Source organism: Cupressus sempervirens, chromosome 9 (genome assembly GCF_028749045.1).
Source record: "Cupressus sempervirens isolate cs-2001-9-10 chromosome 9, ASM2874904v1, whole genome shotgun sequence".
Taxonomy (NCBI): domain Eukaryota; kingdom Viridiplantae; phylum Streptophyta; class Pinopsida; order Cupressales; family Cupressaceae; genus Cupressus; species Cupressus sempervirens.
Window position 1 is genome coordinate 301397083 of NC_143126.1, and position 144179 is coordinate 301541261.

Below are 144179 nucleotides of genomic sequence, written 5' to 3' on the forward strand. Positions count from 1 at the left end.
TCTATCATAGCACACCCTTTGCTCAAAATATAAAAGACAACACTTGACTGAAGAACTTTACCCATTTCTTCAACTTCCATTGCTTTTACAAGAAGAGATTCGATGGAGCATTTTACTTTAGTAGGCTTCATCAGTATTTTCTCCATAAATTCTAAGATTTATGCATTCTTAACATGTTGACATTCCTCTTTTATTTTCCATCTGGTCATTGATTTTTCCACTCCATCTATGATTTTCTTCTCATAAACTTTAACCATATGCTTTTTTATGGTGTCAATTTTTAGCTAAAACCTTTTGTCCTTTTTATTTATCGTTGTGCAAATCGTACATTATCATTCTAATGGAGGCTCGCCTTCTTTTGGAATATGTATAGGTTCAATGAATTGATACTTTAAGGCCCATTCTAATTGAAAATCCCTTATCAATAGATCCCAATTCTAATCTTTTTTGGATTTCATATCAGTTTTTGCATTGTGTTTCCTTTTTCGATCATGCACCATCACCATCTTTGGAATTCTCATCCAACTCTATTATATTATTCTGGTTACTCTAGGTATTGACATGAAGATCTTGGCTACTCTAGGTATTTATTTGACTATCTTCTTCAAGTTCATCATGATTAGAGATATCAGGTTCACCAAAATCTTCAATGTGTGCCAGTGGAATCGGTAGTGGCAGTGGTTGGGAATCTTGTAAATGTACTTTTGATGTTGTAGCTTCCTAATTTTGGTCACTAAAATATAATGACAAGGTTTTGTGTGGCCTTTCTTGGCTTCCAGCATATGTAGGACTCTTACCCTTGTTCATGTTCGACATCTCCCAAGAAATATAGGCTTCCATAAAATTCAAGTTGTTCAAATAGTGATAGTAAACTGTAGTCTATTACATATATATATCTAAATAGTATTCACTGGTTGTATGACTTACACTATAAAATATAGATGTCATAGGTCTCCCCGGTTCTACATGACTCAGTTGTATTGGTCACTAGTCCCATGTGATAACTGATCACTAGCATTCTAACTTGTGTCTACTAAATAAGAATGAACTAAAATTATAGAGAACGAACATATAGGGGTATGAGTAACTCACCTTTGCCTAAATTGCAGTCATCACACTCATGAGTTGCCTGACAATGATCTCGATAGTTTGAGAATTTGAGACTTTGCTACTAATTGGTATTGAGACAACCTACTGATCTATGAATGTATCTATACCACTTTTTTTTGGTGAATTCTACGGGAATATTATAACACATACAAAATATTTGGTGAAGATTGCATAGTAAAAACATGTCTTGTGGAATTTCTGAGGCAAATATGGTTCGTCCATTATATAGCCATGCATAATATAGTTGGTGAAATTGAATTAGTGTGTGACATGCATCTACATATTTGTGGGGAAAATTTTGTCCCTCTCCTAATTATTTTTTAAAAAACAAGGGCAAATTGAGGCCATCCAAAAAATTTTGCTTCAGAAATCATAGGTGGATGTGTTTAATTTGACGTGTGCAAAAAAAAAAATTCAGATTGTCTATTTCATTTTTAAAGGAGATCCGATGGCATAAACCTTGTGGCGATGGGCCCAAGGGTGTGACTCATTTTTGGTAAACTTGGGGTGACACACCATACCACATATATGGAAAAAATTCACCAAACTGACATTGGTTGATGAGAAAAATTCTCCAATTGGAAAATATTCACCACTAAAGTTAACCCTACCCTCAAGTTATTAGACTTGTTATAATAGGGGTTTGTGCTCCAATACCAATTGTTCATCCCAATAGGTAATGAGAGGGGGGGTGAATCAGCACTGCCCAAAAAAATGGTTAAACTTCTAACCATTTAAACTAACTTTGCTACTACACACTTTGTAGCGACTATCATGATAAATGCAATAACATAAAAGAAAGTAAACTCACATACAAAATCATTCATCTAGATCACTGTAATGAACCCCAATAACAATAAATATTGGACAAAGGCTATAAGATAGAAAATAATATAATAATTTAGCATTGATTCAAATGAAGGGACTTCAATAAAAATACACACAAATATACTCTAATAATGCATACCATTATTATTTATACTTAATCCATCGTTTAGATTTTAATCAATATTATCTAATACTAAAGAATCAAGAATGTTCTCATCGATCAATAAATTAGATTTATAAAGTAATACACAAATTAATATCATTATCATTATCAAATATCAAAGAGCTCTAGCAATAAATATATAAAAAACTAATGGAAAAAGTATTTATCGGGTTGTGTACTTGCATGAATGAGCACATCCTTGATTTAAATGTGGATATATATGCCAAGGAGGCCAAGATAAAGGGGAGATAAAAATTGAGGTTTTTAAAGGAAAGATGGTAGCCAATAAAAAAATAAGGAACATAGAAGGTATGAAAGTAAAAGAGATGGCATATGGATAGAAATCGATAGAGTTAGTAGGGGTAAACATATAAGGTATTGGCTAAACCCTAAACTAAAATTTCAAATATGCAATGGAAGCTCAGAAAAAAAAATCAAGGTACCCTCCTTGGTAAGCAAATGTATTTTAGTTTAGTGTTTAGACATTTCCAACATATAATAGTTTGACGAAAGTGGAAATCCTTTAGTAGTACATAAAAGACCATCATGAATATAGGTAAAGATAAATTAATAATAAGGTTGCAATAAATTTAAGGAGGAAGTAAGAAGCCACTACCCACGTATCAAAAGTAGAATAAACAAGACTACTAATTAAGGGAAAATTTTAATGTAATGTAACTGATAAAGGTATAGGGGAAGGGAAGAGTAAGTCAGCTAATTTGTATAGAGGCCATAAAATATTATATGTAGGATGAGATGCAAGGTTAATAGATAAGTCAAGATTCAATAAAAGGGTGCTTTCTTTGGTATGATATGTAAATAAGGAAATGAAGTGGAAATCCAAGTGAAAATAAAATATAAGTAATAAAAGGTTATAGCATAAAATATTTAGAGAAAATAGGTATACAAAGCAAAAAATGAATTAAAGTGATAAGGATTTCTCTCAGGGGATGTTAAACATATCTTTTGGTGAATTTTTTTTTTTTCCAAATCCACTTCTATAACTATATTATAGGAATCTAAGGGGAAGGCGCCATGACAATGACAAAGGTATTTTATAAGTGGAAACCCTCAATGTGAGGATGAAAACAATAGTGGGGATGATATACCCACTAGCCCTTATAATGCATGTAAAGGGGTGTCCTATTAGGAGCTACAAGTGCTTCTTTTGGAGGCACATTCTATTAGGAATGCCTATAACCTATTAGAGGTACAAAAGCTTGTGAAAGCTACCTGGTTAGAGGATTTACAAGTCTCCTTCTAGGAGACACCTCGTTAAAGGATTAATACAATAATCTTGCTAATGAAGCTAGCCATGTTACGAGCTTACATATAGATGCAATGATAAGAAAGTGCTCTAAGTGTTTGACCTTTAAGAGTAGCACTGTCTTGATGTGTAGATCTCTACTTTTCTTCCTTGAAGATGCATTGATCTTCATGCTTTCTTGGTGAGTTCTATGTTCTCACCTCTCCCTTGGTTGCCTATAGCCTATATTTTTTCTCTCTTCACTCTACTACACTTGCTTCTCTTATATTTCTCTTCCTTAACTTTATGATCTTTGTTCTCCTTCTTCTACAATAGTGACTCTCATGACAACTATTCTATTCATGACAACAACTCCTTTCTTCTTTCTGGTTTTTGTTTGATATATTCTTCTATCGATGTCAAGGCACAATTACCCATGACCAAATTGTCCCGGTCATTCTTGAATTCAAAAGTCAAATTCCATGGTTGCTTTGTTTACAGAAGACTTGTAAACCCTATGCCTAGAGTCTAGACTCATAGCCTTGCCTATCTTTTTGTAAACCAATGGCAGTTTGTCGTCCTTGCCTACTTGTGTCTTTTGATTTTACCTTCTTGTCACATTGGTGGTGACTCATCATATTGATGACTTGGATGGATTATTATCCATCTGTGACTTCTTGTGCCAATATGGGTGTGCCAATGTGTATGTTGGTGTGTCTCATGACTGGTAACTATAGACTTTCTATTCCTTCTTCCTTTAATCGGTTGTCGCACATTTTACCAAACATATACTTTTGGCCATGAATGAAAATACATAATATTTCAATCATTCTTCATGAAAAAGATGCATGTGGGGTCAATAATATTATGGTATTAATATTGCATTAGCGCAATAAAGTGCCACCATATGAAAATATTAAAGTTAACAAAAAAGGGTATAAAAGAGCATTCACTAAAATATTTAAAATATATTAATGCTTCAAAAAGCCACAACCCTAACACTCTTTTAAACAAGTATGAGAATTATGTGCATATATGTTGACATTTCTATGGTCAAGACACTTTTTCTTCAACTCTCTCTATTAAAGTTAAATATCACACACTTTTTTTTTTTTTTACTTTTTTACTTTTCTTTAATAAATTGAATTGTATATGTATTCAGTTTTGTGTTAAGTCTCAACATGTCATGAGTTTTTTTTCAATTGAATGGAAATGAAATGCATTCTTTTATATTCATTTTTGTCTTAAATCTCAACATTTCATAAGTTCATCCTCAACTAAATGAAATTGGAATGCATGCTACTTTATTCACTTGACCAAGCAAAAAAATTGGAATATGCTGGTGTTTTTTAATTATAATTCTAACCTTTGATATACAAGAAACTCAAGTACAAAGATTGAGAATGCACACAATTACACTAATATTAAGTTTTAAATAATTTTGATCTATCTTTATGAATCATATTTTACAATAATCATTAAATTACCATATAGAAAGAGGGTGGTTAAGAGAGCCTTTTTTTATCAACTTGATCTAATTAAACATGTGTAACACATAAATCTCACTTAACTTAGGTGATTAGAGTTGAGGAAAAATAATAAATAATAAATATTATTTTAGGAAACTAAATATTTGTTAAAGGTGCACTAAAATGAGGATGGAATAATGATGCTAAAAATATGCAAGGATGCTCCACCATAATGTCAAAATTTAATGTGTTTTGACGTATTGACTACTTTAAAATCCATTATATCTTAAAAGTCTATAGGTTAATCTCATGCTTAAAGACCACTCCCTTATAATATGTATATAATTTTTAGAGTGTGGCCCTATTTTTTTATTGTTTAAAATTTAAATGATCCGAGGAATTATTTTCATACGTATTAAAGCATGACAATCATAGAATGATATTTAAATTCTTAAAATGAAGCTTTACATACTAAGACATAATGAATAGTTGTAGAAATTTGCAACAAATTGGCTCCAACTGATGAGTTGGAGAGGAACATAGTAAATAATTCTTAATTTCAAGTCAAATCCATGTCATGTGGGGTAGATCATGCATAGAAAATTTACCAAAAGAAAGACAATGCCTACCTCAAATGCAAAACCCATCACTTAGATTTCTCCATCTTTAGGTAGATGTAGGTAGAAATGCATCAGTAAACTTAGATGATTGTATCAAAATTCTAAAATTTTAGAAAAAAGGTAGATGGTTGAGTTGTTTTAAAATATGGATAGTGGTCACAAATTTGAGCCATGATTCAAACGTTTTTTTCCAGATGAGAAGGAATAAAGACATACCCATGGAGCTTCAAGATTATCCCTAATAACAGTTAAATCTTGTTGGTATACAAATGTGCCACTGTGAATTCACCTTTAAAATTGAACTTGTTTTCCCGAAGAGCATTGTCAATTGTGCCAGCAGTTAGAGAGATTACAATTATATCACACAATATGATCTTCATCTACATTTGAAAGGGAAAACTCTCTCATATGATAAGGGTATTTTAGTTTTTTATTAACTTTCCATGTATAGAAGAGGCAAAAAGGTAAAAAGGAAAAACCAAGAGAAACTAGATAATAAAAACATTATAGGTAGACATAAGAATACCAAATAAGACTTCATGGCTAATAACAATTACAATTGGGATTTAAGAAAAAGAGTAAATTAGGATACACAATGGTGATGAAAGAAGGGAAATGTATTTCCACATACAAAGAAACAAGTCATCGTAATACCTTCAAACCAAGATACCAAGGTATGCATGTGTTTCATCATTTAAATATATTATTTGAACTGAAGTAGTATATATCACACAAGTACACAAAGAGATTATCAATTTGACATAAACAAGTAATTAATAATAACAAGTCAAAAAAAAAATTCAATAAATATGGATTAAATGCACTTCATGTTATCCTTTCAAATATATACAAGATCAAAATTCTTTAGGTAAAAAGTGTAAAGACAAACGTTTCTTTGAAAATTTATCCACAGTTTTCCCCAAAGCCTCCCTTTTTATGTTGCAATTTCCCTTGTACTTATAGGCTCACAAAATAACTCCCTAGTAAGTACCTTCTTTTTAAAAATTAGTAACTAACTTATTTTTGTCCAAATTGGACAAGGTTATTAACCTTACAAATTTTGTGCAAAAAGAGTCAGCTACTTAACTTTGATTGAAAGTAACAAAAGTCACTATTTACAAAAAAAGACAAATTAAATCCTATTACATCATAGAGAGAACAAGACGTTGATCTTGCCAAAGTGGCAATGCATCTTCTTGTAATAGAAAACAACTTGTTCTTCGTCGAAATCCACCCCAACAACATCGAATGGTCAACTTTTCCATTTATTTGAAATTATTTCTTCTCATCTCAAAAATAAATTGCTTTTTAAATTGAAATAATTTCTCATTTTAAGTTTGAAAATTATTGTAAATATCACCTACAAAATAGTAAACATTGTTAGTAAAAATATTTACATTTTGCATATTTTGGCATTCTTGTAATCAACTTGTCTCTTGTCCAAGTCCTCTTTAACAATGACCTTTAAAATAAGAACTAAATTCTCTTCCATGAAATACTATTGTTAATCATGTTGCAGCCTTTATTTGAAATGAGATTATCTTACTACCAACACATTATTCTTTAACACTAATACATGATCTTTATGATTGCTTGTGTTCCTAATTTCATTAGGAAAATGACGTGAAAGAAAACTTCAGATCTAAGTAGTCCACTTAATAAATACTTTAATATCTCCATGAGAATTTTATATAATTAGTGTCAAATCTCATTCCAAAATAGAAGAGTGCATTGCTGACTTAGAATATTCACACAAGTTCTTGAGCAATCAACTCTTCAACTCTATAGACTAAGCTTTCATTTTCTATTCACCTATTACCTTCCAATGATGTGGAATAGTACTTGAACTTCCTGTAACATTATCTTCAATTTTATGGAAGTCCAAAGTTGCAATTCTCATCTTCTTTAACATATATTATTGGCTTGTTGTGGTTGATCAAGCAAGTAATATACACTCATCATATATCCAAATTGTGAATTGACGGTGCAATTCCTAAGGAATATTTTTTTAGGGTTGGGTATTTTTTCTAATTGACTTTTTAAACCACACAAAAAATGAGTTTTCATGGTGTGAAAAAATATCAGATTATATTTTTTCTCTTCATTGGATAATAATAAGTGGATGACTTTTTTTTTGGTGGTTGTAACCCATACTGAGCAAACCATAGTTAAATCTTTGTGTTATTATATTTTCATCTTCTCTTATTTATGTATTAATTTAATATTTTGTATTGCTCGTATGTGCTAAAATAGTAATAACTATATCAGAGTAGTATAATTCTCAGTGATTTGGCAGGAAATTTCATATTTGAGTGGGATGAACGACAAAAGAAGACATGATAAAGGTTAATAAGTTAAATGGATAAAACTGTTAAATATGGAAGATGCAAATGGAAGATTATCTAAAATAGTAAGAATGTTTCTTACTATATGCGGAAAAGAAAATAAGGTGACGATTACTTCAAATGATTCATGAGAAGTTCTTTCTAGGAAGGCGTTAGGAGCAATACGTTTATGTCAAGCATCGTCGATGGCTTTCAATATAGAGAAAGCAAAAACAATAGAGGGTCTAATGAAGGCATTAGACAAAATGTACTAGAAGCCCTTGGCCTGAAATGAGACATTTCTTATGAAACATTTATTTAATATAAAGATTCTAGAAGGTGGGTTTGTTACTGGTCATTTAAATGAGTATAACATGATTACTAGTTAGATCAGTTATGTAAAATTGCGTGTTGATTATGATGTTAAGACTCTTTATTTTATGTGCATTGCCTATAAGTTGGAATGGTCTTTTCATGGTTGTAACTTTGTCTCTAGTTAAAGCACTTCAAATTTTGATGATGTTGTTGGTGTTATCCTTAATGAATAAATGCAACAAAAAAGCACAAGTGAGATATCTCGTAATGCTTTGATTATTGAGAGCAGGAGACGACATAAAGAAAGTGAAAGAACCAAAATAATCATGGAATATCTAGGAAGGGCATATCCAAACCTAAGGTAAATGTACAGTGTTAAATTGTGGAAAGAAAGGATATCTAAAGAAAGATTGTTGTTCTCAAAAGGGAAAACAAGAAGACAGACAAGAAAATAACAAGGAAGCAAATGTAGTAGGCAATGTGTTACAAGATGCTTTGATTCTTTCTTGAGATAATATTACTAATTCTTGACTTAGATTCAGGGGATTCTTTTCATGCCACACTCCATTAAAAAAATATTTTCTCAACTATGTTCAAGGTGATTTTGGATAGGTTTATTTAGGGATGATGAGCTACGGAAAATTGTTTGAAAACAAAATATACAAATAAAATTACTAAATGAAAATCAATGGTTCTTGAAATAGGTAAAGCATGATCTTGATTTGAGAAGAAATTTAACATCAATAGGACAACAGGGAAGTGAAGGTTGTAATCTTATTCATAGACAATTTGTAGAATTTTACGAAAGGACCATTGGTAATAGAAAAAGGGGCAAAGGTAGGTACATTGTATTAATGTACTAGTAATATTGATTATTCTATGTCCCTAGCTTCCACACAAACAATTACAACTCTATGATACAATTGACATGGACACAATAGTGAGAAGGGATAAAGCTTCATGATTCAAATTATTTTTTGTTGGGTTGGAAAGAAGTTTATTTGGTTTTTTGTGAAATTTGTGTTTATGGAAAATAAAAAGAGGGTTAGATTGCTTAGAATTGGGAAGGAAAAAAAAGTGAAAAGTTAGAGCTTGTGCATTATGATGTATGGGTACCTCTCTTGGTGGGTGTTATTATTATGTTACTTCTATTGATGATGCAACTAGGAAAACTTGTGTTAATTTATTTGTCAAAGAATCTTATGTTTTTAAGACTTTAAGAAACGGAAAGCTTTGATTGAGAATAAAACATGAAATGATTTGAAGTGTCTTCGATTAGATAATACTACAACAAAGAGTTTGATAGTTACTATTCACACCAAAGGATTTGTAGACAAAAGCTTTTTCTTAGAACACCACAAGAAAACATTGTGACTGAAAGGATGAATAGAACTATCATGTAGTGTGCAAGAAGTATGAGATTGGATGCTAGACTGCCTATTCATTTTTGGGTAGATGTTGTAGATGCACTTGTTAACATGATAAATAGAGGGCCTTCTTCTTTGGATGGTGGTATTGTAAAGGAGGCATGGATAGGTAAATAGGTAAGCTACTCATTTATTTATTTTTGGGTTGTGAAATATTTTTCCATATTGACATAGAAAATTGATCAAAGCTTGAAGTAAAGTCCAAGAAGTGTACTTGAATTGGATATGGAGTTAACGATTTGGTTATCATCTATGGGATTTTGAGAATCACAAATCATTAGGAATAAGATAAGATAAAATTATTAATGTCCACGAAAAACCAAAATGGTTTATGGGACTAAGCATACAAACAGAAGAGCCAGCCAAGCAAAGGCACCAAACGGTGACTGGAAAGAAAAACAAAGCAACAAGAAGAAAGAAAGACAAGGTAAGGACTAAGGGTCCTTCATTGTCACAAAGAAATCCGTAATAGAGAGGTACATCCGTGGACAATCCATAGTCTTTGAATGTCGTGAAGAACCCCTATAGGACTGATGCTGCCTGTAGAGACTGGTACAATGTCTGACAGATCTAGAATGTGAAGTAGTGGAAGGCCTTAATTTCAAACCCCACAGAGGAGACAAGGGAGAGAAAAAGGTGGTAATGAGCTGATCAGAAGTCTGTCTCTGATGAAAGGACTGCATGGTATTCTCTCGAAGATGGGTGGCCTCCTGAAGATAAAGTGTTAAACACCGCTGATCAATATAACTGAAGAACATCGAGAGAGAAGAACAGTCTCTGAAAAGGCAATAGAATCTCCCTCTGATCTCATAGTAATGAGGACAATGAAATATGAAGTGAGTCTCGATCTCAACCTCCATCAAAGTGCATAACTGGCATAATTGATCAGCCTAATCCATATGGTGATCAGTCCGAGCCCTGAGACGATGAGAACCAGCCCTAAAAGAGCCCAAAGAGAACCGTAATGCATGATTCCAACGCTGATAAAGATAGGTAGGGTGAACAACAATACCATCCTGAATAACAAGAAAATGTTCAACATAGAAGGCCATCTTAGGTCACAAACCACCTAGGGGATGACACCAAGTAGTGGTAATATACTACCTATAGATATCCTATCTGACATGCTCATTCAACTCCTGATGAGAGGGAAGAGGATGAGCCGAGGCATCCAACGAAAACTGATAGGGAGGAAGACGATCAATCTCAATCCCCATCAAACCCAACAAAGAGGTGGCCTGAGTGTACCAGCATCTTGATCTAGTAGAAGTGTCAGATCTCATAATCTCCACCGAAGAACAATATGCCAAAAAAGAGTATCTATGTCGGTCAGCACCTATCTCCATAAAACCACAAAGCCGATGAAGAAACCAAATCAAGTCAAAAATAACGGCAAGTTTGAGAGGATGAGCACAAAACTCCGCTAAAACAATGTTGTGAGGGGTGAATCTATGACACCTAATGATATGACGCAACAACAGTGTCTAGACCCGCTCAATAGAAGCCCAATCAGAAGCAATAAAAGAAGGTCCCCAAACCACATAACCATAGAGGACTGTCGGATGAACCAAGGAGTCAAAAAGGGACAACTTGGATGAAATATCCTGAAAATGATTCCTGAAGCATTGTCTCTCCAGCAAAGCCAGGGAGCCCATACCCTTACTGACTCTAGACTGAATAGCAGGTTTCAAACTGAAACGTGGTCCTAAGAACTTCACACTAAGATACATGTAAGAGGGAGTAATATCAACCTCCTTCCCTGGAAGAAGACATGAAGATGAGAGGTCTTTAAACAGTTAAAGACGATAACCCGTGTCTTAGATAAATTGACCACAAGCTGTCGCTGAGTACAGAAAGAAGCAAGACTATCAAGGAGTCTATGTAAGCTATCGGGAGAAGAGGCCAAGAGAATGACATCATCAGCAAAGAGGAGAATAGAGATCAAAACTTGATGTAAATAACACCCATCTCCTAGTTGAGAGGATTTCATAAGGAAATCCTCCAACTCATCAATATACAAGCCAAATAGTGTAGGGGAAAGAGAACAACCTTGCTTCACGCCAATGGTGCTCTGAATCGGATCAAAAAAGCCCTCCGGAGTTCTGAGCCTACCAATAACCTTCTCATAAAGTCTCAAAATAATAGTCTGTAACATATCTGAAATCCCAATCTCCTGAAGCTACTAAAATAAAGCCAACCTAGGAACAGAATCAAAAGCCTTACGAAAGTCCACAAAACAATAATAGACCTTCTAAGAGCGGTGTCTAGCCTCCTCAATGATAGCCCGCAGTATAAAAACATGATCCATAGTCTGGTAGTTTTCCCTAAAGCCAACTTGACCTCTCGCCCCACATCCCCGTCTATCAAGCTCACTATCATATTCAACGAAAAAGTCACGTACAAGGATCAAATAAAGGGAAAGAATCAAGAAGAGGAACACACATAATACATTTTGCTTGATGACATCTCAATAAATATAGTGTCAATAGTGTCATAAAATATTGAACAACCAAAACCAAAAACAAGTGGGAGCAAGGGATAAAAAAGGAGATGGATTCCTTGATACAAAATCAAACCTAAGAGTGGTTGAACATTTTATAAGAAAAAGAGCATTTCCTAACAAACAAGTTTATAAGTTACAAATAAAGAGCACATAAACAATAAAATATACAAGGATGATCTTGTGGTCAAAGGTTTTGCACAGAAAGAAGATATTGATTTTGATGAAATATTTTATCTTAATGTCAAAATGACTTCGACTGGAACTATTCTAAGTAGTGTGGCTACCAAAAGACTTGCACCTAGAGCAAGTAGATACCAAGACTACTTTTATCCAGGTGATTTGGAGGAAGAGATTTATATGCAACAACCACAAGGATAGGGGTGAAAGAGAAGAAGAATTTAGTGTGCAAGTTAAGAAGAGCTTTAAGAAAAGCTTTCTTGCTCTTTCTAGGTCACCGTTTGGTGTTCCCCTTGTTGGTAGTTTCCTAGTGTGTATGCTTTCAATCCCTTAGACCCTTTGGTGGTCTCTTGTTGGACATTAATAAATTTATCTTATCTTAACTTATCTGTGGGCTAAAATGAGAATCTAAACAATGATATTTTAAATTTGATAGCTTTATGGTTGAACAAGGTTACAATAAATTTCATTCTAATCACTGTGTTTATTTTAAGAAATTAGATGATAGTAGCTATATTATCCTATTATTATATGTTGATTATATGTTTATCTTTGGGTTTCACATTCATTTGATATGAAGGATTTGGTTGTAACAAAACAAATCCTTGGTATAAGAATAAGTAGTGATAGGAGAATTAACACATTGACATCATTTCAGACTAATTATATAGAGGTGTTGAACACATTTTAAATGCAAGATGCCAAACTAGTTAGTACATCTTTGCCTACTCATTTTAAATTGTCCAAGGAGATGAGCCCCAAGACACAAGAGGAGATGGAGTACATGTCTAAGGTTTCATACTATAGCTTGATATATGATATGGTGTGTACAAGGCGAGGTATTGCACAACTAGTGGGAGATGTAAGCATGTTGCAAACAATCTTGGAAAAGAGAATTGGAATGTAGTAAAGTGAATTCTTGAGTATTTGAGAGGTACAACAACTCAATCCTTATATTTTGGAGGCTCTCATTCCTCTTTACAAGGTTATGTTGATTTAGATTTAGTAGGACATGTTGATAGAAAGAGGAGCACTACAAGGTTGTTTTATTGTGGATGACACAACAATCCGCTGATTTCTAGATTGCAAAAGGTTGTAGAACTCTCAACAACAAAAGCATAATATGTTGTTGATGCATAGGCTACAAAGGACATGATTTGGTTACAAAGTTTTATGGAGGAATAGTGAAAGACACAAGAGAATAGATAGTTGAAGTTGGAGAAGGTACATACTAGGAAGAATCCTACAAATTATTGACAAAGATAGTAAGTCGAGAGAAATTGACTTCTTGCTTAATTTTTATTGGTCTTCAAGCTTGATCATAATGGGAATAAGAAATAGTCAAGTCCAGGTGCATTAATTGAATGGGAACTTCAAGGTTAATGGTGTTGCTACAAGATCAATCTCCAAGTGGGAATTTGTTAAATGTGGATCCTAACTAGTCTCCAAGTGGGAGATTGTTAGTTTGTGGTGACAAATCAAGCAAGTATTGTATACTTGCAATGTATCCACATAGGGGTTTGAGGGCAACAACCCTTGAAAGTGGGGGTTTGGAGGAGGAAAAACTCAATAAGTGAATGTTTGGAGGTGCAACCCTCGAGGAATTTTATAGGGTTAGGGTTTGTTTTTGCTAATCAACTTTGCAAATTGGTTGATAAACAAGTGGCTATGGTGTGAAAATTCTTCAAATTATAATTGTCTCTTTGCTAGATAACAAAAATAAGGGGATGATTTTTTTTTTTGGGTGGATGTAATCCATATTGGATGAATAATGTTAAACCTTTGTATTATTATTCTATTTTGTCTTCTCTTATTTCTATATTATTTATTCCTCATGTTTATTGAAACCTTAATATATATGTAGAGAGATATTAGTGTGCATCACTGTAATTATATTCATCTTTGGATCTAGGACCTTTTAGTATGTTGTCAGACTATTGTTGGGTTCTAAGCGGATCATGGAACCTTTGGATTACATAAGTATTCTTTAAAACGTTTGCAGCTACTTTGTGTTTAAGGGTCAAAGTGGTTAATTTGGTCTATATTTGATACTTTCTTCAAAGCTCAGATTGCATATTCACTATATGGGTGCTCAGTTTTATGTTTACAATTTCAAATGAAACCTTTGTAACATCTTGTCTACCGGTAATTGCAACTTTGATCGGGGATGATGCCAAAATATTTGCTACTAATATGAAGATCAACCATGGTTATATTTTGATCAACTATATATGTAATGGTTACATGTGATTACATTATCCATAGTCCTCATCGAATAATTAGAACAAAAACAAATCTTACAAAATTAGGATGGTTTGAGAGTGCTTCATTAGTTCAAGAATTTCGAGGACTTCCTTGGGAAATCCATTGTGGACATTTCTAAGACAACATCTCTCAGACATTTTGTCAAATAATTCAAAAGATTCCATTTATCCATGCACTACTTTTCATACATATCTTACATATTTTGTAAATTTGTAAAAGAAGGTTTGGACGATTTTGCACAATTTTGCATGCAACAAGCTTAGGATGGTATGAAAGCTTTGTTCTTCATGAAGACTTTCTTAGGCAAAGGGAATAAACTTGGAAATAATGGTTTAAAATTTTAAACACATTATTGATCAAACGTAAAAAAAAACACAACTAAAGAATATCTTTGTTTATTCAATTTTATCAACATTATATTTTCTGAACTCATTTATTTGTAATCAATGAAAATAGTTTATCATTCTTGCTCTAAATTTCTCATCTTTCATTTGCAAGTTTTGTTCTTTCTTTTCTAGCTTGATCCAAATTGTGATGTGCAAGTTTAATATGGCCAAGCAAGTCATGTATCAGTGTTTCATTTGTGCATGAAACTAGTGTTATTTGCTTCATTTCTATGTTAGTAGCCACTCTGGGAGGCAATGTCTGCTTTCTTCCTTCGTTGTCAAATCATGGTGATTTGTTCGATTTTTCTATTGTAAGAAGCACTTTGACAACACCATTCGTGAAACTAATACTATTAAGTTATTTAACACCTTTATGCCACCCATTTTTATTTGCGCTCTGAATATTTAGTAACAATTTAATAACATAATGTCATAATTGTTTATCCCATGTTCCCATGCATCTGTTTGTGGACATTTTTGTTTGCTTAAACTCTTAGTTACTTAGTCCCTCCCCCCTGCCTCTAGCCCTTCGAAGCAAGTGGATTTCAAATCAATAATTGCTTCTGGCCCTAGTTCACTTTTGGGTTCCACTTGGGTTTACACCCAGTCAGGCTAGTTCCTCTAGGCTTAACCTAGGTTGAGCCATGGTTGAACCAAGGTAGACCCAAGCAAACCAAGTGCAAACTAGGTACAACTCCACTAAGAAACATTCTATAATTTAGTGCAGAAATTGATTATTACCGAAATTGAATAAAGATCTTTAATATTACAAAACAAAATTTGCTGAAATTTGAATATTTGTTACATCAAATTAAACTAGCACTCAAGATATCTTACAGTAAATTTTTTATATCAAATTGCTGATAATGACCCCCTGTCTTCTTAATTGGATAAATCATATTCTAAACGTTAAACATCTTCAATAGGTGAAGGGATTTATCTAAGGTTTTTCATGTAGGATGTTAATTACAAACTAACAAGCTCTCTGTATAATGAAAAAGTAATAAGCATTTGACAACTTAAAAAGCAGGAATATCATTAGTGCAATTGATCTCATTGTCATTGGCATTGTTTGTGAATTGACTAATGCTTTTATGATGAGAAGAAGATGAAGATTTAGATAATTCATCAGATGATTAAAACTCAGTATAAAGTTCTAATTGATGAAAGTCAAAACAATGAGACTTAGATTGATATTAATTAATATTTTGGTGTTGCTAATAGATATGATGTTTTTTGATTAAGGTAAAACCGAAACCCCATACAAAAAGCCAAAATCAGAACATGTTCAGCGAAATTAAAGTCCACCCAAGTTTTACAAGAAACTGGAACCTACAGTAACATCACAAAACAAAAGAAAACAAGTTTTACAAGGACCTAGAACCTAAGTACAAACAAACATAGAAAATCATAACAGGAAAATAAAACTGATACAAGACCAACTGCAAAAACCAGAACCAAAATCCACGACCAGCAGCCAAGACCAGCAAAAAAATATAAACGCCTTACTCTAGCTCCTTTGTTGCCTTGGTCATATCCTTACCAATGTTAGATGCCTCCTGAATAAGGTCTTTCACATTCGAACCAGGAGCAGCTTCAGGAGTAGGCTAATAGATATGGTGTTATGATTCCATGTTTATGGTGTTTTTGTTATTTTTATGATACTATGTGGCATTCTAATCTTAACTCATTCTTCTTGGCTGCATATGTATATGTTTATGAATATGTATATACATGTTTTTGTACTTATGAACTCAAACCCCATTTCAAAATTTTGTTGTACCAACAAACCAGTTCTTCGTACCAAAACTTGAACCAGAACTCAAACCGGTAACATAGCTTAAACTTAAGCAGCCAAAGTATTCCCACAGGAAACTTTTAAATAAGGAGACAGATAAATTGAATCTTTTCTTATTATAGTGTAGCAGCATAGACGCCAAAAAAAATTTAAAAACAAGCCTTCAAAAAAAGGAGGGTTGAAAATAAGCTGCGTCTGGTTATTGAAAAATGACAGATGTCGAACAACTTAATAACCGGCTAGTGCAGAGGTTGGAGCATCCTTTTTGCAATTATAAGTTATTGCTTATGAGATTGAAGGAAATGCCAGCCGAAGGCTGATATAGAGATAGGGCAGTCGTCCTTCCCAGCCAAATAGGATGGGTGGTGGTTGTATCCCTGCTGCATGCAAAGGCAAGTGATATGAGATTGATTGGATCAGAGGGTGTATCGTTCAGTAACTCGACTTCTTCAATGAGATGGGTCAATGTGCAGTGGTCCTACTGTGGCAAACAACCCTTATGCCGCCCAGCTAATCTAAAAGGGCGGACAGAGATTGAATCATCCGTTCTTTCCAAATCTCTATTTGCCTAAATTTTCTCTTCCAAATTTTATTTGTAATAAATATTATTCAAACTTTCATTTAAAAGTTGTCTTTAAAAATAAACACAAATTTTCTTTCCATGGGCCACCAGCCCCTCAAGTTACTGCTAAATTAGCCAAAATAAGCTTAACAACTGTATAACAGCTGCATGGGGACCTGCCCTTAACTTTAGAAACAATTATATTTCTCAGGAAGATATTTGTAAATTTCTCTGAGATGACGCACACAGACCAATAGGAGTTTAACAAATCTGATGTGTATTGAACTACTTTTTTGATATATTAATGATCGATTAATTAGCTATCCTAAATTCAGTTTTGCATATGCTTTACAAAATTAGTTTGTAAATATAAATATTTTAATGTTTGTGAACTTTGCTGAGTGTTGACAAGATTTTGCTGAATCAGAGTTCAAATCAAACTTGGATCTGCCAACTGTTTCTAAACTATGCTTTGTACTATTCATTGTATTTGAAGTGAATGTGAAACTTATTCCTGAAACACGGGGCCATTTAACTATAAAAAATAAAGCTAATTGAAATAACATTCTTTTACTATTAAAGATCTTTCAGTCCCATCCTTTATACCTCCAAAAACAAAGGTCTTCAGATAGAGATTTGCAATGTTTCCCTCCAAAGCTGCATAATTAGAGTTGCAATAACCTTAAAAGGAACATGATTTGTTAATTTCATTAAAACAATAATAAGAGTACATCAGAACCTCATTAAGTATAATACATGGACCAAATTAGCCCCAAAGCATCTCCTATGAGTCTACGACTCATGAATGAGCATATTAGTTCATCTTAAACCATACACAAACTAGTAATGAAAAATATCGGCTCTTCGTAATTGGTTGAGGGAAAAAAAATATTAAGAAATAATTCCTTCTTGAAATCCAAGTTAGTCCAGATTTTACTAAACACAGGTTAGGGTACAAGCATGTCTCACTACCTCCATCTGTATATATTAATTTCCGAGAAACATACCACACATTTTGAATTTGGACCCTGGGCAATTTTAGTAGGTTCAGTGAAAAGCCCATGATGATGCCATAACAAGCAACATGAGCCCTACGAGACCATACTGAACCTGGATATCTGTGTCTCCCAGCTTATCTAGGAAATGGTGCATCTGGTCCCAGAAGTGTATAAGAAAACTGCAATGAGCCTGAAAATAAAGAAGTAATATAGATGAAATTGAGGTAAAATAGAAACTGAAAATCATGCATAAAAGACTAAACACTTAAGTAAACAAGTCCAGAACTTTGAAACCGGCTAAAATAAATTCAATCATTGGTTGATATGACCATCACCTGGAATTGTGCCTGTGGTGTGTGATGAAAATCAATGTCACCAGATGACCTCAAGATCTTAACCTGAGTCTCATCAACTGAGGCGGCAGAATGAGATTTAACAACTTGATTTTCAGCATTATTTCCAGCGAAGCCAGTATATGCAGAATCAATATGAACAGTTTCCATAACTGATCCAAAAAAATTGGTAACAGGCACCTGCAAAATCCCGTCAAGTGTGTTCAATAAGAAATAACTACTCTTGTAAGTCAACTTTGCAATTGTATTAATTAGCTTCATTGTAACAGATGATTTTATCCACAAAAACCAAGGGTACACAGGGCCATGTCCCCGTAGTTCTTTTACTCGTGTCCCCACACGGGGAACATCTCAAGGACAAGGGATGGCTTGAGGACATTTCCCAGCACTCACCAAAATTTGCCAAAAAATCAGGTACATTCCCAAAACAGGGGAACAGCTTGGGAACAGAATGAGACAGGTCAGCTATCCTTGGGGGATGTAACGGAGATTGGGGATGTCCCCCTGCCATCACCTTTTCGCTCAAAAAACAAAACAAAAAACACGGCTTAAAAAACATCAATAAATTTCATACAAAAATAAGCTATCTAGAAATTGCAAATCCATTGTAGTAAATGCAATAACAGGAAAAAATATTACTTGTTCATGGATATCAAACTTTCCAGAACAAAATACAAAATTGTTGCCCAAAAACAATGTCAGGGTCATTTTCTCAGGGCAAGAATCTACACAAAGGTGAATAAATTGAAAAACAAAGACATCCAAAGATGTGTTTTGGAACCCTATGATATGGCAAGCATTAATTCATTTACACAAAATTAAGAATGGTGTTTAATAAAAGGAACAAAATGCCAAAGATGTCCTACCAAACATAAAATAAAACATACAAGCTTAAAGAACCGAGATGTGTCAAACAAAAGAGGTTGAGAAACAGAGAAAAAACAGACTTGGTACAATGGGAATAATTAACATCGCTGAATTTTCATGCATCCTAAACTACTTGATGCAAGTATCAGTGGTAAGTAGCATCCATAACTTGATGCAATATAACATTAGATCACATTCATGGAACAACACAAAGGCTCATTTTTTGGGGGCAAATGAATTGCTCCAAAGTGCATTAAAAAAATCTCTCTATTACACTTACACATTACAGCAGAAAAACATGCATATATACTAGATCACTCATTCTTTCACTGAGTCTTACTATGAAATAATAATTTTATAAAGTCTACCAGACCCAGACCAGAAACTGATAGATTTTATGCATGAGAACATTGATAATCATGACAATGGAAATGTTATTTACAATTACAGTGCCATAAAAGCAATCTAACAAGGCTATGGATATGCTTACAGTAAGAAATCCCCGTGTTACATTACATTCCACAGTGCTAAAACAAAAGGACCAAATAAAATAAAAAATGAAGCCCTTAATTCCATAACTCCTACACATCAACAAAAATAAACTGCCAAGGAACATAAAGTTTGTAATTTGTATTTATACAAACATTAAAACATATGTCCAGAATCTAAAGAGTAGAACTAGTATATAGGTGGGACAAGTTGCACACAAATATATCAAAACATAGAAATAGGCTATCATATGAATATTTGAAATTTTCATACACACACACACACACATATTTTGCTGTCCCCAAAACATGTCCTCCTGACCTCACATCCCTGAAACTTGGTGGAACATAAACAGAAAACAAGTCTAATTATTTGTTTCCTCAATTTAAGACATCTTTATAAGAGCATATTATTCCCTAGAACCAATTTCCAGATGTTTAAGGATGTCACATGCAACATGAATGTGATGGCATTAGATATTTCACAATGTATAAATTATTAATCATGTCTTCTTATAAACATTCTAAACTTTTAGGGTAGGGTTCATGACAAAATTTTGCATGAGAAGCAATAATGACTTCAATTCATTACTATTTACTGGTTATAAGTACAATCTAAAGTTGTGTGGGTGCACAAATATGAAGGCTTCAACTATGGGCCACCAGATGTGCAACCATGAAAACTTGGGGGTGTAGGTATAAAGGTGTGATGGTACAGCTAGTGCAGACACAAGAAACATAGCTACAACAAGACATAATAAAAGAAAATACAGGATACCAAAAAGCATTCATCAGAATAAAAAAAGAATATACATAAAATATCAAGATCCAGTCAGAATTGGAAAGCAGCCATCATATATTATATCAGGAGTATCACAATGATAAAATGATCCATGTCACATAATAAAATATATGACATAACAATATAAATGGTAAGTCAGCTACAAAATCAGAACATAAGTACCAAAAGAGGTGTTGATATTCATATAAGCAAGAGACAGGATGCTTTACTGAGTGTTGAGTGATTGAAAGAGAATGTTATCTTCCTCTCCTTATTCCTGATTTGAAGCCAATTCTGTCCACATGTATGCCCTAAAAACAGGTAGTAGTTGTACTAATTAAATCAAGTTTTGGTTGGAAGCATAAAGGAGTTGTTGATGTTTGGTAGCTTCAGTCAGATAAACCTATGAGACAATACTATTGTAGATATTATACATACATACATACATATATATATAAGTATTATTATGTGAGAGAAATGAATATAATAATGATTCATGAAAATTTTATATATATATGTATATATATATATATATATATATATATATATATATATATATATATATATAATTGAACTTGTCATTATATTAATTACCTAATAACAAATAGACATGTCTCTTCTTCACATACCATACAGACAGTACTATTACATTTGCAGTGATCCTCATTAATCCAACATGGTATCAGAGCCGGGCTGCAAATGTAAAAGTAAGGGGGATGATCAAAGACGATTCAGGAAGGAATCAAGAACTCGCATCGAATAGGGAGATCTGACTCCTCAAAGAAATATGGAAAATATTTGAAGAGTATCCTGTCAGCACATAAACAAGCAATAACAAATGGGTCAACCTAAAACATAGACACTGGCAAGTATAATGTTATTCACCAATAAGGTATGAAAAATTATTATTTTTACTTTCACAAAATGATAAAATATGTTTATATGTAGGAGCATATTTATATAATTGCATATATACATTGAACTTATAAGAATGTTATTTTAAAGGGGCATTATATTGATAGATTATATTTTGCATGATGGATTAGGTTCCTTAAATAGACCATGAATGTTCCTATGGTAAGTATCATTAAGGATATGTGTACACATACCTTATGAGCATTTTTGAGTATTTTACTATTTAGTGAATGTCATGTGACTTGACATTCAGGTGGCCACTACTCTTGAGATCATGCGATGATATCTAAATGGTGGATATCTTTTGACCAAAGATATCCTTAAATCTTGCCATTCCTGATTTTACATTGAGATAATATTATATCCTGTGTTTATCCTCCCTAGCTAAGAGGGAGTGTTGATGTTTGGTAGCTTTAGTTAGATAAACCTATGAGACAATACTATTGTAGACATATATATATATATATATATGTTCCCCCGAGTTTCTGGGGTGAGAACGACGGCGGATGCTGGGACAAATTTTTTTGGCGATTTGGGGGGGGGGGGGGGGCGGGGCAGGCGGGGGGGGGGGGGGGACAACAAATGGGGACAGCCATATATACAAGGAAATTTTAAAATATACACTTAAATTTGCAAATATACATGTTATTCATATGAAACTAAGCACAAAGTATGTCATTTAAACATTATAGAACCTTAACATACACCATTTGAATGTCATCTAGGAAATAATAACCAATTTCAATACTCAATTGTCAATATGCGTATCAATATGTGAACAAAAATATTTAAATAAGTTTAACAGTGAAAAATATCATAAAAATCTGAAAATCTAAATATGCCCAAAAGCTAGAGGGCTTCCATAAAGTTTCATCATCATGTTCAAGTTCAACATAGAAAACAAAATATTGAAAAATGAGGCAGATTGCTGCTCCTATTCTGCCTCTACCACCATGGAAGCAAAAAAATCATCTCCTCTTCTTGCAAAATGAAAACCCCAACCAACTGCAGCACACTCCAACTTCAGGCAAAGCCAAACAAATGTCAAGACCATAGTTGGAAAACTCGCCAACTCAAAAAACTCGCCGAGCCCCCCAAAAGTTTAATCGGGAAAAACTCGGCCATTTTTAAAGAAAACTTGGGAACCTAAAAGAACCGCTAAAATTTAATTCAAAATACATTTTTTTTCAAATTTCAATGAGAAGATGCATCTAATGAGTTCATTATAGAGAACACAAAAGAAAGAAGTAGGAGTTTAGATATATATAAATGCATAGTGGGTACAAAATCACATTCCCATGCTGAATGCTGATGGCGGGAAGCATAATAGCATAGATGGAAAACTCGCCGAGTTTCCTAGCTCGACGAGTTTTTAACCAGTTAACTCGCCGATTTAAAAACTCGGCAAACTAGTAAAAACTCGCCGAGTAATCGGCGAGTAGTCAGCAAAAACTCGGCGAGTTTTTCCTAAAAACTTGCGGTTTACTGGTGAACGCGGCCTGTGAGGATTTAAGCGGCAGTGAGTGTGTTTTTTCTCATTCTTTCTTGTATTTGCATTGTTTAGAACCTTGAGGAGTGAAGAGAAGAAGGTTTGGAGGCATTCTTGGCTGATTGCAAGTGATTCAAGGCGGATTTGAGTGGATTGTAGAGGATTCTAACCGATTTTAGAAGACAATTTTCTTTCCAGGTATGTTCATCTTATCATAGTTTGAAAATTTTTTATAGTTTTATAACAAATGTTCTTTTGTTTTTGTTGTTTTTTGTAAATGTTTTCAAATCATTTAAAATCATTTTGAATCATTTGAAACCCTAGCTTCTAAGGATATGGTTGAAGTTTGTTGTTTGCTAAGGATATGGTTCAAGTTTGAAGTTTGAATCATTTGAAACCCTAGCTTCTAAGTTCTAACTTTGTTTATTCATTTCTCTATATATTTATGTGTAGGGCAGCGGTCAACCATTAAAAAAATGACAAACCCACAAGAAGAGTGGCCACAAACACCATGCCCATCTGGATATATAGGCACTCGGCCTAAAAATGCAAGAGATAAGGCATGGCGGTATGCCTATGAAGCTCCAAATCCAAATGATATTGGGAAGGTGATATGCATTCCCTGTGAGAGAATTATTTCTGGAGGCATAAACCGCCTCAAATACCACCTTGCAGGCATAAAGAAACATGACTCAAATCCTTGTCTCAAGGTAACTGATGAAGAAAAAATATTCATCCATGCCCTACTTGCAGCTGCTGAAGAGAAAAAATTGAATAGGGAGAGGGAAAAAATAGCTATGAGGGCAGCCATAGCTGAATCTGAAGGAGCTCCTTTTGATATGCAAGAGGAAGAAGAAGCACTTGAGAACATACCAGGATCTCTTCGTGGCCCACGGATCCGCAAACAAAATTTCTCTTTTACCAGTTCCACTTCTTCTACATCTCCTACTTCTTCATCATCACCATCCAGATCCCCATTAGGGATAGGTGGTTATTTTGTGCCCAGGAACACACCTGGAGCAAAGCCATCATTAGAGGGCACTGCATGGTTTAAGGAGGTGCATGAGCAAACTGATATTGCAGCAGCTGATTTTTGGTTTTTCAACAATATCTCAATGAATGCCGCTGATAGTCCCTATTGGGTCAATATGGTGAATGCAATGACAATATCAGGCAAAGGGTACAAGCCGCCTAATCGCAAGGATATGAGTGGAAGGTTAGTATTTTACTATTTAGTAATTGTAAATAATTGAGATTCACTTTAGTTCATTGTTATATTTTAAATCTTAATTGTTATAACTTATTTCCTAATTTTTTACTAACACTTACACTTTATTTAATATTACACTTAAATTTTGTAGGTTGCTTGACAAAGCGGTTGGTAGGGCAAGATTGTTGATAGAAGACCAAAAGAAAGAGTGGAAGAAGTATGGCTGCACCATTTTATCTGATGGGTGGACAGATGGAAGAAGTAGAACCATTATTAACTTCTTGATTGCTTGCAAAGATGATGTGGTGTTTTGGAAATCTGTCGATGCCTCCAACAAAGTGAAAAATGCAGCCACATTGGCTTTAATGTTGGAGAATGTTGTCATGGAGGTGGGAATAGAGAATGTGGTGCAAATAATCACAGATAATGCAGCAACATATGTGGCAGCAACACTTTTTTGGTCACCTTGTGCAGCACATGTCCTTGACCTTCTTTTGGAGGACATAGGAAAACTTGATTGGGTGAGTCCAGTTGTGGAAGATGCTAGGCGAGTCACGAAATATATCTATAATCACCCATGGGTTCTCAGTTTGATGAGAAAAGCCACTAAAGGCAAAGATTTGATGAGACCTGCTATGACAAGGTTTGCAACGGTCTTCTTGACGTTGCAAAGTATTCTTGACCACATATTGGCTTTGAAGCAAATGTTTGTGTGTGCTGATTGGGTTGCTTCACCTTACTCAAAGAAGCCCGAAGGAGAAGCTGTGGCACGAATAGTCTTTGATGATAGCTTTTTTGCAAAGGCTAAGGAGATTGTGGAGGTAACTTCATTATATTTTTAGTTTATTCAAGTTTCATTTTCAATTCATAACTTACTATGTTATTAACTAATTTGTATTTTTCAAATTTCAAATGTAGATGTCTCTGCCCCTGGTTCTAGTCTTGCGCACATGTGATGGGCAGCAATCCCCAATGGGAGGTCTTTATGAGGCCATGGATAGGGCGAAAGAGGCTGTTAGAAGTTCCTATCACGGGGACAGTCTCAGATTTGACCCCATTTGGGAAATAATTGATAGGAGGTGGAACAATATGCTCCACCAACCTATTCATGCAGCAGGCTACTTCTTCAATCCCAAATTCAGGTACTATGATAATTGATTGTCCTTGAAGTTGGGATTTTAATAAGTCTTTATTTTACTTTACTTTTTAAGGTTGTGTAGTAAGACTTGATATCATTTTCTATTTGTTTTAGGGCTGATGATTCCTACTCAGATCCTAATGGAGAGGTCATGGAAGGTCTCTTTAAATGCATTGAGAGAATGATATCAAGTGAAGAGGAGAGAGACCTTATTGTGACCAAACAACAAATCTATGTGGAATCAAGGGGTCCTTTGTTCTCTTCTATGCTAGCAAAGAGAGCAAGATCTACTCAAGCACCAGGTAAAGCGTCAAACTTTAAAACTTTTGCTAATTGATAAGTTGTGCTTCTGATTTTGTTTTTTATTGCTTTATAACTTTTTAAATTTTGTTTTGCAGATGCTTGGTGGGCAAGTTGGGGTGGCAATACCCCCAATTTAAGGAAATTTGCTCTCAGAGTCCTATCCCAACCTTGTAGCTCATCCCATTGTGAGCGCAATTGGAGCTTATTTGAGTCCATCCATACAAAGAAAAGAAACAGAATGACTCAAAAACGGCTTAATGACCTTGTTTATGTGCACTATAATCTTAAGTTGCGCATAAAAAAGTCACAGCTCTTAGAACTACCTGGTCCGCTTGATCTAGATGAGATAGATCCTTATTCTGATTGGACAGCACAGGAGCCAAGTCCATTTTTTACACCAGATGAGATCGCTGATTTGGAGAGGCAGGCCATGGAGGGGGAGGTTGACACTGATTTTCAGTTCACTATGGATGACATTGAGGATGAGGACGAGGATGATGATGATTCAGGCGAGGATCAGACATTACCATTAGGAGGAGATGCATCCTCTTCTAGGACGCCGAGCCAGTCAGTAGGGACGTCGAGCGAGGGGGCACAGCCACAGAGTTCACAGTCACACAGCTCATGCCCTATCCCAGTGCGGGGCACTTCTTCTAGGACTAGACCCCCTCGCTTTCCTGCTAGTGCAAGTGGAAAGAGGAAGATGTGATTGGCATTGTCACATTGTATTGATGTATTTAGACTTTTAGTATTTACTTCTAGTTTGACAGATTGAAACTATTTAGTAATTTACTATTTTGCTTCCTACCATGAGCATTCTGCATGAGAATGCAATTTTGTACGCATTATGCATTTATATATATCTAAACTTTGTTTCTTTCTTTTGTATCGTCTTTAATTAACTTATTAGATGCATCTTCTCATTAAATTTTGCAAAATAAATGTATTTTTAACTAAATTTCAGCGGTTTTTTAGGTTCCCGAGTTTTTTTTTTAAATCGTCGAGTTTTTCCCGATTAAACTTTTGGGGGGCTTGGCGAGTTTTTGCATTTGGCGAGTTTTCCAACTATGCATAATAGTAAATAATTTGTGTCAAACTAGAAGTAAAAACATCATTACAATCACATTTTCCTCTTCCTAGCTCTACTAGCATATTGTAACTCTCTATCTTACATAATATATATAGGCTTTTTACCTTTTGTTTTTAACAAAAATAAAAATAAAAAAATTTAAATTTGAAAAAAATTAAAAAATTAAAAAAACTCGGCGATTAGTCAGCGATTTTTCGCAAAAACTCGGCGATTTTTTCTTGCGATTAAATTTGAGAAAAACTCGCCAGTCCCAAAAACTCGGCGATTAGTAGAAACTCGCCGATTATTCGGCGATTATGCCAACTATGGTCAAGACAACCACAATGTGGTTGTTTTTTAACTTTTAGGGCATTTGGAGGCATGGGGCCCACTGGACGACCAAGTAGGGACAGAAATAAAGTTTTTCATTTTTTAATTTTTTTAAGCTTCACAAAAAAAGGGGACGTATAGCCGTCTCCGGGGACTTCTAGACGTCCCCTTTTTGTATCAGGGATGACAAGCCGTCCCCTCAGAAATCACCCTATTCCGGGGACGTCTCCTACATTTTTTGCCTAACTGGGGATGGCGGGGGGCGTCCCATGCCCATCCCCTATCCCAGGGACGTCCCCATCTCGGAAACCTTGGCTTTTCAAGCAAGGTCGTGTCTCCAAGGTACGTATATATGTGTATGTATGTATGTATGTATGTATGTATGCATTATGTGAAATTAATATAATAATGATTCAAGGAAATTATATATATATATATATATATATATAACTACACTTAAATTTGTCATTATATTAATTACCTAATAACATAGACATGTCCCATGAAATGAAGGGACATGTCTCTTCTTGGCTTATTCTCAATATAAATAGAAGGGACTGTTGCCTTTGGAAAACACATACCGTATAAGCAGTGCTATTACATTTGAAGCGATCCTCATAAATCCAACAAGAGTGCTTCATAATTGGTCCTGCATAAAAGGTGTAGCACATCGGATAGACCTTGTTTTTTATTAAGTATTCACATCCAGAAAAGTGTGGTTCAATTAATTAGTAATTACATAAGGGCATTAAAACAATTGATAAACCTGGGTCAAATATAGGGTGCTAGCAGTTGTTGCAAGGACAAAGTTCCCCTACAATATGAAAGTCATAGCAAAATCTGTCGGAAGCAACATTTAACTTCAACGTATCGGAATGCTAGCCCATGAACAATGATGATGACATTTGATGAATGAAACGAGGTTGTTGACAAGATGTACCAGATTGTAGAATTCAACACACTAGTTGTATATTGAACAAAGAATTGGCTGAAATGAGACCATGCACAACGAGGAACATTTATAAAAATTAGTGACAAAGAAAAGTACATCAAAGCAATTATAAATTAGCATAGAGTGTTGGCATTTAAAACCCAAATCAAAACACCAGCAAGATATAGCTAAGCAAATTGTGCAAATATTAGTAACAATTATTGTCTATAAACTGTAAAAAGATGTGAAAAGAGGACTTAATTGTATAAGTTGTGATCCAGGAAGGCCACCCGACTCTTAAAAGTAATGGCAAGGCACACAAGAAAAGAAGGGATTAAAATTTTGAGCGGATATCATGGCAGTAACAAAGACTATAAAAAAAACATTTTCAGAGGTCACTTAACTTAGTAGCCAAATTCACGCATCAAAGGCCAGATTCGAATTTAGGTCCGATCCAAATCCGGATCCATGAGGATCCTGCCTAGATCCGTGAGAATCCGTGGCCAAGGAAGCAGCAAAAACAACAAAAAAGTGGGCCCAACTTAATTTTTAATGTTTTTTTTGTCTAAACCCTAAAAATGGCCCTTTAATTCATTATGCAAGTTCATTTGCTCTCTCATAGTTGCTCGTTTGAAGTAAAGTGATTGGATTCAAGGGAGATCGGTTGAGGAGCTGCAAATACCTTGCAAGAGGTGTTTCAGGTATGCATTTCAAATATGTTCTTTAGTTCTTTCATAGATTATTGATTTATTTCTAATTTTCCAAATTTTCAAGTTTTTGTGTAAGTGTTGAAGCATGGTTTTCTTTCATTTTTTTTTCTACATTGCAAGAATAGAACAATAAGTAGTCAAGGCTCAATGGGTGGGGCTGGATCACCAAGATTCAAAATTGATAAGTGGTTTCCTTTATGGAGACACACAACAAGAATCACACAATGCCCTGGGGGTGGGTCATACATATGGAAATGTAATTATTGCAATATACAATATAGAAGCTCCAATTCCCAAGTGAAACTACATTTTTTGGGCTCTGCAGGTAAAGGAACTAACATGTGTGAGGGTAGTGGGCTAGATAAGAAGGGATTACCAACTACACGAATAGTAGTGTTAGCAAAAGAGCAAGAAGATGCTGATAGAGCATTTGCAAAAGGAAAACATAGTGCTTCCAAAAGAATAAATACACCAACACCACCATCCAATCAAACAAGCACAAGAACACATCCTTTTTTGCCTATGCCAACTACAAATGATGAAGATGCAAACCCATCTCCACTCATCTGCAAGAGAGGCCCACTAGATAGGGCATTCCAAAATGAATTGAGAGACATTGTTGATCACAAAACTGGACGTTGCTTAATTGCAAATGGTGTTTCATTTAATTTTGCGAGATCACCTTATTTTAGGGAGATGTTGCAAGCAATAAATGAAGCACCCTTTGGTTACAGACCACCTGGTTATGTGAAGTTGTGCACTACCATATTACATGATGAAGGAAAACTGTAGAGGCTGAACTTCAACCAATAAGAGATTCTTGGGTTCAATTAGGTGTGTCTATTCCTTCAAATGGGTGGAAAGATTGTAGAAACCATCCATTGGTCAATGTTATTGTTGTATTCCCTAAGGGGGCAATGTTCTTGAAGGTAGTTGATTGTGAAGGGCAAGTGAAAGATTCAAAATTTATTTCATGCATTCTCATTGACGCCATAGAGTCGGCAGGTCCTGATAATGTTGTCCAAGTGGTCACGAACAATGCAAAAGTTTGCAGGGCTGCAAGGATAATTGTAGAGTCTAGATATGATCATATCTTTTGGACACCATCGCCGTCCACTGTCAATTTGGTGATGAAATCAATTGGCACCGAAATAGATTGGGTGAAAAAGACATATGAGGAGGCTGAAGAGATTCAAATGTTTGTGACAAACCCCCACATGTCACAAGCAGCATTTAGGAGTTTCTTAGTCTTGGAATTATTGAAGGTAAATTTGTAAGTTTAATATTCAATTATATATTATTGGATTCCATAATATTTTTTGTTGTTGTTTACATTAATATGCTTTAATTTTTTAATGTATTACTAACTAGAGTTTAACATGTTCTTAGGTTGCTGAAACCCGCTTTGTCTCTCACACAATCATCTTGAGACGACTTGTGAAGGTAAACGAAGCATTGAAACACATGGTCATTAGCGCCCAATGGGGAATTTGGAAGAATTCCAATACAGAAAGGACCTTAAATGTGAGAACAATGATACTAGATGAGGATTGGTGGGGTCTTGTGACTTATGTGTTGGAATTTACCAATCCAATCATGGCAATGCTTCACTTTGCAAATAGTGATGAGCCATGCCTTGGGGATATTTATGATTCCATGGACACTATGTTGGAAAAGATTAAAATGGTAAGTTCTGTGCTCTTTTAAAATTGTTTATTTGAGAGATATCTAGATTCTAAAGTTTAAATTGACATAAATCACTAATTATGATTATTATTCATATCTCATATCCTACGTCATATAGAGGAAGGAGAATGATCCTCATGACACCTTTTACAAAAAGGTGGAAGTAATTGTTCGTCATTGATGGAACAAGATGACCACACCTTTGCACGTCCTCGCATATGTTGTATACCTAAGGTACTGTATTGCTTATCAAATGCTTGTGGTTATGTTATCCGATGTTTGTGTTATTGATATTTGATAATGTTCAATTGTATTAAGTTGTCCCCAAGTACTATAGTGCAGATATACTTCGTCTTCCAAGTAGAGTGCCACCATTTAGAGATGCAGAGATTGCAAATGGGTATAAGAGGGCACTAGCTAAAATATTCCAAGATCCAGAAATTGGGGCAATTGTAAAGAATGAATTTTCTGCCTTCATCTCAGATGTTGATTTCCACAGTATTGCTATAGCAGACCAAAGCAGGATGGATGCCATTAAATGGTGGTATCTTCATGGGCAAGACTTCATGTACCTCCAACCTCTCTCCATAAAGATCCTATGCCAAATGAGTTTGTAGATTTTAACACCTAAAGTTGATTTCTTAAGCTTAAAAACACTCTCAATTCCTTGAATTTATCTTGATTGTTGTATTGATATTTTTTAATTTCTATTTGGGTTGCCAGCTCTTATACAGCTGAGCGGAATTGGAGTACTTACTCCTTTATCCACTCAATCAAATGCAACCGGTTGGTTGCAAGAAAAGCAGAAGACCGTGTGTTCATTCACAAAAATTTGCGCTTGTTGTCATGAAAGGATCCTAAGTACAAGAAGGGGCCCAAAAAGCTTTGGGATGTAGCACCCAAGACTCCTGATTTATATATGACCACCCGAGATCTTACTAGATCCACTTTGCTTGATGTGGATGATGAGGAGGATTATGAGTTCACAATCCCCTCTACTATTAGTGGAGCTGGTTTGGGTTCCTCTGGTGATACCTATATGGCACTTGCAGCTCATCAGTACCCCTCTAATGTGGATTTTCTTGAAATCCATTTGATGATTAAATCAAAAACTTTAGTCTTGACTCTTGACTCTTTTATGAGTGAATCATGTTACAAACTTTAAGTTTAATGATCTATATTTTGAATGTTACAAAATTTCAATTTCAATAATTCAATGTGAATGTGTTGATTTTATTTATAATCGTGAAAACAGATCAATTATCAAGTATACTAGATTCATAGATGCATACTAGAATCATAGATTCATACTATGAAATGATTTAGTTTTAAAATTATGTATATTTCTCTTATTTTTTAGTATATTTAATGCATATATATATATTTATATTTATTTATATATATATATATATGCACAAATCCTCTACGGATCCGATTCACGTGCCCGAATCGGATTTGTTTCATGAATCAGAAACTAAGCCAATAGATGGTTTGTTATAAAAGTCGTGGTCTAAGAAGACAGTCCAACAATAAATAAAAAATTGCAATGCATGCAAGTAAAGTGGGATGACAAAGTCGTCATTATAGACAGATTTAAAAACCATGACATGAAGTTTACAAACCTGTTGCCTCCATGACTACAGGCTCGTCACAAGGTCTAGAAAGACAGATGTGTCCCATTTAGTTAAATCTGGGCTATTATTTTGGATAGGCATGGGATGCCAATAAAAATTGGAGATTATACCAGAGATGTTTCTGGATATTTAGCAGGAACCTGTGAATCTATGAGATGACTATTTAATCAAGTCTACGATAAAAATGATTCTTTGCAGTGTATAAAGTCTGGTAGACAATTTTTATGTGACTACAGTGCAGCACAAGGAGTGGTGATTTAAAAAAGGGACAACTAACACAATGCAGTGAAATGTGGTACCATATATATTATAAATTGATTTTTTTCCATGTACATGTTTTGTAATGTTTCATAATGTTTTCTGAAAATCTTACAAGAGATAAGAACGAGGCAAGAAAAGAACGAAGAACCTATTCTAATGTTTGGACAAATGTCAGGTCAAGCATTTTTAATACAGACAATGAAAGAATCTCTCTTCAGATAAGCAAGCTGCAATTTCATTCTATCATGCACAGTCAAGTTGATTGGTGAATCATTCATCCTAAGACGTCCAGAACACTCAAGTACTTTTAAATACTGAGACATGTATTCTTAGGAAACCGTGTGGATTTGTTTATTGTACATTGATGTTGATGTGAAAGGTGTTCTTGCATAAGAGTTGTGTGTGATTCATGTGTCATGGTAATGTCCCCTCTAGCTTAGCTATAGATAACTAATAGAAACACTAGCCTAATTCTCATCCCTCATAGGCTAGGTATTTATTAATAAGGGGCAAGGTGATATTTTAAAAATGTGGGAAAAGCTAAAGTGCTGGGTAAATTTATTTCACTTAATATCTTGAGGTGGGGTTGAGTGAAGTTTTGGAAACTCCTATTTTAAGTTTTCCCTTGCCTTGGATACCAACTAAAGATTAAGGATGAGGTCGCTACTTTTCCAGCTCAGTGTTTTTTTCTAGCACAACATTTTTCCCTTTAAAGGCAACAAAGTTGTGTTTTCAAGATTCATTCTATACTATCGACTTGTTTCGATGTTTTCTCTGCAAGAAATTGCTCGACTCTGCTTTTTACAAGACACATCCCCTGTAGATACCCTCTTCTCAACTAAATTCTAGAAGAATCATCTCAAAACCTATTATGCTAAGTAATTGGTAAAATATTTCATGTATTAAGAAAATGATAGAGACAAAATAGAAAGTTTCTAATAAGAAACTCAAGAAGATCGAGTAATTGATCTTATCTAACTAAATTGCATTATATACAAATGATGACCATTAAAGTAATAAAATAATAATACTCCAATACCCTCCCTTAATGGTCAATCTGTGCACAACACCAAGTTGTCCCCTGAATTTAACAAACTTGTCTAGACCAAGAGGCTTGGTGAGAATGTCTACAATTTGATCCGATGTTAGAAAATACTGCAAGTGAACTATCTCATCTTCAACCAATTATCGAATGTAATGAAAATGAACATCCACATGTTTGGTTCTTTCATGGAAGACTTGTTGGCAAGTTTGAGCACTCCTTGATTATCAAAGAGCAAGAAGTCATTCCTATTGAAGATAAATGCATATCCGCAAGCATTCAACAAAGTCAAACTGCCTCACAAGCTGCCTCGACAACTCCTTGATACTCTACTTTTGTGGAGGAGAGTGAGATTGCATGTTGCTTCTTACTAGTCTAGGTGACTACTTTTCCAAAAGAGTGAAATTGCATACTTGCATAAGAGTTGCATGCAATTTATGTGTCATGGTAATGTCCCCTCTCGCCTAGTCATAGATAACTAAATAAAAATACTAGCCTAATTCTCATCCCTCATAGGCTAGGTATTTATTAATAAAGGACCAAGGTGATATTTTAAATAAGTGGAAAAAGCTGAAGTGCTGGGTAAATTTATTTAATTCACTTAATATCTGGAGGTGGCGTTGAGTGAAGTTTTGGAAACTCTTATTTTAAGTTTTTCCTTGCCTTGGATACCAAGTAAAGATTAAAAATGACATCACTACTTTTCCAGCTCGGTGATTTTTCCAACACAACATTTTTCCCTTTGAGGGCAGCAAAGTTGTGTTTTCGAGATTCATTCTATGCTATCGGCTTGTTTTGTTGTTTCCTCTCTACAAGAAATTGCATAATCTGCTTTTTACATGAAACGACCCCTGTAGAAACCCTCTTCTCAACTAAATCCTAGAAGAATCCTCTCAAAACCTAGTACACTAAGTAATTGGTAAGATATTTGATGTATTAACAGAATGATCGAGACAAAATAGAAAGTTTCTAATAAGAAACTTAAGAAGATCGAGTAATTTATCTTATCTAACTAAATTGCATTATATACAAATGATGACCATTAAAATAATAATATTCTAATACCCTCCCTTAATGGTCAATTTGACCACAACACCATGTTGTCCCCTGAATTTAACAATCTTATCTAAAACCAGAGGCTTGGTGAGAATGTCTACAATCTGATCCGATGTTAGAACATATTGCAAGTGAACTTTCTCATCATCAACCAACTACCAAATGTAATGACAATGAACATCCACATGTTTGGTTCTTTCATGGAAGACCAAGTTCTTGGCAAGTTTGAGCACTCCTTGATTATCAAAGAGAAAGGGAGTCAGGCCTACTTAAGATAAATGCATATCCTCAAGCATCCGACAAAGTCAAGCCGCCTCACAAGTTGCCTTGACAACTCCTCGATACTCTGCTTTTGTGGAGTGTGAGATTGCATGCTACTTCTTACTAGTCCAGGTGACTACACCAGATCCCAAACTGATCACATACTCAAAAGTGGAAGTCTTATCATCAACTAAATCAGCCCAATCTAAATTTGTGAACCCATTGAGTCTAGAATCATGACTCCTAGCGTAGAGAAGTTCATAATCAGAGGTGCCCTTCACATAGCGCAGCACACGCTTTGTTGTTACCCAATGATCAGGCATGGGAGTTGTCATGAAGCATGAGATGTAGCTTACAAGAAAACTAAGATCAGGTCTAGTGGCAAAGAGATAGATGAGACTGCCCACTAGTTGTATATAAGTGGTTTCATCATCATGAGAATTAGACTTGGTTGACAACTTTAGTCCTTTCTCCATAAGTATGGAAGCAGGTTTACAATTCTACCTACAAAACCTATCAAGCAAGTTCCTAGCATACTTGGACTGAAAAATAAAGATGCTACCCATCAGTCTGCCAAACCTCAACACCTAAACAATAATGGAGAAGCCCCAAATCTGTAATATCAAAATCCTTGCACAAATTTTATTTGACTTCTACAATCAAATGTGCTAAATTGCAAATAATGATCAATTCATCCACATAGACAACAAGAAAGAGTATCATCACTAGAGCATTTGATACAGATTATTATCAGAAAGGCCAAGTTGAAAGCCATAAGCAACCAAGTACTAATCAATGTTGATGTACCACACTCGAGGGGCCTATTTGAGTCCATAGAGTATTTTCTTGAGTCCACAAACTTGGTGTTTTTTGTCAGCAACTTCGAAACCAAGAGGTTGTATCATTTAGACTTCTTCCTGCAACTCACCATTGAGGAAGGCATTTTTAAAATCCATCTGATGGACTTTCCATCCTAACTGAGCTGCAATGACGAGAAGGTGATGAATAGTACTAATCTTGGCAATAGGAGCAATAGTCTCCTCACAATCAATGCCCTCCCACTGTGTGATCCCTCAAGCAACTAATTTGGCCTTGTATTTATCTCAGGTACCATTTGCATGACACTTGACCTTATACACCCATTTCCAACTACTGGGCTTCTTCTCTAGAGGAAGATCAGAAAGAACCCAGGTGCTCTTCTTCATAAGATTGGATCCCGTATCCATAGCCTATTCTCACTCTAGAATCCCTTTTGCCTTTTTAAATGCCTAAGGCTCATAAATACTATGAAGGTTGGCCATGAGAGCAAAGTTAACTATATTTTGTTGCTTGCCCTTATATCTAGAAGATCTACCCTCAATAAGCTCATCATGACGAAAATCACTGTTCAACCATGCAGTGTATGACTAACTAGTTGTCTTTCCTCCTGTTTCTGTCATACGGTGTACGATTGCTCGTGGATTGGCTTCTTCTTCTTCACACCGTACTCTTTCACTTTGGCTTTTGGTTAGCTCTTTTAATTTCCTTTTTTATTGTGGTCCTAGGTATCCTTGTTTAGCCTTGGCATACTTTCCCTTAAATCTATTAAGATATTTTTTTCTCATCCTCGTATTTTCTAGTATTCCCATTCTCAGTTTCTTTGTGGATCCCTTTACTTACTCCTTAACTTCAATATCCAGAATCTCTAGTAGTTTTCCGCTAGGATGAAAGACTCCATTGTCCTCCATCTACCAATGAAATGGTACATTGAGGGAACCTGTTTCTTCCTCAGAGTAATTCCTGAGTCTCAATATCCCCTCAACATTTGATTTCATCTCTCCTTCCTCATCAAGCTCTCCTCCTTTTGACTTCAAGTCTAATGCCATCTCCTAGCTTACTGCTTGGTTCCTTAGGTTGATGACATTTTTTCCCGTCACACTCGATGGAGAGTGTTCTTCCAATTTTGGTTGGCTTCTACTGTGATGAGCCAACCCATACCAAGGAGAGCATCGTAGCCCTTTTTCTCTAGTGATAGGATAACAAAATAAAGGAAAAGTTGTTGGATCTTGATAATAACCTCCTGTGCCATGAGCACTCCAATTGGTTTTATGTCATGTTGGTCGGTGCCTACCAAGTGGAAGGTTAGCAACAAGATGTTTGTTTTCCAAGGGCCTTTCATGTCTCTTATACGAGTACATTTATGCCAAATCCTCCATCCACAATAGTATTGGTGAGGGTATAGCCCATCATTTCCATTTCCACCACTCTCAAAGTCTGCACCACACCTACTACCAACAACATAAGATCTATGGTACAACTTGTGGAGGTAGCTTTTCCAGGCCCTTCTTTTGTCGCCTCATTCATCCTACGGTTGCCAACCTCTTGCCCATTGTGTGTATCACCAATGTTGGTTGCCACTACCAGTTGTGGTAGTGTCTCTAGTAGGTTTGTCACTTACACTAGGACCATCACCTATAACATCTGTTGTATGATGTTGGCTTTTGACAATGACTGTACAAGGGTATTGGTCATGTCATGTGTCCGCCTCCATTCTTCATCCATTTCTAGTTTTATTTCTATTCCAGCTTACGTCGATCTTTCCTTCTCCGTACGTAAATCAAGGTATGTGGCTTTTGTGGCTTGGAGTCTCGTGATTGTGAGGACTTCCTCTTTAGGGCATGTTAGCCTTGATGTGCCCTTCATTTTACATTTGTCCACCACACTTCTTTGTTCTCCTTAGTCTTTTTGTTTGTCCTCTTCTCTTTCATCATCCTCATTATATCCTTCCAAAGGGCCTATATTGTCTTGGATACCCCCTCACTGTCACCATCCATAGTATCATCATCAATCACCTTCTTTCCTCTAGATGACTTATTCTCACTATCAATGTTTATAGCTCATTTGCATGCTTCCTTGTAGTATGATGGAGGTACTACCTTCATTTTTTTCAAATCAAAGGGGTTAATCCTTCTATAATACACCTCTTTTTTAATCCGTCTTTTGGTTCTCTAATTTACCAATGAGTTCCTTAAGCCTACAATGGTAGACCTAAACTATCTTGTCCTTTCCTTGATAGGTATTATTAAACTTCACTACTACCTCATCATCATCATGGAGTAATCTAAATTCAATCTCAAATGCTTGTTTCAGATCATTCCATGTTTCTTTTTATGTCGTTGCAAGGTCCATATCCCAATCAATTTATATATTTGGTAGTCGCTAGAAAAGCCTTCAACTAGTAGTCTTCATCATTTTACTTGCTCACTTCCCATATGGTTGCACGTCTTACAATGGTAGCTTGGATCCTCGAATCCATTCCTATTGAATTTGGCGAGCTTTTGTCTATCTGGGATGTTCATTCTTTGCACACGATCGACAACCTATTCGTCATTGGACTCCATTGGGCCAATTTGTCCTCTATATCCTTGTGCCTCTTTTTTGCACCTCCAAGCACGCGTGAGTCCATTTCCCTTCCACCCTTTCATGCACGCCATGGTAGTAGCAATGCTCCCTTCTACTAGGAGTTTCTAGTTGTGTTCCCCCTATTCGGCTCTTTTTGTAATAGAAAGACTTCCAATGCCCCATAGAGCACTTTTAAAGAGGTCTACCACATCCCCTTCAAGATCTTTTTCCTCATCATCTCTCAGCTTATTGAATGTGCGAAGACCTCACTGAAGTTTCTACTTCCACAGATTGTGTTTCTTTCTTCATACACCTTATGTTTTTATTTGGCAGAAGAGGCATTAATCTTGGTTGCGAGAAGTGCAACATCTACTGGTGTCATGTGGTTCTTCCCCCTTCTGGTTCCTTTCCTCATACTGTTGAAGTATTTGTTGTCTCTATTGTTCCTTTTCCCTTGCCTCACATTGTTCTTGAACTTCCAACAAAGTGCAAGCCAACAACTTGGAAGGCGACCTAGAAGATTGTACACTGGACATTTCACCATAAGTTCGACACATATAGTGACAAGGGAGACTACTCTCTCTCGAGCCTACCGCTACACATACTCGTCAACCAACACATCCCATGCTTGAACCAAATCTTGTGTCAACTAGTCCTCTTGGGTCACTATAATATTGTCCTCGACATCATTTTTAATTACTAGGACTTGTTGGTCAAAGGTATGACCCTTTATACCACCATTCTGCCTATCCTACTTCTTTAGACCTCTAGGTTTTGCCTTAGGCAATGGCACCAAAATGTTGGATGCCTAATTCAAAATGTATTAACCAACAATGCAACTATAACCATTCAACAATTATACCAGACATGAACCATAGATAGCATAACAGAGATAACCAGAGATGGTTCAGAACATATAATGCAAGATATGGAAAAATGATATAACTTTTCATAGCACAATAATCTCTAACACCCAACAACAACTTACTATGTTCCAGCGTGAATACAAATAGATCTGACAGTTAAGTTCACCAACCGTCGCTAATTGACACTACTTGAAAACAACTATTTTATTATTCTACCCTTTAATTAACAAAAGTATTATTATGGCAAAATAGCCATCTACAAAGTTGTCCTCTTTTCCTATGTACTTTGTTGCTGATTTGAGAGTTTAAACCTCTTTCCCTTTAATGTTTCAATCATTTGTTGACACTCGGCAAGCTGGCCTACAATTCTATAGGGCATGATATGATCAAAAGGAAGAGTTCGGAGCTAGATTTCTCCAAAAAAACTTATTCTATCCATTACTAATTTGTTCATCACATCAAATGAAATAGATTGTTTGATAGCCCAACTAACAGGCATTAGGCTGCTTTGCTTATGCAAATTGTGGACATAAAGTCCTTTCTTCTAAATCAATCAAACCCTACAAGACAATCTTTGTAGCGTAGGAGGCCTTTGGTGCAATGTCATGAAGTTGATCCTTGTAACTTCAAGGTCAATGGTCATCTATGCAATTCGCCCAATAATTGCACCATTCATGCTTCTAGCATCTACAGTTGAGGACCACTTGCATGCACCAATTTGAATTGGAAACTTAACTCACAAATAAACTGCACTTTAGCTAGTTTCCCACAATATTCCATGAGGATCACTTGGTCACTAGGGTACCATGCAAGCTTGTAAGGGTACGAGTCATGCCCACATACTGAGATATAAGTAAACTTGGGGAACTGGATGAAGTTATGAATGGGGGTGAGTCCCACTTCATAAAAAGATTAAAACAGACACAAAAAAAGGACAACACTTAGTCACAACTTACTAAAAAAGCTGCCAAATCAATCAAAGATGTGACCTAGTCAAATTCAAGAAATTAGTATGATTTACATACATTCTCATTCAAAGTCTGAAAGACATGACCAGTTATAATCTTTCTGTTTTTGGACAGGGTTTCATGCTGAGAAATGTAGAAATCATTTATCAACTCTTACTAAATCAAATAGCTTCTTTCCTTACCATTATTCTGTTATTTCTCATTAAAACACAAAACAAACAAAAAGACCAAGTTTTGAAAGTTCATACCTTGTCTAAGGGGCGAGAGTATAAGTCAACTCGATAATATGCATTGGACATTAGCAACTTTGGGTTGTACGATTGAAAGAGACTGCCAACAAGCATTTACAAATAACAACGTTAACCATATTTGTGTATGGAATTTTTTTTAAGAAACATGTCTTTGAGTGTACATCTATCACATTACTTAAATAATCATCAATTTGTGCAAAATCCTTGATAAAAGAATAATCATCACTGCAAGTTAATCATTCAACATTATCAAATGAGATTTGTCCTCTAAAGATGAGAAAAAAATTTGACCCCCAATCCCAATTTCTTTTACCATAAAAACTAAAGCAGCAATGCCAAAAACTAGCAACATGGAAAATGTACAGCCTCTCTGGAGTAATACTGTATAGGGTTAGAATCCCCAAATGAAAACAGGGTGAGAAAATGCCTGCGCTCACTTCAAACATTAGAATTTCACGACCATATCCAATGTTGAGGGGAACAACAAACAAGAATTAATGTAATTTAAACTCTGCAAAACCGTTAAAACATGGGTGAATTTGTCATTGTCAAAAATAGTTTTTCTTATGTTCCATTATATGTACTAGTAAGGATTTAAAATTTGATAGTATGCACCACATTTTGTGTGCATCAACATGATTGCTCTCCAATGTAATCTAAATAATCAAAAATCTATAAATATACACTTTAGACATCTCTACTCATGGTCCAGGGGAAAAATCAGATTTGATAAAAATACAAAAAACCCGCGAGATATGTTGTAATAAAAGAACTTTTTTGATGCAAAAAAAGGCAATAGATTAAATGAAACATAAACTTTCCCAGAAAACCTGTGGTATTTATGCATCAACATTTTGTCCTGATTCTCATGAAAGATTCATACGCAGAGCTAAACAAATGACATTAAGAGCATAAGCATCAAAGCAGTTGCCTCCAATATACATCTTAGCAAGCAACTTCACAAGAAAGCCTTGTTAGCCCTAACAATGGGTAATCAATTTGGATATTTTGATGTACTCTTTATACATTTGCTAATTTGCCTGTATGTTGATCTAAGCAATTTTTTCGGAGAACTAACAAGTACTAGACAGAAATAAGAGAATTGATTTGTGTTACAATTAAGAGATGCCATGTACATATTTTCATTATTTTAATAAACGCATGCATGCTTAAATTCATGCCTAACATTCTATAAACCAATTTTCCCACCCATGTGACTCGCAATGTGTGATCCTTTTATCTATAAATTTGATTTTATAACAAAAGAAATATGCTGGTGATTTATCTTGTGACTGCTATTATTCCTAACTGATGCTGTAAATGAAGAACTATATTTGCAGAAGTACTTAACATGGACGTTTGATATTTTCTATTTAGCTCACTGCTGGAAATGGAGAAAAACATGAAGAAAACGGTAATTTGGCAGGAAACATAGATAATATCACATAAAAAGAGCAAGACACCCTGAAGAAACCCAATGTAGTAAAAGTCCAGCTTAGAAATAGGATTGTACCTCCTATCACCAAGAATACAAGGTTACCCATTGCAATTTACAACCACCTGTCTTTGCTCTATCTGCAAACTATCCTTACCCTTGTTATGACTCGGGACTCCTCAAAATCATTCTAGTTTTCCTCTAAGACTCTTTCTTATATCTGCAAACTATCCTTACCCTTGTTATGACTCGGGACTCCTCAAAATCATTCTAGTTTTCCTCTAAGACGCTTTCTTAACCAAGAACATGCTACAAACATACCACAATAAAATTGAAAACCAGTTCATCCATCAGGGTGTCAATTGATCCAATTTCCACTTTGGGCGATTGGTACATCATTCTATTCTTTTTTCAGATGGGTACAGACATAATCAACCAGCAACTAATATCTTAGAGTAGGTTTGGGAAACCCCAGATTTTTCAGGCATGCCTGAGTAACATGTTTCAGGAAGGAAGAGAACTGCAGAGGCAAACATCCAAAGGCCATAACTTTGTCATAAGTACTTTGTTTTTCCCCTTCCAAAACATTAGAGAGCTACTTAATCACTCAATCATAGGTGGACGTTGCATCAGATTTTGATCTGAAATTTCATTTTTCAAGAGCATCTTAGATTTGCTTGTTTTGGTATATAGAACCAATTCACTGTTCATATGGTCATGCAACTATTGACGGAATACAATTAGATTATATTGAAATTTCTGATCGTTCATTTATATTTTCTAAAGGTTGTGTTCCCTGAAGGAATAAAGCTGTGGTTCATGATCAATTTTAAAAATATGCATGTGATTATCAGATTATGTCAAGTGGCTAAGTGGAGTCAAACACTTCTGATGTGAATGCCACCTGCTTATATGTTATGAAAAAACCTCTTCCATTAATATAAATGAAAAGAGTAAATCTTTTGCAAATATAAGGAACCTCTTGTAAACATAAATGTTTAAGGTCAGTCTCATAAAATTTTAAAGATGAGGTTGACCCACTTTTGTAATATTTCAAAATTTGCAATTAGCTTTTAGCTTTTTTCTTTTAATATGCTTTGAGTTATCTAGCTAATAACACACTCAACTGATTTGGATCCCATGGGACATCCATAGAGAATACCCTAATTGTGAGATTCTATGTGTTATAAATTTTAATAGGTGATTCTAGATGTGTTATTATTCAGACAAGGAAATAAACAATAAATCAGAGATGAGCTCTTTACGAGAGCTATTAAAATTAGAACAACAAAGTTTATTAACCTAGGTGTTCTATTTATGCCATAGGAGATCGGAATTAGAACAGAACAAAAAGCCAATGCATCCGATATATTGCATGAGAGAGATAAGAATATAGAGCATAAGAGTTATTGATCTATGCATTGTATATATGGAATCACTTGAGAGAGATGTATCGTTGTTTATCTTGCAGCTAAATACACCTAAACTATGCTATGCTTATTGTTTATTACTAAACAAATGTATAAATAGCATTCCAAAGCCATGAAGACTAAAGCATCATTGTGGAACTTGAAACAATTGAGCTTCCATGTGACACTTCACCTTTTGATGGTTGAGCTGAATAGCATCAAATGTAACAATGAAATCTAATGCATGTAACATTTCCCTGCACTGATGGGAAAGCTGCCCCTTGATCTCACAAGAGAAGACCTTGACTCAAACAAAGGGCAGTCAAAAGAAAAACACTTGACATTCAATAATACCTCTGTTGTCAGTGAGCATTGGTGGTTTAGCCTGTACGTGTCAAGAACCTTGACAACTTCAAAGATGAATGCAATGTAAGTTTTGATGTGCACTTGCTTAGCACCACAATTCATGGCCCAAATTATCTCATGCCACCAGAAAAGTGTGTGCATCATTTGGTGGGGATAGATTGATGATCTCAAATGTTGCGTCCATTTCTTGTGAACCTTCTTATTTAATTAACTATTGCATGTGAACTGTGATTTCAAGCAGTCACGTGACTTCCAGTTATTTGGTTTCATAAATTAAGATTATAAATGATTAATGAATATTTTGTTATGTTAATGAATTATTATATGATGATTTGAATTCCATATGTGGAATATTTGGAAAGAGATGTCATTAAGAATCATTTATGTATATTTTATTTTGTTAATATAAAGATAATGGTATCCACTCCTTCCTCAGCACAATGCAAGAGAAGATCCATCCCACAAGTGGAGGAAGAATACAATCAATGTAGGGGTATGTGAACACACGGTGAATGTCGAGAATGCATTCTGAGCTGGAACCACAATTGTTTTATCAGTCATCAAGTCTAGGAGGGAAGTACCTTAAGATGTCTAGTCGGTTACCTTTCTATCCTAATGTAATTTAGATAAGATAAGATAATAATATTAATGTCCAACGAAAAAACACAAGGGTTTATGGGACTGAGCATATAAACAAAAGAGCCAGCCAAAGCAGGAGCACCAAATGGTGATTGAGAAGAAACAAAACAAAACACTAAACCAGAGAAAAACAAGGTAAGGACTAAGGATCCTTCCTTGGTACAAAGAAATCAGTCACAGACGAATATAACCGTGGATGATCCACAGTCTTAGATTGTTGCCAAGAACGGCTGTAGGAGTGTCACTGCTTGGAAAGACTGGTGCAGTGTCTAACTGATCTGGAATGATTAATACTAATTGGCCTTTTCAAGCCCCGTGGTGGAGACAAGGGGGGAGAAAAAGGCAGTGATGAGCTGGTCTGAAATATGGCCCTGAGGTATGAATGACTGCAGGGTATGCTCACAAACTAAAATTAATTTTATACAATGAACCTTTCTCAACGATCTCAAGAAACAACCATGGTGATTCCATTGTGGTTTTATGAGATGTACTAATGTTGTGTGTGTGTGTGTTCAATTTTTTTGTGTGTGTTTGTGACCTTATATGATGTGAGTAAATGTAACGAAGTGTATACATTTACATCAAGGACTATTGAACATATGATTGTTAACTAAAAAATTACATGGGAATCCATCCATAATAACGTACCCAAGACAACAAGATGAATGTGACTCAAATTATAATTAAAATTTGTTAAGACATGGTAGCTTTAGTCAGATATTAGGGTGATGAATTGTATACAAACCCTTAAAGATAAATCTATCACCCTTATATCCAAATCGAAACTCTATGCAAGATCAAGGATACGGTAATCTGTATTATCAGATTCCAAACATAATTATTCTCTCTTGGAGAAGATCGAGAAATAATCTGATATTATGCACAGCAGTACATTGTATAACGATCAAATATAATGTATCAGTTCAGTAGCTTTCATTTGGTTATTGTGTTAACTATACCGATTATTAAATCGGACCTCCTGCAAGCAACCTTTGGTGATTTTATGTTGGTTGGAAAAAGACCATGCCATGAATGTACTACGATAATAGATAAGCGTCTATTCCCCGAGGACACGTCCCCAACCAAAATACCTTTGTTTTTGAGACGGGGGCATCTCGAGGACAGGGGGACGAGTAGGGGACGTCCCCCAACCGTCCCAAAAAAATGCAAATTACCAGAGGATGTCTCCGAAACTCGAGGACGCCTGAGAATCCCCGGTATGGAAAGGGGACGCCTAGACGCCCCTCGACTATACCGGGTACAACTGGTAGTCCCCCTTTGTTTGTATGCAAAAACATTAAAAAGTGAACATTAAAAAATAGATTTAAGGCTGCCAACTAGGTCACCCAGGTGGGCCCCAACCCTCCAAACGCCCTAAAAGGTTTAAAGACACCACATTTTAGTTGTTTTGTCATTTGTTCGGTTTTCATTTTGTGTTGCAACTGGCTGGAGTTTTCATTTTGCAAGAAGAGGTGGTGATATTTTTGCTTCCAAGAGCTTGACCAAGGGTTTGATCTTCCATATTGTGCCCCAAGTAAGTATTGAACTCTTTATGCTTCCATCTATCATTTTTTAAATAGATTTGCAGCTTGCAAAGTCTGATTTCTTTATTTATTTTTCATTGTTTCAGCTCACATTTCTATTGCATATTTAAATCTCAAAACAAAGCACAATGAGCAGCAATAGGAGTACTAGTAGTAGTGGTGATGAGGAAGAAAATGTGGTTGGAGTTGATGTTGCTAGTAGTGGAAAAAGAGCTGATCCTAAATCTGACTTGTTTTAATGCCCTTCCACCATTATGAAAAATTTTGCAAAGGGTCCTTTCAATAGGAAAAAAACTTCTCCAATATGTCACACCTAGGCCATACAATAAAAAAAATTCAGGAGGGACTAGGGTGTGGGATTGCCGTGTTTGTCTTGATGATTTTAGGGGCAGCTATACAAGGGTGAAGTCACACTTTTTAGATGTTACATGTCATAGAGTCAAAGCTTGTCCTAACTTGACTGATGAACAAAAATTAGAATGCCAAAGATTGCACTTAGAGGCTGAAATGGAGGGGCACAATTTGACAGTGACATCACCATCTATTCCCTCACAATCATCTAGGCATATGTCATCCGTCATTGGTATTAGTGGCAGCCCTACTGAGTCTGGAGGGAAAAGAAAGATGAGTAGTGTTGAGAAGGGCTCGATGAAAAGTATGTTTAATGTACAGGCAAAGGAAAAGTGTGAGGTATCCATTGGTAGAATCTTTGTTGCTAATGGTATCCCATATCATGCAACCAGTTCCACTTATTTTAAACAAATGGTAAAAGATATATTGAGCATGAATCCCTCATTTGAGAGATGTCGTAGAGGAGGTTGGGTCGTCTAGTGTTGTAAAAGTTATCACATACTCTGCACCTGTGTGCAAATCAGTTGGTATGATGATAGAGGGTTCTTATAGGCACATCTTTTGGACCCCTTGTTGTGTTCATTCCTTGAACAATGCATTGAAGGACATAGGGAAGATTGAATGGGTGAAACAGGCAGTGCTAGAAGCTAGAGAAGTGCAAATGCTTATTTGCAACCACCACACTTCACCTGCTCTATTTAGGTCCTTCCATAAGGAGTTCCTCAAACTAGCCGAGACAAGGTATGTCAATTTCAATTATAGTTTACTTTTAGTTTGTTTTAAGTTTAAGTTATTTAAAAAAATTATTTATAAGTGTTACAAACTTACATGCGATGTTTTTAATCATTAATGTTTAACTTTATTAATATTTTAATTTATAATTATTGCTATAGGTATTGCACATATTTCATCTTGATGGAGAGGATGATTGAGGTGTATGAGGCCCTTCAATTGATAGTGGTGAATCCAGAGTGGAGACAATGGTCTAATTCTAAGTCTTCTAAAAGAAAAGTAGTGAAGCAAAGGATCCTTGATTAAAGCGGGTGATCCACAATGAGATAAGTTGCTGATTTTTAAATTTGATGTTAGTCTTTTGCTTGCTGATTTTCCTACTAAGTCTTAAAATTCTTAAAATTCTAATTCTGATTTTAATTTTTGTTTGCATCTTGCAGATATATTTGCTTTATCATAGTACCCATTGTAAATGTCATTAGATACGTTAATACTGACGCTCCTAGTTTGGGAGAGATCTATGAGACTATTGACAGCATGTTGGGAAAGATGAAGAGAATTGTTGCAGCAAAGGATCCTACATTGGGGTTTTATGAGGAGCATATTAGGCCTATTGTGACATAGAAGTGGAACATGATGAATACCCCGCTTCATATGGAAGCCTTTGCTCTAATCCCAAATGGTATGCACAGTTAGGTGGAAGCGGCCCCCCATGTGATGATCCTAAGGTATTGAAGGCTTCACAAGAGCAATTGATAAGACTTATTCAGCTCAAGATGCCTCTACTCTTCGTGCACAGTTCCTTGACTTCACCAACCTTCGTGGCACAAACTTGGGTAAGCCACAAGCAAGGTTGGATAGACTTGTTTTGGCACAGAGAGATCCTATTGGATGGTGGCCCTGGCATGGGAGAGATACACCTGAGTTAAAAATACTTGCGACTCGCCTCCTTGCACAAGTTGCTAGTTCCTTAGCTGTAGAGATGAATTGGTCCACATATTCATATATCCACTGTATCAAGAGGAAAAAACTTACCTCTAAAAGAGCGGAAAAGCTAGTGATAGTGCATCATGCTCTTCGACTTGCAGATCATCAGACTCCAGAGTATAGGCAGACACCAACTTTACAGTGGGATGTTGAGCCTGAGGATCTAGTTCAGATAGATGAGGATGATACAACACCAAGATTGGTTGGGGTTCCATTAGATGAGACTACGCTTCTTGTGGAGGATGACAGTGAGGATTCTGATTTTGATGCCATGGCAGTAGAGGCAGAATAGGAGCACCAATCAACTTCATTTTTCTATGTTTTGTTTTCTATGTTGAACGTGAACATGATTATAATACATTGATACTTATTACTTTATGGCAGCCCTCTAGCCTTTGGGCCTATAGCTTTGGGCATATTTAGATTTTGATTTCCAGATTTATCATGTTTATCATTACGACAATATGATATTGTTCATTGATATTGATATGAATTTTGACAATTGGGTACTGAAATCAAATATTATTTCATATATGGCATTCAAATGTTGTATGTTATAGTTCTATAATGTTTAAATGACATGCTTTGTGCTTAGTTTCATGTGAACGACATGTATATTTGCAAATTTCAATATATATTTTAAAATTTCCCTATACATATATAGCTGTCCCTGTTTGTCGTCCCCCCCCCCAAAAAAAATTGCCAAATAAAATTGTCATCCCAAAAACCCATCCCACCATCCCCATATCATTAACTTGGGGGAACATAGATTATTAGTTAATGGTAATCAATTTGTAATCACTTGTAAAACTTAGAATGTTTCTAATATTCGGTTAGTTGTAGTTATCTGTTAGCTTTCTTTTAGCTAGAATAGAATATTTCTATTCTTTACGATCGTTTCCTAAGGAAACATCACTTTAATCTTTTGTATATAAAAACCTCTCGATCTCTGTTAATAACAAGCACATATTTTACAATTACTTCCGTAATAAGGTATCAGAACATGGTTGAATTTTTTTCGAAAATAATAATTTCTTAATTGAAATTTTTGGAGCTTAATTTTCGAAATTAATTTTTTCCTAATGTACCTACTTCAAAATACCTAGTTTCGGCTAGGGTTTTTAAGAAACAAGTGCTTGCAAAATCACATTTTTTCTTCTAGCTCGGAATTGGACACATCTGCAACTCACAATTTTTTATCTACTCTACAAACTCGCGACTTCAATCTCAAAAATCGCAAGTTTTTGTATCTGCTCTTGTTGCAGCTGTTGGGGCTTGTCTTACCTGTCAATAAGTGAAATCCATTGCCATTTTCTGATCAATTTCTCAAACGTTTTTCTCTGAGGTCATGCATCTGCTACAATTGGTGATTTTAGGGGGAAGAATCTCCTTTCTTTGTGAATGAATGAATGAAAGATTTTTAATGACATCCACGAGGCCATAAGCCTAAGGGACCCACATAAAACTCCTGGTCAATCTGATGTGATTTCTCCAGACTGTCTCTTTTGTTGTGAATCTACATAAGTAAAATGGCCCCCTTGAAAAGTCTTGGTCCTTCGAAAAGGTCTTTTATGTTGTTCACTTTTAAAGTTTCTTTGTGCTGATTGCGAATGTCCTTGTATGCTATACAATCCTTCAAATAGTGCCACTCCATTTCCACCACATCCTCACTACAAAATCTACAAATTTTGTCCTCCCACTCTTCTTGAGGGACCTTCCATCTACCAATTTCACATTTCAAATGATGTGAACCATATCTCAATTGAGCGATCCGGATTTTTGACTTTTCTTTGATCTCGGCTCCTAAATACTCTTTGTCGTCATGTTCGCATGTGGGATTAAATTCTTTGACATAATAGGCTTTTTTTCTACCTAACTAGTTTGTCCACATAGCAGATCTGATTTTTTTTGCCACCCATTTTTTTATTTCAAAATTGTTTTCCGGGCACTCTTGGTAGTCAATGTTCCACTTGTTGAACCATTTATCATTTTGTTTCTTCCATGTCTTCTTTCGACGAGCTAGTTCTCCGTCAACCACCCTACTAGGCCAGCAATGTGCATCCATTTTACTCACTAATTTTAGATAGCTCAACAATATAACAATTGTTGAGGCCTCCACTGGGAACATGCCGGCCTCCACTAAAATAATCTCGTGTGGAACTGTTGATTTGATTTTAAGATTAGTTGTGATGAAGTGTTTCTAAATTCTTTCAATTTGTCGCCATTTATGGTTTGATACGCTGCTCCCCCATACCTCGCTGCCATATAAAATAACTAGTATCACCAACAACCCAAAGAGGGTTTTCTTAGTCTTCCAATCCCATAACTCTGTTGTCCTGCACCTGTTTTGAAGAAGATAAGATGCCTTCCATCCTCCCTGTATCCTTTTTGATCTGCATATTTCCTAACTTAGCCAATAATGGAAAGCTATCCCCAGATATTTGTATTCTTCTACAATTTCTAGCACTTCATCATTAAATATGAAAGTGCATTGTTGTTTTCTTTTCCTCAAGGAAAAGACCATGATCTTGGTCTTAGAAGTGTTGACCTCCATCCCTACCTCTGTGCAAAAGGTTTCTAAGTTCTTCAAATGTTCCCTCAGCCCTTGTGTTGTTTTAGCAATGAGAATAAGACCATCAGCATAAAGAAGCAATCTGATCACATATTCCGCCAGCTGAATTTCCTCTCCATTGGCTTTGTTTAGCCATTCCTCTAACTTGTCAATATAGAGGCCAAACAAGGTAGGAGATAAAAGGCACCCTGTTTGACCCCTATGTCCTACCAAAACATTCCGACATGCCCACTTTGGTTCTGATTTTCGCTTTAACCTATTCGTAAAGTTTATAAATAGCAGCTCTATACTCTATTGGGACCTCCAGTTCTTCCATCCTATTCCATAACTTATCCCTAGGGACAGTGTCGAAAGCTTTCTTAAAGTCAACAAAGTAGCAAAAAGCCTCTTCCCCCTGTTTATCCCATGCTTTTTCGATGAGGAACCTTAGGGTAATGCAATGATCAATGGTGGAATGTTTTGGTCTGAAACCCGCCTGCCTCGTAGCTCTTTTCCCTTCTTTTTTTGCCCATCTGTTGATTCTCCGCTCTACTATACTCCCACAAAGCTTGCTTAATAGGGCATTCACCATGATGGTGCAGTAGTTGGAAGGGTTGTTTACATCCCCGCTTTTATGGAGAGGAATAACTACACTGGTGGTCCACTCTATGGGAAAGCGGCCTTGCGTGACCATATTAAAAATGTCCCTAATGTGTGGAGTCAACAAATCTGTCCCCCACTTTAGAAATTCAACCTGCAGCCCATCAATATCTTGAGCTTTTCCACTTGCTAATCTCCTTATCCCTAGAGTAATGTCTTCATCAGAAAAGAGTTCATTTGAATTGTTGATTGTGGGGAGTGAAACTTCGTCTTTGGATCACTCATAAAGAGTCTTTGCATATTCTAACCACTGAGAATCCGCAATTTTATTTTCTACCTGTTTTCTAGCTTGTTGTAACTTCCTCCAAAAATCTTTAAGATTGTGCTCTCCTAACATGATTAGCTCCTTCCTCTAATTAATCACATATTCTTCTTTTTTGGATTTGATTAGATGTTTGTATTCTCTTATGATTGTTTTGTTTTCCTTTCTCCCTTTAAATTTCCTTTTTGCAGCCTTGTATTCTTCATCATACCATGGGTTAGCCGAAAAGGTATTTGAGATGCTCTCCTCTATCCTTGTTCTCTTACATCCCTTTAGCACTTCCTAAATTAGTGGGATCAGTGAGCTGCTGCTGATGTGACTGTTCTTATCATTGTTTTCCTTGATATTCGTGATGTCATGATGCATTTGGATCTATTGTTCAAGAGCAGTGCAAAATATCTTTTTTATTTTCATTGTTTATAAGAATCTTGCCCTATTTATGTCCTTTTGTGCCTTCATCTAGAACCTAATCACTTTTCAGCCTTTTGACCTCCATATTGTATTTAATACTAAGGGGCATATGGTCTGAATTTAGTTCTATAAGACATTGTTTAATTCTGAAATCAACTACCTTGGTGATGGTTGATTGCGAGCATATCATATAGTCCACCACACTTTGTCTGTTATACATTTTACAAGTAAATTTGTTTGATTTAGGCCACACCTTCATACCATTACACACAACCAACCCGTGGAGGCTGCATAGCCCTAAGAGTTCAGCCCCAAAGTGAGACCCACCACCTTTTTCATCTTATGAGACCCGTTTACTAATACTGTCATCATCTTCTTTTAGCCACAAGGGATTGTTGTCCTCTATTAGATCGTTTCCCAGCTAAATAGCTTGGTTACTCGCAGTCCTAGCATTAAAATCTCCTAAAAAGATTGTGTTACCAATTTGATTAAAGGAAAGCACGTCTTTCTTTAAAGCTGCAAATGGGTCTCCGTTGTCTAAATGCCTCTTTTTATAGAATTTAGAACTTTTTGGTGCGAAATAGCACGCTGCTAGCCATGTGATCTCCTCATCATCCTCAATCTTTAGCCATATAAAATGTTTATTTGGGTCCTCTTTCTCCAATTTTATGTTTTTGTTCCACGTATCTTTTATCGAGATAGTAATCCCTCCATGACCTTTACCTATCTTTGTTTCTTCATTCCACACGGAGACTTTATTGTACCCTTCAAAATTTGGAATCCTAGACCCCTCATGTTCATATGTTTCTATGAGACAAATAATGTCTTGCCCCTCGGCTATGGGCCCCAACCCCGGTCCTCTTTTCCATGGATATCCTCGACAATACCAACTCACCATGTTTAGATACTCTCGTGGGGCCCTAAGTTCCTATTTCTGATTCGTTGATTTATCGGCAATCTGTGCTTTACCCTTTTTCATCCATGCCCATTTGCCGGCAGCCCTTGTTGAGTTTACTTTCTCCCACTCCTCCTCCTTTCCTCTTCTTGGTTAATGGTTAAATCCTCATCTAGATATATTTGGGTGTCTTTGAGTAGTCCCCTACTCTTCAAGATTGTGCTCTTGTCTTCCATGTTACTGAAAGTAACTCTCACATGTCTATTTTTCCTCATTCCCATACTTCTCCCAATTTTGTTTGCTTGCCGGATTTTACCCATCTAGTTTATTTTGTCCCTAAGGAAGTCATGTGTCAAAATCTCCGTTTTTTCACATTCTTCATAGTCTTTTAAGCCTTTGATAATGATGTTTACAGCCTTTTCTTGTATTTCTTTCTCCACTCTGATTTGTCTCGACTTGTTTTTGTATGACTTCCTTTTGTTCCATGGATGGTTCATTGACCACTTGTGCCCATGATTTGGCTTCTTTTATTTGCTCTTTTAATTCATTTTCTCTTAGCACCATGCCTGCTAATGTTGCTTGAACTTCCTCAATTTTTATTGTGGTATCTAATTTAGTTATTTTTTCTAAGTTATTTTCTATTGTCACTTTCCCTTCATTCAAAGCCAATTTGATGGTGATTATTTCTTGCTGCCCTCTCTTGATGTCATCTTGAAGCTTTAAGACCTGCTTTTTCAACCATTTGTTTTCTCTTTCAAGTTCTCAGCTGGTTATTGTGACCTCCTGCAACTTTTCTCTATCCTGTTGTCATTTCTCCTCCAAGTCCTCTATCCTTCTTTTCATGTCCATAAGGTCATTCACATACATTTCCAAAGACCAAAGCCAAGGAGAGGAGGAGGGGTTGTAAGGTTCTTGTAGAAAGCCCCCCTCGCAAGTTCCTTTCTCTCTCCCATCTTTTATTTTAGGAATCCCTATCATAGTTTCCTGAGTTTCCTCTTGTATTGGTGAAACATCGATTGTTTGTTCCTTTATATCGGTTACTAGGTGATTTTTGCTTTCCTTGGTAAAATCATGATAAGTTTCCTCTTCTGCAGTTGTCTTTTCTTCTTTCGGATCTATCTCCATTTAAGTATCCCTAGGTATTGCTTTTCATTGATGAAAATGAATTTGGTGTTTACATTGTGATGCTCTTCTTGCTGTGTTTCTGGCAAGATGTATTGACGATCTGTAATAGCCCTTGGTTGAGATCGCATTTGAAGACTGCAAAGCAACCACTGTGCCATCCTCAGATTGTTCAAACACTAGTTTAGGTTCCCATACTGTTGCTTGTCATGATCGTGGGTTTTCAATATAGGGCCTCCTATTCTTAGTCTCACCATATTCTGCATTGCTAACCCGGATATAGAATCTGTGTGTTTGTGTTCGCTGTGTGTTTAGGTGGGGTTCTTGTTTTGTTGTGAGAGAAAAGGTGATTGCAATTTTCGGGTTCCAAACCGTTCATAAACAAAGACAGTGGAAAGAAAGGAAAACAAGGGAGAGTTTGCAGAATCCAACCTATAATCTCGATATTGATAAAATAATAGGGTTTTGTTGCCTGTTGCTCCCTGTGGGCCCGACTTGCCTCCTTCAGTAGTGCTCAGTCTCTCTGTGGACACGGCTGGTTGTCACTGCCTGTTAGACAAATACTCAACAAATATCACTGCTAAACCCTGCTTTTCTGATCCTTCTTGTTGTCACTACCCTGTTTGTCTCTGCTAAACCTATCGCTGATCTGCTCTATGTCAACTCTTCGTCCTTTATGCCGTCCCTACATAAATGCCTCTATTCTAGAAAAAAATTGGCGTCTTACTGCATGCAAACGCCATTTTTCTTGCAACTTTGTCCTCCATGGCCACCGACTAGGGTTTTGCTCGAAACCCTAAATTTTGAGTTTGGAAAAAAAAATTATTTAATATTCTTGATGGGTTTTTCGAGAGCTCAACTGGGTTGTCACCCAATTTTTCTGGGTGCCTCAATTTTTGTGCCTTGATTTTCAAACCAGTGGATCTAGAAACCAACACCATATTCCTTTTGAATTTTTCGAGTTCTCTTCTACGTCACTCTTCAAATTTTCTGGGTCTTCAATTTTTTGCATGGAAGAACATGACGTCACAAATTTTTACATTTTTCATTGAAAAGCATGCTATGGCATCCTTGACTAATATTATGCTCGAGAACAATTCAAAATTCAATGGTCGAAATTATGGCACTTAGAAGCAACGGATAAAAGCAATTTTTGAATATCGGAATACCGATCAGATTGTTCAAGGTTTTACACTACATCTGACTGCCCCTAATACTGATCAGAATACATGCGATCTAAATAATCGGGAGGCGGTGATGCTTCTCAAATTATCTGTAGTTGATGATTAGCTCTCTCTGATTCCATCCGGCAAGACAACTGCCGAGATATGGACACATCTCAAAAATCTTCATGACACTTCTGACAAAACCAAAGCTTTCTTCTTGAAGAACACTTTGTTTTCTATTATCATGGATGAATGAACCTAGCTCCAGGCTCACCTGAATAGGATTTGTGAAATTCGTGATCAATTGCTTGTCATTGGTTGCAAGATGGAGGAAGAGGACATTGTGTTTATCGCTCTTCGAAGTTTACCAAAGTCCTACAAGCATTTTATCGAGACTCTCAACATCACGTCTTTTGGTGTTGATTTGAATTTCACCGATCTCTGCACACTTTTGCTTCAGCAAGATCAGTGGAAACAACAATTCGGTAGCAATTCCAGCTCCACCTCCAAAAAGCAAGCCTTTGCTGCTAAATGCTTTCAGAAGGATAAAGGCAAGTCTCAGTAGTCTTATAAGCACAAGGCTCCCGAAAAAAGAACATTCAAAGCAACTATTGCCACAAGTTTGGTCACATAAAGGTTGAATGTCGGAAATGCTTAGCTAACCAATCTAAGCAATCAAATTTGTAGCCCAAAGCGAACACTGCAGAGTGCACTGAGCAAACAGAATTTGCCTTTTACGTCTTCATGGCTAAAAGACCTACAGATCATGTGAAGTTGTCTGCCTGGTATATTGATTCAAGTGCCTCTCGTCATTTCACCCACCGCAAAGACTGATTTAGGGACTACCAACCTTATTCAGATTCTATTATTTTTGGTGGCAGAGAAGAGTACACTATTGTCGGTGAAGGCAACATTCAGATTCAGTTTGCTGGGAGGAATCTCATTTTCCTCGATGTGTACTATATTCCAGGGATGGAACTAAATCTACTCTCAGTCAGTCAGTTGTTGCGACATTCTCCAAACTTTGATGGCACCTTCACTAATAGGGGGACTAAGTCTATTGTTGCACTAGGTCTTGAGGATCATGGTCTTTACCAACGTATTGATTCTGGTGTTTCTAGGAACTTAGCTATGGCTTCTCGGCGATCTTCTATTAGCACACTTTGGCATCAGCGGTATGGGCACTTGAATGTGCATTATCTCTCTCAACTTGCTCGGGAAGAGTTTGTCCTTGGTTTAGCAGAGATTCAAACTCAGCAACTTGGAGTTTGTGATACATGACAGGCTTGGAAGCAACATTGCACACCTTTTACCAATTGCGATTCATGGCAAGCTTCTCGAGTACTTCAACTTGTTCATGTCGATATCTGCAGCCCTCTGGCCACTCCTTCTGTTCTTGGGTCCAAGTATTTTCTATTGTTTGTAGATGATTTCAAAAGAAAAATGTGGATGTATTTTCTTAAAAAGAAATCAGATGCATTTCTTGTATTTTAGAAGTTTAAACTTTAGTTGGAAAAGAGTTTGGGAAATCTAATATTACTCTTAGATCAAACAATGGGGGCGAATTTTGTTCTAATAAATTCTCTAGCTTCTTAGATACTCATGGCATCAAGCACTAGTTAACCACACCCCACACAACACAACAAAACAATATAGTTAAACGTTGGAACAAAACAATCACCAAGATGGCTTCATTCATGCTCAAACACAGACATGTTCCGAAGTAGTTCTGGGTAGAAGCAGTCAATATTGCAGTTTATCTTTTGAACCGGTCACCCACAGTAGTGGTTAAAGGTAAGACTCCAAAAGAGGCCTGTCAAGTCACGAGCCCAAAATAAATCACTTGAAGGTTTTTCGCTCCCTTTTTTTTGTTTAGATACCTGATGCATCACACACCAAGTTGGATGCTAAGAGTTATAAACTTATGCTTGTTGGATACAGTAGTCTTCACAAAGCCTACTACTTGATCAACACTAAGACATCTCATCTCCTGTACAGTTGTGATGTAGTCTTTGATGAGCAGCAAGGACCATTCATGCCTATTTCTCCTATTCCTGATCCAGTAGACCAGTGTTACATCCCAATTTTTGACCTAGCTTGAAATATAGACGTTATGAAGTCCCTTGGCAGTTTAATTTGATATAATCTGGTGAAATGGTAAGATAGTTGGTCGTTATGATTTCAAGTGAAGATGACATGTTAGTTGATCATTAATTTAGAATTCATGGAATTAAGATGAAAGGTTAATTGATACAATTATTTATAATTTATAATTTAATTACAGAGAGATTCCTTGCAGGGAGCATGTTGAAGGGGTGGAAGCATTGTCAGAAAAGAATTAGGCAGGGCATTCCCATCACTGGCAAACGGATAAAGAACCTAGCGATTTGAAAACAAGACACACCTGTGGAATTGCATGGGTTATTTAAACAAATAATTTAAATAAAATAATTAACTTAAAATATAAAACATACCTCAGAGGATTGTAAATTATCTTTCATCATTATTATTTTGATAAAATTTATGCTCATGCATTTAAACATAAAAATGATATAATAACACTATAATTTAATAATCGATTTCAATAATATTCAAAACTATAATAATGATTGGGATTATAATGTTCGAATTTTAACAACATTTGAATTATTATTTTGAGTTATAATCTTTCAACCCTCTTTCATTTCTTTTTCCTTAAGTAATTGGAATTCGTATAGTTGCTTGTAACCAGTGGAAGCCAAATTAAACTCTTGTTTCTTGTGAAATGTCTTTAAGCGAACCAAATTAGGCGTAAGTGGGAGGAATACAAATATAATCAAGCGCAAGTTGTGATAGGGGACGGACGGCGCATTCTTGGTGTCTAACAGTTTTAACCCAGCTTTCCTTTCTTTAATCTGCTACGGTGCCATAGCCTGAGGACAATACGTCTTTGCTTTGAACACATGGGAGGGGGGATACACAGAGTTATTCATTTGAAAGATTAGAGTGATACGTCTTTGTTTCTTCAAGCAATTGTTTCCATGGAACCTGCAGGAGGTGTTAGAGCCTAGTGTTAGGCAATCAACCGTGGGGCAGTCAGCCACGAAGGGAGCACCAAGGATATCACCAAGTTAAAGTCAGAATGAGGTGATGAAGGTGCGATAAAGATAAATGTTAATAGAGTTAATACTGTCATGGGATTAGAATTTCTGGGCGAAATGGATTAAGACATAGATCCTTAACCATAGCTTTACAAGAATTCGTTATCATACTACTTGTATATTTTCCAAAAAATCATAAGAAGGTCTTTGTTATTCAGAGAATGTAAAACTGTATTTAAATTCGGAAAACCACAGATCCTGTCCATCATAATATATTGCTTCCCTTATTCTGATTAAGAATGTTGTAGTTTCTTTTTATAGAAAAGTTAAATATAATTTGTTGGCATCAAAGAATCGCCGGCTCAAAGGCCTGATATAGGTGAAGAGGTTCAAAAAAAAATCTACAATGATAAAAATGTTATAATAACAAGACAATTAAATAAAGCATTATCTCAAGCATGAATAATGTTGTCAAGAATAATAACATTATGAGATCTCTTAATAACATAATCATAGAATATGTAATGATGGTTGTATGTAATCTTCTTGAATAAAAGGAGCCGTTTGCTCTGAGAATTCCGAATACCTGGGACTCACCTAGTTGTGAAAGATGGGTGATGTGGTGTGAGAAAGGATTCATCAATAATATGAAGCAATATCATTTGTGACATTTCAATACTTACCATTTAAAATTAATTACTAGCTCATGCATATTCTTGTTACTGTGATCTCCTGTTGCCAAGTCGTATGGCGTGTTTATACCTTGAAGCCCAATGATTGGTAGGATGTTCCCTGACAATTCCGGGTAGGGAGGGCCTTTCTCGTTAGAGATTGTGCGGGGATATATATTGTGGTCCGAGGTTGGGTGGTAAAGCCCCTGGCAATGTTTCACCTCTCTCAAGATATCAAATATGCGTCAAACAGAGATAAGCCATGAAATCAATTGTCTATCGGAAACAGGTATTATCATTTTTGTTTATGAGAAGGTAAGATTAAATTGAGGTATTTCATTGTTATCATCATTTTACTTCATATAAATGAATATTGAATATAAGTAATTATCTAATTTTGAGAAATTGTCACAGATAAGCAATCGTAAGGAAAAGAAATTCGAAGCCCTAATTGATTGTGTGACAACTAGAACCTTAACTGATATGGTGGTATTGGAAGCCCTAACTGAATCCGTGGTATCAGAAACCCTAGTTGAATCTGTGGTTGCGGAAGCCCTAAATTGAATCCGTCGTCGCGGAAACCCTAGATAAATCCGTTGTCGTGGAAGCCCTAAACTGAATCCGTGGTCGCGGAAGCCCTAAGTGGTAAGCAATACCTAAAGCCCTAAATAAATCGATGGTAATTGATGCCCTAATTGGTAAGATGTTATGTGATGCCCTAATATAAGTTATAATGGTTTTTAGTGATATTCATCAAATGATTTTTTTTTGAGATAGCAGTCGATTTGAGAAATTGTTATAGTTTATTTGTGGACTAACCCGCGTGGTTGCAGAAGCATACTTAGATGAATTTCAGTCTCATTTTTTTCGAGGTATGTGATTTCAATTTCTGAAGTAATTTCATTAAAAAGTATTTCAAGTATTTAGTTAAGCAATTTTGTTTAACTGACTTTAACAGTAATCTTCTTCACATGAACATGAATGATGTAACTGCCTTCTTATGAAATTGATGTTATAACTGTATTCTTTGAGTATGTTGAATGTTAAATTAGACCCTGAAAAACCGGATGTTACAACCAGCCTATGAAGGCTCGTGATTTGGGATTTAGGCTGCCATTAGGTTCACCTAATGGGAGGGCTCCCATAGCTCCCGCAACTCCAGTTATACCTATGGTCCTTGTACAGACACCTTTAGCTTCTCTTGCAGGATCACCTTGATTTGTAGATGCTTCACCTGAGTTTGATTCGGATTCTTTTGATGAGGAACCTGATCACCAAGCATCTCCTGATACTAATGTTGGTCATTCTCCTCTCCGACCTAAGTGGTGGGCTAAGACACTTGCTGATCTTCATGATGATGACCTCATTGATGGGAGAATTGCTCAAAAAAAGAGCAAACCTACAGAATCTGATAACCTTGCTCTCATGGCCAACATTCACAGTATGTTTGAACCTCAAACATATTCTAAGGCTAAAAGAATTCCAAAGTGGATACATGCCATGACATCAAACACCACAACCTGCTGAAGAAAAACACCTGGGTCCTTTCTGATCTTCCACCAAGGAAAAAACCTATTGGCTGCAAATGGGTTTACAAAATCAAAGACAAATCTGATGGTACTTTGGATAAGTACAAAGCTCATTTAATTGCGAAGGGCTTTCCTCAACATCAAGACATTGATTATGAGGAGACTTTTGGTCCTACTGCAAAGATGAGCACAATCAGATTAGTCCTAGCCATGTCAGCACAGTTTGGCTGGAAGGTCCATCAGATGGACATTAAGAGTGCTTTCCTAAATGGTGATCTCTACAAAGAGGTCTACATGACGTAGCCTCCTGGTTTCAAGGTTGTTGGTAAAGACCATCACGTTCTCAAATTGGTGAAAGCTCTCTATGGCTTGAAGCAAGCCCCTAGGGCATAGTACATGAAAATTGACAAGTACCTCAGTGATCAAGGCTTCAAGAGGAGTTCTTCAAACTCAAATTTGTACATCAAGACTGATAGTGACATCATCCTTCTAGTTATTTATGTGGATGATTTGATCATCATTGGCAATTCGGCATCTTTGATTAACGGAATCAAGCAGAATTTATGTCAGTCTTTTGATATGACTGACATTGGGCTCGTGCATTATTGCCTAGGTGTTGAGGTTTGGAAACAGTCTTCTAGTATATTCATCTCTTAGTCCAAATATGTCAGGGCTCTATTAGAAAAATTTTGTATGCAGGATTGCAAGCCTACATTTACACCCATGGAGAAAAGTCTCAAGTAATCAGCAAAGTCTGCTTCTCCCGTTGATGATACTACATACAGGCAACTAGTAGGAAGCCTTGTCTACCTCTCTGCTACTACGCCCGATATCAGCTTTGCAATCAGTTATATCTCACGTTTTATGACAACTCCTAAGGCTGATCATTGGATGGCAGCAAAGTGTGTGCTTCGTTATGTGAAGGGCACTTCAAATTATTGACTTCCTTACTCTTGAGGTTCTAATCCTAGACTCAATGGGTTCACAGATTCAGATTGGGCAGGCTTTGTTGATGATAAAAAGTCAACTTCTCTCTCCTCTACAGAGGCCGAATACAGAGGGGGGGTCAAAACAGGTTGTGAAGTTGTTTGGCTTTGTCAAATGCTTGGGGATATGCAGATACCACTAGCAGGACTGACTACTTTGTTTGTTGATCAAGTTAGCACGAAATCCAGTCTTCCATGAACGAACCAAGCATGTGGATGTTCATTGTCACTACATACGAAAGCTGGTTGAGGACGGGACAATAAACTTGCAGCATGTTCCTACCACAGACCAAACTGCTAACATTCTCACCAAGCCTCTTGGTCTTGATAAGTTTTTCAAATTTCTGAGGATAGCTTAGTGTTGTGGATAGATTAACTATTAAGGGAGGATATTACGATGATACATAAGCATCTATTATTAGTTAATGGTAATCTATTTGTAATCTATTGTAAATATTAGAATGTTTTTTATTAAGTAAAACAGGTTTTACAGGGATCCTGAAACCCAAAAGTTTTTACATAATATCTGAAATAGAAATAAAAAGTAAAGTCCAACTACTATGCATTTGCTTATAAAAAGCCAAAACCAAAAGACGGGACCACAGCCAGGAAACAAAAGCCAGTAACCCTAGATAAGGACGAAACAAAAAATGAAAACTGAAACTAGTTCTTCTCTCTATCTAGAACCTGCAGAGTCTCTGCAGCTTCATTGGCCCTCCGGTTTTTCTGCGCCCACATGGTCCTGGTTCTGATCATCCGCCGCTCCCCTGGTCTCTTTCATTTCTACCTCGGCTTGCCCAAAGTCCATACTGGCCTTATCTTCTTTTTCCCGACCAAATCCAACATCCTTCAGTGATTCACCCAAACTATTGATATCCTCATTCAAAGTGTTCAAAGTTGCAATCACCTGATTAGCCAAGTTGTGATTGGCAGTTTCCATCCCTAGAACTCTTTTTTCAACCATTGAGATTCAATTCTCTTGGTCAGCATGGTGTCCCTGATCGCTGCTTCTCAAATGGCCGTCCTTCTGGCTCATTTTCTCCTTGAGCTCATCTATCTCATGAAACAGCCACTTGATAGAGCAAAAGTTATCTATCATGTTGTTTTTAGTGTTGTTGAGCAAATTGAGCCCATATTCTCTCGCATTGTCAGAGACTGCAACTAGAGCAAAGTCAAGAAGTTCATCGAACTGGACTTTTCCATCTTTATCCTCCATCACTTGGGGATTCATCGTCTCCCTAACAATCCCCATCTTCGTCGTTTTAGAGTTGAAATCTCTCCACGACCCCCTCCTATCTTTCAGAACTATCTCCCCACTGTCTTCCACCAGAAAAACTATCTTCCCCTGAGGCGAAGAAATAGAGGGGACAAGGCCCGAGATCGCAGGAGTTTGGTCTTTTGTTTCTTCCAGCAGCGGAGCCTCCTCAGCCTTCCTTTTCTTGGGGTTCCCCGACATAATTGTACTATCCTCCTCAACCTTCTCACTGTCCTCCCCCTTCACCTCTTCCTCCGACTCCATTTCCTCCTCTTCAACACTATGCTCCTACTCCTCCTATTCCTCAGTCTTGGGGGATTGGGGGTTAAGCCTCGAGGGCTCTTTCTACTAGGAACAATGTTGGCAAAGGGAGAAAATTTCTCCCCTTTCTTTGACTTATTGCCTTTAGATGGGAAAATATCCTCATCTTCCGAATTTATGCTTTGCACTTCCTCAGAATCTGAGCTCTCAATTTCCTCAGAAACATCCCCAGTTTCACCGAGGGATTTGCCCCTGGTCTAAGTCTTTAGATACTCATATACCAGAAGGAAGCAAACCCTCATGAAGGGCTGGGTTTGCAGTGGGTTTCTTTTTAAAACCCTCAATGCCCTTGCTCATTGAAGTGAAGAGATAAAAAGGAAAGGAAATCTTTATTCCATGCCTAAAATGATTTAAGAGAACGAAGTGATGTGTTCTGACCCTATCGAATCTAATATCTAGAGATATATATTCAATAATAACCCTTAAGACTTACCTCCAAAGCTTTTTAATCGACTTCGTTTCATAGTATGTCTCAGTCTTCACAAGTTTCTTCCTTTCGTCCTCATCCTTCACAAAGTCCTTGACTGCGTTAGCCGACATTTTCTTGTCTCTGAAAAAATTTATCCCCTCCAAGGAGATCTCCATGACCTGGGCAATCAATTCCACATTAACCTAATGTGTGACCCCGTTGATTTTAACATGCCCGTCCTTCCAAGATTTCACCATAATCTTAGTGATCTCATTATCGAATCCATGGAGTTTTTCTATGAATCTCGTAATACCACCCTTCTCCAGCTTATGCCAGACCTTCGAGTTATTCCTCCATTTTTCCGCCTCCCCCATCGGCTCCTTCCTACTTCTTTCCCCAACCATAATGTCCTCTAGTTCGAAAAACCTACACCTTGTTCTCTCACAGACTTCAGCTTCCTTCAAATTTCGAACCCCAAAAAAAATTTTACATTTGGCAAATATGATGGTAGAAGGCAAATCGACCCATAAAGCGTGCCACACGTACTCGATATGATGGAAAGTTAATACCTTCGCACGATTCTCATTTACGCCTTGTCCAACATGCAATCTTATAAATCTTACCATAATTAATAATAGATTGCCTTCATACTTCCCTAAATACAATCCAGCAATATTAAATCTTTCGCAACCCCTGGAAAGTTGTCGCCGTTATGCCACGTCATCGCCATATTTTTGATTACTGCTTCGTTTGCGAACCAATCCGCAGCTGAGTTGGCCTCCCTATACACATGGCTGATGTGGAGGACCTTTTTAAATTTGCCCAGGTCAGATTTGATCTCCTCCACCACATTCGCAATAGTCCAAGAGGGCAAAGATTGACCATTTAAACAATTAATAATATTTAAAAAATCTCCCTCCAGCCAAAAGTTCTCGATCCCAAAAGCCAGGGCCAATTTAACAATGTGACAAGCTGCATTGGCCTCAGCAAAATGGTTCGACCGAGTCCCAAGAGGGTAAGAAAAAGCAGCAACGCCGCCCCTATGATTGTTTCTGATAATTCCTCCAAAGCTAGCAAGACCAGGATTCCCTTTGGCTGCCCCATCGAAGTTGGCTTTATACCAGTCTTCAGGGGGGAAAAGCGACCTAGCCTCCTGTCTTTTCCTATCCTTGTCCTTTTTCTTTTCTATGTTGTTTCCTCCTTCAATGTCTCCTCCCTTTCTAATCGTAAAATTCTCCTTCATTGATCCTTCGATTTTTTCTGCAATAACAAAAGTTGGGGATTCCCTGTCTCTGAAGCTATGATTATTTCGCTCTTTCCATATTCCCCAATAGAAATGCAGAAGAGACCAGGAGCATAACATCTGATTCTTCATTCCGATGTGCACACTATTCCATTGTCCGAAGAACTCTTGGATGTTTGTCAGGATACACCAACTAACCCCATAGTCCCTGGTCAAAAGATTCCAAACCTCAGAAGAGTAGGGACAATGAATAAAAAGGTGGTTAACCGTCTCCAAATCTTGCTTACAAAGGCTGCACTTGTTAGGGATAATCTGACCTCTCTTAGCCAAGTTATCCAAGGTAAGAACTTTGTCTTGGAGAAGAAGCCAAAAGAATATGCTAATTTTTGGGGTAAGACCAGGAATCCAGGCTTTAGCCCAGATGGGTTTCTCCATTCTATCCTACATCGAAAAATAACCTGAAGCAACAGAGTAATGCCCATTAGAGTTATCTCCCCAAATGACTTCATCCCTCTTGTTATTAAGGATCATAGCATTCAGAGAAATCATCAAAGGTTTGAGGTCCTGGGAAACAAGGAGAATGTTAGTTGTAGTTATATGTTAGCTTTCTTCAGCTTTCTTTTAGCTAGAATAGAATATGTCTGTTCTTTACGATTGTTTCCTAAGAAAACATCGCTTTATTCTTTTGTATATAAAGACCTCTCAGTCTATGTTAATAACAACCAAGTATTTTATCAATTACTTCTTAATAGAATGGACGTGGCTCAGCATTGGGAGACATGTCCCTTCATGGCATGTCCCCCAATCATACATATATATATATATATAGATGAGCCAATTTCATGAAGAGAGAAATAGAAATTTATAAACACTCTCTCCTTTGGTTCAGTGATTGAAGAGATTCTTGGAGGGATTGAGTGGGGTAGCAAGAGTAACTTATCTTACCACTGCAGGCAAGGAGTTGCATCTTGCCATTGACCTCTTTTGTGAGAGTTTTGTCTTTGGTAGCTCATTCTTGTAGGAGCAAGGGTGTGGGTGAAAACTGTCTCTGCAATCTCATATTTCAATTGATATTCCTGCATTCTGCACGATATTTTTTTGGTGGGATTTTTCAACCAGCATTGGTAAATAAGTTTGTTTCGCAAGCATTGTCTCTTTTTGCACTTCTATCAGTTTGGACTCCAGCTAAACTTTCAGGCATGAATCTGCTTTCTTCTGCTGTTGTTATTAGCAGAAGCTTTAGCAATCACTGCTTTACAGTTAAAGACAGATGAACCCAAACAATTTCATGTTCTTATTCTTTATTTTATGGAACCTTCGATTCCTTGTTGTGCCATTGCCATTTTTGTTAATAAGGATTGTTCAATCCCATTTTCTTCACATTGTTTACTTGTATAAAAAAAGTGGATTGTTTGTTCCCATGCTCTTCTCATTGTTTACTTGCTTAAATGTGGATTGATTTTGATCCTTGGTATTAAACTTATCGGTCATAATAATGAGCATGGTCTGATCCTTTTATCTATCTCTTTCTGTAATAAATAGAAAAGATTGTAGAGTTTATCATGCTTCTATTCAATGGGATAATCCATTCGCTGTTATGTATTACTCTGTTTCAAAGAAGTTAGAACAGTTCCAAAGATAGCATCAATCTGCACAATTCATAATAGGAAAAGAATGTTCGACTGTATGCAAATAACATTTCTTTTACATACATTCCTGTATTTTTGAAGTTTGAACAGAGATCGAACCTTTCAGACATGTTTAGGTAGTTACCAGTTCAAAAAACTGGTCACCCATATCAGGGAAGAGTTGTCTTTTTAATCAAGTTGGATCTTATAGTTTTTGCTAGTAATCCTTGTGCATTAAAGTTTATGTGGGATAGGAAACCGTTTGCTGTATGACACACCTTTAATGACACTAAAGGTTAAGTTGTCCAAAGTAAAGAACTTGTCCACCATCTTGCCCAAGTGACTTGTCTGATAGGAGTACAACTTTGTTTGTATAACTAGGAACAGATATACTACCAACTAAATGTTGCCATGGGAAGGGAATGTGTACTGGTCAAGATTGAGAAATGTGATCTCTTATAAACAATGAGGGCCATTAGGATGCGGATATCTAAGTAAAGGGTCTATGTGAATCATGACAAGTATGGTGGTGACATTGACGCACAGGGATTGTGCTTGTACCTTCAAAACCTTAGCCAAGGCAGTACTATGCTATGGGTAGTACCCATCAATCACTAGAACCAGGAGGGCAGTGTCTAGCTAGGAAGGTCACCCTAGTAGGTGAAGATGTCTATAGGATAACTGGCTAGGACAGTTATGGGGTCTACACCAAGTCTTGGATGGTAAGAAAGTCGAAGCTGTAATTGCATGCCCCTAGGAAGGGTTAGGCTACTTCCATGTGGAAGTCGTGCAGGTGACTGTAAGGTCACAATCAAAAGATCCAAGGTTAGGTGGCAAAAACCCTTGATGAAACTCTTTCATCCTATGGTAGATAGAAGCTACGGAAGCACAATGAAATTTAACCATCACGTTCAAGTTCTATATATTTAATTTTGGAAGTTAATTTCTACTATTACGCTTCTTATTGACAATATGTTAGTTTACTTTCATATGGTAATTAAATGTGTTGTCTTGCATTTTGTCACCACAAAATTCAGGTAACAATACGAAACTTTTTTAAACTAGTTTCGCATTTCTCTGAGTTGGATTTGTTATTCAATTGGTTAATGTTGATTGATCAATCAAATCCAATTCACGTAACGAATTCTTTTACTGAAGGCTTTCATCAAGTCTTTTTTGTTTTTTTGTTTGTCGAGCCTTTGCTTGATTTTTGAAGCCTTCAACGTCCTTTTCCTTGTTTTTTAAGTTTGTGTTTGTTAGCTTTTAGTCTTTTATTTTTGTTCAAAGCATTGCTTTCGGTTTTCCCTTCGATTTAGTCTATCTTAGACCTTAGTCAGAGTTGGCAATCAAAAGATATGACCATTTTAGTGCCCAAAAGGTGGACTCTCCAAGTGCAACTGCATGATTTAAAATCATGTTATATTTTGAAATTGACATTCACTTTTTGAAAAATATAACTTAAATACACTTTATGTTATGTTTTTAAGTTATTTTATCATTTAATTTTTCACTTAAAGTAACTATATAGCACTTTATGTTATGTTTTTAAGTTGAGTTTTTTTTTTTTTTTTCACTTAAGTGACTATATAAACTATATAGTTTAATTTTATTTTTGAGTTTTTCAATTGAGATAACCTAGTAAATATTACTTTTTCAATAATATTTGCACACAATATGATAAAACATAGTGTAAATATTATTTATGGCCTAATAAGTAATATTTCATCCAAAATTAAATAAACATGTGCAAATTTAAATCACTTTAAGTTGTGCAATTTTAACTTTAGACTCATTTAAAATATGCAAATGCATCTAGAGAGTGAGCTTTTGAACTAAAAGCATGTAAATGCCTTTGATTCAAAATATGCAATGACCTCCCAAGAATGAGTCAAGCATATTTCATTTTTTTTAAAACATGCATATGCACTCTAAGAGTGCGTTCAACAAAGGCCAGCACATTTACATGTTCTAAAAAATGCTCTTGCATCCCAAGACCACATTTTTTACCGCTTTGCATATTTTTAAATTATGCATATGCACCTCAAGAGTGTATTTGGGTAAAAAAAAGCCAAAGACATGTCTTTTTTAAAACATGCATATGCACCTCTAGAGTGCGTTTGAACTTGTCAATACATGTTATTGCCTCTCTAGAACCCATTTTTGCTTTTAAGGGCAAAATTGACCTATGCATATGCTCTCCAAATCCACATTTTTGCATGTAGAAACCAGATCTCTCCATGAAAAATCTTGAAATCTTCTCCTCTAGGGGCGTTTTTGCATTTCCATGCATTCTCATGCTTTAGGCTTTGTTTTCTCTTGCAAAAAATATTTCTTTTAATGTCATTTGAAGCCACATTTTGGTCAAAAATGCCCAGATTTGTGCCATTAGAACCCACGTTTTTGCCAAAGTAAGGGTCGATTTAAAGTTTTGATCATTGTTTATGCCATTGAGGCTCACGGTTTTGCACTCTAAGGTGAAAAACGCTGCATGTAATGCCCTATTGAAACCACACTTTTATCAAAAATGGGTTCTACACATGCATTTTGCCAAAAAACGCTACATGCATTGGAGGTTGTTGACCACATTTTTGGGCTTTGGCATGAAAAACACCTCTTTTGCAGCTCATTAATTATTCCTCATTAAAAGTTGGAAGAAATCAAAGTTTGTTTTGGAATTTTTCAAAGATGGAGCTTCTTCCTCTATTTTTGGATCATTAACAGCAAGTGGACACTTTCAATTTTGTTCATTAATTCATACTTATCTTGCATTATAGACATCTTATGGAGTTGGCCATAATCATTAGAATGGAGTTGACCATAATCATACTTATCTTGCATTATAGACATCTCATGGAGTTGGCCATAATCATTATAATGGAGTTGCCCAGACAACTCATGGAGGTAGAATGTGATCAAAACATTCTACATAGGCTAGGTTTTGGAATCACCTTTACTAAGCCTTTGGCAATTGGTCATTATACGATCAATTCAGTTTACAAAGCTAAGGTTATGGAAATGGAACTTCAGCTGATCACATTGAAGAAGTTCAAGGCCATATATGACTTTGATTATCGTGGAATGAATTCAAGAATTAAGAGGGCATTCACTCATGTTCATCGCATAGAAGATGTTTGGATTGATATGCGGACAGAGTTGGATATTATGAAGATGGACTATTGCAGGCTAACTTTGCAGCAGGTTGTTGATTTGAATATGCTTGAAAGTCCATCTAATTTTCAAATTGAAGATGATGGCAATGTTCTTGATCCAGAATATCATCAGACTGGTTTTGACAAAGAATGTCATTTTTCTATACAATGGCAACAAAAGGAAGCACTTCTATCCTTGATCAATTTCAATCTATTTAGGCAAACACCAACAAATTGTTGAAAATCAAAGGTTTCAAAAGGTAAATCCTAAGATAGGGGGTAGATTGTGGGAGCTTCGGTCCACTTGGGAGAAAGTTGCAATTAGAAGTTGTGGGTAAAGATGGTGCATCCTCCTCCGATATGAAGAAATCCCTCAAGTTCAAATTGAAAGATGGGAAAGTATTTAAAACACCTCAAAAACCTGCGCAAGCTCAAAAATCAAAAGAAGAATTCAATGAAGAATCTGATAAAGAGGATGAAGAAGGAGGAGAAGTCATGATCATATTTCCTCTACAATTTACTCGTAATCAGGGACCATCCATCCGGGGGACAACTTTCTTGGGTGTAATTGATGATAATGTAAATTCATTTTCTATAGTCCTCACACCTCCTATTCCATCATCGGAAGTAAATACATTCGCACTTCCTATATCTTCAACAAGGCCTTCCATTCTAACAGCTGAGCAACGCAAAATTCTCAGAAATGTTGTTGACGATTTTCCAATCTTCACAGAGGGTCAAGTTTCCCAACTTGACACTTCCATGACTAGCTTTGAGTTGTTCATGACAGAATCTTCTTATCATGAACCCATGAATTCCACTGTGCAAACTAAGTCATGCTCAATTACAATGGAGATACAATCAAGGTCAATGCCAATGGTCTCCACTGTACCTTCTTCCAAAGATGAAAGTTTCGGCTTGCCTACATGGTTGAGTAAGATTACAATGAAAAGAACAAAGGTTGTGGTACCCCCAGATGACCTTCCACTAAAAAAAACTAAGTCTAAATCTTTGAAAAATAAGATTGTTTCTAGAATCATAGTTGATTCTAAAAAGACTAAGTTTGTAGAAGTTGTTAAACCATTTGTAAACAAGCCAATGGAGGAACTTAATCGTTCTGATAACAAGTTCACTAAAGTAGAATTTGGAAAGCAGTCACAACTAGGTAGTTTACAAGATGCACAAGATGCACTTGCCAATGTGTCAAAAAGTAACCATGAGTTATGACAAAAGAAAAATCAAAAATCAATTGAAATAGGAGGTTGTTCACTTAAATAAAATCATTCAGCAAAAGTCTTCACAAAATGCAGTTGTTACAACTTAGACACCAATGAAAAAACGATAGTGGAAGTTGCAAAATCTTGGTTCGAAGAGTCATTTCCGAAAGGGTATAGGTCATTACAGATACGGTCAAAGTCCTTGAACGTATCAGGGGTATTGAATGCATGCTACATGACCTAATTACATCTTTAAGTCAAGAAGCTAACAACCTAAGAGAGATTCTGAATGACTGGGATGAAGTTGCCAAATCTGATTTAGGCGCCATGGTCACATGTGATGTTCTTCCATCTTGTGAAATGTTCTACAAGTGCCAAGGACTTATGGGCTACAAAGAAGACATTGAGAAAACTGATAACAAAGCTGCAGACAACCTTGGAGATTGTCAAGTGATAGAAACTGGAAACATGTCTGATTTGGAACAAATGCGATGTCAAGTTCTTGATGAACATGATAACTTGGTTGCAATTGAAGAAATCACAACAAGATATACAATCAAGGCCATTGCTGATTTAGATTCTGAGGATTTTGGTTCTCGCACAATGAACAAATTTGCCTTGTATAAATCTTTGGCAAAGCACTTGCAAGATTCGCAAGCAGCAAATTCCAAGGTTGTGAAATCAGCATATGCCGATGTAGTTAGAATGGAAGCCATATCAAAGACAATGGAGATTTTTGATCTTCGTACAATGTGTGATGTTATCATCAAATTCAAAGCACTAAAGAACAATCTTTAAGATTGTTATTTTGTTTTTATGTTTGTAGATCAAATAGGATGTATTGCATGAAATTATGTAATAACGTGTAATACAAGTTGCATGTGTAATGACATGTAATCCAATAATTTCTCTTTTAATTAGACTCGGTCAAAATTGGTTGAGTTGTTCCCACTTTTTCCTTCATCATTTTCTCAACGCCTTTGCCTATATAAAGGAGTGCCCTCTCATTGTAAAAATTTATCCTTTATTGTATGCAAGAGAGCTCTGGAGAAATTGTGCAAGCATAACTTTGATTGTGTAGCGCCATTTTGAAAGAAAAGTGAATACAAAGAATCAATTAAGACTTAACTTTGATTAAGTGAGATTGTTACTTGTGCAAGTTAGAAGCTTTGACTGTGATTTGCATTTCTTGTCTTTGGTTCACGTGTTGTTTTTTGCATTCTTGATAGTTGAGTATAAAAAGAATTAGGAAGCAATCAGAGCCAAAGCACTGACTGGGAGTGGTTGTTGAGATATAGAGACTAAAAGCTTTGTCTATAGCTTATATCTCTTTCTTGCTTCACAAAATAATTAGGATATCTTTACTTCTAGAAGTATTTGTGCCCCAACGGTAAAGCTTATTCATACAGAATTACGATTGGACTTAGAGCCAAATCAGTACACTTTCAACTAGCCTTTGAGTTGGTGTTGCTTTATCGATATCACCGTTTCTAGCTATTAGATAGAAGTGTAGTTAGAGATTTCACCTTGCCCATTACTCGCTCCACGAGTAAGTGGATTCTTTCCTGAAAGTTAAAAGGAAAGAATATTGGTAACACCCCTTTACAAAATCTCTCAACTTCTTGCTACCTTGAGTTGATCCAAGGAACGATGAGAAGGGAGAGCCTTCCCTTTAAGGTAGGAGAGACTCTGTCTCACACGTTGTGGCTAGTCATCCTATTTTGCAACTGGATTTTACCTAAAAATTGTCGGTTGCAAAATATCCACCCAACAAAATGTTCTATTCCTTACTGAATTTCTTATTGTTTTTACAGTAATGGGATAAAATGGTTCAATTAAGTTCCATGTGAAGTTAGTTCATAACTACTTTTAGATAGTAAATTATATTCATTATTCATGTTCAGAGGAAATGGAAATGCAATTATTTGAGTCATGATGTTAAACATATTTTCCTTTCCTTGCAAGAGAAATTTTATTTTCCTATTTAATTAAGAAGTATAGTTGAGTTGTTACATCAAAGATACAACAAACATTAAGAGAGTGTTGAGAAGCACAACAAAAAATATAATTAGATCATCTACCATATGTGCCTATTTAGTTCACACCAATCAAGGTAGTAAAGCAATAAGTTTTGGCAGGTCTCACAATTATTGATCTTCTTTCTTAATGTCACAGTGTTTTTTTCAGAATATTCTATGCATTTTAATGAATGCCCCATGAGGCATCAAAGCCAAGTTCAGGCTTCCATTCAACAACACTACCTCCACACATCCATTCACTCCAACAGCCTCAATAGCCTAAACTTAAGCCATCTTCTCCACGTTGTCCTTCTAATTCTCATCCATATTGTTAAGCTTTTCATGGACTGTCTAGGACTCGAACCTAGGGCCTTCCATTTGCTACTGGAGTGATCTTCCACTAAGCCACTAGCTACTTTGTGGCCAATCCATCTCTAGTCAAGCTGTGTCTAAGTTCCAACAGCCCCCTTAACCCACTTTGTAGATGCGTGGCACTCCTAGCCTGGCTCCACTACCACATGTTGAGCTACAACTCGTATGGACCAGTGGACTCAAACCAAGGACCTTTCATTTGTTGATGAAATGTTCTACCATTGAGCTAATGGCCCCTTTGTGGCCAGTCCATCTTTGGTCCAAGTGGCTTTTTTGCAACAGCTTCACCTAAGTCACACTGCTGGTGCCTGAGGCTCCTAGCCTAGCCTGGCTCTACTACTATGGCTACAGAATTTGTGTATGTGCATATTACTTGTCATAAATATAATATATTTCACCTCTTCTCTCTTAACCTTAGGAATGTTGATGGATTATAGAATGCAAAATAAGAGCAAGAGAAAGGAATAATTGATTCTGCAGCTCAGACAAGGTGGGGACCACAAATAGGTTCATGCCTGGCTGTACTTTCTGTGACAATCTGAAGAGGATGCATTTATAATTTTTCTGTGAAGTTTTAATAACATAGAACAGTAATTAAAGATTGTACAGAGCCATTGTATTCGTTTTGAAAGCTTTTTACAAAAATTACAGTTTATGAATAAAATGTCTAGAAAATTGATCTATGCTGATGTTGCTTGTTATGGATTTGAGAATTCTGAGTCATAGAAAAAATATATATTTGCTATTTATATTTTCTAAAATAGCCAGTAAAGACTTCACTGCGATTTGTAATTACTATTCAATTGATGAACTCTATTGCATGGTAGACAGGTTTAATACATAAAAAAAATTATAGCACGAGTTGTAAAATAATATCATCAACTGCTTTTATTCCTTTCATGTACTCTAATACAAAATTGTAGTTCAGGGAGCAATTCCAACATGTGGCCTCTTCTCTAACTAGGGAGATCAATATAAAGTTTGAAGGCCCTAACAGCTGCCAAGTAACAACAACAATCACCAACTACCAGGAAACTATTTTTATTTTAACTTCCACAAGCCAACAAAGCATTAACATAACAGGGGTTATACATTGAGTAAACCATAACTAAGACAAAAATATGATTACTACAACAATAAATTATTAAAATAAAAGAATCCAAAGACAAAGGAAAACATTTTTTAAATAAATAAAACAAATATATAAAATGTACCTGCTTAATGATGAATTGTCATACATATCCAATTTCTCAAAGAAAGCCAGGGTATAGAAAGTAAAGCGATCCACAACAGAAACACCTACCTAATTTACAAGCATGCAAAAATATATAAAATATTAGATATAATAGATAAGTTCAATAACAAATTAACATCACAGGAACAAAATTACATTTAGTTTCTGCAACTCATCCGAGTTTATTTAGCTAAATAAATTAACCAATTTGCCACAAGAATCCAAAAAAGTTCTTGTTCAGTGCTTACATCAGAATCAAGGTGATGAGAATACGAATTTTCACCCTTCAAACTGCTTCCAATAGCCAACACACCCGGAGAATAAAGCTGTTCAGAAAATCCAAAAGGCGTGAGGTCAAATTACAAAAAGCATCTTTAAACAAAGGAATGTAATAAATAATAATACACAAGCTATATTATCTGCTGATTATTAAGAATAGGAAATAAACATTCAAATGTGTTTGTAAACAACATAGTTAATAGACAAAATCATAAAGACACCATTAGATTATGACATATGCTAGAGACTAGAAGATAGACACTTCTATGTTGGAAAACACCCAATAGTATTATTTTATGGAAACTTTTAGCACCAAGAACCGATTAGTTTGTAGATGTGCAGAAAGTTCATTATGTTGAGAAGTAACTAAACATCTAACAGATTTTCAGAGTTTAATTTCCTTAGATGTACATGCCTTCACCATCTGTGTGTTTGTGTTCCTGCACCTGTGTGTGCAAGCATCTGCATTCATGCCTTTGCTTGCTTGTATGTGTACATGCATGTAGCCACATGGTACATGCATGTAATAGGTATCTTAAAATCAACTGTTAAATGACATAATTTGTTTTACTGTGCAATATGCCAAAGGTATCTTAAAATCATGGTTGTGGTTTATATTCAGCCTTGCTGACACATCTTGAATCTAGCACTAAGTTGCTGGTCCTGGTTCAGCATCGGATTTGGTTCAAGATTCGGATTCACGAGTTCAATTAAAATTATTTAAGGGTGGGTTCCCTTTGGGTTCATCCGTGTGTGTGTGTACTAGTATGGGGGTAGCTCCCTTTCATTACTTAGGAAGAAAAATTACAATATTTGTATTTGTGCAGGAAAAAGCAAATTCCTGCACCAAGGTCAAAAAATCATTACCTTATCCTCTTCGTATAAAGGTCAGCATTAGATGAAAAGAAAGCATTCACGGGAGCAAAATCATCTTACTTCACATAGGCCTTGAACGTTTTCTTAGCATTCCTCATCTTAACTTTCTCCCCTTGCTTCTCCAAGTAAATTGGGGGTGCCATTCCTTAGTTTCTACTCTAACTCCAGCTCCTTTATCTTTTAGAATTGTTTCCTTCAAACCAATCCATATTGTAATGTTGTTCCCCACATGTGGGCAAGTGCATTTATTCCCCACTCAATAAGAACCTCAAAAGCTTATTAGATCCATCATAATTAGCTATTTTTATATCCGTACTCCAAAAGCATCCTGGATAGAGCCTCACTGCCAATCAGGCGTCCATAGCCCCGACAAGGTTATCATTCTGATTTCACCACAAACATTGCTCTAGTTTTAGTGATTCTTATTGAATAACACTAGTATAGATATTTGCACACCTAAACCCAAAATGCATTGATTTTCTTTTATTTTCTGATTTTGCATTTTTCTTTCCTTTTCCTTTGATATTGCTTCTCTTTCCTTTTTCAAATTCCATTTTCGCCTACAAGCATTGAAGCTTATAATGGGTTCGGAGAAACCACAGTGGCACTAAAGCAAGCGTATAGTTTTCACTAATTTCAACTTCACCTTGAGAACTTTCTAATGACTCAGAGCAATTGAGTGAGTAAAATGTTGTAATTGAAAGACTCAGGTGTTCCCGACAAAACGAATGACTCTGATCCAAATTCAGTACAAATTCTTTTCGAAAGATGAGTTATTAGGAACAATTTCCAATTCAAGAGATCCTTGCAAAAAGACATCCACAAAATAGTCTGAACACAATCATCGGGAGAAATGTAGAGCGTGTCAAGAATACATCACCTTACTCACAAATGGTATCCCTCTCAAACCTAACCTACTAAAGCAAGGATGCTTAAACTACAACAAACTAAACCTAAAACGCCTAAACCTAAGAAAACTAAGCTACTCTTAAGACAACCCAAACTACACCTAAACACTAAGGAGGGAGCCACAAAAGATCTCAAGTCAAATAACTTAAGGAAAACTGGCCACCTGGCTCCCAGAACCTCCTAAACTAAGACGACTAAAAGGAAACCTACTCTAACTATGTAAAGAGGACTCTAAAAGAAGTCCTAGGTTTAGAAGTAATGCTTTAGGAATTGCCCATTGATAGGGAATGGGATATTCTTGTTAGAAATAGAGAATACTAAGAGGAGGAATGGGGGGGTGAATTAGTATTCCAACACTTTTATCCCAACTATATATTTCAGCTCTTAACCATATAAATGCATAAATAAATAAGTTGAAACGTACACAACACCAAGAAACTAATAACAACATGATTTGTTAACTAGGGAAAACCTAGGTGGGAACGGCACCCACAATAAATGCACTAGTATGAAAATACTCTATTGGGAGTGTTGACCCTGTTAAGTGTCTATTACATACAATTAGTACATGAGTCCTTATTAGACGACTAGACCTTGTTAAAGGTCTCAACCATGTTAGGAGTTGTATTACAATGGAGCTCACTACTCATATAATGATATACAATCTATACAAGAGTAATAGATACTCTACGAAAACTGTCTGTAGTGATATCTTTAATATTTGATTACCTTTGTTTATCTCACATCTAATCATGCCCATGCAACAACTAATTGAATCCAGCTATCAAAATACCAATGTACTATCACACACAAAGCTTGCATATCATAACCACAGAATGGCATACTTTGCTTAACCAAAATGTCCATATATACCCTTCAGATTATCCTATTCATTCGGCCTTGCAAATAAAACATGTAAACAGTTATCCAAAACATATTATCAAAACATGCTAACTAAGGGTTAAAATCTAGGATGTCGTCCCTAAATTGCAAAGCAATTGAATTGACAAGGTAATTTAATTCCTTAGGCCAAAATGCTCAATCTCTGCATTATACTCTGTACTCTGCAATAATGACCTGTCATCATGTTTTCAATCCAAAACATATGCCAGTTGTTATCTTAACAACAACAAACATAATTATATTATCTACAGACTTTCTTTTATCATAATACAAAATTGTGGCCATTAATATTAATCCAGTGAAGCTCACTGACTAAAATTGTGCCTCTGATGAATTCCTGTATCATACTTGGGTAATTTTCACACTCAACGAAAACCAAAATTATACTTAACTTCATGTGATCTTACCTACATGTAGTGTTTCCATAAATGACAATATCTATGCATTCGTATCTACCAACTTGCCAACAATCTTCCCCTTTCACATTGATGGCAACACTTAGTGAAAATTTGACTGTGTCAAAACAACAAAACTATCCATAAAATTTTCCATACCAAAACTTTCATCTTTATTCCCAATTATACCATATTCATACTATACTCCCCCTTACTTTAGAACTGTACTTTGCCTTTTTACTATTTACATACATATTTTTACTGATTAGGTTCCCCTTTGACATCAATGGAAAAGGTGAGTAAACTATATACTAGTCAAAAACTTACTGCTCCAAAAAGTCTTCATACTAACCTTAGGATGTCAGCAAAATTCCTTCTTAATATTTCAAACTCTGTGTCCCAAGTTTTCTTCATATTCTCTACTACTTGTATGATACTACAAATAGCATATGCTGCAATTTCTGCTCCATGTAAGTCAAGTGGCCTGAATGCCTCATAAGTCTACTTAGAAGACTCCACTAGCTCTAGCTCCTTCTGCATCATCTCAATCTTTGGTGTTAAAGGTTTACTTGCTGCTCCATCCATATCAATCACACTTAGCTCTTTTGCAGCAAAATCATTAACTAATTTCTCAAGCTTTTCTTCATCCTTCTTGATGTATTTGTTGGCATCGTCAACATATTTCACAATTTTTGTGCAAGCAACATATATTTGTTTTCCTTCACTAACACATTCCTTTATCTCTTTAATGCATTCATTTATGACTTTAACATCATTTGCAATATTTGCACATACGTTATAGAATTGCTCTCTTCCGAATTCTATTTCTGCCCTAGCCTTGGCAAATTCTACAAGCAATGTATAGGGTAAATCAAAATCTTCTATAACACTGGTCAAATTATCAACCACATTGTTACCTAGACATGCCACAGTCTTCTGCAATCTGTCAAGTGCTTGCTCCAAAATTCTGACATGCTTCTTAGACTTCTTCTCAGATCTCTTCTTTGTCTTGCAAAGGCTATTAGTGATATACTCATTAAAGCATCCTCATCCATATCTTCCTTAACAATGCTAGAGCTATCCTAACTAAGGTGACTTGCCGATGATGATTGAAGTGATGAAGAGGGCGTAATAGGTGTTGTATCAAGCACCTTCTCTCTTATCTCAAATATAACAGGTGGTGTAATAGGCACTGTTGTCATATGTTTTGATGGTGTAACTGATTGATTTAGATCCTCTATACAAGCATCTATTATGATAAATGAAGGTTTACCTACATTTGTCATAAATTTGATCTCTAATTCGGTGATAATGTCTTCCTTCTATTCTTGTTCCTATTCATGCTCATCCTCATCATCAATCTGCTCTGCTTGATCAACTGCCTCTAAATGATATTGTTACATCCCAATTTTTGACCTAGCTTGAAATATAGCCGTTGAGGTTCACATGAAGTCAGTTGGCAGTTTAATTTGATATAATCTGGTGAAATGGTAAGATAGTTGGTCGTTATGATTTCAAGTGAAGGTGACATGTTAGTTGATCGTTAATCACGAATTCATGAAATTAAGATGAAAGGTTAACTGTTATGATTATTTATGATTAAATAATTTATAATTTAATTACTGAGAAACTCCTTGCAGGATGCATGTCGAAGGGGGTGGAAGCATTATCAGAAAAGAATTAGGCAAGACATCACCATCACTAGGCAGACAGGTAGAGGACCTAGCAATTTGAAACAAGACACATCTGTGGAACCGCATGAGTTATTTAAATAATTAAGTTAAAATATAAAACATCCCTCAAAGGATTGTAATTTATCTTTCATCATTATTATTTTGATAATAATTTATATTCGTGCATTTAAATATAAAAATAATTTAACAACATTATAATTTTATAATTTAAATAAGCGATTCTAATAATGTTCAAAACTATAATAATGTTTGGAATTATAATATTCAAACTATAATTTCTTACTTTTAACCAATTAATTCTTGGCATGAAAATTGATTTACTATTTGACGATTTGATTGTATAATCGTTCAACTTTATTTTTCCTTCTTATTTTTCTCCTCACATTTTCCTTCATTTTATTAATTCGATTTAAATGGCATTCGAATGGCTTCTTGTAACTGATGGTAGCCGAAGAGCCAAGCATCTCTTTTATAGTCTCTTTGATTGTATTTAGAATCTTAGATATAACTCTTACCTCTGTGCAACCCAAAATCTTTCCTTTTCATCCGTCCGTACGTTTTTGTTTATGCGTTTAAAGGGAGGAGAGTAATTCTGAGTTTTGTTTCATTCACCTTCATCAGTTTCCTTTCTCTTGGCATTCTGAGTTCATTGTTAGCTGTTTGCAGAGGCTGAGTTCGGCTCTGTTTATGATTCCACTTTGAATCAAATCGGTATTGTTTCCACAACCACTAAGCCAGGATAGATGGGTTGATACCAGTGCGGGCTCTTCTCAAGATTTAGATTTAGGGAGAGTCACGTAAGATGATCTAACTTTTGCAAATCATTTTATGCCTTCCTTGGTACCTTGACGGCAAACAATTAACCCTTGAGCCAATTGATTTATATAGAAAGTAAAACTTGTTTTTAGTATGTAAGATTTATGTACTTTAATATCAGTACATCGTGTTTCCTTGTGGTTATGAATTGATATAAGCATTAAGATGTCATATTTTTCCCTTTTCCAAGTCTAACTTTTTCCTTGTTATTATATGATATTGCCCATAACAGTCTGTCGTATATTCTTGTGTCAAAATGATATTGTTTTAAGCATGAAATTCAGCTGACTTTCTCACCCATTTTATATTCATATATGTGAGATGACTCAATAGAAGTACTCTGAAATTCGCTTACATAAATATTGTCTTTTCAATCAATCCTAATATATATATTTATATTTGCTTGAGAGAAGATATTAAACCTAAACATCAAGGATTACACTAGGCTAAGATGCCAATATGTGGTGAATAAGGTGTAAAGCATCTTGTGAATAATAATCTGAAAGCACCCAAGATTCACCGGCTTGATGGCCTGAATATGGTGAGGAGGTGTAGAGATATCTGCAAAACTCGAAAGATATCAGAATTAAATAAACAATAAAATATTTAATGCATTAGCTCATGCATGTTTCATTCACAAAGAATGTTGTCAATTTTGAGATCTTTAAAGAATATAACCACAGAATGTGAAATAATGATTGTATGTAATCTTCTTGAATAATTGTTAGAGCCGTTTGCTCCAAGAATTCCGGATACCTAGGACTCACCCAGCTGTGTAGCCGAGAAGATGGGTGATGAGGTGTGAGATAGGAATCATCAATAATATGAACCAGTATCAGTTATGACATTTCAATATTTATCATTTAATATGAATTAATTAATAGCTCATGCATATTCCTATTATGGTGATCTCTTGCTGCCAAGTCGTATGGCGTGTTATATATCATGATGCCCAGTGGATGGTAAGATGATCCCTATCAATTCCGGGTAGGGAGGGTCTTTCTCATTGGAGATCGTGTGGGGGTATGTTGTGGTCCGAGGTTGGGTGGTTAAGCCCTTGACAATGTTTCACCTCTCAATATGTCGGATTTGCGTCAAACAGAGATAAGCTATACATTCAATTGTTTATCAGAAACAGGTATTATCATTTTTATTTAAGAATAGGTAAGATTGAATTGAGTTAAATTCATTGTTATTATTATTTTACACCTGGATAGATTTGTGAATTGTTTTCATTTATATGAATATCGAATATAAGTATTTATCTAATCTTGAGAAACTGTCACAGTTAAGCAATTCAGATGGAATGGAATCTGAAGCCCTAATTGATTGAGAGATGACTGGAAGCCCTAATTGAATCCGTGGTATCGGAAGCCCTACTTGAATCCGTGGTATCGGAAGCCCTAGTTAAATCTGTGGTATCGGAAGCCCTAAGTGAGATAGCGGTATCAAAAGCCCTAAATGAACCGAAGGTAAAACAATGCCCTAATTGATACAGTGGTATGTGATGCCCTAATTTAACATATAGTGGTATTTACTTGTAATTATCATTTGATTTTAAGATAGCAGTTTGTAGATGATAGTCATCATATGAAATTTTTATAGTGTATTTGTGGACTAACCCAGGTGGTTGCAGAAGCATCCTTAGTTTGATTTTTTATCTCAGTTTTTCAAGGTATGTGGTTTTCAATTTCTGTAGTAATTTCATTTGAAGTTATTTCAAGTTTATAGTTAAAAAGATTTTGTCTAACTGATTTTAATGGTAAATTTTATTCACATGAACATGAATGATATAACTGTCTTCCTATGAAACGAAGTAATAACTGTATTCTTTGAGTATGATAAATGTTATTTTAGACCTGGGAAATCGAGATGTTACAGATATCCTTCAACAGGTTCACAACGACCACTTAAGAGAATGATATAACTTCATAAGATAAAGTGACTTATTCATTCCCCTTTTTTATTTAAAGTCACTTTATTAGAACAACTTAATCTTCAGACATTTAAATAAATATCATGTCCAACTCAAAAAGCCATATATGATAGCTTGCAAGACGTTTTAAGTCCAATACTGCAAACCTAGAAATACTCTATAAAATTCTGAAACAACTCAGCAACAATATATATATATTTTCCAATCTACGTTCAACTTCGAACAGTTGGGCATGAATCTTTCCAGCGATTTCTAAAACCAAATGAAACTTCAAGGCAAAGTTCATAACGAGAGAGACTCCTGTCTACAACGATGCTTCTTTACAAGAAATTTTAGTAACTATCCTCCATGCCTATATTCCCAAAAATTCTTGTTAGATGCCAGAATAATGCTAAGTCCCAATTACTTACAACCAGAAAATGCCTCTATTACTCTTGCATTGTTTGCACCACATATTTAGCTCCAATTTGTAGCTTTTGCAGCATCTCCTTTATCATCGGAGGCTCTCTTCTTTGCAATTTTTGAACAAGTGATTATCTCTATAACTTCCTTGCATCAACCGAGTCATCTCCCAAGGAAAGAACTCCACGGGAATGTGAAGAGACCAATTCAACCAATAGGAGTATTGTATTAACTGCACTACTGTGGAAATAATATAAGCTGCCAAAAATAATGTCTGGTATAAAATGTTCGCGTGACAATTATTTGCCTAGACTATAGAGAATATTGACAATTTCAGGCACTCATTAATATCTTCCAACTATGGATTTTGGTCCATCAATGATATAAGATTTTTATGCCAAGTGTCGATAACCAAAAATAGTGATCTCTAATACTGCAATATTTACAGCTCCACACTAAAACATTTTTCCAACAATAGCTTGGGAGAAATATTTTGCCGAAGCCTCCCAAATATTTCTTTTAAGACCAAACCCAAAGAAATGAGATATAATCACACAGTCTGAATATTATATGATTGCACTTTAATATTTCAACTTCATGACCATTAAGAACCCAACGTTTAATAATATCCCAGCTCGGCATATATGAATTGCCTCCAATCAAGGTTGTAGTTGCATATAATATTTCTTAATGCTAAGGCAATAAAATAATAACAAACCATAGGAGTATCGAAAACTTGGAGATATTATCATAGTTACATCGCCCTTGGGGATGGGGGTACGGGGGAACGAGGGGACATGTTTCTGGGGCAGGGGATAGGGGGGCCTTAATTTGGGGACGGCAGGGGCGATCGGGGGGGTTATATACACTGTACATATGGTACTTAAAATGCTTTTTATAAAAAGATGTATTGCGATATAAGATATAAAGATTTAAAAGAGTAAATACTTGAACATTGCATTGAATTGGAACATCGAACATTGAACATAAATTGTCAAATCAGCAAACAGTTAACACCAAGATGTCCCCTCATCCTTGGCGGAGGTGGTGGAATCTGGTCGCACCGCTAGGGACGAGGGAATAAAGTCCCCATGTCCCCGGTGCATGGGGCAGGGGATGCATCCCCGTGTTACTATGGATATTATCTTTTGTACACATAAACAATCTAACAATAGGTCAAGAGATATATGGCACAAATATTTTCTTTCCCAATATTTATTTTCCAAATATTCACAGCAAATGAATAATTTAGAACATTCCCACACAATTGACTATAATAATGCCACTGAGTATTTCATGTGTCCACTTAGACGGAAGTTTTGGAATTAAACATTAGAAATGTAATCGTACCATAATTCTTTAAATTTCTCAGGCCTCACTATCCAATCTCTCTCAATAACTACGATCCAAATTTAATATTGCAAATATAAATCCCTAGTTGAAATACACTAAAGGTCAAAATATTTGCCAAAATCTTCATGAGAATTTGAGCAATAGAACATGAACCTTGAAATTGCGCCTAGCTTCTAGGTTTTGGTTTGTAATGGCTTTCCAGAATTTTAAAAAGGTGAACCCCACAAATGTATGCCTAGAACTCAATCTCGTAAATTCTAAAAATTTCCTCTCGACTTAAAATGTTTCTAATAAATCCTTCCATAAATTTGTCTCTATTATAACTTCAAGCTAGTAGGAAAACCAGCTCTGATACCACTGTAATATCCCAGTCGGATATTCTCTCCCCAATTTTTACCACAATAATTTTTAGAATATAAACAGATAAATTATGCAATGCAAAGCAGCAACATTAATTAGTAAATGGCCATAGAAAGTACTCAAAATGTTATTGCATTATAATATTCAGCAATACAATAACAATCCAATCGTAAAACAGTGATAACAGTTAGATTGTATAATCAGAAATGAACCTAGAATACAGCTGTGAACTACGTCACAAACTCACCACAAAAAATGAATCGGTACTGCATCCAATCCACTAAAAAAGAACCTAGGGTTTGCATCCTCAGATCCTAAATAGAAGTTGAAGCTTCCTTAATTTCTCCCAGAGAAATCCCAAACCAAATCAATATCCAAGCATGCTGAAAATGAACTTTTTCTTCCCCTTTTAAGCGCAATAGGATGACTCTTCATATTCCCTTATCTGTCTCTTCATTTTTTAATTCTCTTTTGTCATTTTCCCAATTAAGAGAATGATATAACTTCATAAGATAAAGTGACTTATTAATTCCTCTTTTTAAATTTTTTAGTCACTTTATTAAAACAACTTAATCTTCAGACATTAAAATAAATTACCTATCCAACTCAGAAAGCCATATGTAATAGCTTGCCAGAAAGCTCTCAGCAAGCCGCTCGAAGTCCAATACTGCAAACTTGGAAATTCTGAACCCAAATGACTTACTATAAATAGTATCAAAAACCCTTTCTTTCTCGACTCTGATTTGCTTGAAAGGGAAGATGCCTATGTCAAAACTCATACAGACTCCTGGCAAGACCCAATTAGCCCACAATACTATGATGGAAAGGGCTAACAACGCATCAGATACCAATTGCTAGAAATAGGGGACATTATAGGAATGTTGTATCACAATCTTGGGCTTGGTTGAGGCCAATATTCAAAGGCACCTTATCATGCTTTCCTCTTCAAACTCAACTATTGTTGGTTATTGTAAATAAAACTATAAATTATATCTTCCTATGACATACTAATTTAATTGCTTATTTACTTTAAATTTCAATAGCAATCATACATTTAATTATTATTTGTAAACATGTTTTTCCGTGGGATTGTTACTTTGGATAAAATTCGAGTATACCCCAACTAGGGGACATTAGATGGCTCCATCAACGTCCTTAATAAATCAAAACTCCTCTCAATTATTTTTGTCTCTTAGAATTTTCAATAATCAACTATTATCCCTCAAGATCTCAATAATAGGAATTTTCAATGATCAACCCTCAAAATCTCAATGATGGGTGCATAAATACAATTAAAATTGCAAAGAAACTTCTTATAATAGTTGGCCAAGCCATGAAGCTCCTAGCCTCCTCTTCAGATTATATATCCTACATACACCAGCTTTGTCTTCATAAAAATGCATTTCTTTAGATTTGTAGGTAGTTTCTCGTCTTTCTACCTTTGTAAAACTTGTTTAAGGTGTTCCTTCTTTTCACTGTGCACACTTAGATAATAACAAAATTGCCCAAAATGACTTCAATTTGTTCATATGCCTAATGAAAGTACTTGGTGCATTTGTCAATCTACATGGTATGACTAGCCATTCATGCAATCATTCTATAACCTTAATATTTGAGTTTGGTAAGATCCACATTTCAAATCCATCTTTGTGAACTAGTAGGCCCTACATAAGCAATCCATCAAGTCATCTATTTTTGGAAATGATACTTTGTATTTGATGGCAATCTTGTTAATAGCTCTTGGATTTATCTCCAACTCTTTTTCAACAACTTGAACCTATTGGTTCATCTCCATAATTTCCATAAGGTACCAAAATGGCCTTGTTTATCATATCCATTTGATGCTCTATGCTTCTTCTAGATAGCAGTCCATATAGTACATTGTTGGATATGAATTTTCATATTATCTAAATATTCCACCGCTTCTTGCAGCGCACTGGTGCACTCAATTGCTCTCTATGGTTCTTGGCACATACCCAAACTCCTTCATCCTTAATACATTACTCATACCCAATGACAAGCATTCCCTTTGAATTCTTACTTCCTCATCCCTATATTTCTATAGACTCGATGGGTATTTCTCCACACCTTTGACAACAATATAGGTTTTTCCCTACCATTTTGTACAACTTCTCAATCAAACTGCCATAGTCTGCCCAATATGGCAAATGTTCATAGGCATGATATCACAGCTCACCTCATCTTTGCAAGACTTGATCCACAACTCACAAGGCATAATTCTTCTACCAACACCTGATAATTTTGTCGTAGTCATTTAAACAATGTAGGGAATTTAGATGTGCTGCTCTCTTCAAACCTATCTTATTTAACATTTCCACATCAACCGAGCTATCAAAGCTACCATTGTCCACCATACCGATTGTAGCAAGCAGCACTAACCCTTAGATTCACAAATGGCTCAAAGAGACTCATCTTTACCAGCTAGTTGTTCTCCTTGGGTGGTTCCAACAAAACTCTCTTCATCATGAGGGACTCTCCAATACCAAGTCACACTGTTCATACAGACAGATTTCTGAGTTTAGCCTGCAATTATTCTGACAACAGCAATTTGACAACAATTCTCCATTTTTTGCATAGTGATTTGCCTCCTTAGTCAGCCAATTTGATATACTTTGACAACAAAAATGTAGATTAATTTCTCCTTTCTCCCTTCACTCTTCTTCTCTGTTAGATTGGTTGAGTATCCCTGTCCTATTGTGTCCTTACTCTTGATGGAGCTCTAATTTTAGAGGCTTCATCTTTGCACATTTTGTGAAATAAGGGTGAAAGATTAACAGAGATGAATCTCTTTTCTACTTCATCTGATGACCATGCTGACAAAGAAGAGATATGGGGTGAGAGATCAGTGACTCTGTTTATAGTTCTTCTGCTAATGGTGCACAGTCTTTTGATGCAAATGAAGGACCTGCCTCTAAAGAAAACTAACACTTCAGAAAACAGTGAGAAAGTTGAGCATCCAAGATTCCTCATCACTAGGAGTTGATGGAAATGGAGATAATATATAAATCATTATGAAAATACGTAAAAAATGACAATTCATAAAATGATATGTTTTCAGCAACGACTATATTTTGATGGAAAGATGATGTTTTTGATAACTGTGCATAGTATGCCACATATGAAGAATGTTGTGTGGGCCAGCAAATAAACAATTTGAAGAAATCAAGGAATATATATCTGTCTTACATCTCCAGCAATATACCAGTCCACATCGTATGGATTACTGGATATTTGAAGAAATTCAGAATATTAAGATAGAGGCAATCATAGATACTCCATCATTCTTTTTTGTTTTAGTTGGTAGTGGTGTGGGACTTGAACGAAGACACCTCTGTCTCAGAAAGTGGGAATTCAGAGATGTGAAGATATTTGTTGGGTCAAGACAAATAAAGCAATTCCATCTCCAGCAGTGGAATCCTGAAGAAATAAGCTAGGATGAACATAATACCACAGAAGACATGTTGATGCAACTCACCTTGCTTGGTCACAAAAGCAGTGATTTCATATGAATGATGAGAACAAGCTTCTTCAAAACAGCATACTCAATGAGCGATTACATGTGGTTGGCACTTATTTATCAGCGGTTATTTATACAGGAGTAACGTGAAAGATTCCTGTGTTCAAATTGAGGATAGCAGCCAGAGACATGAGCAAACATTGATTAAAATGGCAGAAATCAAATCAATAAAATATTCCTACGTTCTCCCAACAACATATACAACCATGGCATATGAAAACTCAAGGAGCAGGTATTTGTATCTATAGCAGTGCTGTATCTGCTGAAAGATGCAAGTACTTGAAGAGTATGTTGAGAACAGAGCACAAGACCAGGCCCGATAAAAGAATAGATGCCGTGTAAGAAGAATTCGACGGTGGTAAGTTCCAGACGTGCAAACAAAGGTTGAAATGAGATTTCCGCTCCCACACTAGGGTTCATAATAATCTTGCCGCATCATTAGGATTATGGAATCACCACTCCAATTTTAGCAAACAATATGCTAATATGCTATAAGGTATTGAGTATGAATGAAAGAGCTGATAGAAAGATAGGTCGCATATAAAATGTCTACAGGAGTATCATGTGCAAGAATCATCAGGCATGGGACTAACTAAAAAAGCCACCTCCCAAAATCCGTCAAGAATATATCAATTCCCCCTACATGTCAACCATAGTTACACCACCCTGGGGGACAGGACAACAGGGGTACAAGTTTCTGGGATAGGGGAACAGAGGGGCCGTAATTTAGGGACAGCAAGGGGGGTTTGCATATATTATACATATGGTACTTAATATGCTAGTTATGAAAAGATTTATTGCAATATAAGATATAAAGATGTAAAGGAGTAAATACTTGAACATTGCATTGAAGTGGAACATCAAACATTGAACATAAATAGTCAAATCAGCAAATGGTTAACACTAGGATGTCCCCCCATCCTCGGCAAAGATGGTGGAATCTGGTGGCACCACTGGGGATGGAGGAATGGAGTCCCCAAGTCCCTGGTACATCCAAGTGGGGCAGGGGGGGCACGTCCCCGTGTCAGCACAGCAGTGTTGTCTAGAGCAATATTTGTGAGAATTAAAATGAAGCCATTGAGATATCGAGCAAACCATAAGCCTAGACGAAGATAACAATTTGTGCAACATGCGGCTATATAACTCACACGATCCATACATGGTATCAAGAGCAACCTGAGACATTTTCAAAAGAAGATGCAGACAAATCCCTACCAAATCATCTTGCGCCGTGGCATCCAAGGTCCAAAGTAATTCATATGGTATCACAAAGGGTAGTTATCGCGGTCCAAAATAAACTAAGGGTGCGATTAAGACTTAATGAATACAATAAAGAGAGACTAATACAAGGTTATGAAGTCTATGCAATATGCCTCTTGGTAATGAGATATGACTCTTAATAGAAATAATGATATAAAAGGAAGACATATTATTTTGAACAAAAAAATAACAAGAAACATTCGGAAAAGAAGCATTATAAGAGATATTCAAAGTTTGTAAGGAGGAAAAAGGAGTATAAAGGATGACTTGTAATTTAAACTTAAATATTATATTTTAATGATAAATAAAAGACCCTTTTTTGTTTATATTAAATTTAGGCATAAAGATTTAAATTACAGTTTGGATTCATCCTTTATGATCAGAAGGAAGATTATTGAACTATTCTGACAAAGCTTATGCATTGGATTTTTCATCGCATTCTTTGTTTGATTATCAGGGATAGGCGTGAAGTATATGGGGGTTTCCTCATCTATGTCTAATCAGGGTTTCCGCTGGAGAAGTTAAAATCCTTTTAGACTAATGGTGAATTGCATACAAGAATTATCTTTTGTAGAGCTCTAGAGAACTTGATGATATTTTAAATAGATAGTCTCATAAAGTTGTACGTAAAAATCTTCATTGAGGTTAATTCTATTGCTCGGATAAGGAAAGGCACTAATCTTTTAAAATCATTGAAGTGCAATTATTGGATTTATAATTGAAGTCAGTAATCTATATATTTCATTCTTATAAGCATCAACTCATTCATTACATAAACATTCAATCATATCAAAGCATTTATATAAACTTTACTTTAAAAACTTTTTAAGATTTTGCCAACTTGTAATTTTCAAAGTTTAAATTCGCTATAGATAAGCCTTAAACCAAGTGGTTAGGTTTTAAGGTAAAGGTTCACCCGCCTAGGTTTAGCGAAGCCTAGAGTGCAGGGGAATTGAATACATTCCCGTTCGTTGGCCAAAACTGATTGAGTAATCCTATCAAAGCAAAAGCAAAGCTCTTGGATTTCCAATCTACAGTTTTGGGAACCAACAATTCTAGTACCCATTGTTGGAAGAGTGAATAGACAGAGTTTAACAGAATTGGATAGCACATACTACAATATGTATATGCTTCAATTTGTTGTTGAACAAAGAAGTTACATTGATGGTTGCAAGTAACACTATAAGTTACTTTTTACATAATTAATTCAATGCTATTACACCATCGACATATACAATAATTGCATGTGTACAAAGGTGTTGTGTAACATAATGTCTAGTAGTCAACTATTATAGTATACCTAAAAGGTTCTTGCCTTATTGGCAACTGCCCCCAGCTAGAACCAATGTTACATCTGAATTCACTTACCACACAAACTTCTTCCTACATTCTTTTTGTCTACATTCACAGCAATTTTTTTCTTTTGGGATGTTCTAGTGATAGTCTTAACATATTCTTCTTGATCCAAATGGTCTTTGAGACCAAATCCAATACACTTTTTTTGAGTAGGCTGCATTTCGGAAACATTTTCTTGCAACATGCCCCCACTTCCACATTTATAGCACTAAACAATGGATTGTTAGTGTGTTGTAGAGGATCATGACAAACTATTAGTATTATTATTCTGTGATCTTTCATTTCAATTGTTTCTGTACCCTTTACTAGAAGATATTTCTTGTGCCAACATGTAGTGCCCATCCTCTTGTGGATTTGTTTATAAATTGATGTAAATTCAACAATTTTTTATAGGATATTTGTCTTCTCTTTGTCCTTGGGAGAGACATTTTAAACACCATATGCCTATTTTTATAGATTCGAGCTTATCTTCCATCTTACGTGGATGTGACCCCGATGCTTCAAGTATCATCTTCCAAAACATAAGCGGTAAACAAGATAACACACGATATACATGTGGTAATAGTTCCTTAACAATCCACGTAAGATGAGAGGTGATATTACAAATAGGCCATCATATAAGATGTTGTTTCAAATGCAAATACCAATTGGTGTTATAATAAATGCAGATATGTACGATTAGAATGGAAGCACATTAATTTCAGTTTTGACATAATCAGATGCAATATTATGTGTGTGTGTGTGTGTCAATCAGACACTTTCTAATCCGACTGATGCTATATCTTTATCACTCCTGCTTAGCGAGGGAGGATTTAAACATCTCAAACTGATAATCTGAGTTTGCAACTAGTAATATCATCCATACTTTTTATTTACCACTCTCATATTCTTGTGGTATGTGCACTAGCATCAAGTTCATATTGCCTACTGAAAGTATATGTTATATCGTAGAACATATGTGTAATCTGATCTCTAAGACAGCAACTGAATGTAGTCCATCAAATTAACAATAGTCTATCATGATCTTCGGGACAGCAACTTAATGTAGTCCATCATGACAAGTATCATGATCTTTGGGACAGCAACTTAATGTAGTCCATCATGATAACAGGTCAAGCTATTCTCAAGATCATCACCTTATAATAGCGACCTCACAAAGAAACATTAATGAAAGATCATCACCTTTCATGACATTACCCACATATGCAAAATTGTAACTCATTTAATATTTTAAACAATATAAATGAATATATTAAATTTCATAGTTACACCACCCTGGGGGACGGGGGGACGGCGAAACGGGGGGACAAGTTTCCGGGACAGGGGGACAGAGGGGCCTTAATTTGGGGACGGCGGGGGAACGGTGGGGGGACGGCAGTAGGGGACAAGAGGGGTGTATATATCTATGCATATGGTATTTAAAAATGTTAGTTATGAAAATATGTATTGCAATATAGGATGTAAAGATGTAAAAGAGTGAATACTTGAAACATTGCATTGAATTGGAACATTGAACATTAAACATAAATAGTTGAATTTGCAAATAGTGAATAGTAGGATGTCCCCCATCCTCGGTGGAGGTGGTGGAATCTAGTGGCACCGCTGGGGACGGGGAGACGGAGTCCCCAAGTCTCCGGTGCGTTGAAGTCTCCGAGACGTCGGGCAAAAAGGGGGGGGACGCGTCCCCGTGTTACTATGTTAAATTTAAACATAACTGAGACTCAACCTCAAGAATTACAATTAGATTTTAATCATATCAAGTTTACCTCTAAAGTTCTACAATTTTAGTTTTGGGAGAGGTTTGGTAAATATATCGGCAGTTTGCTCATCAGTGCTGATGTATACCAACTTGATAACATTTCTATCCACCGTGTCCCTGATGTAGTGATAGAGAATCTCGATGTGCTTTAATCTATTGCGGAAAATTAGATTTATTGATAGTTTTATAAAGCTTTGATTGTTAGAGTGTATGACTGTAGGGTTCAAGGATTTCCCAAATAATCCAACCAATAACTTCCATAACCAAACTGCTTCACAGGCTTCCATAGAGGCTGCTATGTATTATGCTTCAATAGTACTCTATGCAACTACGGATTGCTTCCTGCTGAATCAAAATATCGTTGCAAATCCTAGGCTGAAACACCCTGTAGTGCTTTTAAAATCAATTGAACTGCTAGCCTAGTATGAATCTAAATACCCTTGAAGTTGTTTTTCAACTTTATCATATTTTAAAACCGAATCCAATGGTTCCGCACAAGTATCTCTAAATGTGTTTGGCTTCCATAAAGTGAATTTTCTTAGATTCACACATGAATTGACTTAATGCATTTGTTGCATAATAGATATCAAGATGAGTATTCACCAAATACATTTATGAACCAATTATCTATCTATAATGTGTGGAATCTATAGATTCAGATTCCGATGCATCACTTCCAAGCTTGTGAAAGTTTGTCTCCATTGGTGTAGATAGATAAGGGATTATAGTCTATCATTCCAAATTTGTTCAAACTGTCAATAGTATATTTGCCTTGATTTAAGAAAATGTAGTTCTCTTTTTGCTACACTTCTAGTCCCAAAAAAAGTGTTGGAGACCCAGGTCTTTCCTATCAAATTCAGATGCAAGGTCTTGTTTACATTTTGTAATGAGATGATCTCCCTCTGTTATTAGTAAATCATCAACATAGAGAACAAGTATTAACATGCCACCATCAAATACTTTGAAGTATATATTTGGATCTGCTTCATTTTCTGGAGTATCCTAGTTTGGTAAGGTAATTGTTTATCCTTTCATACCATGCCCTAGGGGGCTTATTTAAGACCGTAGAGAGCTTTCTTCAGTTTACACACATGGGAGTTCTTGGCATGGATGACAAAGCCTTCCGGTTGCTCTAAATACACTTCTTCATCAATAACATCATTTAAGAATGCAATTTTTACGCCCATTTGATGTATCTTCCATCCTTTAGATGCAGCAATGAAAATTATAGTTCTTACGAAGTTATATCTAGTAACAGGGGCGAATGTTTCTTTATAATCAATTTCAGCCTAATGAAAGAACCCTCTAGCAATGAATCTAGCCTTGTCTTTTTCAATACTTCCATCTGGTGCATGTTTAATTTTGATTAGCCATTTACAGGAGACAACTGATTTATTTTTAGGTCTAGGTACAACGTGTCAAACATTATTTTTCAAGATAGATTGATATTCCTCAATCATAGCATCTTTCCAAGCTTGGCATGTTAAGGCTTCTTCAAAACTTGATGGTTCAGATTTGATAGCATGAGCGACTTCTTGTTTTCTTACTTTCTCTAAAGATTTCTTCAGGGGCTATGTTAATTTCTTTGATCATCTTCCTTGCCCATAGTGGTCTTTTCCTATTGGATGGAATCTCAAGATTTTCAGGATTAGATTGTATGGGCCCGTAATCTTTTGAATAATTCTCCTTCTAAATCTCAACAATATGGTTTTCATCTAATTCTGTGCTTGATTCGTCATTTAGTTCTTCTATATTTTTAGAAATCTTATATGCAACATCTTCAAATTTAACATCTTTGCTGATTTCGATAGCTCTTTGTCCTGGAATATATACTTTGAGGGCTTTGAAAGACTCGCTATAAGCAACAAATACACCTTTCTTTCCTATGGGTTCTAATTTGGGCGTCTTCTCTTTGGGAACATGAATATACAGGGCAACCAAAAAAATTTAAGTGACTTAAGTCTAGTTTGTTTTCTGTGAAGGCTTCTTCAAGTGTTGTATCCTCTAGAATTAAATGAGGGCATCTGTTTTGAATGTACACTATTGTATCTGAGGCTTCAGCCCAGAATGTTGTGTGAAAATTTTGATCACGCATCATGGCTTTAGCAGCTTCAATAATGGTTTTGTTTTTCCTTTCTGCTACTCCATTCTTTTGTGGAATATTAGGTACTATATACTCCCTTTTAATCCCAATAGAAGCGCAGAATTCTTTTAAAAAATTGAAAATGTATTCACCCCCATTGTCTAATCTCGAAGTCTTAATTTCTTTCCAATTTGATTTTCAACTAATGCTTTAAACTCTTTAAACTTCAATAATAATTCATTTGATTCTTTAAGCTTTAGAAAAAAAATCTAGATTTTTCTGGAGTAGTCATCAACAAAAATTATGTGATACAAGAATCCCCCTAATGAATTTACTGGCATTGGACGACACAAATCAGTGTGAATAAGTTCAAGTACATATTTTTTATTTATGTTCACTACGTGGAAAGGATCCTTTGGAGTGCTTTCCTAAAGCACATCCCTTGCAGGTTTCAATATGTTTAGATTTTAGATTACGTAAGCCTGTCACAATCTTTTCTATAGAGAGTAATGCACGAAAATGGAGGTGTCCTAACCTTTTGGGCCAAATTTCATTAGTTTTGGAAACTTCATGATTTAATGCTTGGTTTTGTTTAATGTCCCCATTCGTTGCCAGCATCAGTATTTCAGGAATTAGCCTAATATTGGACCCTCGTAGGCTAATGAAGATGGTTAGAGGGTCTTCTAAGGATTGGTTCATCTCCAGCATTCAGCGATTTATGGATTTGGCCTTCGTTCAATGTCATTTGGACTCCATTTGCCATACCTACTAGGTATAGTACGTCAAGGGTAATTGAGATGGACACTTTCTATTTTTAGAAAGTATATTTGGTCACATGGGGAATTATGAGGAGAGATTCCTATTTCAGACAGCATGGCAATCAAACAAGTATTTCAAAAGATATTAAAGTTTAAATGACTTAAGTGATTTATTTATATATTTTGAGGTTATAAAGTTATAAAGTCACTTAAGTGACTAAAAGACAAAATTGGCTTTTAATCCCACATTGCCTAGTTGTTGGTGTCTTCCCTCATATCGAGGTTATAAAAGAGTGGAGCTGCATTGGGATTAAAACAACGAATAAATGATCTAATATAAATTCCAAGGTTGCTTAGATGTGACTAGATTTTCCTAAGGACGCAAACCCTTGAGGAAAAGTGTGCAACTAGATGTAAACCTAGTTTAGCACAGTTTACTATCAGTTGGAAGGCCAATTTTGAAGGCTTGATAAGAGGTTTGAACTATAAGGTAAACAGGAGAGGGACTGGCCAGAAAAAGTATTATTATTCTCAAGAACACTAGCTGGAGTGAGTCGGCATTCAAGACATCAGACACGTCCAGGTCAGATTTGGTAGTGTTTGCAAAGTGTATTCCTTCATCTACATTTCATCCAGTAGCGGCACATCAGTCCATTAGAGGGGAATATGGGATTGTTGACAGGTATTTCTTCACGCCAAAACAGTATATATGTTGCCTGCACGTAAGCCCAACCGGTAGGACTGAGGGACGGTGGACAGTACGGCAAAGGCAGCATTGGTAGTTGCTGCAGAAAAGATTGACATCACAGTTGGGAGCTTAAGAGAGCATCAGTGCCTTTTATGGTATTCACATGAAGGGTCGCCACTTAACAGTCTGCCACAATATCATCCACAGCCACAAACAAGAGTCGGATTCCTTCATTGTTTAGAGTTCAGTACAGTTGGCAGTCGAGTTGAACATCCAGTGTCACGGGAGGCTGAGTGGTTGCTAGCAGTTTATCAAGGCTCTGAAAGGCGTTCTTCTAAGACGGAAGAAACTCCATGAATATTAAGAAATGGGACAGTAATATTGTTTCACAAAATACTGGTTATTTTCCAACTGTTTGACATAATGCCAGTCTGCAGAATCATGATTAAAGGATAATGTGTGCTGAGTCTGAAGTCTAGTTAAGATTATTACAGGTAAGTTTCCAGAATCAAGTATTCAGTTAGTCTAAAAAGGTTACCAGTTAACTGTGAGAAGTTCACCAACTGTTTGACATATTGTCTAGTGTTTGGAACTCTCTAGTTTGAGAGATATTGCTCAGAATAAATAAATCAGATTGCTCACCAATTAATTCCTATGGTCTGAAATATGGGTTACTTCGAATATAATCAGTGCTGACACATAATAATCTAGAATAGATTATTACATTTTGAGTATTACAAAGTATACATAAACTTCCATCTATGAATCTCAAAGTGATTGCATTCTTGATGTTAGAATTCTTAGGCCAAGATAGAACTTTATTTTCCTGAAAAGTGACTCAATATCCTTGGTCTTCTAGGCCAGAAATGGAGACCAATTCCTCTTGATGCCTGGTACAAACAATGCATCTTTTCATTGCAAGGTAACTCCAGTTACAGGTTCTAATTCCTTTCACTGGATAGGTGGAGTTATACCCTATTGTAACTTCTTTAGTTGAGTGTCCTTCAAAAGTTACGAACTAATCTCTCAATCCAGTTATGTGTTGAGATGCTCCGCTATCAATCATCCAAGTATTTTTGTTAGTGTTTAGTTCACTTGATAATGCTAAAAAGAATACTGAATTTATAGCTTCCTTGACTTCTGCTATAGAGGCATGAATTTTGTTTTTTTCCGGGTAGTACATGTGAGTGTGTTTGAATTTATCACACTTGTGGCATTCTATTTCAGACATATCTCTCCTCTTGTAGGTTTTGTTTAGGATTATTCTTCCCCCTTCTCTATTTAAAATTTGTTTTCTTTCCTTTATTTTTTGTGTTTGCATGTAGGGCTTGTATATCTCCCTCTTTATTTGGACTGACCCCCTCTTAATTAATCTTGATCCTTCCTGAGTGTAGTCATTCCTAAGCTGATCAAATTTAGGTAGTTCAGGTTGTGCGCTGATACCTTGAATAAAGGATTCCCAAGAAGTTGGTAACACTTTTAGGGCTATCAATGATAGTTCTTTTTCGTCTACATGATTTCCAATAGTTAAAAGTTGATCTTTTAATTCCAAAATTCTCATAAAATATGATGTAATTGTTTCCCCTTTATTCATCTTGATATGAAGAAGTAGTTGTTTCAAGCTAAGAAGCCTGCTTGTATTATTGATTTCATATGTGTTTTCAAGAGTCGTGAGCATATCATAGGCGGTTTTCATTTTTGATATAATTGGTAGTATATTTTCCTTTACAGAATCTATAATAATTTTCATAGCATTATTGTTATGCCTTTTCCATATGGTTTTATCTGGTTCATTGTCTAGCATAGTTTTGTTTTCTTCCACATATGATTCTAATTCGAGTTCTCGAAGAATGACCATTATTCAATTCTCCATGATATAAAGTTCGATGCACCTTCGAGTCTGACACTGTTCACCATAGTTGCACTTATGAATAGATTTTGTGTAAGCCTGATATTTGAATAGTAATTTCATATCTTATTTGAACTCTATCAGTTTAGCTCTAATACCATGTTAAGGAATGCAGATAGAGATAGAGTTTTGATAGCTTGAAATTACTTTGCTGTTTATACAGTTCTGCTACTTTATTATTACCACAGCTGGTATTTATTTTACTGAATACTGAATAGAGTAAATTTTTATATTTATATTGCAGAGATCACAGTACTGATAATGTCTTTTGTTATGACTGCAGGTGTAAGTAATAATAGATCGATTGCTGGTAGTAATATGCACTTTGTTATTGAAATATTCCCAGCAGCGATTGGTTTGAATATATTACTTGAAAGAGTCACACCCCACGTGGGCATGACTCTACATGGCTTGGGCCACGTAGGGTCATGACCCTACATGGGTGTGACTCGATGCTTCAAGCATCATCTTCCAAAACATAAGCAGTAAACAAGATAACACACGATAAACGTGTGGTAATAATTCCTTAATAATCCACGTAAGATGGAAGATAGTTCCTTGACAATGCACATAAAATAGAAGGTGATATTACAAACAGGCCATCGTATAAGATGCCATTTCAAATGCAAATACCAATCAGGGATTATAATAAATGTAGATCTGCGCAATTAGAATGAAGGCACATTAATTTCAGTTTGACATAATCAGATGCAATACTATAGATAGATAGATAGATATGTATGTATGTATGTATATGTATATGTATGTCAATCAGACGCTTTCTAATCTGACTAATGCTATATCTTTAAAATTCTTGACCTTCCTTTTGCTGCCCTTTCCTTTAACATCTGGTATAGACAACTGGCACCAAATCCTGCATGACCGCTACTTTCTCATATCCTGCAAATGAACCTTGAGCTTCAACCAGTAATTACCCTCACTGTGTAGATATCAGATATACTTATAACAGGGAGATAGCGATTTTGATCTGATTCATGGGAATGTCCTGGGTTTCCTCTTTCTCCACAAGTGGATATACTTTGTGCGTCATTCCTGTTGTCCCTCTTTTTGTTGGAGAAATTTATCCCTGCTTCTATATCTGATTTGCAATGTACAGCAATTCAAGGGCAAAAGTCTTTTTATTGAAACAGCAGTACTCGTGGATACTGGATATATTACACAGATAAAAACAATTAATCAATTGCATGCATAAGCATAAGCAGTAGATAATTATGGCAGAAAGGTATACAGATATGGTTCTATTGCATAAAAACTGATGATCAAAATTATAGAAATGTCTAAATATGAATATTTAATCAAAGGACACCATATTGATGAAACTCTTAAGAGGTACCTGAAGTCTTTAACTACAATGTATCATATACTTTAATAAACCATGTCTAATAAAAAGGGCATCCCACTTAGTTACATTTAAATGCAGCCCTATGCGCCCAACAAGAAGCATTCAACTTCTTCCCTTTTAAAGATTGGGTGTTTGCTGTTATCACAAGTAAAGCCTGTTGATTTTCTCAAGCGCCACTAATAGCCCATACCTTATGACCTTATACACATTTCCATGCACATAAGAAATCTATCTATATGAATTCCTTTAAGCTACTGATCTAAACTGGTTTGTGAGTTTCAGATGCAAAAGACAATAAGTTGTGATTTTTACACAAGATAATATGATATCACAAAGCCACAAAAAAAAAAGTGGGACTCAAATCTGGCATCAAGTTTTGAATCATAAAACCAAAGGCAAGAGCAGACCTGAGAATAAAGAGTTGCAGCTTGACAAGTATCTACCATTATCATCAACTCCTTAAATCTATTCACAAGCCACAGAAGAAAAAGAAAGTTACATGGAGAGAAGCAACCAAAACTGCTTACTAACAAACAAACATATCTTAAATTTAAAAAGTGTGAACAAGCACTCCTTACATCAATTAATTTAACATTAAAAATAACAGTAATGCTATGCTGTTGAATTTTTTTTATCATCTTCAACTCTACAATGAACATCGTATATGTCACCAAAATCATATAGTAAGAGTAGCTCACCTGCGTTTCTCTCGCATTTGTTCAATTGCATCAGCTAGATCATGACTTTGAATCTCTTCAGAATCTTGAAACTTCAGAAACTTATCACCACCATGCCCTGTCATGTATAGAAGAATATGACTTCCTTCATCACTCAAGAGGCGCTTTGAACGTGGGACAGCAGGTTCATGTCGACCAGTCAACACACGCAGAAAATTCTCAACAGTCACCTCATAGCCTCTATAATCGACCTGAATATGATAGAATGATAATCGAGAAAACAAATTATAGAAACCTAGAATAATCACATAAAAGTAATAGTATAAATATACCCAATGATTTGCTATTGAAATAGCTAAATCACCTCGACATTGTCCCCATATAGGTTAATCTGGTGGTTCTCATTGTTGAAAACCTGAGCGGGATAGCTATTTCTAGCATTGCAAGCCATATCATCTGCCAACATAAGGATAATCCTCTCATCGGGTATTCCTAGTCTTTTTACTGTCCTAGGAATTGAAAATCACAAGCAAGAGAGACCGTTATCAAAACATACACATCACTCAACAAAATAATAGAGAATTAAATAAGTTGGTAAAAGAAAAATTAATAAGGTGTAAAAAGACGAACTTACCGATATAGGGACAATGTATTGGCCATATGACGATAGTTGAACCTGCACCATGGCACGAACATAAGAGCTCTATAGAAAATATGTGTTAAGGTTCTTTGAAAAAGAAAAATTAACTAGAGATTCAGAAAGCAATCCAATTCTTGATTTTCACCATTGGGATCTTGCACTAGGCAATGTTATTGCTTTTCATTTACATTTTTACAGCAGACAACCAGAACAGATTCCATCCCAAAACAAATTATGTTTGGTTCTATGAAGTTTTCAAGGAGCCTAAACGACCACCTCTTAGAGAAGCATGGAGCTCTGGAAAAATCGTAAGCTCAAGGGTTGAGCTCTTGCATAGTTACAACTTGACCTTCTACCATAAAGCATCTCCCTCCCACATTATTTTTCTGACAAAACTTGACCTTCCACAATAGAGAATTTTTTTTGAGTTTTGGAATGAGAATTTTGAGTCCATGTCCTCCCACTCTTCTTCTGCCTCATCCAGCCAATCTACCTGTGACATGGAAATGGCATACAATACTGACTCTGTGGGTTAATCCCTCCTAGATAGAGCATCAACCACAGCATTCTCCTTTCCTTTCATGTATATGCTCTGAAAATCATATCCCAACATCTTCTTCGCCATTTTTTGTTCTTCAGACCTCTATTCCAAGCATTATTTGAGACTATCGTGCTCATATTTACTTTTAAAAGTCTTCCCAATAGATAACATCTCCATTTTTTCACTGCATGTTAAATAGCCCATCATTTCCTTCTCATTAAAAAGCTTCAACATATTCTTACCTTTAAGTTGGCAACCCTCAAGTGCTAGAGCTTTCATCCTGCATGAGTACTACTCCTTTACAAAACCCAGAAGTATAACACTCCACAATGAAGATTTCAGAAAAATCTGGGAGAGCTATAACTGGTGTTGCACACATGGCTTTCTTATGCTTCTCAAATGTCCTAACAAATACTTCATTCCACCAAACGGAATCCTCTGATATATCATAAGTGGTACAACTGTACTACCATATTTTCATAACATAGGCACTAATAACCAATAATCCTTAAGAAACTCCACAGGTTCTTGAGGGTTCTACGCATCTTGCATTCAACTACGACCTTGATCTTATGATAATCCACGAAGACTCTCTCAAGTAAAACAACATGACCTAGGTGCTCCACCTCTTTGACTCCAAAAACAGACTTGGATGGCTTAGCATAAAGTTAATGTTGTTCAAAAATGTCCAGATCTTAATTCAAATGTTGCAATATTCCTCCCAAGTTTTGCTATATATTAAAATGTCATGAAAAAATACCAAAACAAATTTCTATAGATGTGACCTGAACATAAAGTTCATCAAACTTTTAAATATAGATGGTACATTTGAAAGGCCAAAAGGCATCCCTGATAATTCATAGTTACCCTAATGGTTTCAAAGGGCTATCTTATGTGTATCCTCATCCCCGATTCTGGTTTGATGATAACTAGAACAAAGATCAAGTTTAGTACCATAAACAACATTGCTTAGCTCATCTAACGAAACATCAATAACTAGAATTGGAAACTTATCCTTTATAATGCGTACTACCCTAGCATCTCTTCTACCACCTCAATCTTGTTTCTCTAGACATGTGGATACCTGTCAGGCCTAATGTTGGGTGGTTGGCTAGCTAGTACAAGTTGAATAGCATGATCATGATCTTTTTTTGGAATGCAAAATTTTTGGGATCTTGTCAAACCCTACCAAGTGCCTATCTACAACTACTTGCAAATCTGGTGACGTATGTGCCTTTGACTCATGTGCACCTATTAAAACAATTGGGCTATGAACCTTCTTGCCCCCTTGTTAAGCATATTTGGCATTTGATTGGAACTTACCATATGCAGTGAATTTGCACACAAACTCGTACTTCAATTGTTCTACCTTCTGAGTCAAAATGCATGAATAGCTCCTAGAAGTTTATCCTAACTGTTCCCAATGTAGTAAGCCACTAGACTCCCAAAACAATGTCTACTGCACCCATGGAGATAGCAAACATAGGGCAATTTAGTCAACAATCTCCCATGGTCAGTTTATTGCTATGGTGTTTCCTGACGGACTGTACATCATTTGAACTTGTGATTGAATAAAACAATTCAAACAAGAAGCTAACTTCATTTTGAAAGTTGAGAGTTATACCAAAGTCTACCAATACTGTTTGACTTATTTTCAAGAAACACAGTGTTTCTGGGGTGTGCTACTTCCAGAAAACGCACGATAAAAAATAGATGGTTGGTTTAGGTATCCACTAATTCATCATCCAGCTTACTAAGATCTCTAGCACTACTTCAACATTTTAGGATATGCCTGTATTCAACTATATTTCCTATCACAAATAAAACATAAACCTTATACCCATTTTTCTTCAATTTGTTGAAATGCCAATCTGGTTGGTTGAGAGAATGGTTGTGCTAGGAAGCTCTTCTCTTTTATTTTATTGAGCCCCTACCTTCTGGGACAAAAACTTTTCCTCTGACATGTAAAAGAATCAAATATAATAACAGGATTAATCATCTGTAATGTCATGTTGGCGATGATCCTTTAGCCCACCAGGAAATAAGTCATTCAAGTTCTCCTCTGTAATTATTTTTACTCACAAGGAGAGGTTCTAGAATTGTAGAATACAATCTTGATTGATCCTATTTGTCACAGTTTGGTTTGTTCGATAAATTGATTCTTTGATGCACTATTGTTCATTGATATAGTGCAGCTATAGCTCCTTCATAATTTGATCATGTCACTAAGAGCCTTTTTCCTCTCTTCGAGCATATAGTCATCAATACAAAATGAATTGCTCCATCCATACATAAGGAAGCCATTGTCAACTTCTAGCGCATATTAAAAAATCTCAATTTGATTTATCCAAGTAAGAGATGCTTGCCATTGAACTTATGCATATCCACCTTCCTTAGTAGGTTATAAGATCCAAAATGAGTGCTAGCATTCAGATCAGGAATGGTGAGTTAGGAAAATACACCTTCGTTGGTGGAAACATGGGGTTGTGCCTTTGGTTGTGAAGCTGATATCTTCCAGACAGATTCTTGGCAATAAAATATTATTTCATACTCAATGCTATCTATTTCTCCTTTCGTTTGGGATTTGCTACTAGTCATATCTCCTTTCAATTCAAAGTTGATACTAGCCATATCTTCTACCATTCCAAACAAAATATTGAGCATACCTTGTTTGAGATGGAACACTTTGTTATCTAATGAAGAAAGCATCACATCAGAAGTCCCACCTAACTCTGAATCTATATTCTCTTCGTTAGGATTTTTTCCTAGTGTGAAGAAATTATTGCATTGGCCTCTAGTATACTGTTGTATCATGATGTTACCAAGATATTTTTGATAATTATTAATAACTTATTCCAACTAAATCAAAATAAGCTGAATTTTTTAATGAAACTTACTTCCAACCAAAACTCGCTATTTTGACAAAATTTGAAAAAAATCCAACAAACCTGTTGATTTGCAGTTTTGGGAAAGAATTGCTAAAACCCTTACTTCACAACTCCTTTAAAACAGCTTCAAATGACCTCAAGTTTTGACTCTTGTAGTTTCAATGTCCTTGATCAACTCCTCTAAATTTCAAATCACAAATATTGAAGGGTGCCGCTTCATTTCTGGTCACCTTATGTATCTGGTCACTTAAGGTATCTACAGTTTAGTTTAGTATCATTTTTTTCACTCTTAGTTAACAAGTGTTTTTAGAAACGTCATCTTTGTATTTTGAATTTTCTTATTTAAGAAGCTTTCATCTCCTTTGTAATCAACTTCATTCAATCAATCAATTGTCATTTCATGGTATCAGAGCCCATATGTCAATTTTTGTAGCTTCATACCCAGAATTAAATTCTAGAAGTGTTTAACACTTTTTTCTAAGACATTGTGTAGAATTCTAGAAATTCCTAAGAATTTTTTAGAAGTTTTCTTCCTTTTTTTAATAAAAATCAAAGATTTCAAAAGCATAGGTTTTTTAAATTGCAAATCTTTAAAGGTTTTGAAAGTTTTGAAGGTTTTGCAGATTTCAAAGGTTCTTCTACCAAGTGCAAGGGTTTTATATCTCAGAACTACATTCTTTTGGAGGTTTTGTCTGCCAAATTTGAGGGATTCAGCGTTTGCTCATGGAGGGAGTGTTTTCTATTTTTATTTTTTTCCACAAAAAATCATGAATGGAGAGCTTGATGATTTTTTTTTCACAAAAGATCATGATCGGTTTTCTGATTTTTTTCCAGAAAAAATCATGATGGGTTTTCTGATTTTTTGCCAATATAAATTATGACAGGGTTTTTCCGAAAAAAAAAATTAAATCATGTAGAGTTTCTATTTATTGTCTAGGTCTTGCATGTTTTCATCCACAAAAAGATATTTTTTGTAAAAGGGTTTTGCTTGATTTTTCTCAAAATTTGTGGTTTTCTATGTCATAGGTTTGCTGGTTTTTTTGATGTCTTTTTATGAAAAAAATTGGGTTCTTTCCCCTTTTTCCTCAAAGTGAAGGTTTTTAATGATGTTTCACAAAATAGTGGCATCTTCCACAAAATGTTTTGACAGTTTTTTATAAAATCCTGGTTTCATAAAGAGTCTTTTAGGTTGCAACTCGGGTTTCTAGGGCAAAGTGTTCATACACAAAACAATTTAATGATTTTTTTTACCAAATTGTGAATGTTGCTACTTTTTGATGATTTTTGGCAAAAAATTGTTTATTAATGTAATTAAGTTTTTTGAAGCTGACCTTGATGTCTCATAGAGGGAGAGATAGATTTGTTACCTAACATCATGCTGGAAGGATTATGGTAAAACTTGGTCATATTCAGAAGTTCCACAGCATCAGGGAGGATCTCAGCAATAAACTTATGTTGCAGAGTGTTCTGATGAGAAAGGGGCAACCTTCTATGTATTTCATGGCCAAATGACCTGCAGATTCAGTCTTTTGTAGGGTGATAGTTGATAAATTGACCATCAAGGGAGGGTATTAGAATAAGATTGTATAATTTACCTCATAATGGTTATTTAAGTCTCTTCAGCTATCTCTGGTCACTTAATGTATCTAGTCACTTGATGATCTACAATTAAATAGCTTAGTGTCCTTTTTTTAACTCTCAATTAACGATTGTTTTTTAGAAATGATGTCTTTTGTATTTCCTTAATTAAAGAGCCTTCGTCTCCTTTGTAATTAAAATCAATCATATATATATATATATATATATATTTTTTTTTTTTTTTTTAGTTGCGTGTGTGTTTTATGCTATATATGCCCACCTAGGCCAACCTAAAAACCTAAGAAGACTATATAGATGATCATATAACGTAATCAAGAGTTATGTTGACAATAAGTTAGCCACACATATCCCGATACAATCAATAATTTAAAGCATACCATTTTCAAATCAAATATATTTATATGTTTTTAAGTGCATATTTTGGAGAAGCTTTTCTTCCAGTATTTATTTGAATTTGTAATGAAATGAAATAGAGCACAAAAATATTCTATTAGATATCAAAACACCAATTACAATGAGATTCATCTCCTTGTTAAGAGCTTACAAAATGAAACTGGATAAACATGCAAAATGATAAAAACGAGATGCCTCACACTAGATGCTACAAATAGTAAAATTTCTTGAGTCATTAAGGTTATGTTTAATACATAAATAAGCTTTACCTTCTAACAATCATTTTTTATTATTATTATTCTAGCTATTAACTTAAGGTACGTAGAGATGCCAAAATGAGTTTCCGAGAAAGGGGGCAATGGGCCTCAATTTTGGGATGGTGGGGGGATGGCAGTGAGGGGAGGAGAGGGTAGGGAGGGGTGTTGTATACTTTACATATAGAGCTCGAAATGCTAGTTATTAAATGATGTTTCAATATAACATACCAAATTAAAATGCTTCAACATAGTAAAATTGCAACACGAACTAGAACCATTGAACATTCAACATAGTAACATAGTACATACAAAATAGTAACATTCACAAATAAAAAATCAAATAGAAATTCAAGTACCCATCCCAATGGTAGCATGGTTGTAGAATGGCAGAGGTGGAGGTACTCAAGTACTTGGAGTACCCAGTGCAAGCATGTCTCAGGGACAGGTACTTCAAGGTTTGGGAGGGGACATGAGTCCCCGTGTTTCACTAACTAAAACACAACAAGCAAACATAAAACTAACAAAATAATAAAACCTTGAACCATGCATTTGTCATTCTTTAGAAGGTTTGCTTTGAAAACAAATCATACACTAGGCAAAACTCCATCAAGGTGCCTCAAACCCTCGTGTGATTCGTGAATTCAGACGAACCCACAGGGTCAAATCCATACCTTGTACAAGTTTGACACAAATTCATCATGAACCCACGCGGACCTAGAAGAATGCACTATTACAATAATAGATAAGTCGTCTATTATTAGTTAATGGTTATCTATTGTAAATATCTAGTTAGCTTTAGTTAGCTTTCACTTTTTTAGCTTTATCTGTTAGAATAGAATATTTCTATTCTTTTTGATAGTTTCCTAAGGAAACATCGCTTTATTCTTTTGTATAAATTGACCTCTTGGTCTCTGTTAATAACAAGCAAGTATTTTACCAATTACTTCCGTAATATGGTATCAGAGCTAATACTTGAAGTTTTTTTGAAATTTTTATAATTTCTTTTTTGAAATTATTTGCTTCAAAATTTTCGAAATTATTTTTGCGATTTCTCAAAAACCCGTCTAGGGTTTTCCGTTTTTTGAAGAATTCGTGTGTTCACTGTCATTTTTCAGCTGCTGAAAATCGCAGATCTGGAGGTTGTTTTTCTGCAACTTGGATCCTCATCATATCTGAAAATGCTAGGGTTTCAGTTTTGGCATCTGTTTTTTTGTAGTCAAGGAAAAGGCGTTTTTGAGGGTGAAATCATAGTTTTTTTATGCTAAAATCTCTTTGCCTATGCTATCTCAAGCAAAAACGCCCCTATTCTGATCAAAATCGTCTTTTTCAGACCTGCAAACACCATTTTTCTATTGCTTTGACCTTCAAATCCACCGACTGGTTTTTTGGCTAGAAACCCTAATTTTTGGGGTCAGAAAAAAAATTTGTTTGCAGATTCTTGGTGGGTTTTTCGAGAGCTCAACTAGGTTGTCATCCGTTTTTTCTGGGTGCCTCATTTTTTGTGCCTCGATTTTCGAGCCAGCGTATTCAAAAAACGAGAACATATTCCTTCTGGATTTTTCGAGCTCTCTTCTAGGTCACTCTTTGATTCTTCTGGGTCTTCCATATTTTTGCCTCAAAGAACATGCCTTCCCAAATTTTCACAGATTTTCATTGAAAGATGTGCCATGGCATCTCTGACAAATATTCTGCTCGAGCATAACTCCAAATTCAATGGTCGAAATTATGGAACCTGGAAGCAGTGCAACATCGCAATCTTTGAATATCAAAACACCGATCAACTTGTTCTGGGTGTTACGAAGCGTCCGACTTCTCCGGGTCCTAATCAAGATACATGGATCTGAATAACCAAGAGGCAGTAATGCTTCTCAAGTTATCCGTGGCTGATGATCAGCTTTCTCAGATTCCATCCGGCAAGACAGCTGCCGAAATCTGGACACACCTCAAAGGTCTTCATGAGACTTCTGACAAGAGCAGAGCCTTCTTTCTGAAAAACACTCTATTTTCTATTGTCGTGGATGAGCGGACCACGCTCCAGGCAAACCTGAATTGGATTCAGGAAATCTGTGATCAGCTACTTGCCATTGGTCGCAAGATGGAGGAAGAGGATATTGTGGTAATCACTCTTCGGAGTTTACCAAAATCCTATGAGCATTTTATCGAGACTCTCAACATCACATCTATTGGTGTTGATCTAAAGTTCACTGATCTCTGCAACCTGCTGCTTCAGCAAGATCAATGGAAACAACAGTTTGATAGCAGCTCCAATTCCACCTCCACTGAGCAAGCCTTTGCTGCGAAATCCTTTCAGAAGGATAAGAGCAAGTTTCAGCAACCATCTCAGCAAAAGTCTTCGGCTCCAGCATCCGATGGTACTAAAAAGAAGAACATTCAATGCAACTATTGTCACAAGTTTGGTCACATGAAAGTTGAATGTCGGAAATGCTTAGCTACCCAGTCTAAGCAATCCGGTTTGCAACCCAAAGTGAATAGTGCAAAGCACACTGAGCAGGCAGAATTTGCCTTTTACGCCTTTATGGCTAAGAGACTTGCAGATCATGTGAAGTTGTCTGCCTGGTACATTGATTTAGGTGCCTCTTGACATGTCACTCACCGTAGAGACTGGTTTACTGACTACCAGCCTTATTCAGATTTTGTTATTTTTGGTGGCGGAGAAGAGTACACAGTTGTCGGTAAAGGCAACAGTCAGATTCAATATGTTGGGAGGAATCTCATATTCCTTGATGTGTACTATGTTCCAGGGATGGAACTAAATCTACTCTCAGTCAGTCAATTGCTGCGACATTCTCCACACTTGGCAGTCACCTTCAGTTCACATCAGTGCACCATCACTGATCGAGCGACTAAGTCTACTGTTGCAGTTGGTCTTGAGGATCATGGTCTTTTCAGACTTACTGATTCTGATGATTCTCAAGACTTAGCTATGGCTGCTCGGCGATCTTCCATAACCACACTTTGGCATCAACGATATGGGCACTTAAATGTGCATTATCTCTCACAACTTGCTCGGGATGAGCTTGTTCTTGGTTTGCTAGAGATTCAAACTCAACATCTTGGAGTTTGTGACGCATGTCAAGCTGGGAAGCAACATTGCACACCTTTCCCCAGTGGCGATTCTTGGCGAGCTTCTCAAGTACTTCAGCTTGTTCATGCTGATATCTGCGGCCCTATGGCCACTCCTTCTGTTCTTGGGTACAAGTATTTTCTATTGTTTGTAGATGATTTCAGTAGAAAAATGTGGGTGTATTTCCTTAAAAAGAAATCCAATGCATTTACTGTATTTCAGAAGTTTAAACCCTTAGTTGAAAAAGAGTCTGGGAAATCTATTATTACTCTTAGATCAGATAATGGGGGGGAATTTTGTTCTAATGTTTTCTCCAGCTTCTTGGATACACGTGGCATCCAACGCCAATTCACCACACCCCACACGTCACAACAGAATAGTGTAGTTGAATGTCGGAACAAGACAATCACCGAGATGGCTCTCATTCCATGCTCGAACATAGACATGTTCCGAAGCAATTTTGGACAGAAGCAGTTAACACTGTAGTTTATCTGTTGAACCGGTCACCCACAGTGGCGGTCAAAGGTAAAACTCTGAAAGAGGCCTAGTCAAGTCGCAAGCACAGAATCAGTCACTTGAAGGTTTTTGGCTCTCTTGCTTTTGTTTGGATCCCTGATGCTTCACGCACCAAGTTGGATGCCAAGAGTCAGAAACTGATGCTTGTTGGATATAGCAGTCTTCACAAAGCCTATTGCCTGATTGATGTTGAGATATCTCATCTTATATACAGTCGTGATGTAGTCTTTGATGAGCAGCGAGGACCATTCATGCCTATTTCTCTTGTTCCTGATCTAGCAAACCAGCCTATGCAGGCTCATGATTTGGGAGTTCGGCTTCCATTAGGTCCACCTAATGGGAGGGCTCCAGTACCTCCTACAGCTCCAGTTATTCCAGTGATACGTGTATAGATTCCTCCGGCTTCTCCTGCAGGATCACCTCGTTTTGAAGATGCTTCACCTGAGTTTGATCCAGCTTCTTCTAATGCGGATCCTACTGATCAAGCATCTCCTAGTACTATTGTTGGTCCTTCTCCTATCCGACCTAAGTGGTGGGCTAAGACACTTGCTAATCTTCATGATGATGAGCTCGTAGATGGAAGAACTACTCGGAAAAAGAGCAATACTACAGATTCTGTTAACTTTGCTCTAATGGCCAACATTCACAGTGTGTTTGAACCTCAAACATATTCTAAGGCTAAAGGAATTCCATAGTGGGAACAGGCCATGACCTCTGAACACCAGAGCCTGCTAAAGAACAACACTTGGGTCCTTTTTGATCTTCCACCAAGGAAGAAACCCATTGGTTGCAAATGGGTCTACAAAATCAAATACAAATCAGATGGTACTTTGGATAAGTAAAAAGCTCGTTTAGTGGCAAATGGCTTTTCTCAACATCAGGGCATTGATTATGAGGAGACCTTTGCTCCTACTGCAAAGATGAGCGCCATCAGATTAGTCCTAGCCATGGCAGCACAATTTGGCTGGAAGGTCCATCAAATGGATGTAAAGAGTGCTTTCCTGAATGGTGATCTCCATGAAGAGGTCTACATGACGAAGCCTCCTGGTTTCAAGGTTGCTGGTAAAGACCATCAAGTTCTCAAATTAGTAAAAGCTCTCTATGGTTTGAAGCAGGCCCCTCGGGCATGGTACATCAAGATTGATAAGTACCTTAGTGATCAAGGCTTCAAGAAGAGTTCTTCAGACTCAAATCTGTACATCAAGAATACTGACAGTGACATCATCCTCCTGGTTATCTATGTGGATGCTTTGATCATCACTAGCAGTTTGGCATCTTTGATTCAAGGAATCAAACAGAACTTATGCCAATCTTTTGATATGACTGACCTTGGGCTCATGCATTATTGCTTAGGTGTTGAAGTTTGGCAACGATCTTCTGGTATATTCATCTCTCAGTCCAAATATGCCAAGGCCCTGTTAGACAAATTACGAATGCAGGATTGCAAACTTGCATCTACACCTATGGAGAAAGGTCTCAAGTTATCAGCAAAGTCTGATTCTCCTTCCGTTGATGATACTACATACAGGCAACTAGTAGGTAACCTCATCTACCTCTCTACTACTAGGCCTGATATTAGCTTCCCAGTCAGCTATATTTCACACTTTATGACAGCTCCTAAGGCTGATCATTGGATGGCAGCAAAGCGTGTGCTTCATTATGTAAAGGGCACTTCAGATTATGGACTTTTGTACTCTTGAATTTCTAATCCTAAACTCAGTGAGTTCATAGATTCAAATTGAGCAGGCTCTACTGATTTTAAAAAGTCAACATCTGGCTATGTGTTCAGTTTGGGATCCGGTACAGTCACATGGACCAGCAAGAAGCAACAAGCAGTTTCTCTCTCTTCTACAGAGGCTGAATATAGAGGGACTGTTAAGGCAGGATGTGAAGCTGTTTGGCTTCATCGGATGCTTGGGGATATGCAAATGTCACCAGCAGGACCGACTACTCTGTTTGTTGACAACGAAGGCATTATCAAGTTAGCACGGAATCCAATCTTCCATGAACGAACCAAGCATGTGGATGTTCATTGTCATTACATATGACAGCTGGTTGAAAACGGGACTATTGATCTACAGTATGTTCCTACCACAGATCAAACTGCAGACATTCTCACCAAGCCTCTTGGTCCTGATAAGTTTGTCAAATTCAGAGGACAACTTGGTGTTCTAGATAGATTAACCATTAAGGGAGGGTATTACAATAATAGATAAGTCATCTATTATTAGTTAATGGTTATCTATTGTAAATATCTAGTTAGCTTTAGTTAGCTTTCACTTTTTTAGCTTTATCTGTTAGAATAGAATATTTCTATTCTTTTTGATAGTTTCCTAAGGAAACATCACTTTATTCTTTTGTATAAATTGACCTCTTGGTCTCTGTTAATAACAAGCAAGTGTTTTACCAATTACTTCTGTAATATGCACCACGAATCCATATGGACTTGGGAGAATCCGATGCAAATCCCCAAGGACCCACAGGCCAAACTTGGAATCAGTACACAGGAATCCATATATATATATATACACACACACACCCGAATCCATACAAATAATAATGGGGAGAAAAATCACAAATCCATGAATTGGATTCTTGTACCCGAACCCATCCCTGAATCGGCAAATTATAAGAAATGGCTAGAGCCGTGTTAGTATTAAGATAATAGATAGTTTCTATTATCTTTGTTTAGTATCTAATGGTTATCTATTGTAATCTTCTATAAATATTAGAATGTTTCTAATATTTAGTTTTATGTTTCTAGAATAGAATGTTTCTATTTTTTACGATTGTTGCTTAAGGAAATATCGTTCAGTCTCTTGTATAAATTGATCTCTTGATCACTGTTAACAATAAGCAAATATTTTCTGATTACTTCGCAATATGGTACCAGAGCCCATACTCTAAAAAAAATTAAAAATAATTATAATTTCTTGGTTGAAACTTGAAATTATCTGCCATTTATTTTCGAAATTATTTACATGCATATTTGCTTCCAACTCTCTCTATAATCTGACAAGGATTTCCATTTTGAGAGATTTGAATCTACCTACTTCTGGTTCCATTCTGCAACCCATTTCTGACCAAATCCGTCTATTTTTCTGCACATTTCTGCTATTTTTGTGGTTTTTTTTTTGCAGCAGGGTCATTTTCGTTCAAAACCCTAACTTTTGTACCGGATCAAAAAACAATTTACAAATTCTTAGTGGGTTTTTTGAGATCTCAACTAGGTTGTCTATTTTTTGGGGTGCCTCAATTTTCAAGCCAGTCGATCCAGAAACTAACAACATATTCTTTTTGGGTTTTTCAAGCTCTCTTCAAGGTCACCCTTCAAATTTTCTTGATCTTCTATTTGTTTTGCCTTGAAAAACGTGCCTTCACAGATTTTCACGCTTTTTCACTAAAAAACGTGCTATGGCATCTCTAACTAATATTTTGCTTGAGGGAAATTAGAAGTTCAACAATTGCAATTATGGCACATGGAAATAGTGAATGCTAACCATCTTTGAATATCGTGACAACAATAAGGTGGTTCTGATTCACAATCGTCTTCTCAACAGATGTCCTCTACTCCAACTTCAGAAGGCTCCAAAAAGAAAAACATTCAATGCAACTATTGCCACAAGTTTGGGCACATGAAGGTTGAATGTCGGAAGCACTTAGCTGCCCTATCTAAGCAATTTGGTTTGCAGCCCACAACAAATAGTGCCGAGCACTTTGAGCAGACAAAATCTGCCTGTTACGCTTTTTGATAGCTACTGCTCTGGATAGATTAGCCATTGAGGGTATTACGATAACAGATAGTTTCTATTATCTCTATTTAGTATCTAATGGTTATCTATTGTAATCTTCTGTAAATATTAGAATGTTTCTAATATTTAGTTTTTTGTTTCTAGAATAGAATGTTTCTATTCTTTACAAATGTTTCTTAAGAAACATCGTTCAGTCCCTTGTATAAATTGATCTATTGATCACTGTTAACAACAAGCAAATATTTTCCAATTACTTCATAATAGTTAGGTGAGTCAAAAATATCCGATACTTTTTTTAGAGATACAATTCACATTATAGTCTACATTTTGAATCATGCTCCAATCAAAATAAATGATAGCAAAAATCCATATTAGTTATGCAAAGGAAGGTCTGTAACGGCGAAGTTTTTCAAACTATTTGGAAACACATGTTATAAAGAAGAGATGAAGAAGATCTAGGAAAGTTTGATTCGAGTTGATGAAGGAATATTCTTAGGCTACTTCCACAAAAAGTAAAGCAAACAAATGCTAACAAGAAGCTGCACAAGGTTTTTGAAAAAGCAAATGTGAAAGTTATAGAAGGAAAACACTATGAAGAAGTTCAAGAAGATGTTCCTCAGTATGAGGAAGTTTGTAAAGAAGAAGAAACTAAGAGAGAGATTCTTGATCAAAGGAACCTAAAGACACCACCAAGAGCACCATTCAAGACCCTATCCAAATTTGTCAAGAAGAAATCATTCAAAACTTGATCGATGAGAACAAAATACAAAAGCTCAAACAAGGAAGAGATTTAATAGCACATGAAACATGCAACTTTGTGCTTGCTCTACAAAATAAAGCCAAAAGACTTTACAGAAGTAAGTGAAGACAAGCATTGTAGAAATGCTATGGAAGAGGAATTAAATCAAATGGAGAAGACTTAAACTTGGGAACTTGCATCCTGACCCAAAACCTAGTGGTACTCGGTGAGAGGACGTCACCAAGACGGGTACTTGAAGTACCCACACCGTGCCCAAGTGTCGTCGCACCCACTTTCGCACCACTTTGGTGCTTGGAGACGCCAAGAGTACTCAAGTACTCGAGTGCTTGGGTACTCAGGTACTTAGGTAACTGTGTGCTTGGGTGCTTCCTCTATTTTGTTAAGATGAACAAACTTACCTCTAATTGGGTGTTTGGGTGCTTGTGTGCTTGGGTGCTTCATCCACTCTATGAAGAGGAACAAACTTACCTGTAAGAGAGCAATGAAGCTAGTTGTTGTACACAATGTCTTACATATTGTATATCGCAAGACACGTGCACAAAGAGAGCCTAGCAGCACAATGGGATGTAGAGCCAAAGGATCTGTTTCATACTAATGAGGATGAGATTGCAACAGAAATAGAAGTAGGGTTGGTTAGTGTTCCTTTCACAGAACTTGAGCATGAGGAGTCTAGTAGTTCCAATAATGAGGACTTTGGCTTGGGGGATGATTAGAGGCTTCCCATCACTACATTTGGTCATTTTGACATAATTTTGCACTTGTGATATTGATCATGATTCATATCATGCATGATGCTATTCATTGTAATCATCTTTATCATTATAATATAATTGATATTTGATGGAACTAATATAAATCTTATTTGTTGATAGTTCAGATTTCTATTTGAATCTTGATTTATGAATGTTACTATTGGGTATGCACTATGTTACTATGCTGAATGTTCAATGGTTCTAGTTTGTGTTGCAATTTGGTTATGTGCAAGTATTTCAACTTGGTATGTTATACTGAAGCATCATTTCATAACTAGCATTTCATGTTCCATATGTATAGTATGCAGCACCCATCCCCAACCCCCTCATGCCATCTCAAAATCGAAGACCTTTTTCCCCGTCTTGGAAACTCTCCCCAGTGTTCCCCCATCCCAAAGTCCCCCCGCGTCAGAGTTATACTGCAAAAATGTCATTGGCACTAAATAAATTTTGAAAAACAAATTAAATGAGGATGACCAAGTCATAAGGAACAAAGCAAGATTTATATGCAAAGGATGTGCTCAAGTTGAACGAATAGATTTTGTAGAAACATATGACCTATTGCTCATATGGAGGCAACAAGTATGTTGTAGCTCTTGCCAAGTTTTAGAACTTCAAAGTCAACTAGATGGATGTGAAATCAGCCTTCTGAAATGGAAACTTGGAGGAAGAATGTACATTGAACAACTAGAAGGGGTTATCCAATCAGAGCATGAGGCTATGTTTGCAAGCTAAAGAAGGCACTTAATGGACTCAAACAAGCCCTAAGAGCTTAGTACTCGAGGCTAGACAAGTACCTTCAAGAGCAAGGCTTCAAAAGGGGAATTGCGGATAGCAATCTTTATATGAAGAATAAATGAGACGATTTGTTGATTGTTGTGGTCTATGTTGATGGTATCATTTTTGGAGGTAGCGTGACAAGATTTGCCAAGAATTTTCCATGAATATGCACAAAAGAGTTTGAAATGTCAATGCTTGATGAATTGTCCTTCATCCTTGGGTTGCAAATTTCCCAATCAAATAGGGGACTATTGATTTCACAAATCAAGTATATTAAGATGTTCAATAATTTCAGGATAGAAGACTGCAATATAGTGAGCACTCTTGTGGTTACAGGATGCAAATTAAGAATGATGAATCTCTTGAGGCTAACCAAACTCTTTACAGGTCCATGATTGGAAGTTTGTTATATGTGACAGCTACAAGACTTGGCATTATGCATGCAATAATATTGGTGGCATGCTTTCAGGCAGTACCAAAAGAAACTCATGTGAAATCAGTCAAAAGAATTTTCAAATATCTAAAGGGCATTACGGATTATGGATCGTGCTAAGAGGTGCAGATTTCACCCTTACAGCATTTATGGATGTAGATTGGGTCAACAACGTTGATGAAGACAAAGCACTAGTTGAGGAGCACTCTTCCTTGGTAACAGTCTTGTATCTTGGTTGACTAAGAAGCAGGCTTCAAATTCTTTAACACTAGAGGCAAAGTGTATTGCAGCAGCAGCTTGTTGCACACATGTTCTCTAGATGAAACAAACACTGAAGGATATTAAGATCCACTATGAGCATCCCATCTTCATATTCTGTGACAATACAAGTGGAATAAATGTTTCAAATAATCTAGTTATGCACTCCAGGACAAAGCATATTCCAAAATCATCTACCATCTCAAGAGAGCAGGTGGTTGATCAGCAAGTGAAGCATGAGTACATTGCTACACAGGAACAAATTGCGAACATCTTCATAGAGCCTCTTCCAAAAGAGACTTTTGAGTATCTATAGGAGAAATTGGAAGTGATATTACCAGAAAGCCTTTGCAATTGACGTCAACACATAAGGACTAGAATAAAGGGGAGTGTTTCAATCACAGGGAGATGCATGATCCTATTGCAATGGACAAAATATTTCTTTACAAGGTTGTCAACAATCACAAAGGAGGAGATTGCTAAAATTTGTTGTTAGTGATGTCAAAGGAAGCCAAAGAATAAATAGTGTCATTAAGATCATTGAGGAAGGAGTCTGTTGATGTTGGTTAGCAGCCTTGTATAAAGGGAAAAAATTGAATAATACTTTGGGCCGACCTCCTAGTCATTGGAGCCTTGTCTTAGAGAATAAAAAAATTAATTAAAATATTTTTTAGATTTCTTTACCTAGGCCAACCCTTATTTGTTTGCCAACCTCCTTGGAGATTATTTATTGTAAATAATTATTAATGTTATGGGTCAATCCATCCTTATGTGGTGCTCATGTTAAGAGGTGTTTTAAAATAAAAATAAAAAATGTATTTTTGCTGGCCAATCTCACGGAGAAGGGCACCCACTTTGGGAGGAATTTTTTTAGAAAAAATGATATCCTTACTTCCTCCTTGACCGACCAGCATGAAGGGAAGCAACCATTGGTGAGAGGTGCAATTCAATTGGAATTCATTTCAATAAGCAATTGCTTGAATATTATTCGATTCCCATTCAAAGCAGATTTTGAGCAGACCTAAGAAGATCGTGTGAGCCGACCTGTAAGTAGATATTATAGATGATTGTTGGAGACATGCACGAATATTGTTGAAGATTATTGTAGATCTATGAGTGGATATTGTTGAAGATTATAAATCCGATTTAAAAGAAGCATTTTGAGCAGATTTGTGGAGAAGATTTAGGTCTGATTCAAGTAGAAACTCAAGTACATATCACATCATTCTTTTGGAGGTTGGTGCCTTGTATTCAAGGAGATTGGTGTCTCCGCTAGGTTGGCATCTATGAATCATCTAAAGGGGATTGAGTTTCCTACGGGTTGGTGCCTGAGAAGATTGGAAGGAGTTTCTAACACAAAAGCAATATTTTGTTGTGGATATTTTGTTGTGGTTATCTCCTGCAAGGGTTTCCACATAAATCGTGTGTCCTTCTTGTATTTTTAAATGTTTTCATGTTCCATTAAACTTACTGCCGTGGATGATTAATTTTTTAAAAACTAAAATTGTGACTCATTATTTTTTGATAAGTGAAAGACGGTTGTTATACCGACTCCTAGGGCAAAATGCTCAGGGAAGCATCCTCAGGTGGGACGTCACCCCTAGCTATTACCTTTCCTTTTGCACATGTTTATTGCTATGACTTTGTGCGAAATTAGCTGCATCTTCAAATCAATGATTACAGAAATCATTGTGTATCTGCACATATTTGAGTGATTAAGAATTGGAGCAGCACCAAGGCACAAACCTCAGGAGTATACAAGGCGACCTCCAAGGCGCCCAATCTTAATCGCACTTTGGTCTGCCAGCTAGGTTGCTCTTGTACGGGCTTTTTTTGATCTTGCAATCAGTCATTCTGAGTTAGTCGTAAGTATCGCAGCCATTTAGAAATGCGATTTCGAGAATTTTTCACAACAGGCCATGAAAAATAATTGTAACGGGGAACACTATCTGAAAATATATATATTCTTAAGTTGCCTAGATTTTGGCAAATTCTACGATCATAAAATTCAATACGTTTGGTCAAGTCATTGATCGAAAATCCATGTAAAATCATCAGTATTAGAGATCCAATCCCAAACTTCCAGAACTAGGTATCTGTCAATTTATGGTCCACGGGTAAGGAGAAGTATTTGTGGCCTAAATGACAAAAGTGCAGAACCAAGTATGCATACTGTTTGTTCTAGTTTCTAATATGTGCTCTATAATACCAATGTAACGGGCATGGAAAGAGATAGCTTAATTCCCAGCTCATTTTTTTCTTCGGTTTTGAGCCCGTAATGCTCGGGGCTCAAACATTCGCCGGCAGTAACTAGGATGCCCAAGGCGAAAGCTTCGCAGGCAATATAAATTGGTTGCCAAAGGTTGGATGATCCAGATGACATGAAATTTAAACATAACCAAACGAGGAATCACCAACCCTGCAAGAATGTTTGCCATATGTGGTAATGTCAAAACTTCTTACTTTTCCAGCAAGGGAACGTGGACATTAACGGAAGGCTCGGAGTCGTTATTAGTGCCAAATGTTCGCATTGTTTCAATCTGTATCCTTTCCTAGAGAATTGAATATAATTAATACAGACGAAATAATAGAAGCAAGCGTTAAAGAAATGCAATAAGGAGCTAACCAGAAGCGAGATGTGCAGACCAAAACAGCCCAGTTATTAGTGTGAATCGTTCCAAAGCCTGAGAAATCTGCATTTACCATTGATAATATAAACAATAATTGCATCAACCCCATCATTTCTCTCATCGCCATTGCCTCCCAGCTCTCTGCACAGATGAGTTTGAGCCGTCCTCCTTTTTTAGTGTTTCGTTTATATTGATTTGCTTGCTCGCCCAACTTACACGTGTGCAAGGTAATGAAATTCGTATTGACATTAATTTATGGGCTAATTAAACAAACTAAGGTATAAGCTCACATAAAATTTAGATGTATTTTATTTTATGAAAAATAAAAAAGTTCGATTTGTATATAGCCAAAAAAAAAATTATTAAAAAAATGGTGAAAATGGTGAACTCTGCACACTTCTTACTTTGGCAAAACCAAATACGCTCAGCAAGAACAAATTCGATTGGCTAATAGGATTTGATGTTCTTTGTCCATTGACGAATGTTCTAATTAGATTATCAAGCATGGAAATAAGTATTTGACCTAAATTTCGTGAACATCAACAATAGGAACTCAAGGGCACAAAAACCACCAAAGAACCTATTGATGAACAAAAGGCCTTCTTTGCCAAAACAAAATATGTCAAGATCAAATTAAGCAAGGACTCTACAAATTTACAATCTCTTGGGCAAGATACTCACGGATCTGTGTGATGCAATAAAGAGGTGTGTATTCAAAATCCTAATGTGACAGATAATGGGGATACAGAAAAAGAATGGATAACAATAGCTAGGAAGAAAAGTCGAAAAAAAAGCTTTAAAATATAAACCAATGATCAATCACATCCACTCTAAGCAATTAGTGGCATCTTCAAGAATATTCATGGTTTCTCCAAACTAGGGCATCACAATTTTAAATCAAACTCCCATCGTAACAAATCCAGTGGTGTCCATGATCCACACGAAAGTAGCTTTGGAAGCAACCAAAGAAGGGATCGTAGAATGAAATTTGAAGGCTTCTACAATTCTAAAATATTAACTTCCAATCACTACAAGGATGCAACTGTAGCGATTCAAAATAATGATGCAAGCAGTAAGAAGTTCAACTTGGAAAATAATGCAAATCAATCTGGAGTAAGCATCATAGATAAAACACAGATGCATCCCAGTAAAAAATAGAATGACATAGATAACATATTAATCATCAATAATACATATAGCGAAGATTGTTGGCATGAATGTAAATCATTTGGCATCTTTGCCTATTGGAATGGACCCAAAACCAAAGAACCAAACCTGGCAAAGTGGTTAAGGAAATTATGTGCTAACCAAGCAAGTATATCTAGCTTTTTAGACAGCTTGGTTTATTTACAATGTAGAAATAAAATGTTGGGGATGAATTAAACTTGGACCTCTATGTTTTTATAAAGGTTATTATGTAAATTCCATTAAATGTATACCAAATTTTAGTGAGGAATATGTGAAACAATTACATTTACCAACATGGATAGTACTCAAAAATATGCCAATAGAGTTGCTTCATACTCAAATTATTGAACGTTTAGCTAATAATATAGGAGAATGTCTAGGTATTGAATCTAATTTTAAGGAATCTAACAAAGTCAAAATCTTGCTTATCATGAGATCAAATCTAGAATGACGCAAACCCATCAAACTCATTATGAATAGATCAATATATATTTTGCAATATTCAAAGTTTAATGAGACTATCCAAGGCATAGCCATCTTTGATCCATAACATAGAAATCATTATAACATAGACTCCATCAGGTATATTCATAGAAATTCAAATATAAAAAATATATTTCCAAGAATTGCCAACAGAAGTAGGGAAAGGGAAGTAGGAGGATCCACAATTGAAACTATCTATTAAAACAAAGTTGACAAATCTTGTGTTGCTAGCCAAATATGCATCCCATTGGGAGATATTGAAGTGGGGGGAAATTGGGGAAGAAGACAACGAATAGAACAATGAGTTGATTTACACACTGAAAGAGGATATAGGCAAAACTCAAGCGGAGAACCAATCGAACCATAGTGATCACATAGAAGATCCAACAAAAGATTTTAAATTTGCCTTTAAGAATAGTAACTTTGAAGAGAATATCAATTGGCTAGAGTAATATGAACTTTATAGACAACATAAATTGTACATTGAAGAATTTAGAGAAAACATTTGTACATATAGCTAGTTGATTAAGGAAATCATTCTAATCCACAATGATATATGTGATCAACTCAATTTATGGGAAGATGCCCATAAAAATCATCATCATGCAAACAACTAACTTTTCATGGCATGGGTCAGTCAATCCCCCCTAGTAAACGCTTTAGGTGAATCCAAAGATAGGGGTGAGCCAAGCATTAGTACCAAGTCTCCTAACAAGATAGTGGAAGCAAGCAATAGTAAGCAAGATGATTTAAGAATGCTAGAAAATAGGGAATTGAGCTCTTTAGATCTATTAAAGAATGGGAAAGTGATGAGTTTCTCTCGAGCAAGGCATGATTTAACTCGAGAACCTTTGCAAGAACACAATAGGTCAAGATCAAGAAAAGGCAGAGAATAGAATCAACATCAATAATTGCAGGGCATACTCAGAAGATAATATAGTTCCAAGATATCAAAGCAACTCAACTTAAACAACAACAGAGGTACAAACAAAAAATATTTAATCCAATAAGAAAAGATCTAGAGCTAAAAAGCTAAAAAAATCCAAAAACATTATATGAAATTCTGGCAAACTCCAATTAGTGATAGATATCCATTCGAAGAAGACTTACTTGATGAGGAAATAAAGCTTCTTGAGGAAAGAGATCTAGCAACATATATAGAAGAATTAAATCAAAGCATTGACTCAAACATACCAAACAATTCAATGGTGCATAATAACCTTAGAGATGGAATCAATGAAAGTATATTAGATAAGCAAACACCCAAGGTCATTATAGAGGCAACAGGTGTTAGTTTCTTTCAGCATTTGTCACCACAAGTATCCAATCTAGAGTGTAGAGTAAATAATGCATTAGACAAAACTGAGGAGAGCATTAGATCCTTTGACAAAAAAATAAAACAAGTGTTGAGATATGAGATGGAAGAAGAAGAGAATTCGAAGGAAGATGATATAGAACAAACATAGATCAACAACACAATAGATTTACTTAGTGTAGCAGTTATAAAAGATGGTTTAGTAAAAACCCCAAGGTTATTTCAAAACATAAATGAGAAGTAGGAAAACCTTTTTTGAACTTAGAAGTATGGTGGGTGGAGAAGAAAATCAAGCAAAAATTACAAAATTGTTTCAAGTAGGGAATGGAAAGTACCTTCCCAAGGAGTAATGAGACTTACTACGTGGGATGTTAAGGGTATTAATGCCTCTAACAAACAAAGATTAATTAAAAGATATTTGAAACTCTTTAATTATGAAATAATTTGTATTCAAGAAACTAGACTAAGCAAAGCTGAAGCTATCGAATTAGGGAACAAACTAGGAGTTTGGCAAACAAACTAGGTAGAGTCTATAGGGGCATCAAGAGCCCTAGTAATAATTTGGGACCTGGGGAAAAATTCCTATGAACCTATAGTTGATCATAATAATTAGATGTTGGGCAAAATTAAAAGTATCATCTCTAACATAAGCTTTACACTAACTAACGCATATGGACCAATACAAAATAATTAGAAAAAAAATATTTATGGTCCTATTTAAGCAACCACCTAAATTCAAACCAATTAGACAATCATATTATAGGAGGTGACTTCAACACAATACTTAATAACAAAGAAAAAATTGGAGGCTCTACCCTCATTTATCAATCACAAAAGGATTTTGTCCAATGGGTTAACAACAATAATCTTCCAGATATCAAAAATATCAATGGTACTTTTACATGGAACAACAAAAGAGAAGGCTACAATCAAAGAGTATAAAAATTAGATAGATTTATGTTCAAATGAGATTTGGAAATCTTTGATCATACCATCAAATCATAAACGTTAAAGTTATCTGACATCTATCATTACCCGATCAGATTAGAATTTGTGAAACCTAATAAACCTACTATAAATCCATTCAGAATTAAAAACATGTGGTTTGAAGATAAAACTTTTACAGATCTAATATAGAAATGGTGTAATGAAAGTAATTTTGAAGGCTCTAAGATGTATTTCTTTGTTTCAAAACTTAAAAACACAAAGAACCAAATTATTACATGGCATAAAGAAAATTGTGGTAGTATTTTTCAAGAGAAATTAAGCGTAGAATAGTATCTTGAATATCTCAACAACTTGGTAATCCAAGAAGGTATGACTTCAGATAGCTACTATAAAGAAAAGAAATTAATGGTCAAACATCAAGATTTACTATCAAAAGAAGAAATCTTCTGGAAACAAAAATCACGTGAAACATGGTTGGCGGAAGGAGACACAAACACTATTTTTTTCATATCAGTACAAAACTAAGGAGATTAGTCAATAGAATCACCCAAATTAGAGGAGCAAATAATAACTAGGTTTAGGAACCAAGAGATATTGCCAAAGAATTTTCTAATTATTACAAATGTGTGTGTGTGTGTGCGCGCGCGCGCGCGCGTGTGTGTGTGTGTAATGATGATGATAGTGGCTTCAATTTAGAAGACCAACAAGACCTGCTATCTTGTATCCCAAAACTAATTTTAGATAGAGACAATAAAAGCTTAAATAGTAAATTCACTTTTAAAGAAATAGAGGACGCAGTATTTCAAATACATTTGGACAAAGCTCCAAGACCGAATGGCTTTAACACTAACTTTTTTTAGAAATGTTGGCAAATGATAGGCAATGAGCTTTTTGAGGTTCTCGAGATCACTCGCAACTTAGAAATATTGTTATTCTAAGCTTTTTGAGGTTTTGGAGATCACTTGCAAATTAGTAATACATTTATTACCCTTATACCAAAACAATTAGAATATTCAATATTAGGAGACTTTAGACCAATAGCCCTATGTAACACCATTTACAGAATTTTGTTGAAAGCATTAACTAATTAGTTAAAAGTTATACTATGAAAAATCATCTCTACTGAAGAAACATGTTTTTGTTTCAAATAGATCCATTCTAGAGGGTGCCATCATCATTCAGGAAATAATCCATACTACTCAATCTAATAAATAATCCAGCGTGTTGATTAAACTAGATATTCAAAAGGCATACGATAAAGTAAATTAGAGATTCTTATGTAAATGTATGGAAGATTTTGGATTCTTTAAGTAATTGATCAATCTAATTTTTTATTATATATACACACCCACATTATTCATTATGATTAATGGCAATCGAAATGGTTTCTTTCAAATATCAAGGTGTATTAGATAAGGATATCATATATCTCTCTTTCTATTTGTAATCATGGCAGAACCACTATGAAGATCTATTCATAATTTGCACCAAGAAGGGAAGATTGAAGACATTAGAATATCATAAATTAATGAGAATATTACTCATCAGTTGTTTGTTGATGTGGTGTAGGGGCACTTGGAATAACAAACAAACCGTGAAGACTATGAAGGAGATCAAGATACCTAATGGCAATCAAAGGTCCAAGGGATCCCAAATGGTGCAAATCATATCAATTATGATGTATTGGTTCCTATAATGGTTTAATACCATGAAATGACATTTGAATGAAATAATATCCTTGAAAGGATTAAATGAATGTATCTTGGACCATTAGTGTCCCAATGTGTCTGGGAGGTTCTAGGAGGTTAGTTGGGTTTTAAATAAGTCTTCTAAGTGTTGGAAACACTTTAATGAGTCAATTTAATAAGTTTTAGTTATTTTTCATAATTTAAAATGTCAAATGTTTACTTGGTAACGACTAATAGCCATTTAGGAGGGAAATAGAGTTTTAGTTGTTTAAACACTTACGTAATCCCTCAAAATGGTTGGAAGATGTTGGGGAAGTTAAGTTTGTTTCTTATTTGTATTTGGGACTTCATTGTGCGGGAAAGGAAGCTTGGAGTGTATGGACAACACAGAGACTCAATGAAAAATCAATTTTTGATCAGCAAATCCATTGTTTTGGCATTAATATTTTTTGTTTTGGTTTGAGATCTAACCTGTAATAGATTTGGAAGTTTCAATAGGCTATTAGAAGGCATTGTTACATGTTTTAGAGGATTTGGAAGCCATCTTACATGATTGTACCTTCACTTCCAATGGAATAGACTGATTTTCTAAGTTTCTTTCTTTATTTTGAACTTTATTTGGTAACTAATAACCACTTCATGGAATCAAAGGCATAGAATCCATGGAATTATGATTACTAAACATGTACCATATGAATCTAACTTGGTACTTGCAAAAAATTGATTGAGAAGTGTGATCACACGGTTGGGGCAAAGAATGTTCCCTTGAAATTGATGGCACAAGTATAGTAGCAGGAGTTTGGGATTAATAGCATAACTATTTTATGATTTGAATAGTCTTATATGGTGGAGTGAATGGTAAATCAATCACCAATTGATCCACAAAAGGCTTGGAAGGGTGAGATTGGAGAAACCCTCAAATCAAGGGTTTGAAGCAACCAAATTGGGGCTTTTGGGGTTCCATATGTTATGGGTCTAATTCATCTTATTATTAGAGGCTTTGGGACATTTAATGAAAATGTCCAAGAGTTGAGACCTTGGAGATACTTTTGGGTGGTAGTTTCTTTGTTAAATCACCAAGTTTTTAATGTGTTTGTAGGGGTAAAGGTTGAATACTTCTATTTGGTCCAAAATACCAATACCTGAGTTTAAGATATGTTATTAAATGGCTAAAAGTGTGTATAAACATGGATTTAGTTATTTTTGTGTTGAAGATCAAAAAGGTCACTACATGGCTAATTGTTGATTACTAGGCCTCTAGGCCAATTTGGAGACTTTTTGCCATTGTGAGTAGGAGATGGGTCTAGAAATCTTGAAACCACTTTAATCTATCCTTATATGCCCCAAATACATCAAATCTATCATGGGTTTGCATTTAGAGTAACCTAGGTTATGTTCAGCCTTTTAAAGCCATTTGAGCACATTGGGAGGTGGTGGGTTTGTAGGCCAAATTTGAGTAACTTATCTTGTGTAAAAATTCCATCACCCTTTCCTCTGCATCATGATGCTACCATTCTCCCCAGCACAAGTTCTTATAGAGAGGATTTACAATTCTAAGATATTCTTGAGAAATATATGTTTGCATATGGTCAAAAGGTTAATGCTAATAAATCAGAGATCTTTTTCATCAACACTAAACCTGAAATTGAATTAGAAATATGTAGCATGTTAGGGTTCAAGAAGGTTAATTTCCCATGTAAGTACTTGGGCATTCAAATAGATAAAGGGGAAAAGAGCAATAACCTTTGGGCGCTAGTGATCAACGAGACTTGCTCCAAAATGGACAACTGGAAAGGCAAATAGATTTCTAACATACGTAGAACCACAATGATTAAATTTGTTCTTGCATCTATACTCATTTATCAAATGTTCATACTTCCCTTGCTATCAAGTACATGTAAGAAAATTAAATCATATATTAGGAATTTCTACTGGCAAGGAACTTTAGAAACAAAGAAAATCTCAATGATCAAATGGGAAAACATTTGCAAACCCAAAGAAAAAGGAGACTTAGGTATTAAAAACTTGGCTGCCCAAAACATAGCTCTAAGAGCCAAATTTTGTTGGAATTTGTTGAATGAACCCCAAAGGAAATTCACTATAGTATCTTTTCAGATAAGTATGTGCTAAACACAAAACCCATAAATTATTTTGATGTAATAGTCATCCAAGTGGATCAAGAATTTGAAACTTCATAATTTCTTGCAAATAAATCATCAACAATAAATTAACTTGGGACATTGGAGACGAGAGTGAGGCTCTCTTTTGGGAAGACTCTTACGAAGGCTATACCCCTCTTTAGTCAAATCAAATTGATCCACATATCCAAGATACATCAAAACTATTATGGGAGTAGGAATTGATCTACTATATAGAAAGGGATGAAGAATCTCCATCACATGGATGGAAATGGAGATCTCTAATTGATTTCAATTTATCAACCGATTCAAAATAAGTCATATCTAGAATATATTAACAATAGATCATTTACGATTAAAGATAAGAATGATAAACTTGTATGGTGTGGATCCAATAATGGTAGCTATAAGGTCAAAGATGGCTATAACATAGCCATTAAGTATTTGGATCAACACAACTCTAATTACATGCTTCATTTATGTTGGCATAATGCATGTTTACCAAAAGAAGACAACTTTATTTGGGAAGTTATACATAAATAATTGATTGCAATAGAATAGTTTTAGAAAGAAAGCTATGAGGACCCATCCAGATGTGTATTTTATAAACAAGATTCATAAATAGTAAATCATAAATTACTTAATTGCACATGTGCTCTCAATTGCTAGAATAATATTTGTCAAAATTTAAATTGGCATACAACCTTCCTTTGGATCTTAAGGATTTTCTACAGCAATATCCTTCTAAATTAACAAACAAACTATACAAAGACATTTGGATAGTACTTCCATCAATAGTGACATAGGAACTATGGAAAAAATGTAAGAGAATGTTATTTCAGGATAAAGTAATGTTGTTTGAATCTTTAGGGAATAAGATGGAGGCAAGCATTGTTGAAACTTTGAATAGTAGACTAAGGAAATTAATTCATTGTAAAGAATCATTCTCACTTGGGGATGAATCTATCTAAAATAATTGGATGGGCTTGATTATCACCCCCCCCCAGTATGGGAAAGAGGAAAAATCTAGCAAAGAATCCAGACTCTTATTTAAATGGGAACCACCTACAGAAGGTTGGCACAAATTAAATACTGATGGTGCTTCATGTGGCAACACGAGAACAACAAGTATAGGTTGTATTATCCATTATCATAAGGGTCAAACTTTAGGAAAGTTATTGATCTGATTTTTGGATTAGATTGTGTTCAATTTTTACCATCAACGTTTCAAATTATACTACATGATTCATCATTTAGGGAAGTTATCTAAATCTATTGATAGTACAACCAACAATATGGACAAGATTAGAGCTTTAATTGAAGGATTCCAATTCATTTAGATCCTTGGAATCAACAAATTAATAGTAGAAGGAGACTCTCAAGTTATTACTAATGTAGTTATGACTGGTAAAACACCAAATTGGAAATTGAATTCAATTTTAGAAAAATCCCTTCAATTAGTAGATATATTATATGGAAAATAAGCTATTATTAAATGCTAACTCTTTATATCTTATAAAATATTTGTTTAAGGTACTTAGTGTTGTTGGTACCTTACCCTTTCCTAGTTTTATTTAGCTTCGCTCTCTCCCTTAGGTTGCTAATATTGATAGATAAATGAATGAGGTGAACTCATTCATATTACATTGAATGTCAATATTGATTTTAGACTTCTTATTCTAACTACCCGATCTTCACATCTAATGATCATCTTAATTTGATATATTATTTTTAGGACTTGTGAAGAAACATGTCTCCTTCTCATCACTACCTCTCCTTTGGTCATATCACTTTGCGGTCATCTAGGTTGATAATCATGCATTCTAAAGTATATTTATCATCGAAGAAGGCATGATCTTTTGATTACAGTGGAGATTATTAACTCATTATTTCCCCATCCAGATTTCAAATTTGTCTTACATGCTTAAGGGTATAGTTGTTAGAAATATGTGGCCATCACAATTATGAAGTGTTAAGTTACCACATTTGTATATGTAATTCCTTTCCTATTTATGACCGTAAGTTTCATAGTTTCGAACTAAAACTGTTAGATTTCTTAGAGTGTCTCCTCTATGGATACTCATGTGCATTGTAGAGGTCTAAAAAGGAAAATCAAGGTCATAAATGTTATCACCATTGAGTGTCATAGAGGCATCATCTCTTCCCAACACTCCATAGTTTCAAAGGTTGACCATAAATTTCTAGGGCCAGAGTATCTTGAGAATATTGATAAAACTAGGGTTGATTCAAATATTGCATCCATGTTTCTGGCCTTGGCTATGTTATTTGAAAGGGACAAAGATGGGATCCAAAACCCATGTAGGAATGTCTTCCATAAGAAATATCTTGTAAAATTGAACATGGTAATTAGAAACATTGATAATAACCTCAATGCTCCAAAAGCTAGAAACTATGATAAAAATGACATCAACGTAAAGCTTGTCCCAAAGTATTTGATAAATTGGGTTGAAGATTGAGATGATTTTTGAGATAAAATAGAGATACAAATAAGAAACCTAAATTATCTTTTGAATCTCTTTTGTGTCCAAAGGCCAACAAAGAGAAATTAGTTTGCCAAATATCTTTTGGTGGAAGGCATAGAAGGTTACAAAGAAATCATGTCATATGCCAATGTCATTTTCCTGGATGAGGAAGATTCAAACCAAGGAGACAAGGAAAGGGAGCCTAGGCAGAATTCAAAAAGGAAGTTGTTAGAATTGGGTCTGAGTTCATAGAAGATTGATTGAAAGGGCAAGGGGTTGGATGTCTAACTATGTTTATTTTTTTTGGTCTTTCTCTTTTTGTTTTCCTAGTGCATTTATCATTTGAATAGTTTTGGTTTTTGTCTTTTCCATGATGGTTAAAGTGATCCCCTATCGATGTTGTCCCCTCTCTTTTTATTCTAATCGGATATATATTTTGTAAGTTTGGTTAGGTGTTTCCTTAGCTATAGTCTCTTTTTATTGGTCCTTTTGGTTCTCTTAGCTCTTTCCTATTGTTTGTATTACTTGCAACGTATTAATATAAATAAACTTTAGATATTCTTTGATGTTGGTAGTATGTGCTTTGGTTTAATTACCCTATTTTAATATTATGTTTCAATGCTTTTCTATATAGAAATCCATAAGAATGTTTGGTATGGATTGTTATACAATTCATTAGTATTTCAATAAATTAGATTTTAGTTGTATGGGATTTCAATTTCATTCAAATTAGATCTTGCAAAACATCAAGATTATTACAATCTAACATAAATAAGGTTTCCATTAAGAGGATTTCAAACAGTTTTGAATAAGTCTAACAATTGAAATCTACAATTACAAATGGGATCAATTTGATACATCATTATAATGCAGGTCAGAAGTATGTTAGCAGTTCATATTACCTATTAGGAAGATACAAAGTTCAAAATTGAATATAGAGGGACCAAGTGTTAATATTTTAATCCATTCTATCTCTATGGCTTCTTTAGTGGATGAACTGGTATTTTAACAAGATCGCCCTCCTATTCTAGAGAAAATGCCCTTTTGAAAATCCTTTGTAAGAAGAGAAATCATCTCTCCATCCCTAATTCTAGCTACTCTTTGAATAACATCGTTAGAGTGGCTTGGCAGGGCTCCCATAATGAGTACAATCATTAAGCTAAAGGGGCTTGCTTCCCAAATCACATTCAATGAGCCCATCTCTGGTAAACATTTAAGAGTGATCTTCCTCAACACCCATTTTCTAATTGTAAGATTAGTCTTGCAAATTCTAGGAAAAGTATTTGTCACCAACATAGATTGGTATCGGGTTAGCAGTGACATCACCTCCATGTTTTTTTCCATGGGATGCTTGGTGGAGCCAAAAAATCCTAAATTAATATTCTATTTAGGAGACTGTTCAAACTATAATTTGTAGGCAACTTGGATAAAGTTATGGCCAACATTTGTAATGACCTTTTGATTTGCAAATAATGCCATTACGACCTTCCTCGACATGGTAGATAATTAGTTCAACTTTACCCTATTGTAACCATCTTTGGTCTGGCTTGACTCATAGAGTAGCTCCCTATAATGCAGAGGAATATAAATTTCTTTCTAAATTATATGCATATTTGCAACCCACATCTTCACAATTGGATGGATTGATTTGTTATTGAAGATAGAGTTGGAATCTGGGAAAGCAATTCCGACGTCAGTCTGGAACTCCAAGAAATCTTGGTTGGGGAAGGAAGAAGATCACAAATCCCCATCCTTTATGCAAATGGATTAATATCTTTTTCCTATTACTTTCAGTTGAGGATTAATTCCATAGCCCTAGCCAATGTGTATAACATGTAAAGAGATATTGAATTTTAATAAAATATTCTTTGTTTCGAAATGGCATTCTCAACAATCTCTTTAGCCATTCATTTTTAGATTCTAAGATGACAAGACTTGAAAGATTAACTCTATAGCCTTGATAAAATCACTTTATTTTCTAGGAAAAAGTTCAAGGTCAATAAAAACAATGTTGATAAGCCTTTATGTTTTAGTTTAAGGAGTCTTTGAGTCTTTCTACAACATTTATTTAATAAATGAGATAAACTATTAAGGAAAATTTTATCGTGTAGGTTGGCCACCTAAACAGTTAGAATCTGTGTACTAATTTTCTCAATTGGTTTCGAGGCAACTATCTCCAATACCCCTTTTTAGACTACATCCATAAATAAGAATTGAGAAATTAACATTTTCAATCAGAATTGAGATAAAATGCAGCTTAAAAGGGATGCTATTAATAAGGAAATTCTTAAAGCATGAGGATCATCAACAATACAACTCCAAATTTCATTTCATGTGAATAGGGGATTTTCCCTATATTATTTTGTGTTAAGTGAATAGAGGACTACTCCTATGTTATGTGCAAGTGATACATTCATGCAATTACAACACTTTTCTACATTACTTGTAATTTGTTAAAAACAAATTACAAAGTGCATAATGAAAATAAACTGGGTGTTTGTCAAGACATGACTCATACATCATTCTTTGTTGGTCTTCCTATCACTAGATTCTTAGATATCAAAAATCTTCAAATTCATACATAAGTGGGAACTTTTGCACTTTGGCTTTAGTAGATCATGTGGTCAACAAGAGGAGCCATGTACCTTTCTGCCAAGATAGAACTTTGTAAATCTTGAGCTATGCATTCTAAATATGTCTAAAAGACCTTTGAGCAATAAAATATGGAAGAAAGTGGATGGAATCAATCTTTTAAATGGGAGAAGAGATGAGAAACAAGATTTTTCTAAAGCATTGGAAGTGGATGAAATGTAAGGATATGGTATGGAAAGGAGATTCAAGAGCATATATATACAATTGGAAGTACTTTTTACTCATATGTGATATTTTCAACTGTAACTAATCACTTGGAAATAACTTGATGTCTAGGAACGAGTTTTTAAAGTCCATTTGCAGGTTGAAGAGAGACTTCAAATGCACTTGGACAACACTTGCAAGTGAACTTTTATAATTTCAATTACAAGTAGGGAAAATAATTAGCTCTTTTTTGGAAATATAAAATTACAAACAATTTTCTTAAATTCATTTGCAAGAGGAGAAAATATGCATGCTTGAAGTTATTTCTCCTAGGTTGAATTTCAATTTGGGGGAAAACTTGTTTTATACTCTTCAAACTTTCAAATCCAAGAATCCTATTTGGAATTAGGAATAAAACAAAAACAACTTGCACAAACTTAGAAAGAAACCACAAAATCACTACTCCAAAAATTAGGAAAAGATCTACAAATAATGGATATAAAAACATTCAAAACTTGAATAAATCCTCTCATTAATCAATACATTCTTAGCCCATAAGCATTCATTGACAAATGGTCATGGATGAGAAACAAATTGCTTGAGAATATGAACTACAAAGTCTCCTTTAAACATCAAAATATGGTTTCATCATGAGATTGCAAGACAACTTTCAATGGAGGCAATAAACGACACTTTAAGGAAGAAACGCAGTTTGTGTTGAATAACTCAAGCTTAAAAATGATTGAGTTTGACCTTGGGCAGGCTTTAATTACCATGTTTCAAGATAGAAGACTTATTCTCCTTTAAAAATTATTTAAAATACCCTATGAAAGGTTTTCAAATTCATAATATAAGCCATGAAATGTTCTTTGAATAACAATAATGAGATTTTGACTACAAATGGGGCAAGGTTCGTAGAGATTGATTAGCACAGGGGATAGTGACTTACAACCTCTAGTGGTGTGGTCCTTTGTGATCCTAGAAGGGGTGAACTTTCCTAAAGCTTGGTAGGAGTATCATTCTATATTAGAGTTCTTGCAATCTCAGGAATGTGAGAGGGTGGTGGCTTATGGGTGGAAGTAGAAGAAAAAATTGATCTAGTTGTTGGCTTTGATTAGTGTGGGTGGGAGGTCAGTGGTTCACCACCAATTTCCTATTGCATCTTGTGGTGGTACTGGTGTTATTGGTGGTAGGTCTTTGGTTATTGTAAGGATTCTTTTGGTGGTTGGGGGGGACACATCCCTACTTGAGAAGTGCACAGGTGGTGCAAGGGCAATTCTGGTAGGTTCTGATGGTGGGGAAGTTTTTCCTAATCTCATCCATTAGGAAGCGAAGAGGTGGTTCCGCTAGGTTGGGGTGGTGGTATTCCATGGGTGTTTAGGTTTTGTGGTGATCCATGTCTCTAAGTTTTGTCTCATTGAAATATTTTATATGAATTTTCTTGGGTGTTGTTGGCTAGGTGGTTGTCTAGTCGAGAGTTTTTATGGCCATGCGGTGGCTCTCTCTATATATGTGATCTCTTTATTTTTATTTATATAAAGAATTCATAACTGATAAAAAAAGGATGTGATGTTGGAACTATTTACAAGTGTTAAAAATGTATATTAACAAATAATGATCAAGTACACATTTTTTTATTGTAACACCACAACTTGAAATGAAAGATCTCTTGTATAAAAACTTGTAATTCCCCTAGACGGGCTTTCCCAGTGATGGTAAAAAATTAAAACATTTTTTAATTGTAGAAAATGATTTATTTTTCTCAGTGAGGGATTTTGGAATGACATTTCAATCAAAAACATTTACCAATGATCATGAAAGCCTTTACTAAGACCTAAAACAAGCTTTCAAAGTAACATGTTGCAAGTTTAAAATTCTTTTGAAAAACAATGAAAAGTTTTAAAAGTCACAACACAAGCATAAAATTATTGGTTTTAATCATCAAATATCTTGAATTTTTTATGAAAAGATTTTGAGACATCACATCATATGAAACACTCATAGAAGTTTTAAATTATTGTATAAAACATACTTTTTAGAGCCAATGCATGAATTTTTAAATATTAAAATAGTGATGATGAGATTTTTGTTCTTGTCTTTGTAGTTTTAAAATGTTATTCATTTAAAACATAAATAACACTTGAAAAATAACTTAAGAGGTCCACTCGACAAGTATAAGTTTATTATAAATATTCTTTTTCTCCAAGGACCGATTTCTCATGCACATTTACAATCATTTCAATTGTAAAAAGAAAGAATGTAATGAAGCTTAAAAAGCCCACCAATGCATTATAATCTTATTAAGTTCACATTTTCTCTTGGAAATATGTAATGATGGAGCTTCAATTTCATATAACAAGTAGATATCACCCAAGATGATATGACTTGGTGACAAAATCCCACTTAACATGACTTAAGAAGCCTTGATGAACATTTGTTTCCACATTACAGACTTTTAAACAAGAAATAAAGACTTGCAACCAGGCTTTAAAACCCCAATAAAAAGTTAATTAATTCCTCATTATCTCTTAAAATGTCACTCCAATTTAGGCTTAAGGTAGCTCAAAACAAGAATAATTGGAAATGAAACAAACCTAGGGTGAAAAAAGACCAAAAAAACACAAAAAATACTCAAAGGTTTAAAAAAATAAAGTACTTACACTTGAGGAAGAAAAACCTGTCATAGCAAGAAAGACAATGAAAAAGTCGACCAAAAACCTTCAAAAAATAATAATTGAAAGACACACAACTTAGGAAATTCAAGGGATAATTGATTTCCTTCCCAAAAAATCATTTATAACACCAAAACTTAGATAGAATTTCTTATGAATTTGCGAGGAAATTGTGTAGGGATGTCCAATTTTGTGAATTCAAGATTGAGGACAACAATTATTAGTCAAGAGTTTAAACTCATGTCAAATTTCATCATTCAACAACCTGTACATTTTTGCACAACCATCATGAATTTATTTCCTATCAAACTTCCATGACCTCTCCAATAACATACAATATAAATTCATTGGCATAATATCACATAATACTTTATCATGGTAACCTCTTATGGTAAATTTAACTAAATATTGTTCACTTAGTAATACTTGTTGATCATCTTGGAATTAAACAATTTGCTATGGATGTGGATGTCTTCTTCTTTCTAATCATAACTTCCTTACCATTTCTTCTAAGACAAGATTATTTGTGATTCCACCATCAATAGTGACATTGTAAACCTTATCTCGACACTTGCATCTTGTTCTAAACATGTTCTTTCTTTGAATTGGTTCATTCAACATGAGTCTTTAGGTAACTAGCACTTCTTCATTTTCAACATCTTCTAATTATGTAGATTCACCTTTGTCATTTATATTGGTGACTCTAACTTTACCTTTTTCTTTTTCTTTTTTCGTGTTTCCATCTTTTGAATATCCATATACTTTATGTCCTTTTTATTCACATTTAAAACAAGTCATCTTGTAGTTCCCCCTCACAACTCTCCACCTAATTCCTCTTACTCTAGAATCTTGTTCATGGGGGTATGAATAATTATTCCTTCAATTTTGATTGCTTCCATGGTCTTTATTCTTTTATTTTTTAAGATTTGAGCCTTCATCCCTAACTCCATATGATTTCCCCTCTTTCTTTTCATCTGGCCTCTTCTCCTTTGTTTACATTGAAATATTTAGTTTATATTGTTGATCTCATATTGGTTTTGACAATTGAGTGTTAACACACTTAAGAAATTTTCTAAGTTGATGTCGAGTATAATATAGATGTCAAGTTACAATATGTGTTGAGCCAAAAATTCAACAAGTGTCGAGTCATTCAGATGTCGAGCAAACAAATAATGCCAAGCAAAGTTCAAGTGCCAAGCAAGATAGAGTTTAGTATGTGCCAAGCATTAGTGATCAACAAGTGCCGAGTAACACAAAATCAACATAAGAGTTTGTGCCTTCACAAACTAAGATGTGAACCATTTTTGAGTTGACATATGGTTAAATCTTGAAGGATTAAAAGATAAGATCTATTTGGATTCCTTATGCAATCAATATGCAACCAATCAAAAAAATGGAAAGATTTGAGCGGAAAGATGGATGAATATCAATCATAGATTCATACCTAACCCTAAGTCATGAAATCTTTTTAAGGAGGTCAAAGCCCCATAATTAAATATGTATAAGAGAGAGTATGAAAGAGAATGCATGCAAGGAGATAGTACTAGCAAAGTTTGAAGAAAGTGAAAGGGGTGAATTGATCAAGTTGAAGGTGACTTAGAAGAAGAACAAAACTACAGATCAATTAGAAAAACAAAGTATCAGTACTACAAACAGCTTCATATCATATCAACAAAGATCAGATTGGATTGAATAGCGATCTGCAATCAGCAATAGCAGATTGCAAGTGATCAGGGCAAACATTCTACTATACCTTCTAATAATTGTATTAGAAGAATGAAATCCTATGGAGATAGGTTGGTTTAACAACCATTGTATAAAGCCTTTAACAGGGTGAAATTCCAAGTAAATGTTTTGTAAATCCTTTAGCTAGGTACACTTTTGATAGAGTGTTAAAATCTTTTAATAAGGTAGGATCTAACAATCCTTATAAGCTTTTAACAGGGCAGGCCTTTCATAAGGAAGATCATGAGAATGGTCAAAATATGTAACCTTAATAGGTGAGCTTTATTGTTGCAGTAGTGAAGAGTTGTGGGTGTCATCCCCACCCCAATTTTATCTTCTCATTGGAGGGTTTTTGGGTAATCATATCTAGTGTCAAGTGTTTATGTGGATGCATTTGCTTTACATGTTATTTCTATATGTTTGTGCATGCAATGTTTTAAAGTTACAAGTTTTATTGTTTAAAGTTTAGTACTTCTGATTCACCCCCCCACCACCCCACCCCCCCCCCCCCCCCCTCCCTCTTAGAAGTATACTTCCCACTTGTTAATCCCAACAATTGGTATCAGAGCTGAGTTCTCATTAGGAGAAGCCTTACAGCTTGGAGAAAAGATCTTGAGATGGAAGTCTACAAGTTGGGAAAGACCATTGAGAATCAGGAGATTGAGATACACCTCTTACTGCAACAATTGGATGAAGCTAGAAATGCTTTGAGGAGTTCGCTAAAAAGAAGGAAAGATATCGCCATAGCTAAGAATGACACCCAATACAAGGATATTGACACCACAAATTTATTTGCAGATGGTAACTCATGTGAGTTTCATTCAACAATTGCAGATCTCATGGACAAGAATAGAGCACAAGTTGAAGAGATCAAAAATCTCAAATTGGAGCAAGAATCACAAGCAATACTGCTATGTGAAGTAACTGAACAAAAGAAGAAAGCCATTAAGGATAAGGTCATGATAGAAGATGACAAGAGAAACTTAGCCAACAAACTAGAGGAGAAGTCAACTGAGCTTGCCAAAGTTTCAAATATGCAACTAGACACCCTAAGCCAAATGATGAATGCTCATCATGAGTTGAATGTCAAGGACATTGAAATAACTACATTGAAGTTGCAAAATGAGCAACTATAGAATTACCTAAAAAGAGAGAAGGAGTTTTCTAAAAGCTTCAACAAGCCAAATGAAGCCATCAAATTCTTTGAGCAATTACTAAAATCCCCTAGATCTAGTAAAGACACATCAGGTTTGGGCTAGGAGAGTCATCCAAGACTGTTGAACAAAGGAATGATAAAGGTAAGAATTCCAAACCCACTTGTCATTTTTGTGGTAAGAAAGGACATACAACTAATGTATGTAGGAACAAGAATGCTAGTCAAAATGGCAAGCGAAAGAATATGACACATTGTTACAAGTGCAACAAACAAGGTCATCAAGCACATGAATGCAGAACTAGAACCATGCATGCACCAAGATTTGAAGGACATTGCTACAATTGTTAGAAGTTTGGACACAAAGCCTTTGAGTGTAGATCCAAGACCACATGGTCATCAAACAAGGGAAGAAGACATGAAAATTCCTATAAATGTGACTACAATACAAGACATAGCTATCACTACTGTCAAGAGTGTGGACACATCCTTGAGAATTGCATAAGAACACATTTTAGTGGAAGCTACAATAGATGGTTGAGACAAACTACATGCTTTAGTTGTTTGAATACTGGCCATATCATCAAGCACTGTCCAACAAGATCAAAAGCACCTAACTCAAAGTCAAACAAGGGAAAAGGCAAGGTATATGTTGAGCATATTAGAGGAGAGATGAATAAGACATGGAAGAAGAAATATAGATGCAACACATCAAATGAAGGGATCACTTCACCTAAAGGGTCAAATGGTCATACTTCATCAAAGTAAGCAAGAAGGTATGTGGGACTGATATTTAAATGCTTTATCATACATCAGTTCCTAGAATAAGTTAGTAGTAAAAGGGATAGATCAACATGAATAAAGATGCAAGGTTAAATCTTCAAAGTTTTCACACTGTTTCCAAGTAAGGAAATTTGCCTTCAAATGCCGAGTGAAATCCTAGTGTATGTTGAGTTGTCTCTCAAAGTCAGTAGGAGCCGAGTTAGTAGTGGTTGTCGAGTAAAAAGGAGAATTCTTATTGAAGCCAAGTAAGGGAAACTCTAGTGGATGTTGAGTGTTGGAAAATCAATAGAAGTCGAGTGAAGCAGAATTATATAAGGAGCCAAGTGGACAGTTGCATATGCATTAAGCATTAAATGATATGTAATGAAGGGTATAAGATCAAGTTTTCGATCATTTTTCATCATTGTGAACACATAGCGAAGAGTGAGAAGAGTACATAAGTGATTTCAAGCAAGAACAAAGAATTCAAGCAGATTCTAACAATGATTCAGAGTGATATCATCAATTCAAGGTATTTACACAAGTGTTGAGCTACAAAGTTACGCAATTTTTATATCTTGAAACCCTAGTTTTCAAAAATGGCATTTAGCTCTAGGAATCCAAAGGAAAAGGAACCATTTGAGGTTCAATTGGTCAGTAATGAAGTTAAACAACCTAATTTTAGACCAATTCCTAAAGTGGCTTACAAAAAGAACCCTGCTGGTGCTTTATCTATTATTCCACCTAAGGTTGTTATGGTGCAAGATGTTAGAAAATGTTATAATTGTAAAGTTGGAGCAATAGGTGACATGGAGATTCAAAAATCCTATGATAAACTTTGTGAGAATGGGGTATTAAAGGAGGAATTTTAGATTGTTGAGAGAAAGGGCTTAACCCGTGCCCTAGATTTCCCTGCAGTCTTCAAGACTAAATGGATAAGAATAGTTTTGAGTAGAATTCACAATGGATGCCTATGGTTGGAGGATGGACCTATTAAGTTGTCAAAAAGAACCATACATAGGGTAACAAGGTACCCAACCCTAGAATGGCCAAAGACCCTGAGGAGTGATTCAAAAGAAGCCATAGAGAAGAACACTAAAGCGAAGTGGAAGAAAAGGGGCATGACAATTGACACAATCAGAGATCCACTTGTAGAATTTGCTGTTAGGGTTATATCCCATAAATTCTACCAGTCAAGTTGACTAAACAGTGTACCATGCATTGCAGTTGATGTGGGATACAAACTTGTCAAGAAGGATCATACATATGATCTAGTAGAACTACAACTGCAATAGATTATGGAGAATTTGGGAGCAATAAGGAGATCCAAGAGTGCTTAGTGTAAGTTTGGATCAATTTCGATATGCATATTTTTCTATGTTCAGAATGAATTCCTTTCTTTTGGTAAAATAAGTTGGAAGACAAATAAGTCAATAGCAGTACAAGTTAATGAGTATATAGAGCAAATAGGAGCCAATTTTGAAACCTTAATGACAAGCTATTTTGAGGATTTTAAGAAGTCTATGAAGAAAAGGCTCAGAATACTAGTTTCTCTAGTGGATCAACATATCAATGGCATTTGTTTCTTAGTTGATATTGACTACACCTATATCCAAGCAATAGCACCAAGGGTGAGATGGCTAAGGCCACTTGGATATGAAATTAACATTGCTGAGGCATTAACATCAATCACAACATTGCTTGTAGAAGACATTGATAAAAGTGCAAAACCCTTTGGCACTTTTGATGTTGTAAAGTCCAAGGTAGATATGGAGTTGAAGATTGCTTCAACCCTAAAGAAGAAGGACAAATTGGTCAAAAAGCTTAAGGCCAAATTTGGTGAAGGAACAACAAAAGTAGAAGAAGAAGATGATGATGAAGAAGAAGAAGAAGAAGATTAGGACCAAGGGCCACTTGCCTTGACACAAGGTATGGGAGAAGATGTTGAACAGGAAGAAGGTGTTGAGGAGGAAGAGCAAGCCAAGGAAGCACCTACCAAGCCAGAGTCAAAGAAAAGAAAAGCTCAAAAATAGCCTGTAACTCAACACAAAGGCAAAAATACTGCCAAGCCTACTACAAGGGCAAGTACAAGAGCCACAATAAAGGAGGCTAAGGAGCAAGAGAAGAAGAAGGCTACCGAGTAGCAAGGACTAGCAAAGAAGAAGCTGAGAAGAAAATATGTTGTTCAACGTGACTCAGATGAAGAGAGAACATAGTTAGAAGACACAAGCCAATTTAGAGTAGTAAGTCACACCATCAAGTCTGATTTAGAAAATATATGTGATAATAGTAGAGATAATGCAGACTTAACTAGCTTAAAGAGCATTGATTTTAATAAGTTGAATAAAGGAGAACAAAACATGGTTGAAGAATCAGTCTACACCATGATGGAAAAGTTCAAGAACACCCCACTTGAACTTGACAATTCAATGCCTAGAGAGTTGTATTCTATTGTTGAAAATGAATGGCATTATTGCCTCAACATGGAGAAAGAAATAAGAGAGTTAGCATTGGCTCGAGTAATGCCAAAGCTCACAAAAGGGCAAATAAGAAGTATGGGAGAAAATTTGCACCCAAATATAGAGCCTTTAGTATTCTTCAAAATAAGGTTGAAGATGTTGTTAAAAAGTCCACTCAAATGTGGAAATTAATCTATGGCCTAACAACTGTTAAAGAAGGAGAAGAAGATCCCTTTGAGGGAAGAAACAATGGAGAAGAGGATGAAAATGAAAAGGAAGGTGAAGGTGAAAAAGAAAAGGCAAATGACACAGTGGAGAAGGAAACTCAAAAGGATGATATGGCAACTATTGAAGAGCAACAAACAGAACAGAGTGTGCAAGACACGCAATTGCCACCTCCAAGTCCTCCACATGACACTTCTACACCTGTAGAAACAATAAAAGTAAAGGATGTTCCTAAAAATTTTGGTCAGAACATAAACCCATTGACTGCAAAAGATCTCAAGAAGATCCTTGACCAAACAACTCTACAAGCCCAATTATGTAGTAATCTAGTGTTGGTCAGTGTAGATGAATTGCAAAAAGTAGTAGCTAACTTGACTAGGGATAAGATGACAATGCAAGAAACATCTTTTTTCATCCCTACAACTACAAGTAGACAACCTAAAGAGAAAGTTGTACAAGATACATCAGCTAAGGTTGACTCCACAATCAAAGTCGCTACAACTGTCGAGGAGCCAGCAAACCTACCAAACAAGACAGATGGATACTTCTATTCCTATTGCACAAGTACAAGGTGCATCACCAAAAATTATTATTATTGATAAAGACATATTAGAGGAGGAGAAGGAGACCACAAAGGAAAAGGGGCAAGAAGCAATTCAATCTTTGGTTAATCTTCCAACCTCTAGGACTCCAACAAGAATGCCACAAAAGCCGAGCATCGAAGCAATACCACTTCAAATTTTAGCACCAAGCTCGAGCTCTACAAAGGTTGCAAGGGTACTTCACTATAGAGACCCTACACTAGATGAAGAAATAGTTATTCCTAAGTATGACTATGCAGCCATGAACATTGATTAGATCAATGAAGTGCAACAAGCACTAGAGAGGAAGAAGAAGCAGGAGATACTCATAAATGAGTGTAAATAGAGGCAAGCACTAATTGAAATAAGGGACTTTTTCTAGATTCATTTAGCTTACAGGTACCTGATGAAACAAAGCCCATTATGGAGCAACTTTCAAACATAGTGGACCAGGTGCAAAGTGAAGACCATGATACTAATGCAAAACTGATGGAATGGTCAGAAAAGAAGTTTCAAAGAAAGGTGAATGAAAGAATATCCAGTGAGATAGCACTATCACAGGTAGAGCTAGCTAAAAAAATTGAAAAGGTGAAGACAGTACTTGAGAATATCTTCTCATTGTACTCAAAATTGTGTGATCCTTCCATCTTCACACAAGAAACTAGCCAGAGAATCATGAGCTTGGAGAGGAACTTAAAGATATCAAGCATGCAACTGCCTAAAGATCCAGCTCAAAGTGAGAAGCTCTTTAACACAATGCTTCACACATAAGAGGAACTAGTTGTATTAACAGCAAAAGAGGCTAACACAAGAGCCAAATTGGTGCAAATACAAGCCTCCCTCACCCCTCACATGGATATTTTACAAAAGGAACTAGCCTATTCAGAGAATGTGATTAAGAAAGATCCAAATCTTTCTACATTAGATGGTTTAGTTCACCTTACAGCAGAGATAGCTATACAAATTAAATACCTAGAAGTTGCAATACAAAATTGGGATGTTGCTACGAGAATTGTAATGGAAGTGAACAAGAACTTCTTGGACAAATATTTAGTCAGTGTCTAGACCCTTTGACATAAGTCTCAAAAATGGGGAGATAAAATTAACAGCAAAGGGGGAGAAATTGAAAAGCCATAAGGATACTTAATCTGCAAGGGGAGAGATGTGGAAGGGGGAGCTAAAATAAAAGGGGAAGTGATAAAACAAATAGAGAAAATAAAGGAGAAGAGAAAAATAGAAAACAAGGCATAACATGTTACATCAGATAAAGAGTATCAGAATTCAAAATTCAAAATAAATACAAGGAGAATCAGTAGAGGTAAATCAATCTATTCAGAGAGATTTTGGATACAAGGATATGGCACATCAACTCAGGGGGAGACACAAAATTTTGAGGTATATAGTCCTTCACAAAATTTTTGAACAATTTTGAAGTTTTGTATATATGTTGAACAAAATGTATATTATACTCAAGGAGATTAGTTTCATCATGTATAGTTAAGTGTTTTTGACACTCATGTCAAAGGGGGAGATTGTTGATCTCCGATTGGTTTTGACAATTGAGTGTCAACACACTTAATAAATTTTCTAAGTTGATGACGAATATAATATAGATGCCAAGTTACAATATGTGCCAAGCCAAAAATTCAACAAGTGCTGAGTCATTCAGATGTCGAGCAAATAGATAATGTCGAGCAAGTTTCAAGTGCCAAGTGACTAATAGATGCCGAGCAAAGTTCAAGTGCTGAGCAAGACAAAATTTAGTATGTGTTGAGCATCGATGATCAGCAAGATGTAAATCATTTTTGAGCCGACATATGGATAAATCTTGAAGGATTAAATGATATGAACAAATCTATTTGGATTCCCTATGCAATCAACATGCAACCAATCAGAAAAATGGAAAGATTTGAGCAGGAAAGATGGATGAATCTCAATAGTAGATTCATACCTAACCCTAAGTAACGAAATCTTTTTAAGGAGGTCGAAGCCCCATAATTCAATATGTATAAGAGAGAGTATGAAAGAAAATGCATGTGAGGAGATAATACTAGTGAAGTTTGAAAGAAGTGAAAGGGGTGAATTGAGCAAGTTGAAGGTGACTTAGAAGAAGGACAGAACTGTAGATCAATTAGAAAAAAAAGTACCAGTACTACAAATAGCTTCATATCAGATTAGCAAGGATCAAATTAGATTGAATAATGATCTGGAATCAGCAATAGCAGATTGCAAGTGATCAGGTCAAACATTCTACTATACCTTCTAACAATTTTATTAGCAGAATGAAATCCTATGGAGATAGGTTGGTTTAATAGCCACTGTATAAAGCCTTTAACAAGGTGACATTCCAAGTGAATGTTTTGTAAATCCTTTAGCTAGGTACACTTTTGATAGAGTGTTAAAATCCTTTAACAGGGTAGGATCTAACAATCCTTGTAAGCTTTTAACAGGGCAGGCCTTTCATAGGGTAGATCATGAGAATGGTCAAAACATGTAACCTTAATAGGTGAACTTTATTGTTGCAGTAGTGAAGAGTTATGGATGTCATCCCCACCTTAGTCTTACCTTCTCATTGGAGGGTTTTTGGGTAATCATATCTAGTGTCAAGTGTTTATGTGGATGCGTTTGGTTTACATGTTATTTCTATATGTTTGTGCATGCAATGTTTTAAAGTTAAAAGTTTTATTGGTTAAAGTTTAGTACTTCTGATTCACCCCGCCACCCCCCCTCCCCAACCTCCTCAAATTTTAAAGCAAATTGAAATGCATCATGCATCATATAAATTCTTATTAAATCTAGCTCTTATTTAATGCTCAGTCTTACCTATTGATGTAACAAGCTATATTAGCCTTGTCTATTTCAAAATGGCCCATTCTTATTAGAATTTTGTATTCCTCTATTTACTCCTTCACAATCCTACTTCCTTGTTTCAAGTTTTTTGTTTTCCTCAACAAATTTAACTCATAATAAATATAAATAAACTTCTTCTTCATCATTTCACCATTTTCTCCATTTGCAAATATTACCTTTTCCTCTTCTTCCTCTTCCAATTTGTACCTCCTTCCACCAAATTTTTACACGTCCTTTTATTTTGGTTTTACAAAGCCTAACTTTCTCTAGACCCTGCATTTCTTTAAACTGG

General features: G+C 35.7%; 3 protein-coding genes across 4 annotated transcripts; 2 read left to right on the forward strand and 1 right to left on the reverse strand.

The window, feature by feature from the left end:
• Positions 1–17875: 17875 nt before the first annotated feature.
• On the reverse strand, positions 17876–118617 carry LOC149538597 (Peptidase C13 family). 2 transcript variants are annotated; one of them, XM_089799908.1, is made up of 10 exons: positions 118418–118617; positions 99772–99813; positions 99502–99646; positions 99159–99388; positions 98868–98925; positions 74072–74149; positions 73804–73892; positions 40179–40260; positions 18527–18724; positions 17876–18381 (listed from the first exon to the last, which is right to left on the reverse strand). In XM_089799908.1, exons 1-10 carry the CDS (start codon positions 118546–118548, stop codon positions 18241–18243), a joined length of 1194 nt encoding a protein of 397 aa, XP_089656034.1. In that variant the 5' UTR covers positions 118549–118617; the 3' UTR covers positions 17876–18240. The 2 variants fall into 2 exon arrangements, with proteins under 2 accessions (XP_089656034.1, XP_089656035.1); XM_089799909.1 differs by having other exon boundaries at positions 99502–99641; positions 118418–118601.
• LOC149538598 (uncharacterized) lies at positions 23548–25569 on the forward strand. The gene is made up of 2 exons (XM_089799907.1): positions 23548–25115; positions 25213–25569. Exons 1-2 carry the CDS (start codon positions 24660–24662, stop codon positions 25450–25452), a joined length of 696 nt encoding a protein of 231 aa, XP_089656033.1. The 5' UTR covers positions 23548–24659; the 3' UTR covers positions 25453–25569.
• Positions 25569–26617, forward strand: LOC149538599 (uncharacterized). The gene is made up of 2 exons (XM_089799905.1): positions 25569–25734; positions 25831–26617. Exons 1-2 carry the CDS (start codon positions 25584–25586, stop codon positions 26442–26444), a joined length of 765 nt encoding a protein of 254 aa, XP_089656031.1. The 5' UTR covers positions 25569–25583; the 3' UTR covers positions 26445–26617.
• Positions 118618–144179: the final 25562 nt, after the last annotated feature.

Bases quoted from the DNA above. Each gene is read 5' to 3' on its own strand.
- LOC149538598 (XM_089799907.1), top strand. From the start codon at position 24,660: ATGTTGGAGAATGTTGTCATGGAGGTGGGAATAGAGAATGTGGTGCAA. The intron at 25,116-25,212 runs GTAACTTCATTA...TTTCAAATGTAG, and splicing joins AGGCTAAGGAGATTGTGGAG to ATGTCTCTGCCCCTGGTTCT.
- LOC149538597 (XM_089799908.1), bottom strand. From the start codon at position 118,548: ATGGCGATGAGAGAAATGATGGGGTTGATGCAATTATTGTTTATATTA. The intron at 99,647-99,771 runs GTAAGTTCGTCT...TTCAATTCCTAG, and splicing joins AATACATTGTCCCTATATCG to GACAGTAAAAAGACTAGGAA. The intron at 73,893-74,071 runs GTAAGCACTGAA...CTTGTAAATTAG, and splicing joins CTCATCACCTTGATTCTGAT to GTAGGTGTTTCTGTTGTGGA.
- LOC149538599 (XM_089799905.1), top strand. From the start codon at position 25,584: ATGGAAGGTCTCTTTAAATGCATTGAGAGAATGATATCAAGTGAAGAG. The intron at 25,735-25,830 runs GTAAAGCGTCAA...TTTGTTTTGCAG, and splicing joins AAGATCTACTCAAGCACCAG to ATGCTTGGTGGGCAAGTTGG.